This window comes from Salmo trutta, unplaced genomic scaffold (assembly GCF_901001165.1).
Source record: "Salmo trutta unplaced genomic scaffold, fSalTru1.1, whole genome shotgun sequence".
In the NCBI taxonomy this organism is placed as follows: domain Eukaryota; kingdom Metazoa; phylum Chordata; class Actinopteri; order Salmoniformes; family Salmonidae; genus Salmo; species Salmo trutta.
Genome location: NW_021823319.1, coordinates 1389183 through 1533361, shown reverse-complemented (window position 1 = coordinate 1533361; position 144179 = coordinate 1389183). Strand labels below are relative to the sequence as shown.

The 144179-nt window shown below is 45.4% G+C and overlaps 6 protein-coding genes across 17 annotated transcripts in view; 2 read left to right on the top strand and 4 right to left on the bottom strand.

Annotated features, from left to right (window-relative positions):
* The window catches only part of LOC115190117 (uncharacterized), a 37557-nt gene extending 1574 nt beyond the window's left edge, over positions 1–35983 (top strand). Inside the window, exons 2-9 of one of the 3 annotated variants that reach the window (XM_029748604.1) lie at positions 1–51; positions 605–708; positions 2948–3096; positions 9697–9925; positions 10318–10415; positions 10766–10888; positions 32869–33064; positions 35252–35983. The exon at positions 1–51 is cut by the window's left edge and continues 91 nt beyond it. In XM_029748604.1, the coding sequence (XP_029604464.1) occupies positions 1–51; positions 605–708; positions 2948–3096; positions 9697–9925; positions 10318–10415; positions 10766–10888; positions 32869–33036 (922 nt within the window). In that variant the 3' untranslated portion in view covers positions 33037–33064; positions 35252–35983. Of the gene's footprint in view, positions 52–604; positions 709–2947; positions 3097–9696; positions 9926–10317; positions 10416–10765; positions 10889–31034; positions 31147–32868 lie in introns of those variants that run through there. The other 2 variants (XM_029748603.1, XM_029748605.1) reach the window with 2 other exon arrangements.
* Positions 35984–73782: 37799 nt separating this feature from the next.
* LOC115190114 (mitotic checkpoint protein BUB3) lies at positions 73783–82922 on the bottom strand. Of its 5 annotated transcripts, none has more exons than XR_003877105.1 (9): positions 82762–82922; positions 80343–80537; positions 80049–80118; positions 79783–79934; positions 79389–79547; positions 77124–77301; positions 76146–76362; positions 73979–76044; positions 73783–73947 (listed from the first exon to the last, which is right to left on the bottom strand). XR_003877105.1 is itself a non-coding variant. In XM_029748600.1 (8 exons), the coding sequence occupies exons 2-8, from the start codon at positions 80535–80537 to the stop codon at positions 75948–75950; spliced, it is 1068 nt and encodes a 355-aa protein (XP_029604460.1). In that variant the 5' UTR covers positions 82762–82922; the 3' UTR covers positions 73783–75947. The 5 variants fall into 5 exon arrangements, 1 of the variants encoding a protein (XP_029604460.1); XR_003877106.1 differs by having other exon boundaries at positions 73783–74163; positions 74210–76044; XR_003877107.1 differs by having other exon boundaries at positions 73783–74132; positions 74210–76044.
* An 8745-nt stretch (positions 82923–91667) lies between these two features.
* Positions 91668–93205, bottom strand: LOC115190122 (homeobox protein HMX2-like). The gene is made up of 2 exons (XM_029748612.1): positions 92589–93205; positions 91668–92214 (listed from the first exon to the last, which is right to left on the bottom strand). Exons 1-2 carry the CDS (start codon positions 92866–92868, stop codon positions 91679–91681), a joined length of 816 nt encoding a protein of 271 aa, XP_029604472.1. The 5' UTR covers positions 92869–93205; the 3' UTR covers positions 91668–91678.
* An 862-nt stretch (positions 93206–94067) lies between these two features.
* Positions 94068–97382, bottom strand: LOC115190119 (homeobox protein HMX3-like). The gene is made up of 2 exons (XM_029748609.1): positions 95855–97382; positions 94068–95415 (listed from the first exon to the last, which is right to left on the bottom strand). The coding sequence occupies exons 1-2, from the start codon at positions 96168–96170 to the stop codon at positions 94817–94819; spliced, it is 915 nt and encodes a 304-aa protein (XP_029604469.1). The 5' UTR covers positions 96171–97382; the 3' UTR covers positions 94068–94816.
* Positions 97383–103664: 6282 nt separating this feature from the next.
* On the bottom strand, positions 103665–123278 carry LOC115190109 (short/branched chain specific acyl-CoA dehydrogenase, mitochondrial). 2 transcript variants are annotated; one of them, XM_029748593.1, is made up of 10 exons: positions 123179–123278; positions 121083–121242; positions 119075–119175; positions 115644–115850; positions 113211–113381; positions 111565–111690; positions 109298–109480; positions 108663–108800; positions 107931–108030; positions 103665–105693 (listed from the first exon to the last, which is right to left on the bottom strand). In XM_029748593.1, the coding sequence occupies exons 1-10, from the start codon at positions 123209–123211 to the stop codon at positions 105617–105619; spliced, it is 1296 nt and encodes a 431-aa protein (XP_029604453.1). In that variant the 5' UTR covers positions 123212–123278; the 3' UTR covers positions 103665–105616. The 2 variants fall into 2 exon arrangements, with proteins under 2 accessions (XP_029604453.1, XP_029604454.1); XM_029748594.1 differs by lacking the exon at positions 115644–115850.
* Positions 123178–129426, top strand: LOC115190108 (zinc finger protein Pegasus). Of its 5 annotated transcripts, none has more exons than XM_029748589.1 (5): positions 123593–123669; positions 125590–125694; positions 126889–127065; positions 127667–127852; positions 128026–129426. In XM_029748589.1, the coding sequence occupies exons 2-5, from the start codon at positions 125601–125603 to the stop codon at positions 129051–129053; spliced, it is 1485 nt and encodes a 494-aa protein (XP_029604449.1). In that variant the 5' UTR covers positions 123593–123669; positions 125590–125600; the 3' UTR covers positions 129054–129426. The 5 variants fall into 5 exon arrangements, with proteins under 5 accessions (XP_029604451.1, XP_029604452.1, XP_029604450.1 ...); XM_029748588.1 differs by having other exon boundaries at positions 127664–127852; XM_029748591.1 differs by lacking the exons at positions 123593–123669; positions 125590–125694 and adding an exon at positions 123178–123303 and having other exon boundaries at positions 127664–127852.
* The last annotated feature ends 14753 nt before the right edge of the window (positions 129427–144179 follow it).

Here is a 144179-nt window from a genome sequence, read left to right as displayed (position 1 = left end):
AGAGACTACACAGCCTGCCCTAACAGTACAGGACTTTATCCAGCATGTCAGGTAGGTCTGAATGAATGGATCGGAACATGTCAGGTAGGACTGGATGAATGAATGGATTGGGAACATGTCAGGTAGGTCTGAATGAATGGATCGGGAACATGTCAGGTAGGTCTGGATGGATTGGGAACATGTCAGGTAGGTCTGAATGAATGGATTGGGAACATGTCAGGTAGGACTGAATGAATGAATGGATCGGGAACATGTCAGGTAGGGCTGAATGAATGGATCGGGAACATGTCAGGTAGGGCTGAATGAATGGATCGGGAACATGTCAGGTAGGACTGAATGAATGGATCGGGAACATGTCAGGTAGGACTGAATGAATGGATCGGGAACATGTCAGGTAGGTCTGAATGAATGGATTGGGAACATGTCAGGTACTTATTCAAGTGTTTTCTGTACATATGGTGAGGTTGTTAGCTAGATGTTCTTGTTTCTCCTCAACAGTGGTAGCTAGCTAGACGACGACGGGGGGGGTTGGTCAGGTTGTACGTAGTAAAAAAAAATCACAAGGACCTTGGATTTATCGCACTTTTTCCAATATTGTCTTTAGGAAACTTGGCGGACTGAAAAAAGAATACATTTTCTGCGACCTACGAGTCCCGACCCAGTTTCAAACCACCAAGGCAGGCGACATCAACCTTGTCATCCTTACAGGTGCGCAATCGAGTCTTTAACTAACTAGGTCTATGAACTGTGTGGTTGACTTGACTCCTAACCAATGTTCCCTCTTTTTTTGGGGGGGGGGGCACTGAGTAAATTTCAGTTCTGCAAACTTTGAAATTTGTGAATTTCTGTTGAACTTCCAGCGCGTGTTTACTGTGAACACAGGCTGTACTCGCTTTAAGTTAGTTTGAACAGTGGCCAAGTAGGCTACTGTGGCTATTTGATTATAATGTAGGTCTACCACAGTGGCCTACTATCAAAACAATGGAGAAAATGCATCCCATAACATTTTAACATGGAAATAACTGTTCTATCATTCAGCCTACAGTAGCAGCCAATGTGTGGTGTTCAATATAGGCCTACATTCCATCAGACTTTTTTGAAGAGAAAAACATGTAGGGATTCACATTAACCTGTTGATCCACTTGTCCTTCAGACAAATAGGTGACTGAAAATGGTGTGGTGTTTGATGCAAGAAACCAAAATACAACACAGCCCCTTCAAGACAAAAAAAAGTACTTTACCTCACTGGCTTTTCTAGAAATGTACTTTTTTTTGTGGTCTTGTAGGAAGCAATCACTCCCCCACTGCTGACGACAAATTATCTATAACTGGGCTAATATCTCACTAACTAGCAAACGATATGAACAGAATGTACACATGGCTACATGCAGCTCTCGCTTTCATCGCGAAACAAGCGCATCCACTCACGACCGCTCATGCTGTAAACACAGTCCAGTTCAAAGTGAATGGCACAGATCCATATATGGCAATGGTCTATTTGCATATAGGCCTACTGCAGCTCTGATTGTTCCACACCGATCTGTGTAGAGTATTGGATGAGTTGTAGAATCCTACTCTGTGTTCTGCCTCCAACTAAATCTCTTGCATAGTTCGTTTTTTTTCTTTGGTATATTGCTTTGAAAGTGGCTAATATTGCGTTGATTTGATCATAATTACCACAGTAAAGGGAAGCGTTGATAGTGTTAACTTACAAGGGAAAACTCTGAGCTTCACTCAGCTTTCTAATCTCCTGCGTCTCTGTGGGCTGATATTTGTTCTGCGTGGCGGTCCCGGGAGCGGGGAGGAAGTCCTGGGGCTACTGCGTAAACGCACGCTGCTTAGAGTGAACGTTGACAGGGATGCTGGCCCATGTTCACTCCAATGCTTCCCCAACTGTGTGTCAAGTTCGCTGGATGTCCTTTGGGGTGGTGGACCGTTCTTGATACACATGGGGGGGGGAACTGTTAAGTGTGGAAAACCCCAGCAGCATTGCAGTTCTTGACACACTCAAACCGGTGCGCCTGGCACCTACCACACCCTGTTCAAAGGCACTTCAATCTTTTGTCTTGCCCATTCACCGTCTGAATGGCAACAGTAAACAATCCATGTCTCAATTGTCTCCAGGCTTAAAAATCCTTCTATTACCTGTCTCTTCCCCTTCATCTACACTGATTTTGAAGTGAATTTAAAAAGTAACATCAATAAGGCATCACAGCTTTCACCTGGTCAGTCTGTCATGGAAAGAGCAGGTGTTCCTAATGTTTTGTACACTGTCTATATGATTGTGTGTATAGATTGAAAGCAGCCAGTAAGCTCTATCAGAGGTGCTAATGGACATACTGAGCATAAACTCTAAATCGAGACTGTCCAACCCTGTTCCTGGAGAGAGGCCCTCCTGGAGGTTTATACTCCTGGAGAGATGCCCTCCTGTAGTAGGTGTTCACTCCAACCCTGTTCCTGGAGAGGGACACCCTCCTGGAGTAGGTGTTCACTCCAACCCTGTTCCTGGAGAGGGACCCTCCTGTAGGTGTTCGCTCCAACCCTGTTCCTGGAGAGGGACCCTCCTGTAGGTGTTCACTCCAACCCTGTTCCTGGAGAGGGACACCCTCCTGGAGTAGGTGTTCACTCCAACCCTGTTCCTGGAGAGAGACCCTCCTGGAGGTTTATACTCCTGGAGGTTTATACTCCTGGAGGTTTATACTCCTGGAGGTTTATACTCCTGGAGGTTTATACTCCTGGAGGTTTATACTCCTGGAGGTTTATACTCCTGGAGGTTTATACTCCTGGAGGTTTATACTCCTGGAGAGAGGCCCTCCTGTAGGTGTTCACTCCAACACTAATTAGCTGGTAGATGAGCTGAATGAAGTTAGTTACAACTGGGGAGGCTTTCCATGAATAAGGTTGGAGAGCCCTGTTCTAACTCAACCTCTTCTGTCTGTCTTCTAAGGTCACGGGGTGTTCTGCATCGACGTGAAGCCCTGGAGAGGAACGGTGTCTTCCCAGCAGCAGAACTGGCACGTTCAGCTCAAAGAACAGGACCACAACTTTACCAACACCTCCATAGAACAGGTGGCAGACCCTCTTGAGGCCATCATGGTAAATATGTCATAACATCTTTCGTTAAAAAAAAAAATCGAATGTCGCTCAGAATCGAATGTCGCTTAATCTAATCTTGCTAAGTCATTCACATAGATTAGTGGTCCAAAAGCTTACAGTATGAAGACTAGATCAGGGGTTCTCAAACCTTTTTTGGGGGGGCTAGCAAATTCATCAGCCCCCCCACCCCCCCCACCCCAATAACTTGACTGAGATTTTTTTTTTAAATGGCCCATAGTTTTACTGTGGCAGGGCATGGTCGGACAAGTCTCAGGCCCTGGGAAGGAACGTTTTTAAAGGCCTTCCTCTTTGGCATAGGAAAGCAAATTTCCTGCAATTCTACCAGTTTTTGTCATTGGGCAAAGCAATGTTATTTAATTGGGGGGCAAAGCAATGTTATTTAATGGGGGGGCAGAGCAATGTTATTTAATGGGGGGGCAGAGCAATGTTATTTAATGGGGGGGCAGAGCAATGTTATTTAATGGGGGGGCAGAGCAATGTTATTTAATGGGGGGGCAGGGCAATGTTATTTAATGGGGGGGCAGGGCAATGTTATTTAATGGGGGGCAAAGCAATGCTATTTAATGGGGGGCAAAGCAATGTCGTTACAGCTTTAAAGCTAATATCCTGTAACTATACACATTTTGCCATGAGAGAACTTTGCAGTTTTAAATCTTAAATTACAGTGCATTTTATGTAAAAAGGAAAAAATAAATTATAGTATTTGCCCTTCTTGGGGCTATGTGGGACGTTAGCGTGCCACCCGTGGCGCACCCTATCAACAGCAGGTGCATTTCAAGAGCGGCAAATTTGAAACCAAATAAATGTCAAAATTCAAATTTCTCAAACATACAACTAACTTACAGCCTTTGAAAGATAAACATCTTCTTAATCTAACCACGTTTACCGATTTCAAAAAGGTTTTACGGGGAAAGCATAAAGTTAGGTTATGTTAGGAAAGTACATTGACAATAGCTGTGTGTAGTGTATTGTCGATTCAAAGACAGGCGTCACCAAAACCATAAAATCAGCTAAAATTATGCACTAACCTTTTACAATCTCCATCAGATGACACTCCTAGGACATTATGTTAGACAATGCATGCATTTTTAGTTCTATCAAGTTCATATTTATATCTAAAAACTGTTTTACTATGGCGTTGATGTTCAGGAAATCGTTTCCCTCCAATACCGGCAGTCAAGTCATGACGACAAAATAATTAATTAATATTAGAAAACATTGGTAAAATATTATATTGTCATTCAAAGAATTATAGATTTACATCTCTTGAACGCAATGGACTTGCCAGATTTAAAAATAACCTTACTGGGAAATCACACTTTGCAATAATCTGAGCACTGCGCCCAGAAAAATACGCTTTGCGATACAGACTAACCGCCATGTTGGAGAGATCTAAAATCGAAAATACTATGTAAATAATCCATTACCTTTGATTCTCTTCATCAGATGTCACTTCCAAAGAATCCCAGGTCCATAACGAATGTAGTTTTGTTCAAAAAAGCTCATCATTTATGTCCAAAAACCTCCGTGTTGTAGCACATGATCTGAGCCAGCCGGACTTCACTTCACTTCAAGAACGGAAAAAATATATTTTCGTTCGTTCAAACATGTTAAACGTTGTATCGCATAAATCGTTAGGGCCTTTTTTAACCAGAACATGAATAAAATTCAAGGCGGACCATTGGGTTTTCTTTTAAAACGTTTCGGAATGAGAGTACCCACCATCAAATCACGCGCCAGGTGTCTAATGGACCATCACGTTCCATGGCTCTTATTCGGTCAGATCTCACTGTAGAACACTCAAAACACTTTGTAAAGGCTGGGGACATCTTGTGGAAGCAATAGGAAGTGCCAAAATATTCCTCCTTCCCTTTGTTTTTCAATGGTATAGGCTTAAAGTCAATTCAACACATCAGGTATCCACTTCCTGTCAGAATCTGTCTCAGGGTTTTGCCTGCCAAATGGGTTCTGTTATACTCAGACACCATTCAAACAGTTTTTGAAACTTTAGGGTGTTTTCTATCCAAACCTGAACAATAATATGCATATTCTAGCTTCTGAGTTGGTGTAATAGGCAGTTAAAAATGGGCACATATTTTTTCAAAAAATTCTCAATACTGCCCCCTAGCCCTAACAGGTTTTAATTAAGAACATACATCATATATTATAATTGTATTACACCCTCAACTTATTCCAGAGATCCTGTTAAATTAGTAAAACAAAAGTGTATTTGTGTGTGTGTGTGTGTGTGTGTGTGTGTGTGTGTATAAAAAAAATACATTTATATATATTTTTTTTTAGGTCTGACCACGAAGCCCTCGCCTAGATGGCGTCAGTTCTCGTCACTTTAGGCTAAGTGGTAGCCTAGTTGTTGTAAGCATTTACAGTCTGGCACTTAATTCTGCCAGCCAAGCTCCAACACCCTCTCTTATCCAACCTCGTCTCTGCCCCAACATAGCATCTACAGCAGGGTTGTTCATTTTGCCCCCCCCCCCCCCCCCCCCGCGGCGCAGCCCGCCTACGGTCTTCATCGAGGTCCGGAGGGGAGGGCCGCACTTAAAATGGATTCTATTTATTCGATCCGTCGCTTTTGGAATTTGCTCCCTGACTGTCTCGCTTGCGTATAGATGACTGTTAGTAAGCCGGACAGGGGAAGACTATAAATGTAGGTCGTTATTTCTACAGAGATTCAGTTTTATTTTGGTCATTTTTAATGTTGATTTGAGATTTGTTTCCCCCCTCGCAGGCCAGATCTGGCCCCCGTATGTTTGACACCCCTGAGGCTCTGATCTACAGTGAATGGAAATGAGTGACTCCTGTCCTGCCCTGGTAGACAGGGTGACAGCTGTGTTGAGACACCTGTTTTTCCCCCCTCTATAAACATAATTACAGCCGTTAAAATCAAGAGGCCCTACTTTGGGAGGGAATTTACCGAAACCCTGCTTCGCTGTAGTGTTAATCAACTCATTTCCATATAAATGTGCTACTCTGACTCAGTCAAGATCCAGGACGAAGCAGACATTTAGATTAGAATCCAAAACAAGTCAGTCAGACTATTTTTTTTAAACTACAGTTGGTTTAAAAATATCCTTCTATCATCAAATCCTTCCAATGGTGATTTTTGGGGGTAACGTCATTTTCCTGAACTGTGCTTTCCATTTCCATAGTGTCAGAAGAACATTACCCACCAAAAACATGCATTATGAGTTTTTTGTGGTTGTTAAAATGCTGCTTGATGAAGAATAATATACTATACTTGAAAGACTTGCTAATGATTAGGTCTCTGATTTATTGGCTAATGATTTATATCTATACACTTAGATTTTACATACACTTTTTTGTCATTTAGGGGGGGTAATTGAGTGTCATCCGCATAGCAACAATAGGAGAGACCATGTGAGGATATGACAGAGCTGTAACTTGGTGTATAGAGAGAAGAGAGGTCCATCCTCATAGCAGTGATAGGAGAGACCATGTGAGGATATGACAGAGCTGTAACTTGGTCTATAGAGAGAAGAGGGTCTAGAACCGAGCCCTGGGGGAACCGAGCTCTGGGGAACACCAGTAGTGAGAGTACGTGGAGCAGATACAGATCCTCTCCACGTCACCTGGTAAGAGCGGCCAGCCAGGTAGGATGCAACCAAGAGTGTGTAGTCTGAGACACCCAGCCCTGAGAGGGTGGAGAAGAGGATCTGAGAGCCTGAGACACCCAGCCCTGAGAGGGTGGAGAGGAGGATCTGATAGAGCCTGAGACACCCAGCCCTGAGAGGGTGGAGAGGAGGATCTGATAGAGCCTGAGACACCCAGCCCTGAGAGGGTGGAGAGGAGGATCTGATGGTTCGTGGTGTTGAAGGCAGCAGATAGCTCTAGGAGGATGAGAACAGAAGAGGGAGAGAGTCAGCTTTGGCAGTGTGAAGAGCCTCTGACAATAAGAGGAGCAGTCTCTGTTGAGTAACCCGTCTTGAAGCCTGACTGGTTAGGGTCCAGAAAATAATTCTTAGTTGGTCAGAGACTCAAGTATTTTTGCAAAGAAAAGAAAGCGGTGATACAGGTCTGTAGTTTCTGAAGTCAGAGGGTTTCAAGACGAGGGGAGCAACTCTGGCCATTTTGAGGTTAGAGGGTCAGCCAAGGGTCAGGGATGAGTTGATGAGGGAAGTGAAGGTCTCCAGTGACGGTCTGGAGAAGGGGATGGGGTTGAGCAGGCAGGTTGTCGGGCAGCCGGACCTCACTAGTTGCTGGATGTCATCTGGAGAGAGAGGAGAAAGAGGTCAAGGAGTCTGTTAGTTCTGTGTGAGTGAGACCAGTGGACTCAATAGGTTGAGTGAATGAAGAGTGGATGTCGGCAAACTTCTTGGAGGAGGAAGGTGGAAAAGTGTTTCCGAGGTTTAGTACTAGCATACTGTGTACTCATCGTCATACTAAACGAGACGTGTTAAATGGTAAAAAATGATGCAGTATGTCACGGCCGCAACGCAAGAGCGGCTCCTGAGTAGGCGGGGTTGAGGGGCGGGGTTGAGTAGGCGGGGTTGAGTGGGTGCGTTTTATTTCCAAGTTCAACAGACGTTCATCGCAGTAACCAGCCTGATAATATCTCATTTCCAATACGATCAATTTGTCTAAACTCTGAATATAATATGAATGGGGGTTATAGGCCTACTCAGGCGGGTTATAGGCCTACTCAGGCGGGTTATAGGCCTACTCAGGCGGGTTATAGGCCTACTCAGGCGGGTTATAGGCCTACTCAGGCGGGTTATAGGCCTACTCAGGCGGGTTATAGTCCTAGTCAGGCTGGTTATAGGCCTACTCAGGCTGGTTATAACCAGCCTATCACATTCCACATATACCATAGCTTATTTAAGGACTAAAGAAAGTTATTTGGTTCCATTTCAACATATTTATTAGTGAAACCAAAGTGTACACACACTTTTTCAAATGTTGAAATCCAAAGACTATTTCTCAGTAAAACGTGGCCAGCCGGGGTGCGTCGCACATTCAGAACCGTTGCATAGCAACATGATAAACTATACCACTGATCATTGGGAACGAGATCAGAATGACCTACGAAGGCTTGATCCATCAATTCAGTTATTAAATAGGGAGGCCAGCCTACAAAACCGATTAGCATGACGTCAATAACAGCCAAGTCCACGGTGCTGACACATTCGGAAATCAAAAGATGGTTTAGCATTTAGTTTAGAAACTCTGACGAGAACAAGAAACACTTTTCAATGAGAAAACGAAATCCTCTTTGGGTAAAAAAAAAGAACAAAAATACTCTTGATGATTTTAAGGAGAACAAAAATTACTTCGCCTACATTTGAGAACCACGGCAGAAAACGTCGCTGTTCGGCATCTTCCCAATTAAGTAGCTTAGTTTTGTTGTTAGGACCTAGTTGGCTTCAAGTAGCCAATCACTCGCCAATGCATTGTGGGAAAGTGTGCATCGAATTCTACTAGATGACGAGTCCAAATGAGTAGAACATAGTGGCATTTAAAGTATGAACGATTTTTCTAAATGTTGTATACTATTTTATTTTTGTATTAATTTAAATGTGCATACTCACAGCCTACTATTTAGGACGCAAGGGTATTTGGTAATGGCCATTGGCTTTAGCAGAGGATACAGGTGAGGAGGTATAGAGGGAGTGAAAGGATGATGGGTCCTCTGGAAGTTAATGGCCATTGGCTTTAGCAGAGGATACAGATGAGGTATAGAGGAAGGAGTGAAAGGATGATGGGTCCTCTGGAAGTTTAGTTTTCCTCCATTTTCACTCAGCTGCCCTGTTCTGTAAGCTATACCCCTTCCAGACCAAGACGGGTAACCTGTTCTGTAAGCTATACCCCTTCCAGACCAAGACAGGTAACCTGTTCTGTAAGCTATACCCCTTCCAGACCAAGACAGGTAACCTGTTCTGTAAGCTATACCCCTTCCAGACCAAGACAGGTAACCTGTTCTGTAAGCTATACCCCTTCCAGACCAAGACAGGTAACCTGTTCTGTAAGCTATACCCCTTCCAGACCAAGACAGGTAACCTGTTCTGTAAGCTATACCCCTTCCAGACCAAGACAGGTAACCTGTTCTGTAAGCTATACCCCTTCCAGACCAAGCGGCTAACCTGTTATTTATATATATATATCATGAGATATCTGCTCATCTATCACTCCAGTGTTAATCTGCTGAACTAGCTTACCTGGTTAAATAAAGGTGAAATAAAAAAAATCCTCCAGACCAAGACAGGTAGCCTGTGGTATCTATACCCCCTCCAGACCAAGACAGGTAGCCTGTGGTATCTGTACCCCCTCCAGACCAAGACAGGTAGCCTGTGGTATCTATACCCCCTCCAGACCAAGACAGGTAACCTGTGGTATCTGTACCCCCTCCAGACCAAGACAGGTAACCTGTGGTATCTGTACCCCCTCCAGACCAAGACAGGTAACCTGTGGTATCTGTACCCCCTCCAGACCAAGACAGGTAACCTGTGGTATCTGTACCCCCTCCAGACCAAGACAGGTAACCTGTGGTATCTGTACCCCCTCCAGACCAAGACAGGTAACCTGTGGTATCTATACCCCCTCCAGACCAAGACAGGTAACCTGTGGCAGTACCTGAGGAGGAGCGGCATATCGGTGCGTCAGGAGCTCTTCCTTCCCAGGCTAGTCTTCCTCGCCCCAGACTGCCAGCTGGATGAGGAGTTGAGGAAGAGGAGGGAGCTGGTCTCCCACAGTCAAATAGATGCTTTCCTCTGCTCCTTCAGAGAGGGTTATGTAGCCTGGATATCAGACGCCCTGACTCCTGCCTGGCTGTCCGGTGAGTGGAGGAGGCATTATGGGTTTTTTGGGTCACAAATACCTTTTTTTTTTTTTTTTTTTTTTTTTTTTTTTATATATCTTTTTTTAACAAAAATGGATGCCTTGGATAAGAAAATACTATTTTGGGGAAATATGACAGTTTTTTTTAAATAGTGAAAGAAGGGAGCTTTTCAATTTTTCTAAGCTAATCAATATTTACTACTGTTAGCCTAGTCTGCCGTTCATCGCTTGCTGTACTGTTGACGGTATAGACAGAGAAGCACCTTGCTGTACTGTTGACAGTATAGACAGAGGAGCACCTTGCTGTACTGTTGACGGTAGGGACAGAGAAGCACATTTGCATGTGTGTTTAAGCGCTTTATAAATCCTGCATGTTATTGTGTCCTGCAGGTCACCTGTCGTACCGTCAGATAGGGGAGCTGAAACAGGTGGTGAGGAATATGGCGACCTGGGACCTGGTCAGACTACAGGGAGGAGAGCAGCTCAAGGTGGCTTTAACAGCTTCATGGATATTAATATCTGCCATTTCGCTTTTATCCTAAACCGCTAACAGTCGTGTGTGTGTGTGTGTGTGTACATTTTAAATATGGGTGGCCCCGGGAATCGAACCCACAGTCCAGGAGGTACCAGTGCCGTGCTCGACCAACTGAGTCACTCAGGACCCCCATAGCCTTGTATCTGTCTATTTTATTCATAATGCGTAGGGTACTACTTTTTCTAGTGCTGTTCTGAAACTAAAAGACACTGTTTATTAATTTTCGTTTTGTTTTACTGTGAAGTGTGTCATGAATTTTTAAATGCGTTTTTTAAATCGAGTTTGTCTGTACTTGGTTTGAAGGGAGACTTCCAGAGCTGTCCTTACATCGCTCTGAACCGTCAGGAGACAGACACCATGGAATTCTTCAAGATCAAAACGCTGTCTGCTAATTCGCTGTGGGCTCTGCTGGGACACGCCCCTCAGGTCAGTGCACCCCCCCCACCCACCGCCGTCGTGACAACCAGCACACCATATATTGAGCTGTGATTGGTTGATGCTGTTGTGATTCTGCTCACTGACTGAAAGACTCAACACAAGGGCTTAGATGGAGTTGTAGAGCCAAGACACTCCTCTTTGGCCAGACTAGGATCTGAAATCGGGGGGGGGGGGCAGAGAAGACTGAAAAGCCTGTGTTAGGGATTGGGGTTTTAGGACTCACGAGTGGCTCAGCGGTCTGAGGCACTGCGTATCAGAGCTAGAGGCTTCACTACAGACCCTGGTTCGATCCCGGGTTGTCTCACAACCGGCCGTGATCGGGAATCCCATAGGGCCGGCGCACAATTGGCCCAGCGTCGTCCGGGTTTGGGGGAGGCTATGGCTGGGGTAGGCCGTCACTGTAAAATAAGATTTTCTTAACTGACTTTCCTGGTTTAAATAAAGGTTAAATTAAATATGTCACTTTCTATAGATACTGTCTCAAAGTTTTTCTCTGAAATTACAAGACACCACTTGAGAATATAATAGGTGAAGATATAACCTTAAGCTGCAAGCAGAGGGCACTGCTGCGGCAAAGATGCACTGTATGAGACAAGATCCCCTATTTTAATGTATTTATTTATTTAACCTTTATTTAACTAGGCAAGTCAGTTAAGAACAAATTCTTATTTACTACCTGCCTCCCCCCTCTAACCACTAGGCTACCTGCCTCCCCCCTCTAACCACTAGGCTACCTGCCTCTCCCCCTCTAACCACTAGGCTACCTGCCTCTCCCCCTCTAACCACTAGGCTACCTGCCTCTCCCCCTCTAACCACTAGGCTACCTGCCTCTCCCCCTCTAACCACTAGGCTACCTGCCTCTCCCCCTCTAACCACTAGGCTACCTGCCTCTCCCCCTCTAACCACTAGGCTACCTGCCTTCCCCCTCTAACCACTAGGCTACCTGCCTCCCCCCTCTAACCACTAGGCTACCTGCCTCCCCTCCACTCTAACCACTAGGCTACCTGCCTCCCGCCCCTCCCCTCTAACCACTAGGCTACCTGCCTCCCGCCCCTCCCCTCTAACCACTAGGCTACCTGCCTCCCGCCCCTCCCCTCTAACCACTAGGCTACCTGCCTCCCGCCCCTCCCCTCTAACCACTAGGCTACCTGCCTCCCGCCCCTCCCCTCTAACCACTAGGCTACCTGCCTCCCGCCCCTCCCCTCTAACCACTAGGCTACCTGCCTCCCGCCCCTCCCCTCTAACCACTAGGCTACCTGCCTCCCGCCCCTCCACTCTAACCACTAGGCTACCTGCCTCCCGCCCCTCCACTCTAACCACTAGGCTACCTGCCTCCCGCCCCTCCACTCTAACCACTAGGCTACCTGCCTCCCGCCCCTCCACTCTAACCACTAGGCTACCTGCCTGCCGCCCCTCCACTCTAACCACTAGGCTACCTGCCTCCCGCCCCTCCACTCTAACCACTAGGCTACCTGCCTGCCGCCCCTCCACTCTAACCACTAGGCTACCTGCCTCCCGCCCCTCCACTCTAACCACTAGGCTACCTGCCTCCCGCCCCTCCACTCTAACCACTAGGCTACCTGCCTGCCTCCCCTCCACTCTAACCACTAGGCTACCTGCCTGCCTCCCCTCCACTCTAACCACTAGGCTACCTGCCTCCCGCCCCTCCACTCTAACCACTAGGCTACCTGCCTCCCGCCCCTCCACTCTAACCACTAGGCTACCTGCCCCCCCCCCCCCCACCCCTGCCTTTTGAAAGTGGAATGATTTCCAGGCCCATGTTAATCAGAGTAAAACCCTTTGTAACCCCCCCAACCCCCTCATCCATCCCTCCACATTCACTTCTCTCACTCCACTGTATGTAAATCATTTCTCAGATCTCTCCAATTAACATTGGCATGCTGAGTGTTAATTACTCACTTACTGGCCTTTCTCTCTCTCTGCTAAGACGCTCATTAACTGAGCACAGTTGGTTGTAGGAGGTAATTGTGGGTAAACGCTGCTGTCTAAAAGCTGCATTCTAGAATTTACAGCCCGATTCCTATTTTTTTTAAAATATTAATTGGTTGATTTGTTTGTTTCAGGGAAAGGTAATTTATTGATTTGACTAATGAGGTAAATGCATGAATGTTGGCTGTTCCAGTTGGCCTTAGTCCAAACCTGATAGTCACTGTGAGTGCTTAGGAACCCGAACTGCTGTACTGTGATGAAACAGGAATTCAATTACATTTCAACTATGAAATTCACACAAAATATTGCAGTGCTTACTTCATTTTTTTTTATTGATATTTGCTCAGTTGGCAATGTTAAGTTGCATATTTCTGCTTCTTGATTCAGATTTCTGACTTGCACAAATACAAACCAACTTTATTTTCCATGTTACAACTAACAGAAATGTATTTTATAGATGATATGGCTGTTTGGGGGGAAGGGTAGGGCTGTGGCGGTCACGAAATTTGGTCAGACGGTGGTTGTCAAGCAAATAACTGTCGGTCTCACGGTAATTGACCCATTTAACATCTCCTGGCTTCGACACACAGACTACAAACCATTGATTTCAGACCTTTCGGAACATCTACGTTTTTAAAGACTAATAAATCCATGTAATATAGCCGACACCTTCACAATAAATCCATTATTTATTTTAGACGGGTCTAAAGAAACATGATATGAAGAAAATGTAGTCTATTTCAGAAGAACAGAATAGCATACTGAGTTAGTCCTGATCTGGCTGTGGGCTACGCTAGTTCATTTAGCAGACAAGATTTGCTTAGAATTCCGTAGCATTATTTTTATAATATGAAGAATACAGTTGACCATAGCTGGATAAAATGATATTTTCTCCAAACGATTTGAGGAAGTGTTCACATAAGGCTGTAGTGTTGAGCGTTTAACAAAGAAATGTGTTCCTATCTGCTTAATTTAGAGTTATTAATGTAACTTTAGTTGTTCTACAAACATTGGGCTGATATGTTTTGATGGTTAATACATTGTAAGGCTGCATGATGCAACTCTAATGATGATTTGAAAAAAAATGCTTGAAAGACATGCGCTCTGCTTTGTTGTTTGCGCAGGCTGTACACACTTCATCAGTCTCTCATTCACAATTTTGACAAGCACTTGATAATGCCTTGAATTTCACGGCAGCATCCCTTTTGTGTGGCTGTAATGTACCCTAAAAAAAATCCATGCCTTTTGTGGCCGTTGTGCCCTTCTCCCTGAGTGCTTCGCGCTCCGAAGCACTTCTCGCTCACATGGCTAACGAACAGCAAAAGTACTAGCCTATGTCAATCTACTATCCCCCATAGAACAAAAGTCTACCTATTCTGTGCAATAAATAAATATTCCACACATAATCTGGGACAGTTGTGGGATGCGATAGATCCCAAATTAATACAACCACTAGCATTAAAAAAAAAAGGTTTTGGGGAGGGGGGGTTTAAAAATGTTTTTTGACCCAATGTGGCTCAAGCAACAGATCAGAACGTTTAGCTTAAGCTAAACTAATAAGCTATATCTTCACATTATAAACGCAGCAAGGCGCACGTGGCAGTAGGCTATGAGCGCGACTGTTTCATTAGTGGGGTAACACCATTATCAAAAGTGTCCACGTGATTTTATGTATAATGTTTTATTATAAAGGTGTGTTTTTATGGTGAAACTGATCTTCCTCAAACTTCACGTGCTGCTTATGTACGGCAGTTAGGCTCTACATCCCTTGTAAAGCGGATTAATGTGCCTCATTTTAATAAGTTATTTGGACACTTTTAGTTGATACAAACCTTATCCAAACATATAGATGGGCTAGGCTACATGAAGTGTGTGTGTGACTATGATTAAAGAAAGGCTATTGTCACCCATCAGACTATTCTTCATTTAATATTGTCTTTACTATTCAGTGAGGGGGGGGGGAGAAGAAGAGTATTTGATCCCCTGCTGATTTTGTACGTTTGCCCACTGACAAAGAAATGATCAGTCTATAATTTTAATGGTAGGTTTATTTGAACAGTGGGAGACAGAATAACAACAAAAAAATCCAGAAATGCATGTCAAAAATGTTAGAAATGTATTTGCATTTTAATGAGGGAAATAAGTATTTGACCCCCCTCTGCAAAACATGACTTAGTACTTGGTGGCAAAACCCTTGTTGGCAATCAGAGGTCAGATGTTTCTTGTAGTTGGCCACCACATCTCAGGAGGGATTTTGTCCCACTCCTCTTTGCAGAATCTTCTCATTGTACTAAATAATATATAAATGTGGAATTAGTTTGATTTTAGAATGGACCATTATCATGCACTTGTCTCAGAACCGGGGCAAGGGGGAAAAAATACATGTCATCTATGCACTTAAATGAATGGGGGACGCTTCTACCTGTGGTTTATTTTCATGCCAGCCAGGTAGGCTTTTCTCCTGTTGTAAATATAAACAATGTGCTTAATATTAGGAAAGTTGAGAAATATAGAAAGCTGATGGCCTCTACTAAAAAGAGGAGGATCCCATCACTATTTTCTCACGCAATTGCATAGCCTATAGAAATGTTGCGCAACATGAGCTCTCATGAAGTTTGATTAGATTTTCTGCAACATTTTGCATTGATGTCAGTGATTAGAGGGACAATAGAGTGCTGAGTACCAGGCAGGTAGCAAGTTTAGTAGGATACTAATGACCATCAGAGCTTGGAGAAGACTAATTACTGAGACTAAACGACCACGTGGAATTTGACTGCCTTCATGACTCGTGACCGCTGGTGTGGCGGTAATAGTCACCGCAACAGTCCTAGTCAAGGGTACACATTGATCCGAGGTCCCACCATCATGGGTCCAGTGACGTTGATCCGAGGTCCCACCATTCTGGGTCCAGTGACATGACATTGATCCGAGGTCCCAACATACAGGGTCATGACCTTATTGCTTCCAATACAGATGTAGCCTAAACCCATCTCTAGAGCCGCTGACCCGGGGACACACACACACACACACACACACTACGAGGCCCTACCAGCCCTTCCACTCGATACAGTCCTCAGTCTCCAGTGGACCCTAGTCCTGCCCAGGGGCCTCGCTGTGTTACAACATATTATATTCCCAGCTAAATATCAATAAATGGAGGCTGAATGGCACACACACACACACACACACCATCCATATCTCACAAAGGAACATGACACTCTTATGATAGATAATCCTAGAATGTATGCCGGGAGGAAGGCGTCCTGCCGTGTGTTACGCCTGTCTTGCTTACTGGGCGTTGTGAGGTATCGGGGCTTTCTCTGCTCCACTAAGAGACTAGATGACAAGGCACCTCATTGTCCCCTTGTTCCTGTCAGACTATATACAGCGGTCAGGGTGGGGATCTAGTCCATGACGTTTCGCACAGCAGGTCTTGTTACAGAGACTTATTCAATTTCTTGCATGAGTGGAAATTTCCTATTTAGAAAATGTTCAGTGATATTTTATTTATATACAGTACCCGTCAAATGTTTGGACACCTACTCATTCAAGGGTTTTTCTTTAGTTTTACTATTTTCTACAATGTAGAATAATAGGGGTGGGTGTGTGTGTGTGTGTGTGTCTCTATCTATCTTATGAATAGCTTTTCCATTTGGAAACCTCCATGCTACCAATTTTAATTATACAGTCAGTGTGTTCAGGCAGCACAGCTCTTAAATGTGGTTTGGACCAGCTGCTCAAGGTGGATAGAGTGGAAGTGAGAGACCCAGCGTCTCGCCAGACACGGTGTGGGACCCAGCGTCTCGCCAGACACGGTGTGGGACCCGGCGTCTCGCCAGACACGGTGTGGGACCCGGCGTCTCGCCAGACACGGTGTCGGGTCTTTTGATTTGTTACTAGTACTGTAAATGCATAGCCATGGCCTCTGATGCGACCTGCCATTTTTAATTTCACTGCTGTTTGGGTAGATGGAATAGATGCCACCGGGTTTGTTTATTAGAGCAGACCATAGCAAAAAACATTTTAAAGATGCCTATGTACAACGGAAAACTGAAATACTAGGGAGGGATAATCCCTCCCTGTTTTCAGACGGTTTTCTTTACTCGACAACACATTTACATTTAAGTCATTTAGCAGACGCTCTTATCCAGAGCGACTTACAAATTGGTGCATTCACCTTATGATATCCAGTGGAACAACCACTTTACAATAGTGCATCTAAATCTTTTAAGGGGGGGGGTTAGAAGGATTACTTTATCCTATCCCAGGTATTCCTTAAAGAGGTGGGGTTTCAGGTGTCTCCGGAAGGTGGCGATTGACTCCGCTGTCCTGGTGTCGTGAGGGAGCTTGTTCCACCATTGGGGTGCCAGAGCAGCGAACAGTTTTGACTGGGCTGAGCGGGAACTGTGCTTCCTCAGAGGTAGGGAGGCGAGCAGGCCAGAGGTGGATGAACGCAGTGCCCTTGTTTCGGTGTAGGGCCTGATCAGAGCCTGAAGGTACGGAGGTGCCGTTCCCCTCACAGCTCCGTAGGCAAGCACCATGGTCTTGTAGCGGATGCAAGCTTCAACTGGAAGCCAGTGAAGAGAGCGGAGGAGCGGGGTGACGTGAGAGAACTTGGGAAGGTTGAACACCAGACGGGCTGCGGCGTTCTGGATGAGTTGTAGGGGTTTAATGGCACAGGCAGGGAGCCCAGCCAACAGCGAGTTGCAGTAATCCAGACGGGAGATGACAAGTGCCTGGATTAGGACCTGCGCCGGTTCCTGTGTGAGGCAGGGTCGTACTCTGCGAATGTTGTAGAGCATGAACCTACAGGATCGGGTCACCGCCTTGATGTTAGTGGAGAACGACAGGGTGTTGTCCAGGATCACGCCGAGGTTCTTAGCACTCTGGGAGGAGGACACAAGGGAGTTGTCAACCGTGATGGCGAGATCATGGAATGGGCAGTCCTTCCCCGGGAGGAAGAGCAGCTCCGTCTTGCCGAGGTTCAGCTTGAGGTGGTGATCCGTCATCCACACTGTCTGCCAGAGATGCGATTCGCCACCTGGTTATCAGAAGGGGGAAAGGGGAAGATTAATTGTGTGTCGTCTGCGTAGCAATGATAGGAGAGACCATGTGAGGATATGACAGAGCCAAGTGACTTGGTGTATAGCGAGAATAGGAGAGGGCCTAGAACAGAGCCCTGGGGGACACCAGTGGTGAGAGCACGTCGTGCGGAGACAGATTCTCGCCACGACACCTGGTAGGAGCGACCTGTCAGGTAGGCCGCAATCCAAGCGTGGGCCGCGCCGGAGATGCCCAACTCGGAGAGGGTGGAGAGGAGGATCTGATTGTTCACAGTATCAAAGGCAGCAGATAGGTCTAGAAGGATGAGAGCAGAGCAGAGGAGAGAGTTAGCTTTAGCAGTGCGGAGAGCCTCCGTGACACAGAAGAGCAGTCTCAGTTGAATGCCCAGTCTTGAAACCTGACTGATTAGGATCAAGAAGGTCATTCTGAGAGATAGCAGGAGAGCTGGCCAAGGACGGCACGTTCAAGAGTTTTGGAGAGAAAAGAAAGAAGGGATACTGGTCTGTAGTTGTTGACATCGGAGGGATCGAGTGTAGGTTTTTTCAGAAGGGGTGCAACTCTCGCTCTCTTGAAGACGGAAGGGACGTAGCCAGCGGTCAAGGATGAGTTGATGGGTGAGGTAGGGGAGAAGGTCTCCGGAAATGGTCTGGAGAAGAGAGGAGGGGATAGGGTCAAGTGGGCAGGTTGTTGGGCGGCCGGCCGTCACAAGACGCAAGATTTCATCTGGGGAGAGAGGGGAGAAAGAGGTCAAAGCACAGGGTAGGGCAGTGTGAGCAGGACCAGCGATGTCGTTTGACTTAGCAAACGAGGATCGGATATCATCAACCTTCTTTTCAAAATGGTTGACGAAGTCATCCGCAGAGAGGGAGGAGGGGGGGAGGGGGAGGAGGATTCAGGAGGGAGGAGAAGGTAGCAAAGAGCTTCCTAGGGTTAGAGGCAGATGCTTGGAATTTAGAGTTGTAGAAAGTGGCTTTAGCAGCAGAGACAGAAGAGGAGAATGTAGAGAGGAGGGAGTGAAAGGATGCCAGGTCCGCAGGGAGGCGAGTTTTCCTCCATTTCCGCTCGGCTGTTAGTATATAACACTACCACGGTCAGTAAGGGATTCGGTGTATTTTTCTACGGCTCCATCCGTTCTATTGTTCTGGTGAGGACATTGGGGAAGGCAGGGATCTATCAGACCCCAGAGGGGGGTATGATGGGAAGGCAGGGATCTATCAGACCCCAGAGGGGGGTATGATGGAGAACAGCGGGCTGTAATTGATAAATGATGTTCTATATTCCTAGCCTGCTGTTCTTGGGTCGTGTGTCCTCTCACTCAGATAGCGTGGTACTGTTCGGGCTAGAGTAGAAGAGAGTGTTTTTGAAGGCAGTGCTTGTTGTCTTCACCTCTAGTTAAAAGTATGATGGTGCTGGCAGCTCTTCTTCCAGCTCCTAAGCAACTTAAGTTTTTTTTTGTTTTATTTCTACAAGCATTTCTCTACACCCGCAATAACATCTGCAAAATGTGTATGTAACTAATAACATTTGATTATGGCACATCTAGGTCTGCAATTTAGTCATTTAGCAGACGCTCCGATTCAGAGCCACACAGTATTTAGTATATTAATCTTCAGATAGCTAGGTGGGACGACCACATATTACAGTAGTTAGTATATTCAGATAGCTAGGTGGGACGACCACATATTACAGTAGTTAGTATATTCAGATAGCTAGGTGGACAACCACATATTACAGTAGTTAGTATATTCAGATAGCTAGGTGGACAACCACATATTACAGTAGTTAATATATTCAGATAGCTAGGTGGACGACCACATATTACAGTAGTTAGTATATTCATCTTCAGATAGCTAGGTGGACGACCACATATTACAGTAGTTAGTATATTCATCTTCAGATAGCTAGGTGGAACAACCACATATTACAGTAGTTAGTATATTCAGATAGCTAGGTGGGACAACCACATATTACAGTAGTTAGTATATTCAGATAGCTAGGTGGAACAACCACATATTACAGTAGTTAGTATATTCAGATAGCTAGGTGGACAACCACATATTACAGTAAGTATATTCAGATAGCTAGGGGGGACGACCACATATTACAGTAGTTAGTATATTCAGATAGCTAGGGGGGACGACCACATATTACAGTAGTTAGTATATTCAGATAGCTAGGTGGGACAACCACATATTACAGTAGTTAGTATATTCAGATAGCTAGGTGGACAACCACATATTACAGTAGTATATTCAGATAGCTAGGTGGACAACCACATATTACAGTAGTTAGTATATTCAGATAGCTAGGTGGACAACCACATATTACAGTAGTTAGTATATTCAGATAGCTAGGGGGGACGACCACATATTACAGTAGTTAGTATATTCAGATAGCTAGGTGGACAACCACATATTACAGTATTTAGTATATTCAGATAGCTAGGTGGACAACCACATATTACAGTAAGTATATTCAGATAGCTAGGGGGGACGACCACATATTACAGTAGTTAGTATATTCAGATAGCTAGGTGGACAACCACATATTACAGTAAGTATATTCAGATAGCTAGGGGGGACGACCACATATTACAGTAGTTAGTATATTCAGATAGCTAGGGGGGACGACCACATATTACAGTAGTTAGTATATTCAGATAGCTAGGTGGACAACCACATATTACAGTAGTTAGTATATTCAGATAGCTAGGTGGACAACTACATATTACAGTAGTTAGTATATTCAGATAGCTAGGTGGGACAACCACATATTACAGTAGTTAGTATATTCAGATAGCTAGGTGGACAACCACATATTACAGTAGTTAGTATATTCAGATAGCTAGGTGGGACGACCACATATTACAGTAGTTAGTATATTCAGATAGCTAGGTGGACAACCACATATTACAGTAGTTAGTATATTCAGATAGCTAGGTGGACAACCACATATTACAGTAGTTAGTATATTCAGATAGCTAGGTGGACGACCACATATTACAGTAGTTAGTATATTCAGATAGCTAGGTGGAACAACCACATATTACAGTAGTTAGTATATTCAGATAGCTAGGTGGGACGACCACATATTACAGTAGTTAGTATATTCAGATAGCTAGGGGGGACGACCACATATTACAGTAGTTAGTATATTCAGATAGCTAGGTGGACAACCACATATTACAGTAGTTAGTATATTCAGATAGCTAGGTGGACAACCACATATTACAGTAGTTAGTATATTCAGATAGCTAGGGGGGACGACCACATATTACAGTAGTTAGTATATTCAGATAGCTAGGTGGGACGACCACATATTACAGTAGTTAATATCTTCAGATAGCTAGGTGGGACAACCACATATTACAGTAGTTAATATATTCAGATAGCTAGGTGGACAACCACATATTACAGTAGTTAGTATATTCAGATAGCTGGTGGGACAACCACATATTACAGTAGTTAGTATATTCAGATAGCTAGGTGGGACGACCACATATCCTGACCTTGCACTTGAGTTTGTTCTTCACAGAAGACATCGCCTACTTACTCCTCGCTGTCTTTCCATTGGCCAGGTTCTACTGTATTCTCCCATCATGAGCATCCCAAGGGGAGACTTTGGCTCAGGGAGCTGCAGACCAGAGAAACAGAGCTCTGTCATAAACCGGTGCCGTAGACTCGGCCGGGGTCGTGGCCGGTGACGTAGACTCGGCCGGGGTCGTGGCCGGTGACGTAGACTCGGCCGGGGTCGTGGCCGGGGACGTAGACTCGGCCGGGGTCGTGGCCGGGGACGTAGACTCGGCCGGGGTCGTGGCCGGGGACGTAGACTCGGCCGGGGTCGTAGACTCGGCCGGGGTCGTAGACTCGGCCGGGGACGTAGACTCGGCCGGGGTCGTGGCCGGGGACGTAGACTCGGCCGGGGTCATGGAGATTGCAGCTGCCCCACTGTGGCGGTTACCTCAGGTTGTCTTCTGTATTAAGTTTTGATAGCAGCCCAATTTTCTGCACTTTCCTAATTTGGAAAAGTTTTCTGAAGAATGTGTTTTTGTCCAGTAATAAAACACAAAGCATTTTTCAACAGATGAAAAAAATTGTGGTGGAAATTACCATCGTTTTCAGATTTTATACTTTTTTTTTTTCTTCATAATTGGAATATAGCTCTTCAAAGAAAGCCAGCGATTTGAGATAATTATCTCCAGTGTGTGTATAAAAACCCCCTTGCTGCAGAGTGTGTAGGAGTCCTCTGAGCTATGCAATTACACAAGAGACAAGTGCGGCAAAATCCCAGGTGTCCGTACTACACTATAGCAGTGTAGTACGCCGGCACTATACCCACTCACAGAGCATCAGACCAGTGATGAACGGTACCTTTTTTTTATGTAACGGTGGCTAATTAAACTCTGTCCTATTATCTCTGCTGAGCTCCAAGCCGCAGTGAAGAGTATGGTGGAGAGATCCCATGTCCGTCTGTATGAAGATACAACTCAATAGGCCTAGTGGATGTATTCATCTGTCTACTGTGTATTCAGGCCATCCCTCCTCCTCCTTGTAGTACGATGCCGTCGTTCTCAAGCCCTCTTTTCGTTCATTGGGTGGAACATTAACATGTGGAAATCCATGTTTTATATTTAACACAATGGTTAGATGAGGACGTCTACAGTTTTAATCAGAATTGACTATTAATATATTTGAATACATGTTTAAAAATAACCCTCAATTCTCTACCTTTAGGCAAGTCAGTTAAGAACAAATTCTTATTTACAATGACGGCCTACTGGGGAACAGTGGGGTTAACTGCCTTGTTCAGGGTCAGAATGACAGATGTTTACCTTGTCAGCTCGGGGATTTGATATAGCAACCTTTCAGGTTACTGGTCCAACGCTCTAACCACTAGTCTACCTGTCTCTAACCACTAGGCTCCCTGTCTCTAACCACTAGGCTCCCTGCCTCTAACCACTAGGCTCCCTGCCTCTAACCACTAGGCTCCCTGCCTCTAACCACTAGGCTCCCTGCCTCTAACCACTAGGCTCCCTGCCTCTAACCACTAGGCTCCCTGCCTCTAACCACTAGGCTCCCTGCCTCTAACCACTAGGCTCCCTGCCTCTAACCACTAGGCTCCCTGCCTCTAACCACTAGGCTACCTGCCTCTAACCACTAGGCTACCTGCCTCTAACCACTAGGCTACCTGCCTCCCCCCTCTAACCACTAGGCTCCCTGCCTCTAACCACTAGGCTCCCTGCCTCTAACCACTAGGCTACCAGCCTCTAACCACTAGGCTACCTGCCGCCCTGTTACATTTGTAATGAAACTAGGTTTCCGTGTGTGTGTGAGAGAGATGTGGTTGTACAATAAGACTAATGAAATGCCTGCAATATGAAATCACACCAGTTCTTGTATTGGCTACTTTTCCAAGTAGTGTCCATGTATTTCTACCCAGACAATAAGTTCTCAGCTCTAAATGAAGGGCGTGTGTTGGTCTGTATCCTAGCCACTGTCCAGGGGCCGCAGGTCTGTATCCACTGGCCAGGGGCCACAGGTCTGTATCATATCCTAGACACTGTCCAGGGGCCGCAGGTCTGTATCCACTGGCCAGGGGCCACAGGTCTGTATCCAGGGGCCACATTCACATGGATATTAAAACACTCTGTATTGTAACATTCTGTTATTGCTCTGAGTTGATGATGTCATCCCTGCAGTTGTTTCTCCATTGTCTATCTATGCTGTCTGTAGTCCTAGGTTATGGCTGGCTCCCAAATGGCACCCTATTACCTATGGGTCCGGGGTCAAAAGTAGTGCACTAAATAGGGAATAGGGTTCGGTGTGGGACACACAGCGTAGATTCTAATTCAAAACCCTGTTCCCATCTGTTATGGTTATGTTGAATCCCACATAAACCAGTTAGCAGACACTTTGACCCATTTTATTTTTTGTCTGTTGTCTTGATAATCAGCCTTTAATAATGCTCAGCATCAATATGCTCTTTTTAAACCTCCATTTTGCTTTAGTTAATGGAGTCACAGAGAGGCGGTCAGTGAATGCTCTGGGGGTTAATGACATTAAGACATGTTTGTAAAGGGCTAAATTAAATCAGTCATAGATTGTAGCTCAGTCAAGTCATGCCAGACAACCAGACAAACCCCATTGAAGAGGGAGAGAGGAGATTCCTATTCTAACCTCACAGCAAATGCACTTATGTTGTAGGGACATAAAGTAAGTGGGTCTGGGTTATGAATGGAGCTAAATGGTTATTGGTGCTAGCTGGGGCTCTAATGGCTTCCGGCTAGTCCTGTTAGCCCTGTTGGACCATCCGTTTACACTGCTGCTACTCTCATATCCTGATGCCCAGTCCCCTTACCCCTATACATATCTACCTCTTGTCCCCTTCCCCCTATACATATCTACCTCTTGTCCCCTTCCCCCTATACATATCTACCTCCATCACTCCAGTATCCCTGTACATTGTTAATATGGTACTGAACTGACCCTGTATATAGTCACCTTATCCCTACATACAGTACCGTTCAAACGTTTGGGGTCACTTAGAAATGTCCTTGTTTTCCATGAAATGAGTTGCAAAATGAATAAGAAATATAGTCAAGGTTGTAAAAAAAAGATTTTTCATTTAAATAATTGTGTCCTTCAAACTTTGCTTTTGTCAAAGAATCCTTCATTTGCATCAATTACAGCCTTGCAGACCTTTGGATTCTAGTGGTCAATTTGTTGTGGTAATCTAAGAGATTTTCCCCCCCATCCTACCTGAGGCACCTCCCACAAGTTGGATTGGCTTGATGAGCACTTCTTACGTACCATACGGTCAAGCTTTCTCCCACAACAGCTCAATAGGGTTGAGATCCAGTGACTGTGCTGGCCACTCCATTATAGACAGAATACCAGCTGACTGCTTCTTCCCTAAATAGTTCTTGTGTAGTTTGGAGCTGTGCTTTGGGTCATTGTCCTGTTATAGGAGGAAATTGGCTCCAATTAAGCGCTGTCCACAGGGTATGGAGGTGCAAAATGGAGTGACAGCCTTCCTTCCTCAAGATCCCTGTTACCCTGAACCACTCTCCCACTTTACCACCTCTGAAACACCCCCAGACCATCACATTGCCTCCACCATGCTTGACAGATGACATCACTCCTCCAGCATATTTTCATTTTTTTTCTGCGTCGCACGAATGTTCTTTGATCCAAACACCTCAAACTTAGATTTGTCTGTCCATAACTTTTTTTCCAATCTTCCTCTGTCCAGTGTGTTATTTTGCCCATCTTAATATTTTATTTTTTATTGGCCAGTTTGAGATATGGCTTTTTCTTTGCAACTCTGCCTAGAAGGCCAGCATCCCGGAGTCACCTCTTCACTGTTGACGTTGAGACTGGTGGTTTGTGGGTACTATTTAATGAAGCTGCCAGTTGAGGATTTGTGAGGCGTCTGTTTCTCGAACTAGACACTAATGTACTTGTCCTCTTTGTGCACCGGGGCCTCCCACTCTTTCTATTCTGGTTAGAGACAGTTTGAGCTGTTCTGTGAAGGGAGTAGTACACAGCGTTGTATGAGATCTTCAATTTCTTGGCATTTTCTCACATGGAATAGCCTTCATTTCTCAGAACAAGAATGGACTGACAAGTTTTAGAAGAAAGGTCTTTGTTTCTGGCCATTTTGAGCCTGTAATCGAACCCTGAAATGCTGATGCTCCAGATACTCAACTAGTCTAAAGACGGCCAGATTTATGCTTTTTAATTAGCACAACCGTTTTCAGCTGTGCTACCATAATTGCAAGAGGGTTTTCTAATGATCAATTAGCCTTTTGAAACGATAAACTTGGATTAGCAAACACAACGTGCCATTGTAACACAGGAGTGATGGTTGCTGATAATGGGCCTCTGTACGCCTATGTAGATATTCCATTAAAAAATCAGCTGTTTCCAGCTACAAGTCATTTACAACATTAACAATGTCTACACAGTATTGCTGATCAATTTAATATTACTTTAATGAACACAAATTGCTTTTCTTTCAAGAACAAGGACATTTTCTAAGTGACCCCAAACTTTTGAATGGTAGTGTATCTACCTCCATCACTCCAGTATCTACAGGCAGGTGATGGTCCGTTCTAGATCCTTGGTTTTAGGTTTTATTTATTCGCACAAAAGAAAAGTGAAAGACAACGGTGCAGATATAAACTTCAGGTTGGAAGACCAAAAGGGCTGATATGAAGCACTAATAGAAGTACAAAAAACTGTTTGTTCAATCAGTTAAACAGCATATTAATTGTACATGATATACTCCGTATACAAGAAAAAACATGTTTGATTATGTGAGGTTAGGCTACATGGAGATTACTGAGTAGTTTAATTTATATCAATCAATATTATTTTTTTAGATAATTCATTTATTTGGAACATTCAGAAAATGTGTCCATACCTGAGTTGGCTTCATTAATTAGTGAATCAAAATTATTGTGATTTTTTTTTTTAATTTTTTTTAATTTTTTTAATTTATTATTTTTTTTTAATCAAATTGGTATCTTCAGCAAAGAGAAGGAAGTATGGTAGAAGACCCAGCAGAAATGTCATCTGATATAGATTTAGGAGATTCTAGAATCCTACAGGTAGACCACAGGGACACCAGTCTCCATTCAGAGAAGATGGTCCACTGACAGACATTTTACAACAGAAGTCCTTTCCCCCTCAAAAGGAAAGTGAGCCGTCTGTGGTCACGTCTTGAAAGGGGGTGAACCGACGGTGGGACTTGTGACATACCAGACAGTAAATAAAACGAACAGAGAAAAGGAGTTGTCTTGTTGAAATGTGAGGGACTTGAGGGCTGGATGAAGTCATCCTGACAGAAAATAAGGTGAGGGAGGAGATGGTTAGTTCTTTAGTGTGACTCCCTCCACTCCCCCACCCTTCACCCTCAGGGCTCTGTGCTCTCAGTGGAGGCTCACACACAGGCCTCTCATCTCCCCTCTCCGTGCCTGGACCAGTTACAAACCCCTGAGGTCTTCTCTGATGGTTAAACCTGTAACTCTAGACAGAGACCAAATCAGAGGGAGAAAGAGTTGTACCATATCGAACCTTTTTTTTATTTTTTTTAAATTTAACTAGGCAGTTAAAGAACAAATTCTTATTTACAATGACGGCCTACCCTGGCCAAACCCTAACCCGGATGACGCTGGGCCGATTGGGTGTCCCATAGGGCGGTGCACAATCACGGCCGGTTGTAATACAGCCTGGAATCAAACCAGGGTCTGTAGTGACGCCTCTAGCACAGATGCAGTGCCTTAGACCACTGCACCGTTCCGGAGCCCCTTTACCCATCACTGTGTAATCTAGCTGTACACTGTGCTAGTATGGATATTAATACAACTGGGACAAAGTTGTGAGTGGACTAGGGTTCAGGTAGCCTGGGGTGGATTATAATGTAGCCTGGGGGGGGGGATTATAATGTAGCCTGGGGGGGGGGATTATAATGTAGCCTGGGGTGGGGGGATTATAATGTAGCCTGGGGGGGGGATTATAATGTAGCCTGGGGGGGGGGGATTATAATGTAGCCTGGGGGGGGGGGATTATAATGTAGCCTGGGGGGGATTATAATGTAGCCTGGGGGGGGGATTATAATGTAGCCTGGGGGGGGGGATTATAATGTAGCCGGGGGGGGGGGGATTATAATGTAGCCGGGGGGGGGGGATTATAATGTAGCGGGGGGGGGGGGGATTATAATGTAGCCTGGGGGGGGGGTTATAATGTAGCCTGGGGGGGGGGGGATTATAATGTAGCCTGGGGGGGGGGGGGGGATTATAATGTAGCCTGGGGGGGGGGGGGGATTATAATGTAGCCTGGGGGGGGGGGGGGGGGATTATAATGTAGCCTGGGGGGGGGGATTATAATGTAGCCTGGGGGTGGATTATAATGTAGCCTGGGGGTGGATTATAATGTAGCCTGGGTGCCTGTCTGTTCCTGCTCTCTTGCCAACTCTTTATAGAACTGTCATGCTAGACATTGGATTGACAATAGTAATGTAGTAGGCGAGATCAGGTCTGGGGGGCCGGGCTGGGATTTATAAACATTATTCAATATTATACACAGACAGGTCTTCTCACAGTTCTGGGGGGGGATTCACAGACAGAAATATAATTAATTATATTTCATTGATCAGAGTGAGGTAGTTTTAAAGATAACAGATGCAGTGTCTCTATAGTTGTAAAGATAATATATATATATATATATATATATATATATATATATATATATATACTGTGTGTGTGAAGTTGGAAGTTTACATACACTTAGATTGGAGACATTTTAAAACTCATTTTTCAACCACTCCACACATTTGTTGTTAACAAACTATAGTTTTGGCAAGTCGGTTAGGACATCTACTTTGTGCATGACACAAGTCATTTTTTCCAACAATTGTTGACACTTATAATTCACTGTCACAATTCCAGTGGGTCAGAAGTTAACTTGGTGTATGTAGACTGTGCCTTTAAACAGCTTGGAACATTCCAGAAAATTATGTCATGGCTTTAGAAGCTTCTGATAGGCTAATTGACATCATTTGAGTCAATTGGAGGTGTACCTGTGGCTGTATTTCAAGGCCTACCTTCAAACTCAGTCCCTCGTTGCTTAACATCATGGGAAAATCAAAGAAATCAGCCAAGACCTCAGGGGGGGAAAAATTGTCGACCTCCCCAAGTCTGGTTCATCCTTGGGAGAAATTTTCAAACGCCTGAATGTACCACATTCCTCTGTACAAACAATAGTACGCAAGTATAAACACCGTGGGACCACGCAGCCGTCATACCGCTCAGGAAGGAGACGTGTTCTGTCTCCTAGAGATGAACGTACTTTGCTGCGAAAAGTGCAAATCTTTTACATTTTACATTTAAGTCATTTAGCAGACGCTCTTATCCAGAGCGACTTACAAATTGGTGCATTCACCTTATGATATCCAGTGGAACAACCACTTTACAATAGTGCATCTAAGTCTTTTGGGGGGGGGGGGGGTAGAAGGATTACTTTATCCTGAGCGGGAACTGTGCTTCCTCAAAGGTAGGGGGGCCAGCAGGCCAATCAATCCCAGAACAACAGCAAATGACCTTGTGAAGATGCTGGAGGAAACGGGTACAAAATTCTCTATCCACAGTAAAACGAGTCCTATATCGACATAACCTGAAAGGCCGTTCAGCAAGGAAGAAGCCACTGCTCCAAAACTGCCATAAAAAAACCAGACTACGGTTTGCAACTGCACATGGGGAAAAAGATCGACTTTTTGGAGAAATGTCCTCTGGTCTGATGAAACAAAAATATAACTATTTGGCCATAATGACCATTGTTATGTTTGGAGGAAAAAGGGGGAGACTTGCAAGCCGAAGAACACCATCCCAACCGTGAAGCACGGGGGTGGCAGCATCATGTTGTGGGGGTGCTTTGCTGCAGGAGGGACTGGTGCACTTCACAAAATAGATGGCATCATGAAGAAAATTATATGGATATATTGAAGCAACATCTCAAGACATCAGTCAGGATGTTAAAGCTTGGTTGCAAATGGGTCTTCCAAATGGACAATGACCCCAAGCATACTTCCAAAGTTGTGGCAAAATGGCTTAAGGACAACACAGTCAAGGTATTGGAGTGGGCATCACAAAGCCCTGCGCTCAATCATATAGAAAATTTGTGGGCAGAACTGAAAAAGCGTGTGTGAGCAAGGAGGCCCACAAACCTGACTCAGTTACACCAGCTCTGTCAGGAGGAATGGGCCAGAATTCACCCAACTCATTCTGGGAAGCTTGTGGAAGGCTACCCAAAACATTTGACCCAATGGAGGGTCATCAAGGGGGTGGTAGCACGATGTCCTCTACCAGTCTCCTGATCCATCAACCTCTAGGGTGTGATTTAGGGCACACCTCTACTATTACAATGATCATGTTCAATCGCAGACAAAAGAACTAAGGCTTTGTCCTACATGGCACTCTATTCTCTAATCAGTGCACTACTTTCGACCAAGAACCATAGGGAATGGAGTGCCGTTTTTAGGCCCTCACCCTAAATCTCACATACAGGGTATTTTCCCACTTCCTGATGGACAACGATGCTTATCTGTCTTCTTTTTTTTTTTCTTTTTTTTGATGCTCTCAGTAATAAAATACCTTAGTGGGCGTCCACAATGACTCCCACCCATGGACAAGGACCGATACATTGAGACTCCTACTGTCTCTGCCATTTTAACCTAAAAGGCTTCCCCCCCCCCCCCCAAAACCATTTTTATGGATGGACTACCTAGACATGAAAGAGCATGGAGACTAAATAATAATTTAAATGTTCTACAGTACGGTGGGCTTTAAGCTAGAGAAAATACAACTGTGAGAAGGGGAGTGTTTTAATACAGGCCCCCGTACTTCCATCCCTCTGTAAATGGAGACAAAAATATATGTAATGTACACAGTGTTCTTTTGAACAGGATGTTCTTCCTGTTACCTGAACAACTAGATCTTGTTAAGACATCTGTTGTCACTCAGACAAAGCATGAATAGGGGATCAGAAGTGTATTAAGTCCAATGAATGTAGGGACTAGAACTTCAAGACGTGATAAATGACAGGTAGATGATAGCTGGCCCACTAGGAGACGTGGTAGGTAGATGATGGGTGAATCATAATGATTCGCTACATGCTTCAACACTCAGTGGTTCTGTGAGCTTTTTGTGGCCTACCACTTTGTGGCTGAGCCGTTGTTGCTCCTAGACGTTTCCACTTCACAATAACAGCACTTACCGTTGACCGGGGCAGCTCTAATAGGGGGGGGGGGATATATACACATCACATGCACAAATATGCTGATGGCTGCGTTCCCCCCCCCCCCCCCGCTACATATAGGCTGATGGCTACACTGTTCCTCCTGCTACATATAGGCTGATGGCTACGCTGTTCACCCCCCCCCTGTCTACATATAGGCTGATGGCTACACTGTTCCCTGTCCCCCCCTGTCTACATATAGGCTGATGGCTACACTGTTCTTGTCTACATATAGGCTGATGGCTACGCTGTTCACCCCCCCCCCCCCCTGTCTACATATAGGCTGATGGCTACGCTGTTCACCCCCCCCCCCTGTCTACATAGAGGCTGATGGCTACACTGTTCCTGTCTACATAGAGGCTGATGGCTACGCTGTTCACCCCCCCTGTCTACATATAGGCTGATGGCTACGCTGTTCCTGTCTACATATAGGCTGATGGCTACGCTGTTCCTGTCTACATATAGGCTGATGGCTACGCTGTTCCTGTCTACATATAGGCTGATGGCTATGCTGTTCCCCCCCGCTACATAGAGGCTGATGGCTACGCTGTTTCCCCCCCGCCCCCCGTCTACATAGAGGCTGATGGCTACGCTGTTTCCCCCCCGCCCCCCGTCTACATAGAGGCTGATGGCTACGCTGTCCCCCCCCCCCCACTACATAGAGGCTGATGGCTACGCTGTCCCCCCCCCCCCCCCCCCACTACATAGAGGCTGATGGCTACGCTGTCCCCCCCCCCCACTACATAGAGGCTGATGGCTACGCTGTTCCCCCCCCCCCCACTACATAGAGGCTGATGGCTACGCTGTTCCCCCCCCCCCCCCACTACATAGAGGCTGATGGCTACGCTGTTCCCCCCCCCCCCCACTACATAGAGGCTGATGGCTACGCTGTTCCCCCCCCCCCCCGCTACATAGAGGCTGATGGCTACGCTGTTCCCCCCCCCCCCCCGCTACATAGAGGCTGATGGCTACGCTGTTCCCCCCCCCGCTACATAGAGGCTGATGGCTACGCTGTCCCCCCCCGCTACATAGAGGCTGATGGCTACGCTGTTCCCCCCCCGCTACATAGAGGCTGATGGCTACGCTGTTCCCCCCCCGCTACATAGAGGCTGATGGCTACGCTGTTCCCCCCCCGCTACATAGAGGCTGATGGCTACGCTGTTCCCCCCCCTGCTACATAGAGGCTGATGGCTACGCTGTTCCCCCCCCTGCTACATAGAGGCTGATGGCTACGCTGTTCCCCCCCCTGCTACATAGAGGCTGATGGCTACGCTGTCCCCCCCCCCCCCCCCCCCCCGCTACATAGAGGCTGATGGCTACGCTGTTCCCCCCCCCCCCGCTACATAGAGGCTGATGGCTACGCTGTTCCCCCCCCCCCCCCCCCCCGCTACATAGAGGCTGATGGCTACGTTTCTCTTTCTTCACTGACGAAAGAGGGACTCTGTCACAATGGCTGCATAGTATTCTGTTATTCAACAGAACTAGGTAGCCTGTTTCTGGTTGGAAACCTGTTCTCTTTGGAAGCCTTTCTCTCCCTGGCAGCTCCACCTGATCTACTGGGGCCAGAGTGAACGGTATGCAGTACAACAGGGCTTTGATTCAATCTGATAGCGGGATATAGGCATCGGGTCATTTTCTGATTGAGCCGGCATATGCAGCATTTAGTGCGTGGATGGGATCTCCTCCACCAAGGCCTTTTGAAGCCACAATGTCTGTGACCTACCATCTGAGTCCTGGCCCAGTGATTTTTGCTTCCTCCTTTCCTCTGCTTCCTGCCAGTCCCCCCCCCCCCCCCCCCCCCCCCCCCCCCCCCAGACAGGAAGCATCAGCTTGTCAGTATAGCTTGAGGTCAGAGGTGTCTGTAGAGGTATAGACCTCAGATCAGTCCCCACTGACCCCACACAGAGAGAGAGAGAGGTTCCAGAAGGTCAGAAACACCTCCAAGCCAGACTGACCACCATAACTTTTTAAAACAAACAGAACTTTTTTTATATAAGAAAGTTATTTAGAAAATTGTATTAGTTTGTGAAATTAGATGGGGGAGCTTTACATGTGGAGGACCACTGTGTTTTGTATGTAAATAAAGATACAATAAATAAGATTTCTCTCCTAAACGAAAGGTGACTCCTTATCTCACATCTCCTCTGTCGTCCCTTGTAGGTGACGGTGAAGATGTATCGACGTGGAGCTCCAGGCTGGCTGGGAAAGCCCCTGACCTCCACCAGCACCATCCCCTACAACACACACGTCATCTTCAGGCTCAACGGAGAGGAGACGGACGCCAGGATCCCTGCTAACACCATCCAAAGCATCACACTCAGCATATGACCTTTTAACCCTGGTTACGGCCCAACAGGTACCCTATATAGTTCACTAGTTTTTAGTGCGCTGGTATATGGAATAGGGTACCATTTTTTGGGATACATCGCAGACGGTGGATCTGTATGAGAAACTAGCCTCTTCTCCACAGTCTGCAGGTTTTAGGTGTGTGTGTGCTGTTTTCTAAACTACCAGGTTGGGTATCTGCTGAATCAGTCACTATTTAAACTAATTTACCCAACTCATTATTTTTGGCCCTTTAAGACCAGAAGGGCAAAAGGAGTCAAGGGGATTGTTGATAACTGAAGGACCCTGTAGTGAGGCTTCAGTGACGACCTTCTATACTAGCTATCACACAACAATGAAAAAAAAAAATATATATATATATCTGCTATTTTTAGTTATAAGAGTACCTTTTTTTTTATCACATAGATCACTTAGTTGTGCTACACAGCATCCTGCAGGCTACCAAATGTCCCTTAACCACAGCTACACAGCAGGCTACCAAACGTCCCTTAACCACAGCTACACAGCAGGCTACCAAACGTCCCTTAACCACAGCTACACAGCAGGCTACCAAACGTCCCTTAACCACAGCTACACAGCAGGCTACCAAACGTCCCTTAACCACAGCTACACAGCAGGCTACCAAACGTCCCTTAACCACAGCTACACAGCATCCTGCAGGCTACCAAACGTCCCTTAACCACAGCTACACAGCATCCTGCAGGCTACCAAACATCCCTTAACCACAGCTACACTTGTCACCCTGTAAATCAAACCATTGTTATGCTGAAAATCTGTTTCATAATCAGCACTTAGCCTAATGTAAACTCTCCCGTTCGCAAACCGACTCGACTTGTTCCATCCGCAGTGGCCTGTCATACTCAACGACAATATTATGTTAATGAAGATGGTTCAGAACAATTAGCCTGATTAACTTCCTGTTGTTTTTGAATGATAATTCTAGTGTTTGGCCCCTGCCACTAACGTAGACATTAACTAGCCGTTATGTCTGTCGGTTTGATTGTGTCACCACTACATGGTTCAGCTGCGGAGTGTCTACCTAACGTGCTAATTGTTACAGTTAAAAACCACTGGCCCCTTAGTGTTAACGAGGGCTGGGGAAGGTACCTGTGTTACTGGCTGGCCCCTAGTGTTACCTGTATTACTGGCTGGCCCTTAGTGTTAATGAGGGCTGGGGAAGTTACCTGTATTACTGGCTGGCTCCTAGTGTTAATGAGGGCTGGGGAAGTTACCTGTATTACTGGCTGGCCCCTAGTGTTAACGAGGGCTGGGGACATTACCTGTGTTGCTGGCTGGGGACATTACCTGTATTGCTGGCTGGGGACTTTACCTATATTACTGGCTGGCCCTTAGTGTTAATGAGGGCTGGGGAAGTTACCTGTATTACCGGCTGGCCCCTAGTGTTAACGAGGGCTGGGGAAGTTACCTGTATTACTGGCTGGCCCCTAGTGTTAACGAGGGCTGGGGAAGTTACCTGTATTACTGGCTGGCCCCTAGTGTTAACGAGGGCTGGGGACATTACCTGTGTTGCTGGCTGGGGACATTACCTGTATTGCTGGCTGGGGACTTTACCTATATTACTGGCTGGCCCTTAGTGTTAACGAGGGCTAAGGAAGTTACCTGTATTACTGGCTGGCTCCTAGTGTTGATGAGGGCTGGGGAAGGTACCTGTATTACTGGCTGGCCCGTAGTGTTGCCTGTATTACCGGCTGGCCCCTAGTGTTAACGAGGGCTGGGGAAGTTACCTGTATTACTGGCTGTATTGGTTGGATGGCGTGTGATAAGGTCTGAGTTTCTGTACGTTTTTTTCTTATTAATACCGTCTTCTCTCTGGCAAGAGGATCTTCCAAGAGCTCACGTGTTCAGACCAAACCTGGGTTCAAATAGTATTTTTAAAATCATTTTCAGTAATTTAGCTGTGCTTTTATTGAGCTTGCCTTGTTTCAATAGAAAAGTCCCAAAAGTACAAACCTGGCACTCCAGGCAGGCTTAAGCAAACTCTTGAAGTATTTGAAAGATTGCAAATAGTATTTGACCCCAGGTCTGGTTCAACCAGGCTGCCCAGTACCACTTCATTTCTAGCTTTTAGTGTTACTTCTCATCAGTAGCACTACCTGTCACTCCACTGCTTTGCTAACAGCTAGCAATTGTATTTACTGTGTCTGGTATTGGGCCTAAATGAAGTTATTTCTACCAGGATATCAGTGCCTTGAGCTAATTCAGGAGAGGGGAATCTCTGTGGCATCTCGCTGACTAGCATCTCTCGACCTGAAACGACACTAGACTCAACTCAAGCTCCTCACTTTCCCAAAGGTCTGTTTATCTACATGTGCCTGGGGGTTGGGATGTTTGTTGGGTGTGGAAGCACTGAGCAGCACTACCCCGCGTGTGTGTGTATATATAATACCTACTCTCTATTCTCAGTGAAACCGTGGTTGCCTTGGGGCAGCCATTTTTCCAAGACATTGTTCATTGGTTTGTGTGTTGTTTTATACCTATGGGTGTGCATTCAAAATGGATGTATTGTGTTTATGTAACTATACCCATGTCTTATGTTCTGAATGTGTTGTTGGACTTGATATGTGCTCTCCTACTCAGCCGACTCAATGGTTTGTTCTCAGGAAAATGTAACTTTTTGAGACCGATGCTCCAACTAGTTTTACAAAGCCAGTAGGCCTGCTGTGGGACTCTAAAAGTAGACTACAGTAGGTTTACAGATTATACTGAATGTTTTAAAACAAGTCTTGACAATACTACAAGCAACTATACCATTTGTATTCAAAGGCATAATTAAGCCACACTCTGCATGCTTATTTTACTATTTATATGATTTCTTTTTTTAATAGAAATCTTTTGATTTATTAAATGAGCTATTCAAATGTTTGTACTACTTGATGTTTTTAAAAATAAAATGGTGTCAAAAATCTAATCTTGATAGTGTACTTGTTGTGTATCCTGAAGTCTCTCTCGGTACATGCACATCTCTCTGCACTCATCACAACTACACTGAACAAAAAATATAAAACGCAACATGTAAAGTGTTGGTCCCATGTTTCATGAGCTGAAATGAAAGATCACAGAAATGTTCCAGATGCACAAAAAAAGCTTATTTCTCTCAAATGTTCTGCACAAATTTGTTTACGTCCCTGTTAGTGAGCATTTCTCCTTTGCCAAGATAATCCATCCACCTGACAGGTGTGGCATATCAAGAAGCTGATTAAACAGCGTGATCATTACGAAGGTGCACCTTGTGCTGGGGACAATAAAAGGCCACTAAAATGTGTAGTTTAGTCACAAAACATAATGCCACAGATGCCTCAAGTTTAGAGAGCGTGGAATTGGCATGCTGACTGCAGGAATGATCTCCAGAGTTGTTGCCAGATAATTAAATGTTAATTTCTCGACTAAGCTGCCTCCCAATGTCATTTTAGAGAATTTGGCCTCGCCGCCACAGACCACATGTAACCACGACAGCCCAGGACCACCACATCCGGCATCTTCACCTGCGGGATCGTCTGAGACCAGCTACCCGGACAGCTGGTGAAACTGGGGGTTCGCAGAACTGAAGAATTTCTGCACAAACTGTCAGAAACCGTCTCAGGGAAGCTCATCTGCGTGCTCGTCATCCTCACCAGGGTCTTGACCTGACTGCAGTCTGGCGCCGTAACCAACTTTTTGAGGGCAAATGCTCACCTGGCATTCTGGAGAAGTGTGCTCTTCATGGATGAATCCCGTTTTCAGCTGTACTGGGCAGATGGCAGTCGTGGGTGAGCGGTTTGCTGATGTCAACGTTGTGAACAGAGTGCCCCATGGTGGAGGTGGGGATATGGTATGGGCCCCATGGTGGAGGTGGGGTTATGGTATGGGCCCCATGGTGGAGGTGGGGTTATGGTATGGGCCCCGTGGTGGAGTTATGGTATGGGCCCCGTGGTGGAGGTGGGGTTATGGTATGGGCCCCATGGTGGAGGTGGGGTTATGGTATGGGCCCCATGGTGGGGTTATGGTATGGGCCCCATGGTGGAGGTGGGGTTATGGTATGGGCCCCATGGTGGAGGTGGGGTTATGGTATGGGCCCCATGGTAGAGGTGGGGTTATGGTATGGGCAGGCATAAACTACAGACAACGAACACAATTGCATTTTATTGATGGCAATTTGAATGCACAGGGATACTGTGGTGAGATCCTGAGGCCCATCAGTACTTTACATGTCATCTGTCACTACTTTCCAAGACATCATCTGTCACTAGTTTGCCACAAGGTTTCATCAAAGTATTTTTGGGGAGATAATGGATATTTATCCATCAGCAGTAGTCCTTTATTCCCTACCCTTCAACAGAGTAGCCTGCGTGATGTCTGAACCATGGAGGATCCTAGCCCTTCAACAGCGTAGCCTGAGTGATCAAATCAAATCAAATTTATTTATATAGCCCTTCGTACATCAGCTGAAATCTCAAAGTGCTGTACAGAAACCCAGCCTAAAACCCCAAACAGCAAGCAATGCATGTGAAAGAAGCACGGTGGCTGGGAAAAACTCCCTAGGAAAAACTCCTGAGAAAGGCCAAAAACCTAGGAAGAAACCTAGAGAGGAACCAGACTATGAGGGGTGGCCAGTCCTCTTCTGGCTGTGCCGGGTGGATATTATAACAGAACATGGTCAAGATGTTAAAATGTTCGTAAATGACCAGCATGGTCAAATAATAATAATCATAGTAATTGTCGAGGGTGCAACAAGCACGTCCGGTGAACAGGTCAGGGTTCCGTAGCCGCAGGCAGAACAGTTGAAACTGGAGCAGCAGCATGGCCAGGTGGACTGGGGACAGCAAGGAGTCATCATGCCAGGTAGTCCTGAGGCATGGTCCTAGGGCTCAGGTCCTCCGAGAGAAAGAAAGAAAGAGAGAAAGAGAGAATTAGAGAGCATATTTACATTCACACAGGACACCGGATAAGACAAGAGAATACTCCGGATGTAACAGACTGACCCTAGCCCCCCCGACACATAAACTACTGCAGCATAAATACTGGAGGCTGAGACAGGAGGGATCAGAAGACACTGTGGCCCCATCCGATGATACCCCCAGACAGGGCCAAACAGGCAGGATATAACCCCACCCACTCTGCCAAAGCACAGCCCCCACACCACTAGAGGGATATCTACAACCACCAACCTACCGTCCGAAGACAAGGCCGAGTATAGCTCACAAAGATCTCCGCCACGGCACAACCCAAGGGGGGGGCGCCAACCCAGACAGGAAGACCACGTCAGTGGCTCAACCTACTCAAGTGACGCACCCCTCCCATGGACGGCATGGAAGAACACCAGTAAGTCAGTGATGTCTGAACCATGGAGGATCCTAGCCTTCAACAGCGTAGCCTGCATGATGTCTGAACCATGGAGGATCCTAGCCTTCAACAGCGTAGCCTGCATGATGTCTGAACCATGGAGGATCCTAGCCTTCAACAGCGTAGCCTGCGTGATGTCTGAACCATGACAGATGGGCAGGGATTAGGAACGGATGAATGTAAGGCTGGCCACAGGTAGACAATGGAGGGGCTCTGTTAGCATCAGTAGTGTGGTAGCCCGTTGGGAGGAGACAGTGTGACGCTCCACACACAGTTGGGAGGGGAAAGGGGGATGTGGTGGAGACCAGAACACAGGAACACGGTGCAACCAACCAGGTAACAAGGTAACCCGATCCAGGCTGGAATTCCATAGGGACGGCTGCAGATCAATGAGGGTTCTGTTTAAAGGGGGAAATCGTACAGGATATTGAGCTGAGTGCAGTGAACCCATCAAATTTTACATGCATCCTGTTGTGACTGTCTCTTTTGTAATGGCTGTTTAAATGAGCTGATTTAACCGGATTTACAACTATACCTATCCCTGTTTCATTGTATTTCTTGAACCAGGATATTCGGGCTCAGTAACTATGTATTTATTGAACCAGGATAGTCGACTCAGTAACTATGTATTTATTGAACCGGGATGGTCGACTCAGTAACTATGTATTTATTGAACCAGGATAGTCGACTCAGTAACTATGTATTTATTGAACCGCATAGTCGACTCAGTAACTATGTATTTATTGAACCGGGATAGTCGACTCAGTAGCTATGTATTTATTGAACCGGGATAGTCGACTCAGTAGCTATGTATTTATTGAACCGGGATAGTCGACTCAGTAGCTATGTATTTATTGAACCGGGATAGTCGACTCAGTAGCTATGTATTTATTGAACCGGGATAGTCGACTCAGTAGCTATGTATTTATTGAACCGGGATAGTCGACTCAGTAGCTATGTATTTATTGAACCGGGATAGTCGACTAAGTAACTATGTATTTATTGAACCGGGATAGTCGACTAAGTAACTATGTATTTATTGAACCGGGATAGTCGACTAAGTAACTATGTATTTATTGAACCGGGATAGTCGGCTCAGTAACTATGTATTTATTGAACCGGGATAGTCGACTCAGTAACTATGTATTTATTGAACCGGGATAGTCGACTCAGTAACTATGTATTTATTGAACCGGGATAGTCGACTCAGTAGCTATGTATTTATTGAACCAGGATAGTCGACTCAGTAGCTATGTATTTATTGAACCAGGATAGTCGACTCAGTAACTATGTATTTATTGAACCAGGATAGTCGACTCAGTAACTATTGCCACTGCTGTCCAGGGAGTCATGGGAGTTTGTGCTCTTTGCTTTACTGAGCTAAAAAGGGAGACTACGTTTAACAATAAAGATGTTTATTTTATTTAATTCCATTTTCCTCCAAGAGTTTCTGAATTTCCCTCTCTCTACCCATTGATAGACCCAGCCCATCTATAAGAGGCTAGCTCAGTCACCTGTAACTAATAGCATAACAAGTGGAAGGTTAAAGGTCATAACTTCAACGGTGACACCAGGCCTCTGACCCTGGACCTGTAAGGCTGTGACTATGGAGACTGTCCACTGGGCCTTGACCTGACCCTCTAAGGTGGACATCTGACCTGAGGAGATCTGGACAGACGGGACAAGGGACTCCGGGACAGACCATAGAAATATATTGACTACAATAATAAAGTAATTCTATGGGACAGAGCCTTGTTAGAGCTGCTGTGTGTGAAAGAGAGAGAGATACAGAGGGAGAGCAGGCTGGACTGCCAGGCTGATCTACTGAATGGAGCAGGCTGGACTGCCAGGCTGGACTGCCAGGCTGACCTACTGAATGGAGCAGGCTGGACTGCCAGGCTGACCTACTGAATGGAGCAGCCTGGACTGCCAGGCTGACCTACTGAATGGAGCAGCCTGGACTGCCAGGCTGACCTACTGAATGGAGCAGCCTGGACTGCCAGGCTGACCTACTGAATGGAGCAGGCTGGACTGCCAGGCTGACCTACTGAATGGAGCAGGCTGGACTGCCAAGCTGACCTACTGAATGGAGCAGGCTGGACTGCCAGGCTGACCTACTGAATGGAGCAGGCTGGACTGCCAGGCTGACCTACTGAATGGAGCAGGCTGGACTGCCAGGCTGACCTACTGAATGGAGCAGGCTGGACTGCCAGGCTGACCTACTGAATGGAGCAGGCTGGACTGCCAGGCTGACCTACTGAATGGAGCAGGCTGGACTGCCAGGCTGACCTACTGAATGTTCTACTGGCCATTCTTTCTCCAGCCACCAGGCTGGAAACCTGTGACGTCTGGAGTCCAGGCTGGAAACCTATATGACCGTTACAGTGTAATGATGAATGACCCCTGACCGTTACAGTGTAATGATGTATGACCCCTGACCCCTGACCGTTACAGTGTAATGATGTATGGCGCTGGAGAGGATGGCTGATGTTTTACGTGCTCCCAACCAACTGTGTTTATATTATGTTTGTTTTTTTGCGTTGTTTGTAACTTATTTTTTTTAAACTTATTTTATACATAAAGTTGCTGCTACCGTCTCTTATGACTGAAAATAACTTCTGGACATCAGAACAGCGATTACTCACCTTGAACTGGAAGAAGCTTTTTCCTTTAACGAGTCCGACGAGTCCGACGTGAAAGATTTACTGCTTTCCTGGGAACAGGCCCAAATCCCTGTCATTTTCGCGAAGAGACGGAGAAAAAGGGGGCGGCGGTCGGGCTGCCTTCTGAGAATTCGTAGGCGAGCGAGTAAACCCCCACTGCCATCCGTTCTATTGGCCAACGTGCAATCATTGGAAAATACAATCGATGACCTACGATCAAGATTATCCTACCAATGATTATCCGGCAGGACAGAGAAGCTACGTCTGGTAAGACGAGGGGTGGAGGTGTGTGTCTATTTGTCAATAACAGCTGGTACGCGATGTCTAATATTAAAGAACCTCGAGGTATTGCTCGCCTGAGGTAGAGTACCTTATGATAAGCTGTAGACCACACTATCTACCAAGAGAGTTCTCATCTATATTATTCGTAGCCGTCTATTTACCGCCACAAACTGATGCTGGCACCAAGACCGCTCTCAACCAGCTGTATAAGGCCATAAGCAAACAAGAAAATGCTCATCCAGAAGTGGCGCTCCTGGTGGCCGGGGACTTTAATGCAGGCAAACATCCGTTTTACTTAATTCCTACCAGCATGTCACATGTGCAACCAGAGGAAAAAAAACTCTAGACCACCTTTACTCCACACACAGAGACGTGTACAAATATCACCATAATTCTATCCTCCTGGTTCCTGCTTACAAGCAAAAACTAAAGCAGGAAGTACCAGTGACTCGATCAATACGGAAGTAGTCAGATGACGCGGATTCTACGCTACAGGACTGTTTTGCTAGCACAAACTGGAATATGTTCCCGGGATTAACCCAATGGCATTGAGGAGTACACCACCTCAGTCAACGGCTTCATCAATAAGTGCATCGACGACGTCGTCCCCACAGTGACTGTACGTACATATCCCAACCAGAAGCCATGGATTACAGGCAACATCCGCATCAAGCTAAAGGCTAGAGCAGCCGCTTTCAAGCAGCGGGACACTAATCCGGACGCTTATAAGAAATCCCGCTATGCCCTCAGACAAACCATCAAACAAGCAAAGCGTCAATACAGGATTAAGATTGAATCCTACTACACCAGCTCTGACGCTCGTCGGATGTGGCAGGGCTTGAAAACTATTACGGACTACAAAGAGAAACCCAGGTGGATTACCAGAGCTACCGAGTGACGCGAGCCTACCAGATGAGCTAAATGCCTTTTATGCTCGCTTCAAGGCAAGCAACACTGAAGCATGCACGAGAGCACCAGCTGTTCTGGACGACTGTGTGAAAACGCTCTCGGTAGCCGATGTGAACAAGACCTTTAAACAGGTCAACATTCACAAAGCCACGGGGCCAGACGGGTTACCAGGACAGACGGGTTACCAGGACAGACGGGTTACCAGGACAGACGGATTACCAGGACAGACGGATTACCAGGACGCGTACTCAAAGCATGTGTGGACCAACTGGCAAGTGTCTTCACTGACATTTTCAACCTCACCCTGACTGAGTCTGTAATACCAGCATGTTTCAAGCAGACCACCATAGTCCCTGTGCCCAAGAATACTAAGGTAACCTGCCTAAATGACTACCGACCCGTAGCACTCACATCAGTAGCCATGAAGTGCTTTGAAAAGGCTGGTCATGGCTCACATCAACAGCATCATCCCGGATACCCTAGACCCACTCCAATTCGCATACCACCCCAAAAGATCCACAGATGACGCAATCTCAATCGCACTCCACACTGCCCTTTCCCACCTGGACAAAAGGAACACCTATGAGAATGCTGTTAATTGACTACAGCTCAGCGATCAACACCATAGTGCCCACAAAGCTCATCACTAAGCTAAGGACCCTGGGACTAAACACCTCCCTCTGCAACTGGATCCTGGACTTCCTGACGGGCCGCCCCCAGGTGGTAAGGGTAGATAACAACACATCCGCCACGCTGATCCTCAACACTGGAGCCCCTCAGGGGTGTGTACTTAGTCCCCTGCAGTGCTCCCTGTTCACCCACGACTGCGTGGCCAAACACGACTCCAACACCATCATTAAGTTTGCTGACGACACAACAGTGGTAGGCCTGATCACTGACAACGATGAGACAGCCTATAGGGAGGAGGTCAGAGACCTGGCAGTGAGGTGACAGGATAACAACCTCTCCTTCAATGTGAGCAAGACAAAAGGAGCTGATCATGGACTACAGGAAAAGGCGGGCCGAACAGGCCCCCATTCACATCGACGGGGCTGTAGTGGAGCGTGTCGAGAGTTTCAAGTTCCCTCACCAACGAACTATCATGGTCCAAACACACCAGGACCGTCGTTAAGAGGACACGACAACACCTTTCCCCCCTCAGAAGACTGAAAAGATTTGTCTTGGGTCCCCAGATCCTCAAAAAGTTCTACAGCTGCACCACTGAGCGCATCCTGACCGGTTGCATCACTGCCAGGTATGGCAACTGCTCGACATCTGACCGTAAGGCGCTACAGAGGGTAGTGCGTATGGCCAAGTACGTCACTGGGGCCAAGCTTCCTGCCGTCCAGGACCTATATAATAGGCGGTGTCAGAGGAAAGGCCAAAAAATTGTCAGAGACTCTAGTCACCCAAGTCATATACTGTTTTCTCTGCTACCGCACGGCAAGTGGTACCGGAGCGCCAAGTCTAGCACCAAAAGGCTCCTTCACAGCTTCTACCCCCAAGCCATAAGACTCCTGAACAGCTAATCAAATGGCCACCGGACTATTTACATTGACCCCCCTCCATTTGTTTTGTACACTGCTGCTACTCACTGTTTATTATCTATGCATAGTCACTTCACCCCCACCTACATGTACTAATTACCTCGACTAACCTGCACCCCCGCACGATGAATCAGTACCGGTACCCCCTGTATATAGCCTCCACATTGACTCTGTACCGGTACCCCCTGTATATAGCCTCCACATTGACTCTGTACCGTAACACCCTGTATATAGCCTCCACATTGACTCTGTACCGGTACCCCCTGTATATAGCCTCCACATTGACTCTGTACCGGTACCTCCCTGTATATAGTCTCCACATTGACTCTGTACCGGCACACCCTGTATATAGCCTCCACATTGACTCTGTACCGGCACACCCTGTATATAGCCTCCACATTGACTCTGTACCGGTACCCCCTGTATATAGCCTCCACATTGACTCTGTACCGGTACCCCCTGTATATAGCCTCCACATTGACTCTGTACCGGTACCCCCCTGTATATAGCCTCCACATTGACTCTGTACCGGTACCCCCTGTATATAGCCTCCACATTGACTCTGTACCGGTACCCCCTGTATATAGCCTCCACATTGACTCTGTACCGTAACACCCTGTATATAGCCTCCACATTGACTCTGTACCGTAACACCCTGTATATAGCCTCCACATTGACTCTGTACCGGTACCCCCTGTATATAGCCTCCACATTGACTCTGTACCGTAACACCCTGTATATAGCCTCCACATTGACTCTGTACCGGTACCCCCTGTATATAGCCTCCACATTGACTCTGTACCGTAACACCCTGTATATAGCCTCCACATGGACTCTGTACCGTAACACCCTGTATATAGCCTCCACATTGACTCTGTACCGTAACACCCTGTATATAGCCTCCACATTGACTCTGTACCATAACACCCTGTATATAGCCTCGTTATTGTTATTTTATTGTTACTTTTTGTAATTTTGTACTTTCGTTTATTTGTTAAATATTTTCTTAACTCTTTCTTGAACTGCTCTGTTGGTTAAGGGCTTGTAAGTAAGCATTTCATGATTTTCATTTGATGTATGAGCCTTGGCCTAGATGTCGTTCTGTCTCAGGTAGATCTTTACAGAGATATATATTTGTTTGTGTTTTATGAAGTTCTCCTGGAATTTCCTTTTTCCACGGTTTCCACGTTAACAGGCTGTCAGCTGACAGTTTCCTGTTCTATACCAGCCTGGAAATCCTTCCCTGTGGCTCAGTTGGTAGAGCATGGTGTTTACAACGCCAGGGTTGTGGGTTCGATTCCCACGGGGTGCCAGTACTAAAAAAATAAAAAATAAAGAAATGTATGAAATGTATGCCTTCACTACTGTTAGTCGCTCTGGATAAGAGCGTCTGCTAAATGACTAAAATGTAAAATGTAAATGTGTAGATTCAATCCGGACCATAGGAAGGTCTGTGTTATAATGCGATTGACATTCAAAACTTGTTTCCAAGTCGAGCCGACCAAAAGCAGCGTTAACAGTGAATGCAGTCTTCGCGAACGCAGAAACATTGCCTTTAAAAGGTGCATAGTCGAAAAGAGGCAATAGGATTGAATCTAACACCTTAGTTTGGACAAAATGATTCGGTAATGCTGAGTCTTGCTGCTGTCTGAAAAGTAAGCTAGACAGGAAGAGTGGTTTGACCTTTGACCCCATCCAGCTCAGCCAGCTCCTGTAGATGTAGTTATGACAGGGTACACAGGGTAACACCACAGAGAGGTCAACACACTAAACTAGAATATTTTCTGAGCAGCAGGCCTGTTTGGCTTGGTAAGGGCCCTAGACAGTGAATTGTTTTGTTTCTGAGAGTCTAACCTCACGGTGAACATTCTGTTTACTCTAACCGGTGAAGCAGACAGAGCGTCAGGAAGAGCATCGGAAGGACTTCTACTGTGATTACTGAGCATGCGCACGCACACGCCATTACGGGGCACTGAAGTTGTCAGTACATTTATTTCTGGTATTTGACACAACTGGAAAGTGTGGAAATAGCTGTGACTCGTTAGGACTGGAGTGAAATAGCTGTGACTCGTTAGGACTGGAGTGAAATAGCTGTGACTCGTTAGGACTGTAGTGAAATGGCTGTGACTCGTTAGGTCTGTAGTGAAATAGCTGTGACTCGTTAGGACTGGAGTGAAATAGCTGTGACTCGTTAGGTCTGTAGGGTTTGTTGGATGCCAGGAGAACGCTACTTGCCCCAATGCAATATTTTACAATCCAGATGTACAAAAAGCTTTTAGACACTTAACCAGAAAGACACGGCTGTAATTGCTGCCAAAGGTGATTCTAACATGTATTGAGTCAGGGGTGTGAATACTAATATAAATTATATATTTCTGTATTTCATTTTCAATACATTTGCAAACATTTCTAAAAACATGTTTTTACTTTGCCGTTATGGGGTATTGTGATGTCATTATGGGGTATTGTGATGTCATTATGGGGTATTGTGATGTCATTATGGGGTATTGTGTGTGTAGATGGGTGAGGGGGGAAAAAAAAACATTTAATCTATTTTGATTTCAGGCTGTAACACAACAAAATGTGGTGTAAGTCAAAGGGACTATGAATACTTTCTGAAGGCACTGATTGATTGTTTTGAAATTATTAGATAATTAAATGTAGTAAAGTGCATCATCTGGAGAAAACATTTACATAAAAAAAAAATGATCCAGGTTAAAATCACAATAAAGGCTGAAGGTTCCGTGTTCCGGGTTCCGGGTTAGAACATGGAACTCTCCACTACAATGACACTAGCTTTTCTTACCTGCACTGTTCTGTTCATCCAAAATGGGTTTTTTTCCCCCCAAGAGGTTAAGACTACTTATGGACAAAGCAGTAATGCATTACTGTAATGCTTTTCTTTGTCAAAGCGAAGCATCTTTTGATATATTTTTCTATGGTGATGATAAAGGAGTCATTATAGTTGGGAAAATGTAATAATGTGCAGTCCCATTTCACCGGCTTTTACACGACGACGCCTGCCTTCCTTAGAAGATGAAAGGCCACGTACGGTCCAATTTCACAGGCTTTTACACGACGCCTGCCCCTTCCCTTTTCTCAGACACCCAGAGCTCTCTCTGGTCCATGACTAGGGCATTATAAAGCAACAAAGCATTTCATGGTTGTTGTTTTGATCCAAAAGCCACCATACGTTTTTTTCTCACTTCTTATGTTGTGTATATATATTGTTTATCGAGTCATTGAATGTGTGGAATAGATTGAATAGTGGACTACTCTGAGACTTTGTATAGAGACTAGTGTGTGGACTACTCTGAGACTTTGTATAGAGACTAGTGTGTGGACTACTCTGAGACTTTGTATAGAGACTAGTGTGTGGACTACTCTGAGACTTTGTATAGAGACTAGTGTGTGGACTACTCTGAGACTTTGTATAGAGACTAGTGTGTGGACTACTCTGAGACTTTGTATAGAGACTAGTGTGTAGACTACAATATTTAATGGATACTTTGTATAGAGACTAGTGTGTAGACTGCAATATTTAATGGATACTTTGTATAGAGACTAGTGTGTAGACTGCAATATTTAATGGATACTTTGTATAGAGACTAGTGTGTAATGGCACCCTATGAAATGGCACCCTATTCCCTACATAGTGCACTACTTTTGACCAGAGAAAAACATATCCATAATGTTGCATTAAGGGGTTAACAGGGACAAGAGCTGGGGGACTGACTCAGCGACTCAGACAATAACCAGCACTCCAACCTCTAGTTAAAGCATATTAACAGGGACAAGAGCTGAGGGACTGACTCAGCGACTCAGACAATGACCAGCACTCCAACCTCTAGTAAAAGCATGTTAACAGGGACAAGAGCTGGGGGACTGACTCAGCGACTCAGACAATGACCAGCACTCCAACCTCTAGTAACAGCATCAGGGTCAAGAGCTGGGGGACTGACTCAGCGACTCAGACAATAACCAGCACTCCAACCTCTAGTTAAAGCATATTAACAGGGACAAGAGCTGAGGGACTGACTCAGACAATAACCAGCACTCCAACCTCTAGTTAAAGCATATTAACAGGGACAAGAGCTGAGGGACTGACTCAGCGACTCAGACAATGACCAGCACTCCAACCTCTAGTAAAAGCATCAGGGTCAAGAGCTGGGAGGACTGACTCAGTGACTCAGACAATGACCAGCACTCCAACCTCTAGTAAAAGCATGTTAACAGGGACAAGAGCTGGGGGACTGACTCAGCGACTCAGACAATAACCAGCACTCCAACCTCCTAGTAAAAGCATGTTAACAGGGACAAGAGCTGGGGGACTGACTCAGCGACTCAGACAATGACCAGCACTCCAACCTCTAGTAAAAGCATGTTAACAGGGACAAGAGCTGGGGGACTGACTCAGCGACTCAGACAATAACCAGCACTCCAACCTCTAGTAAAAGCATGTTAACAAAGACAAGAGCTGGGGGACTGACTCAGCGACTCAGACAATAACCAGCACTCCAACCTCTAGTTAAAGCATATTAACAGGGACAAGAGCTGAGGGACTGACTCAGCGACTCAGACAATGACCAGCACTCCAACCTCTAGTAAAAGCATGTTAACAGGGACAAGAGCTGGGGGACTGACTCAGCGACTCAGACAATGACCAGCACTCCAACCTCTAGTAACAGCATCAGGGTCAAGAGCTGGGGGACTGACTCAGCGACTCAGACAATAACCAGCACTCCAACCTCTAGTTAAAGCATATTAACAGGGACAAGAGCTGAGGGACTGACTCAGACAATAACCAGCACTCCAACCTCTAGTTAAAGCATATTAACAGGGACAAGAGCTGAGGGACTGACTCAGCGACTCAGACAATGACCAGCACTCCAACCTCTAGTAAAAGCATCAGGGTCAAGAGCTGGGAGGACTGACTCAGTGACTCAGACAATGACCAGCACTCCAACCTCTAGTAAAAGCATGTTAACAGGGACAAGAGCTGGGGGACTGACTCAGCGACTCAGACAATAACCAGCACTCCAACCTCCTAGTAAAAGCATGTTAACAGGGACAAGAGCTGGGGGACTGACTCAGCGACTCAGACAATGACCAGCACTCCAACCTCTAGTAAAAGCATGTTAACAGGGACAAGAGCTGGGGGACTGACTCAGCGACTCAGACAATAACCAGCACTCCAACCTCTAGTAAAAGCATGTTAACAAAGACAAGAGCTGGGGGACTGACTCAGCGACTCAGACAATAACCAGCACTCCAACCTCTAGTTAAAGCATATTAACAGGGACAAGAGCTGAGGGACTGACTCAGCGACTCAGACAATGACCAGCACTCCAACCTCTAGTAAAAGCATGTTAACAGGGACAAGAGCTGGGGGACTGACTCAGCGACTCAGACAATGACCAGCACTCCAACCTCTAGTAACAGCATCAGGGTCAAGAGCTGGGGGACTGACTCAGCGACTCAGACAATAACCAGCACTCCAACCTCTAGTTAAAGCATATTAACAGGGACAAGAGCTGAGGGACTGACTCAGACAATAACCAGCACTCCAACCTCTAGTTAAAGCATATTAACAGGGACAAGAGCTGAGGGACTGACTCAGCGACTCAGACAATGACCAGCACTCCAACCTCTAGTAAAAGCATCAGGGTCAAGAGCTGGGAGGACTGACTCAGTGACTCAGACAATGACCAGCACTCCAACCTCTAGTAAAAGCATGTTAACAGGGACAAGAGCTGGGGGACTGACTCAGCGACTCAGACAATAACCAGCACTCCAACCTCCTAGTAAAAGCATGTTAACAGGGACAAGAGCTGGGGGACTGACTCAGCGACTCAGACAATGACCAGCACTCCAACCTCTAGTAAAAGCATCAGGGTCAAGAGCTGGGAGGACTGACTCAGCGACTCAGACAATGACCAGTATTCCAACCTCTAGTAACAGCACCATACTACCTGCAGACTAATAAAAGAGATTGGATGAAATTAATATTTCCTACCAATTACTGAGGAGAAGGATGCTCTGGCCTGACTGGATGTCTCTGAGGGGACCAGGAGAAGGGTGCTCTGGCCTGACTGGATGTCTCTGAGGGGACCAGGAGAAGGGTGCTCTGGCCTGACTGGATGTATTTGAGGGGACTAGGAGAAGGGTGCTCTGGCCTGACTGGATGTGAGGGGTCCAGGAGAAGGGTGCTCTGGCCTGACTGGATGTGTTTGAGGGGACTAGGAGAAGGGTGCTCTGGCCTGACTGGATGTGAGGGGTCCAGGAGAAGGGTGCTCTGGCCTGACTGGATGTGAGGGGTCCAGGAGAAGGGTGCTCTGGCCTGACTGGATGTGAGGGGTCCAGGAGAAGGGTGCTCTGGCCTGACTGGATATCTCTGAGGGGACCAGGAGAAGGGTGCTCTGGCCTGACTGGATGTCTCTGAGGGGACCAGGAGAAGGGTGCTCTGGCCTGACTGGATGTCTCTGAGGGGACCAGGAGAAGGGTGCTCTGGCCTGACTGGATGTCTCTGAGGGGACCAGGAGAAGGGTGCTCTGGCCTTGTATTTTTCGAACCTTCCAGGTCACCATCTGCTGCAGCTCGACGTCCTTTATACCAGGACTCCAGGTCACCATCTGCTGCAGTGTGACGTCCTTTATACCAGGACTCCAGGTCACCATCTGCTGCAGCTTGACGTCCTTTATACCAGGACTCCAGGTCACCATCTGCTGCAGCGTGACTTCCTTTATACCAGGACTCCAGGTTACCATCTGCTGCAGCGTGATGTCCTTTATACCAGGACAGATGATCAATAGTAACACCATTATACATCGGCCTGAATGTATTCTAAAGGACCCTCTCTGCACTGTCATTAATAATGTAAAATCACACGGGCCCGATTCAGACTTAGGACATTTACGCCTTTCTTACGCACACCTTTTTACGTACTTCTCGATAGTTGGTATTCAGACTTACCTTATGAAGGTGCATGACAGGCTTTGCTGGCGTGGTTCTTTTGCTGAATAAATGTAATTCTACCGGTGAAAACCCTCCTACTTGCTGGCCAACAGATTTTCTCCTGGAGTTTTCATTTAATCACGTTTTCAGTACATTTATCTAAAGCCATCCCTTTAAATATGGTGTACCTTTTTAGTTAGCATTTTGTCGACAGACTCACTAGATTATATGGAGAGAAAGGGTTCAGAATATTACAAATCAATGAATGAAAGCCATCTAAATATTTGCATATTCATCTCCATTTCAGCACCAATTGGTAGATTAAAAAAATACTCTGATCTTGTAGATTATTTTAGAGTTAGGAAAGTATTTATGAATAATAATTTAAAAAAGTTTGGAGAGCCTTTACGCACAAAATATATTTGTGAATCAAAAATACAGGGGTTTGATTCACCCTGCAAGTTGCCAAATTCAATTGCTCAACCCATGAAATATTTGAAGGTGAGAAAAGTGTTCAATAGGGGTTGAACAGTAGTCCTATAAATCTACCCTGATAATCCTCACTAATCATGGAACTGTGATGACAACGGTCCAGTCGTCGTGATCCGTGCGTCAGGCTCCAGTCGTCGTGAACCGTGCGTCAGGCTGCAGGTTGCTCCAGTCATCGTGACCCGTGCGTCAGGCTCCAGGTTGGTCCAGTGGTCGTGACCCGTGCGTCAGGCTCCAGGTTGCTCCAGTGGTCGTGACCCGTGCGTCAGGCTCCAGGTTGCTCCAGTGGTCGTGCGTCAGGCTCCAGGTTGCTCCAGTCTTTGTGACCCGTGCGTCAGGCTCCAGGTTGCTCCAGTCTTTGTGACCCGTGCATCAGGCTCCAGGTTGCTCCAGTCTTTGTGAACCGTGCGTCAGGCTCCAGGTTGCTCCAGTCATCGTGACCCGTGCGTCAGGCTCCAGGTTGCTCCAGTCTTCGTGAACCGTGCGTCAGGCTCCAGTGGTCGTGACCCGTGCGTCAGGCTCCAGGTTGGTCCAGTCGTCGTGCGTCAGGCTCCAGGTTGCTCCAGTCTTCGTGAACCGTGCGTCAGGCTGCAGGTTGCTCCAGTCTTTGTGAACCGTGCGTCAGGCTCCAGGTTGGTCCAGTCGTCGTGCGTCAGGCTCCAGGTTGCTCCAGTTGTCGTGACCCGTGCGTAAGGCTCCAGGTTGCTCCAGTCATCGTGAACCGTGCGTCAGGCTCCAGGTTGCTCCAGTGGTCGTGACCCGTGCGTCAGGCTCCAGGTTGCTCCAGTCGTCGTGCGTCAGGCTCCAGGTTGCTCCAGTCTTTGTGACCCGTGCGTCAGGCTCCAGGTTGCTCCAGTCATCGTGAACCGTGCGTCAGGCTCCAGGTTGCTCCAGTCTTTGTGACCCGTGCGTCAGGCTCCAGGTTGCTCCAGTCGTCGTGAACCGTGCGTCAGGCTCCAGGTATCTCCAGTCGTCGTGACCCGTGCGTCAGGCTCCAGTCTTCGTGACCCGTGCGTCAGGCTCCAGGTTGCTCCAGTCTTTGTGACCCGTGCGTCAGGCTCCAGGTTGCTCCAGTCGTCGTGACCCGTGCGTCAGGCTCCAGGTTGCTCCAGTCGTCGTGACCCGTGCGTCAGGCTCCAGGTTGCTCCAGTCTTCGTGACCCGTGCGTCAGGCTCCAGGTTGCTCCAGTCGTCGTGAACCGTGCGTCAGGCTCCAGGTTGCTCCAGTCGTCGTGACCCGTGCGTCAGGCTCCAGGTTGCTCCAGTCTTCGTGACCCGTGCGTCAGGCTCCAGGTTGCTCCAGTCGTCGTGAACCGTGCGTCAGGCTCCAGGTATCTCCAGTCGTCGTGACCCGTGCGTCAGGCTCCAGTCTTCGTGACCCGTGCGTCAGGCTCCAGGTTGCTCCAGTCTTTGTGACCTGTGCGTCAGGCTCCAGGTTGCTCCAGTCGTCGTGACCCGTGCATCAGGCTCCAGGTTGCTCCAGTCTTCGTGACCCGTGCGTCAGGCTCCAGGTTGCTCCAGTCGTCGTGAACCGTGCGTCAGGCTCCAGGTTGCTCCAGTCGTCGTGACCCGTGCGTCAGGCTCCAGTCTTCGTGACCCGTGCGTCAGGCTCCAGGTTGCTCCAGTCGTCGTGACCCGTGCGTCAGGCTCCAGTCTTCGTGACCCGTGCGTCAGGCTCCAGGTTGCTCCAGTCGTTGTGACCCGTGCGTCAGGCTCCAGGTTGCTCCAGTGGTCGTGACCCGTTCGTCAGGCTCCAGGTTGCTCCAGTGATCGTGACCCGTGCGTCAGGCTCCAGGTTGCTCCAGTCATCGTGACCCGTGCGTCAGGCTCCAGGTTGCTCCAGTCGTCATGCGTCAGGCTCCAGGTTGCTCCAGTCGTCGTGACCCGTGCGTCAGGCTCCAAGTTGCTCCAGTCTTCGTGAACCGTGCGTCAGGCTCCAAGTTGCTCCAGTCTTCGTGAACCGTGCGTCAGGCTCCAGGTTGCTCCAGTCGTCGTGACCCGTGCGTCAGGCTCCAGGTTGCTCCAGTCTTCGTGAACCGTGCGTCAGGCTCCAGGTTGCTCCAGTCGTCGTGACCCGTGCGTCAGGCTCCAGGTTGCTCCAGTGATCGTGACCCGTGCGTCAGGCTCCAGGTTGCTCCAGTCGTCGTGACCCGTGCGTCAGGCTCCAGGTTGCTCCAGTCTTCGTGACCCGTGCGTCAGGCTCCAGGTTGCTCCAGTCATCGTGACCCGTGCGTCAGGCTCCAGGTTGCTCCAGTGAGCGTGACCCGTGCGTCAGGCTCCAGGTTGCTCCAGTCATCGTGACCCGTGCGTCAGGCTCCAGGTTGCTCCAGTCGTCATGCGTCAGGCTCCAGGTTGCTCCAGTCGTCGTGACCCGTGCGTCAGGCTCCAAGTTGCTCCAGTCTTCGTGAACCGTGCGTCAGGCTCCAAGTTGCTCCAGTCTTCGTGAACCGTGCGTCAGGCTCCAGGTTGCTCCAGTCGTCGTGACCCGTGCGTCAGGCTCCAGGTTGCTCCAGTCTTCGTGAACCGTGCGTCAGGCTCCAGGTTGCTCCAGTCGTCGTGACCCGTGCGTCAGGCTCCAGGTTGCTCCAGTGATCGTGACCCGTGCGTCAGGCTCCAGGTTGCTCCAGTCGTCGTGACCCGTGCGTCAGGCTCCAGGTTGCTCCAGTCTTCGTGACCCGTGCGTCAGGCTCCAGGTTGCTCCAGTCATCGTGACCCGTGCGTCAGGCTCCAGGTTGCTCCAGTCGTCGTGTGTCAGGCTCCAGGTTGCTCCAGTCGTCGTGTGTCAAGCTCCAGGTTGCTCCAGTCTTCGTGACCCGTGCGTCAGGCTCCAGGTTGCTCCAGTCTTCGTGACCCGTGCGTCAGGCTCCAGGTTGCTCCAGTCGTCGTGCGTCAAGCTCCAGGTTGCTCCAGTCTTCGTGACCCGTGCGTCAGGCTCCAGGTTGCTCCAGTCTTCGTGACCCGTGCGTCAGGCTCCAGGTTGCTCCAGTGGTCGTGAACTGTGCGTCAGGCTCCAGTGGTCGTGACCCGTGCGTCAGGCTCCAGGTTGCTCCAGTCGTCGTGACTCGTGTGTCAGGCTCCAGGTTGCTCCAGTCGTTGTGCGTCAGGCTCCATGTTTAAACTGCTACCTATGGTCTGCGTTCCATAACGATTCCAATAGGCTACATGTTCCAAATTATTTCACAACTTGTAATACGTTAGCCTAATATGATCCACTATTGCTAGCGAACTTTTTTTTATTTTTATTTTTTATTTCACCTTTATTTAACCAGGTAGGCTAGTTGAGAACAAGTCCTTTATTTAACCAGGTAGGCCAGTTGAGAACAAGTCCTTTATTTAACCAGGTAGGCTAGTTGAGAACAAGTTCTCATTTACAACTGTGACCTGGCCAAGATAAAGCAAAGCAGTTCGACACAAACAACAACACAGAGTTACACATGGAGTAAAACAAACATACAGTCAATAATACAGTAGAAAAGTCTGTATACAGTGAGTGCAAATGAGGTAGGATAAGAGAGGTAAAGCAATAAATAGGCCATGGTGGCGAAGTAATTACAATATATAGCAATTAAACACTGGAATGGTAGGATGTGCAGAAGATGAATGTTGAAGTTGAGATACTGGGGTGCAAAGGAGCAAAATAAATAAATAACAGTATGGGGATGAGGTAGTTGGATGGGCTGTTTACAGATGGGCTATGTACAGGTGCAGTGATCTGTGAGCTGCTCTGACAGCTGGTGCTTAAAGCTAGTGAGGGAGATATGAGTCTCCAGCTTCAGTGATTTTTGTAGTTCGTTCCAGTCATTGGCAGCAGAGAACTGGAAGGAAAGGCGACCAAAGGAGGAATTGGCTTTGGGGGTGACCAGAGAGATATACCTGCTGGAGCGCGTGCTACGGGTGGGTGCTGCTATGGTGACCAGTGAGCTGAGATAAGACGGGGCTTTACCTAGCAGAGACACTAATGTGACAGATGAAAGAAAGGTAAACTAACTATGTAATGGAATGATATAAAATGTAAGGAAACTGACAGTAAAGTGACAGTTAATGTATGGTGGTATAACTGACAGTTATTAATGTATGTGGGTATAACTGACAGTTATTAATGTATGTGGGTATAACTGACAGTAAAGTGACAGTTATTAATGTATGTGGGTATAACTGACAGTAAAGTGACAGTAATTAATGTATGTGGGTATAACTGACAGTAAAGGGACAGTTATTAATGTATGTGGGTATAACTGACAGTTATTAATGTATGTAAGTATAACTGACAGTAAAGTGACAGTTATTAATGTATGTGGGTATAACTGACAGTAAAGTGACAGTTATTAATGTATGTGGGTATAACTGACAGTTAATGTATGTGGGTATAACTGACAGTAAAGTGACAGTTATTAATGTATGTGGGTATAACTGACAGTTATTAATGTATGTGGGTATAACTGACAGTAAAGTGACAGTAATTAATGTATGTGGGTATAACTGACAGTTATTAATGTATGTGGGTATAACTGACAGTAAAGGGACAGTTATTAATGTGTGTGGGTATAACTGACAGTAAAGAGACAGTTATTAATGTATGTGGGTATAACTGACAGTAAAGTGACAGTTATTAATGTATGTGGGTATAACTGACAGTTATTAATGTATGTGGGTATAACTGACAGTAAAGTGACAGTAATTAATGTATGTGGGTATAACTGACAGTTATTAATGTATGTGGGTATAACTGACAGTAAAGGGACAGTTATTAATGTATGGTGGGTATAATTGACAGTAAAGGGACAGTTATTAATGTATGTGGGTATAACTGACAGTTATTAATGTATGTGGGTATAATTGACAGTAAAGGGACAGTTATTAATGTATGGTGGTATAACTGATGGTGGATACCGATAGTGGCTAATATTTAACACGATATAAATTATTTAAAAAATAAAGTGAAAAGTCCGGACGTATAATGAGAACATTCTAGAAATCACAAATCGACTCGGTAGGTTTGGTGCTGTGCTGTACTGTCATTTCGGCATGGCTACAGAAGCCTATAGCTTGGCTCTCCACATTTCATTCCTGCCAGGTTACACTGAGTGTACAAAATATTAAGAACACCTTCCTAATATTGAGTTACTTGCACCCTTTTGCACTCAGAACAGCCTCAATTCCTTATTTAATTTGTCTCCTCCCCTTCTTCTACACTGATTGAAGTGGATTTAACAAGTGACATCTATAAGGGATCATATCTTTCACCTGGATTCTCCTGGTCAGTCTGTCATTGAAAGAGCAGGTGTTCTTAATGTTTTGTACACTCGGTATAGAATTGATGGAACTAGAACGCTGCTGGCGTGGTTCTAGAATGTCAAATCAACCTTCCATCCATTCCACCGTGCTGCTGTGGTCTGGTCTGTCATCACACCATCAGCTAATAAATGGACTGGCTGGACTGGCCCAAGGCCAGGCTCCATCAATAATACACTAATAACATAACGTGTGGATAATGAATTAGGTCCTGGCTAAGGCTTTTAAATGGACCAGAGAATTGGGTGGATGAATGCAGTGCCGCTCTAAAACACCAAGCCATTGTGACTAGGATAAACACATTACGCTTTGGGATATTCACATTAGTTTACTACTATATATCTGTCTGGGTTCGGTGCGACCTCTAAATAGGCTGTTACTGCTATATGTCTGTCTGGGTTCGGTGCGACCTCTAAATAGGCTGTTACTGACAGAGGAAAGCAGTGGACAACATCTGTTCCGCTTCGTTGACTTGTGACGTTAATGTTAATCACGTCCAATAATCAAAAGTACTGTTTATGAAGTACCTCTTGTATCTGTCATTTGATTTTTTTATCTCTAAACCCAGCCATAGTAATGCACTCACAGTTAGCGTTATTATTCAGGACATAATGCACTTTGTCAATAACAACAACAAACAACCTACCCTAGATTTCATGAGACAGTTATACATATTTGTAACCTAGATTGTTGCTCAACAGCACATGGTGTTGAGTTAAGGTAGTTGTCGAGTTTAAAAAAACAAACAGAATGGGAAGCAAGCATCAAAACCTTATAGGTCTGAGCTACAGAACACAATGCCTTCAACCTTAGATCAGTGAGGACAATGTACACACAACAAATGATGGTCTCTTCCAAAGAGGTATAGCTCTGAAGTGGTAGGTATCAGGGATCCTGTCCTGTAGGTATTAGTGGTCCTGTCCTGTAGGTATTAGTGGTCCTGTCCTGTAGGTATTAGTGGTCCTGTCCTGTAGGTATTAGTGATCCTGTCCTGTAGGTATCAGTGGTCCTGTCCTGTAGATATTAGTGATCCTGTCCTGTAGGTATCAGGGATCCTGTCCTGTAGGTATTAGTGGTTCTGTAGGTGTCAGTGGTCCTGTCCTGTAGGTATTAGTGGTCCTGTAGGTATTAGTGGTCCTGTAGGTATTAGTGGTCCTGTCCTGTAGAGGTTAGTGGTCCTGTCCTGTAGAGGTTAGTGGTCCTGTCCTGTAGGTATTAGTGGTCCTGTCCTGTAGGTATTAGTGGTCCTGTCCTGTAGGTATTAGTGGTCCTGTCCTGTAGGTATTAGTGGTTCTGTAAGTGTTAGTGATCCTGTCCTGTAGGTATCAGTGGTTCTGTAAGTGTTAGTGATCCTGTCCTGTAGGTATTAGTGGTCCTGTCCTGTAGGTGTTAGTGATCCTGTCCTGTAGGTGTCAGGGATCCTGTCCTGTAGGTATTAGTGGTCCTGTAGGTATTAGTGGTCCTGTAGGTGTTAGTGGTCCTGTAGGTGTTAGTGGTCCTGTAGGTGTTAGTGGTCCTGTAGGTATTAGTGGTCCTGTCCTGTAGGTATTAGTGATCCTGTCCTGTAGTTATTAGTGGTCCTGTAAGTGTTAGTGATCCTGTCCTGTAGGTGTCAGGGATCCTGTCCTGTAGGTATTAGTGGTCCTGTAGGTGTTAGTGGTCCTGTAGGTATTAGTGATCCTGTCCTGTAGGTATTAGTGATCCTGTAGGTGTTAGTGGTCCTGTCCTGTAGGTATCAGTGGTCCTGTCCTGTAGGTATCAGTGGTCCTGTCCTGTAGGTATCAGTGGTCCTGTCCTGTAGGTGTTAGTGGTCCTGTCCTGTAGGTATCAGTGGTCCTGTCCTGTAGGTATTAGTGTACAGCTCCCTCATAATGAATCATACACATCATTGTAAGGAATACATTTGGACACATATTATATTTATTATATATATTTAATATTTATTATTATTATATTTATATATTTGGAATAGTTTGGACACACCTACTGATTCAAGGGTTTTCTTTATTTTTACTATTTTCTACATTGTAGAATAATAGTGAAGACATCAAAACTACGAAATAACACATATGGAATCATGTAGAAACCAAAAAAGTGTTAAACAAATCAAAATATATTTTATATTTGAGATTCTTCAAAGTAGCCACCATAACAGCTTGACTGTGGTCGTTGCTACAGTAACTGCCATGTGGTGGCTCAATAGACTCTATAGGCTATACAACAGTGTGATGACTGCTCCGAGACAGTACTTAAGGTGACGGTACTGTCACTGAAGAGCCAGGACGACGCCGGGCCAAATGTGCTCCGCCTCATGGGTCTCCCGGTAGCGGGCCAGGCTGCGACACAGCCCTGGGGATCGAACCCGGGGTCTGTAGTGCGACGCAGTACCTTAGACCGCTGCGTCACTCGGGAGGCTGCTTCCTGAAAGATACCATGATGTCATACTGCCTTGACTCAAACGCCACAAGAATGCGCTGGAGAATAGATCCACAGAATTAAAAACTCCAAAAAGAAAAATTCTTGAGAAAAACCAGAACACATTTTCCATTACTTTAACTCTTTTATGTAACAGAATTTAGGGGAATGAATGAAAAGCACACTAACATTGCCTGAAAGATGGACGGAAATGGCCGTCGTATTCACATTGATCTGTGGTTTTAGTAATAATGTAATGGTGGCCAGTGCCACAGGGTATGTTGTAGGGACTGATGCCATTCATTGACTGTTCATTCTCATGTGCCAATATCTGAGTACCCTCAAACTCAAGTCTGGACCTCAAAGCCAGTTCCACTGCTTTTTTCCCATTGTTCCCCTCTGATCAGGGCCTGATTTAGACCTGGGACCCCAGGTGGGGTGATATTAATGACCAGGGCCTGATTTAGACCTGGGACACCAGGTGGGGTGATATTAATGACCAGGGCCTGATTTAGACCTGGGACACCAGGTGGGGTGATATTAATGACCAGGGCCTGATTTAGACCTGGGACACCAGGTGGGGTGATATTAATGATCAGGGCCTGATTTAGACCTGAGACACCAGGTGGGGTGATATTAATGATCAGGGCCTGATTTAGACCTGGGACACCAGGTGGGGTGATATTAATGATCAGGGCCTGATTTAGACCTGGGACACCAGGTGGGGTGATATTAATGATCAGGTAAAACATAGGAAACCAGAAGTAGCCCAGACCTTGTAGGGTCAGAGTTCAATACCTCTGTTTTTAGCACTTCCATCATCCCTCCCTTGTCATGTGGATATATTTTTTCCTCCCCTTCTACAACAGCCACAATGTGACACCGACTGAAACGTAACAGAGTTAATACCAGTGAACAGATTGCTGTTAAAACCTGTTATGGATAGGGGGCAGTATTTTCACGGCTGGATAAAAAACGTACCCGATTTAATCTGATTATTACTCCTGCCCAGAAACTAGAATATGCATATAATTATTAGCTTTGGATAGAAAACACTCCAAAGTTTCTAAAACTGTTTGAATGGTGTCTGTGAGTATAACAGAACTCATTTGGCAGGCCAAAACATGAGAAGATTCTGTTCAGGAAGTACCCTGTCTGACCATTTCTTCCCCTTGTTGATTCTCTCTATCCATTACAAAGGATCTCTGCTGTTACGTGACACTTCCTACGGCTTCCATGGGCCCTCAGAGCCCGGGAAAAAGCTGAATGACGTAATTCAAAGCCCTGGCTGAAACACACGAGCGCTTTTGCTAAGTGGTCTATCAGCAGACAAAAGGCTTAGGCGCGTGCCCGAGTCGACCCCGTGATGTATTTTCTTTCGGCTGTTTACCTAATTGCAGATTCCCGGTCGGAATATTATCGCTTTTTTACGAGAAAAATGGCATAAAAATTGATTTTAAACAGCGGTTGACATGCTTCGAAGTACGGTAATGAAATATTTAGAAATCTTTTGTCACGTTATGCGCCATGCGCACGACCCTTATTTACCATTGGGATAGTGTCTAGAACGCACGAACAAAACGTCGCTGATGGAACATAACTATGGATTATTTTGGACCAAACCTACATTTGTTATTGAAGTAGAAGTCCTGGGAGTGCATTCTGACGAAGAACATCAAAGGTAATCAAACTTTTCTAATAGTAAATCTGATTTTGGTGAGTGCTAAACTTGGTGGGTCTCTAAATAGCTAGCCCTGTGATACCGGGCTATCTACTGAGAATATTGTAAAATGGGCTTTCACCGAAAAGCTATTTTAAAATCGGACATATCGAGTGCATAGAGGAGTTCTGTATCTATAATTCTTAAAATAATGTTTTTTGTGAACGTTTATCGTGAGTAATTTAGTAAATTCACCGGAGGTTTGCGGGGGTATGCTAGTTCTGAACGTCACATGCTAATGTAAAAAAACTGGTTTTTGATATAAATATGAACTTGATTGAACAAAACATGCATGCATTGTATAACAATGTCCTAGGGTTGTCATCTGATGAAGATCATCAAAGGTTAGTGCTGCATTTAGCTGTCTTCTGGGTTTTTGTGACATTTTATGCTAGCTTGAAAAATGGGTGTCTGATTATTTCTGGCTGGGTACTCTGCCGACAATCTAATGTTTTGCTTTCGCTGTAAAGCCTTTTTGAAATCGGACAGTGTGGTTAGATTAACGAGAGTCTTGTCTTTAAAATGCTGTAAAATAGTCATATGTTTGAAAAATGGAAGTTTTCGGATTTTAGAGGAATTTGTATTTCGCGCCACGCCCATCATTGGATATTGGAGCAGGTGTTCCGCTAGCGGAACATCTAGATGTAAGAGGTTAAATAGTATATTCTTAAGGGGATTTGGCCCCCAAAAAACTGTTTCTAAAGTCAAGCTGTAATGGATAGATATAGGTTTAGGTTGTAATCTGGCCTGCAGCTGCAGTCACTCAGAGAGTTGCTGTGGAGGGGTGAAATCTGAGCCTCAAAGTTGTGGTCCATTAGTTCAGCTAAGCTTACCGTGAACGCTAATAGCAGGGAGGACAAGCAGTAGTCCTTGCCCTGTGGTCATGATCTCATTAAACAAACTCTGAACTGAAGTTTCATAGTGTCATTGCCGTAGACCACAATGCAAAGAGGTTTTGCCCTGAAAGACTCCGACCTGGAAATCTGATTTGGGTTTAAATGGGGATAACAAGTAGCTGATTTACACAGAAAGTCCCCTGTGCTGGTGGAGTGATCTCCCCTCACCACGCATCTTTGGGTGACAGTATATAGAAAACGGCCTGTCACTCAAAGGCCGACCGCAAAATCACCGACGCAATGCAACTGACTCCATTGTTTTTATCAATTGGAATTTGTTTTGTCAAGCGCAGGAGAGTAGCAGGAATCGCCTCTGGTTCTCATGAACCCTACCTGACAGGTGGCTCTGGGTGGAACATGTCTGTTAGAGAGACCTGCAGGGCTTATATGACAAGTGGTTTCACCCCTGTAGGACGTTTAGGAAGTGGTTTCTCTCTCACTGTACAGAGCTGTCATGGGATTCGTAGAAAGGACAACCTTTTTTTTGGATTTCCTCCAAGCTGATTGTCAAAGTCGAAAGTGATTTTAACATTGTCACTCAAAGTTCACAGATACCACCAGCTCTATAATGTCTCCCCAGTAAAATAATATATATTTCCTTCCTTAGTTACTTTGTAGTTGCATTACGCTTTTCAAGGTCACAGTGGGGAAGAAAAATATAAAGTTATTATCGGTCATTAGAGCGGCTGGTTTATTTCCTGACGTTAGTGAGCTAACAGTGAGCGTTTTGTCTACGCTCTTTAACCTTACGTCCTCTATAGCCTCGACTTCCCCGGGCTACAAACACATTGCACGGACTGGCCCCCCCTCCCTAATAGACATTCAGTATGACAGGCAGCCAGTCCTAACTGGGAGGAGAGATGTTCATTACACTGCCCCCCCCCCCCTCCCTAATAGACATTCAGTATGACAGGCAGCCAGTCCTAACTGAGTGATGTTCATTACACTGTTCCCCCCCCCTCCCTAATAGACATTCAGTATGACAGGCAGCCGGTCCTAACTGAGGAGAGATGCTCATTACACTGTCCCCCCCCTCCTCCCTAATAGACATTCAGTATGACAGGCAGCCAGTCCTAACTGAGTGGAGAGATGTTCATTACACTGTCCCCCCTCCCTCCCTAATAGACATTCAGTATGACAGGCAGCCAGTCCTAACTGAGTGATGTTCATTACACTGCCCCCCCCCCTCCCTAATAGACATTCAGTATGACAGGCAGCCAGTCCTAACTGAGGAGAGATGTTCATTACACTGTCCCCCCCCCCCCTCCCTAATAGACATTCAGTATGACAGGCAGCCAGTCCTAACTGAGGAGAGATGTTCATTACACTGTCCCCCCTCCCTCCCTAATAGACATTCAGTATGACAGGCAGCCAGTCCTAACTGGGAGGAGAGATGTTCATTACACTGTCCCCCCTCCCTCCCTAATAGACATTCAGTATGACAGGCAGCCAGTCCTAACTGAGTGGAGAGATGTCCAGCAGCTTTCCCAGGAGGTAACCTTTCTGACCATAATACATACTATTTTCTATGATAAGGAATAGTTGTCCCCCTGAAAGTGGGTGGTGGACTAACAACCTAAAACAACCGTAGTTCCTGAACTGTGACATGCAGGTTAAGCTTAAAGGAAAAACAGCTGAGTTTGATAGTGGACTTCCTAATAGGCCAAGTGGTTATGTTGGTGGGGAAATAATAAGGTCACGTCTCTGTCGACTGGCCTACAGGGCGCCGAGCTCCTCCTGCACAGCAATGGATCAGTGACGACATCACGGCTAGATGAGAGCCAACTGATCAGTGATGGATGGCATCACGGCTAGATGAGAGCCAACTGATCAGTGATGGACGGCATCACGGCTAGATGAGAGCCTTCTGATCAGTGATGGACGGCATCACAGCTAGATGAGAGCCTTCTGATCAGTGATGGACGGCATCACGGCTAGATGAGAGCCTTCTGATCAGTGATGGACGGCATCACGGCTAGATGAGAGCCAACTGATCCGTGATGGACGGACGGCATCACGGCTAGATGAGGGCCAACTGATCAGTGATGGACGACATCACGGCTAGATGAGGGCCAACTGATCCGTGATGGACGGCATCACGGCTAGATGAGAGCCAACTGATCAGTGATGGACGGCATCACAGCAAAATGAGAGCCAACTGATCCGTGATGGACGGACGGCATCACAGCTAGATGAGAGCCAACTGATCAGTGATGGACGGCATCACGGCTGGATGAGAGCCAACTGATCAGTGATGGACGGACGGCATCACGGCTAGATGAGAGCCAACTGATGAGTGATGGACGGCATCACAGCTAGATGAGAGCCAACTGATGAGTGATGGACGGCATCACAGCTAGATGAGAGCCAACTGATCAGTGATGGACAGACGGCATCACGGCTAGATGAGAGCCTTCTGATCAGTGATGGACGGCATCACGGCTAGATGAGAGCCAACTGATCAGTGATGGACGGCATCACGGCTATATGAGAGCCAACTGATCAGTGATGGACGGCATCACGGCTAGATGAGAGCCAACTGATCAGTGATGGACGGCATCACGGCTAGATGAGAGCCAACTGATCAGTGATGGACGGCATCACGGCTAGATGAGAGCCAACTGATCAGTGATGGACGGCATCACGGCTAGATGAGAGCCTTCTGATCAGTGATGGACGGCATCACAGCTAGATGAGAGCCAACTGATCAGTGATGGACGGACGGCATCACAGCTAGATGAGAGCCAACTGATCAGTGACGGACGGCATCACGGCTAGATGAGAGCCAACTGATCAGTGACGGACGGCATCACGGCTAGATGAGAGCCAACTGATCAGTGACGGACGGCATCACGGCTAGATGAGAGCCTTCTGATCAGTGATGGACGGCATCACGGCTAGATGAGAGCCAACTGATCAGTGATGGACGGCATCACGGCTAGATGAGAGCCAACTGATCAGTGATGGACGGCATCACGGCTAGATGAGAGCCAACTGATCAGTGATGGACGGCATCACGGCTAGATGAGAGCCAACTGATCAGTGATGGACGGCATCACGGCTAGATGAGAGCCAACTGATCAGTGATGGACGGCATCACAGCTAGATGAGAGCCAACTGATCAGTGATGGACGGCATCACGGCTAGATGAGAGCCAACTGATCAGTGATGGACGGCATCACGGCTAGATGAGAGCCGAATGAATGTACATCTACTACCGTACTGTTCATTGACAGCCTCTAAAATACAGGTCTTGAGAAGGATCTACGAGCCTATAGCCCTGTCCTGCCTGTATAGAGATGGATGGCTGTGACTGTGTGAGCCTTGAACGGCTGGTTAGCTTCTAATGTAACTACAAGGCTTCTAACGGTAACTACAAGGCTTGTACCGTAACTACAAGGCTTCTAACGGTAACTACAAGGCTTCTAACGTAACTACAAGGCTTCTAACGGTAACTGCAAGGCTTCTAACGGTAACTACAAGGCTTCTAACGTAACTACAAGGCTTCTAACGTTAACTACAAGGCTTCTAATGGTATCTACAAGGCTTCTAACGGCAACTACAAGGCTTCTAACGTAACTACAAGGCTTCTAACATAACTACAAGGCTTCTAACATAACTACAAGGCTTCTAACGGTAACTACAAGGCTTCTAACGTAACTACAAGGCTTCCAACGTAACTACAAGGCTTCTAACGTTAACTACAAGGCTTCTAATGGTATCTACAAGGCTTCTAACGGTAACTACAAGGCTTCTAACGTAACTACAGGGCTTCTAACATAACTACAAGGCTTCTAACGGTAACTACAAGGCTTCTAACGTAACTACAAGGCTTCTAACGTTAACTACAAGGCTTCTAACGTTAACTACAAGGCTTCTAACGTAACTACAAGGCTTCTAACGTAGCTACAAGGCTTCTAACGCTACAAGGCTTCCAACGTTAACTACAAGGCTTCTAACGTTAACTACAAGGCTTCTAACGTAACTACAAGGCATCTAACGTAACTACAAGGCTTCTAACGTAACTACAAGGCTTCTAACGTAACTACAAGCTGTGTCACGACGTAGTCGACAGGGCAGGTCGCCAACACTCCATCCTCACTTCCTTATTTTTCTACAACTGTGTCATTTAGTCAGTGTATTCACTGTGTCATTTAGTCAGTGTGTCATTTAGTCAGTGTATTCACTGTGTCATTTAGTCAGTGTGTCATTTAGTCAGTGTATTCACTGTGTCATTTAGTCAGTGTGTCATTTAGTCAGTGTATTCATATTAATAACAGTGTCATTTAGTCAGTGTATTCACAGTGTCATTTAGTCAGTGTATTCACAGTGTCATTTAGTCAGTGTATTCACAGTGTCATTTAGTCAGTGTATTCACAGTGTCATTTAGTCAGTGTATTCACAGTGTCATTTAGTCAGTGTATTCACAGTGTCATTTAGTCAGTGTATTCATATTAATAACTGTGTCATTTAGTCAGTGTATTCACAGTGTCATTTAGTCAGTGTATTCATACCTGGGAGCCAGAAATCTTTCTGATTGATAGAGGGTCAAATACTTATTTCCCTCATTAAAATGCAAATCATGTAATAACATTTTTGTTGTTATTCTGTCTCTCACTGTTCTATATAAACCTACCATTAAAATTATAGACGGATAAGTGGGCAAACGTACAAAACCAGCAGGGGATCAAATACTTTTTGCCCCACTGTATATAATGTAATGAGGAATATAAACAACAACCTCAATGAGCCTCATATATAATGTAATGAGGACTATAAACAACATCAACCTCAACGAGCCTCATAATGTAATGAGGAATATAAACAACATCAACCTCAATGAGCCTCATATATAATGTTATGAGGATTATAAACAACCTCAATGAGCCTCATATATAATGTAATGAGGATTATAAACAACAACCTCAATGAGCCTCATATATAATGTAATGAGGATTATAAACAACAACAACCTCAATGAGCCTCATATAATGTTATGAGGATTATAAACAACCTCAATGAGCCTCATATATAATGTAATGAGGATTATAAACAACATCAACCTCAATGAGCCTCATATATAATGTAATGAGGAATATAAACTACATATTTCTTCCTGTCCATAGTGTACGAAGCCCAGGAGCATATCGGCTACCACAACGCAAACTGTCAAGAAAGACAGGCCAACGCACGTAGAGGATTTTTTAATTATTTACTATAAAAATGTGAATATGAATGATATGATTTATTTGTAAAATGTAAAAAGTAGACGTATATCAGAGGGTTCTCCTGTTATTGGATCTCTATACGCCCAAAATAAATATATTTCTAGTCAGATTATCAATATTTACTGATGTGTGATTTCCCCGTTTCCACGGTGATTACATTAGATAGCATCATCAGTTTGGGTATTATATCAGAAACCATTTCCTGAAAGATGGTAGCTGGGGTTTGCATGCCAAAAAGGCACCCTATTCCCTATATAGAACACTACTGTTGACCAGAGCCCTATTCCCTATATAGAGCACTACTGTTGACCAGGGCCCTATTCCCTATATAGAGCACTACTGTTGACCAGAGCCCTATTCCCTATATAGAACACTACTGTTGACCAGAGCCCTATTCCCTATATAGAGCACTACTGTTGACCAGAGCCCTATTCCCTATATAGAACACTACTGTTGACCAGGGCCCTATTCCCTGTATAGAACACTACTGTTGACCAGAGCCCTATTCCCTATATAGAACACTACTGTTGACCAGAGCCCTATTCCCTATATAGAACACTACTGTTGACCAGAGCCCTATTCCCTATATAGAGCACTACTGTTGACCAGAGCCCTATTCCCTATATAGAGCACTACTGTTGTCCAGAGCCCTATTCCCTATATAGTACACTACTGTTGACCAGAGCCCTATTCCCTATATAGAACACTACTGTTGACCAGAGCCCTATTCCCTATATAGAACACTACTGTTGACCAGAGCCCTATTCCCTATATAGAACACTACTGTTGACCAGAGCCCTATTCCCTATATAGAGCACTACTGTTGACCAGAGCCCTATTCCCTATATAGAGCACTACTGTTGACCAGAGCCCTATTCCCTATATAGAGCACTACTGTTGACCAGAGCCCTATTCCCTATATAGAACACTACTGTTGACCAGAGCCCTATTCCCTATATAGAACACTACTGTTGACCAGAGCCCTATTCCCTATATAGAACACTACTGTTGACCAGAGCCCTATTCCCTATATAGAACACTACTGTTGACCAGAGCCCTATTCCCTATATAGAACACTACTGTTGACCAGAGCCCTATTCCCTATATAGAACACTACTGTTGACCAGAGCCCTATTCCCTATATAGAACACTACTGTTGACCAGAGCCCTATTCCCTATATAGAGCACTACTGTTGACCAGAGCCCTATTCCCTATATAGAGCACTACTGTTGACCAGGGCCCTATTCCCTATATAGAGCACTACTGTTGACCAGAGCCCTATTCCCTATATAGAGCACTACTGTTGACCAGAGCCCTATTCCCTATATAGAACACTACTGTTGACCAGAGCCCTATTCCCTATATAGAACACTACTGTTGACCAGAGCCCTATTCCCTATATAGAGCACTACTGTTGACCAGAGCCCTATTCCCTATATAGAACACTACTGTTGACCAAAGCCCTATTCCCTATATAGTGCACTACTTTAGACCAGAGCCCTATTCCCTATATAGAACACTACTGTTGACCAGAGCCCTATTCCCTATATAGTGCACTACTTTAGACCAGAGCCCTATTCCCTATATAGAACACTACTGTTGACCAGAGCCCTATTCCCTATATAGAACACTACTGTTGACCAGAGCCCTATTCCCTATATAGAACACTACTGTTGACCAGAGCCCTATTCCCTATATTGAACACTGTTGACCAGAGCCCTATTCCCTATATAGAACACTACTGTTGACCAGAGCCCTATTCCCTATATTGAACACTGTTGACCAGAGCCCTATTCCCTGTATAGAGTAGGGTTCCACTTGGGACACAGCTGAGTGACGGTCATCTGTGGACTCAGAGGTGAACGTGAGGTTTCTGTGGTGGGGTTAACGTACACAGACAGCCCTGCAGAGCTACTATCCCCCTGTCTAGTTGTCATGTAACAGTTTCATGTAGAGACAAAGTGTCTGCAACACGTCTGTGGTTAGAAACTAAACCCCTGAACACACAACCACAGCTGTGTTTAACTAGGGCTAGGGGACAACACGCTCGGGGACAACACGCTAGGGGACAACACGCTAGGGGACAACACGCTCGGGGACAACACGCTCGGGGACAACACGCTAGGGGACAACACGCTCGGGGACAACACGCTAGGGGACAACACGCTCGAGGACAATAGGAGGCCTGAAATAGACAGGAGGCTGATGATCATACCATATTTTAAATTGTATGTTATAATATCTTACGTCGTTCTTATCTTTAACCGTTCTGTACTTTTTCATGTATTTTATGTTTTGTGTGGACCCCAGGAAGAGTAGCTGCTGTATGTTCAGTAGTTAATGGACCCCAGGAAGAGTAGCTGCTGTATGTTCAGTAGTTAATGGACCCCAGGAAGAGTAGCTGCTGTATATTCAGTAGTTAATGGACCCCAGGAAGAGTAGCTGCTGCATGTTCAGTAGTTAATGAACCCCAGGAAGAGTAGCTGCTGCATGTTCAGTAGTTAATGGACCCCAGGAAGAGTAGCTGCTGTATGTTCAGTAGTTAATGGACCCCAGGAAGAGTAGCTGCTGTATATTCAGTAGTTAATGGACCCCAGGAAGAGTAGCTGCTGCATGTTCAGTAGTTAATGGACCCCAGGAAGAGTAGCTGCTGCATGTTCAGTAGTTAATGGACCCCAGGAAGAGTAGCTGCTGCATGTTCAGTGGTTAATGGGGATCCTAATAAACTACAGGAATAAGCTTACGCACCATAGAAGAAGAATTCCTAAAAGTCATTCTATTTCTGTGGCATATACATCCTGATATAGATCAGCAATCTGTAACGGCTCTAATGCCCACTTAAGGAACTGCAAAGATGACAGGAGGCGAGGTAATTCACTGTAGTCAACACTACAGCCCCAGCCTTTCACTGTAGTCAACACTACAGCCCCAGCCTTTCACTGTAGTCAACACTACAGCCCCAGCCTTTCACTGTAGTCAACACTACAGCTCCAGCCTTTCACTGTAGTCAACACTACAGCCCCAGCCTTTCACTGTAGTCAACACTACAGCCCCAACCTTTCACTGTAGTCAACACTACAGCCCCAGCCTTTCACTGTAGTCAACACTACAGCCCCAGCCTTTCACTGTAGTCAACACTACAGCCCCAGCCTTTCACTGTAGTCAACACTACAGCCCCAGCCTTTCACTGTAGTCAACACTACAGCTCCAGCCTTTCACTGTAGTCAACACTACAGCCCCAGCCTTTCACTGTAGTCAACACTACAGCCCCAGCCTTTCACTGTAGTCAACACTACAGCCCCAGCCTTTCACTGTAGTCAACACTACAGCTCCAGCCTTTCACTGTAGTCAACACTACAGCTCCAGCCTTTCACTGTAGTCAACACTACAGCTCCAGCCTTTCACTGTAGTCAACACTACAGCCCCAGCCTTTCACTGTAGTCAACACTACACCACAACACTACAGCCCCAGCCTTTCACTGTAGTCAACACTACAGCTCCAGCCTTTCACTGTAGTCAACACTACAGCCCCAGCCTTTCACTGTAGTCAACACTACAGCTCCAGCCTTTCACTGTAGTCAACACTACAGCTCCAGCCTTTCACTGTAGTCAACACTACAGCCCCAGCCTTTCACTGTAGTCAACACTACAGCTCCAGCCTTTCACTGTAGTCAACACTACACAACAACACTACAGCCCCAGCCTTTCACTGTAGTCAACACTACAGCCCCAACCTTTCACTGTAGTCAACACTACAGCCCCAACCTTTCACTGTAGTCAACACTACAGCTCCAGCCTTTCACTGTAGTCAACACTACAGCCCCAGCCTTTCACTGTAGTCAACACTACAGCCCCAGCCTTTCACTGTAGTCAACACTACAGCTCCAGCCTTTCACTGTAGTCAACACTACAGCTCCAGCCTTTCACTGTAGTCAACACTACAGCTCCAGCCTTTCACTGTAGTCAACACTACAGCTCCAGCCTTTCACTGTAGTCAACACTACAGCTCCAGCCTTTCACTGTAGTCAACACTACAGCTCCAGCCGTTCATTTCTAAGCTTGTCTTCTGAATGGGGGATTATCCCTATAACTAAAATGGAATGCCATTTCATATTAAGCTGAAGTCAAAAAAAAAAACTAAAAAAGACTGACTCATTATAAGCAATCATATGAATTAGTAACATCATTTAACCGAGCCAACAAAATCATTTCCAGGATATTGAAGCAGCAGCCGGGGGAAATTAGAAAAATTGTAGCTCTTAAATAGAATAATTACCATCTTTATCTTCCGTCTCTCTCTACTCCTCCTCATCGTTCTGAAGGGTTTCAGAAATCGCATTAAGTTTCATAGAAAACCTGCACCGAACAGAGTAATCAAGGACTGAACGAGGGACGGGGGGGGAAGAGAATCCATCAAGTCCTCAGTACTCAGCCAGGAAAAGAAATAGGTTTTTATTTCATTCCAGATTATGTGCAGGAAAAAAGGGTGTTCAGTCACTCTCAGGATTGTCTCCATCGCAAAGCTAACAAAAAAACAACAACAACTCCATAACATGTGATTATATTAGGATTACTGTAAATTAACATTTAAAAAGCAGTCTATAATCTCATATAGATTCCTCTGGCAATGTGTCTTCATTAAAATGGTTCAGGACAGATTGTGAAATAATGAAAAAGAATGTTCTAGACCTAGTGCTATTTATTTACAACGGCGAAGCACTCTTCATTTTAACAGTACAACTACATTTTAGTCAATTAACAGACACTTATCCTGAGTGGCGTACAACTGCATCTCAGTCCTAGTAAGCAAATTGTACATTTTGTTGAAAGCAGGTCCTTGGGTGCTGCGGCTCTTCTTGGGAACAGTACTATAGTAGGATGGTGCCCTACTCCATGACATCTCCTGAGGTCAATCCTCACAGGTCAGAGGGCCAAGCCGAGCCCAGGCCGCACACCAATACCTAGTGGATCATCGCTTTCCCCCCTCAACACCACGGTTACCAGTCTGTTTGGTTACCAGTCCACTCCTCGTACTGAGGGGAAACCCATCTCACCGTTTAACGCTCCTTACCTTGGTCTTTAAGACCCTCAGAGGGAAAACATTTTCAATTACAGCAGGAGAACAAGACTTTCTATTTTCATTATTTTATTATTTCAAAACAGTTTTTTTTGCTTCAATGCAACGGCAGCTGAATTCCACAGAATAATAAATTCCACCATTGTAATGTTTTTAATCTACATCTGGTAAATGTTTCATTGCTTTATATGAAGAAAAAAAATTGTTATATCAACCTCAAATTTGGCTTGAATAAAAACAAAGAATACCTACACACAAAAGGGACAGAAAAATAACACCTTATAAAGAATTAAGACAAATAGATGAAAAAATAAAATATTGAGAAATGAAAGCAGTGAGAAAACAGGATGTAAATCTTCAGAAGTTACACGGACTTCAGAGAGACGTGAACACTTTAGGAGGGAAAACAGACCCAGAATAATATCTTACAACATTAGTGTGTTTTAAAAAAAAGTGTCAAATTCATTTCCCCTCTTGTGGGGGGGGGGGGGGGGGGTAATAGTCAACTTGGCTTGAAGGAGAAACCAATCCAAGGACCACTGTTGAGAGAGAAACCAACTCAGCCATCACACTACACTTGGGAAAGTCACTTCATTTCTGTTCCCTGTCCTAATTCAGTCAAATAAAAGACTTGGGTAAAAAGCAGCCCCCTTCTTAGAATCAAATCAATTAAGCAGAGTGAAACAGAATATCAAAATGGGGAAGGTTAACTTAGTACTAAAGTCCCTTAGAGATTTCACCTCAACTGCCTCCTTCACCATTGATAGAAACCAGACAACTGAAGAAAAGAAAAACACAGCTTCTGGCTAAATTCAGTTTTGTAATCTATGAATGAATGGTCGGCCCCATCTGTTATGATATGGAGAGGGACAGGGCTGAAACCTTGTTACGGGTTTCTATAATTCACTTAGCGAGAGAGAGACAGAGAGAGAGAGAGAGAGAGAGAGAGACAGAGAGAGAGAGACAGAGAGAGAGAGAGAGAGACAGAGAGACAGAGAGACAGAGAGAGAGCGACAGAGAGAGAGAGAGAGAGCGAGAGCGACAGAGAGAGAGAGCGACAGAGCGAGAGCGACAGAGAGAGAGAGAGAGAGCGAGAGCGACAGAGAGAGAGCGACAGAGCGAGAGCGACAGAGAGAGAGAGAGAGCGAGAGCGACAGAGAGAGAGCGACAGAGAGAGAGAGAGAGAGAGAGAGCGCGACAGAGAGAGAGAGAGAGAGAGAGAGCGCGACAGAGAGAGAGAGAGAGAGAGAGCGCGACAGAGAGAGAGAGAGAGAGCGCGACAGAGAGAGAGAGAGAGCGCGACAGAGAGAGAGAGAGAGCGCGACAGAGAGAGAGAGAGCGCGACAGAGAGAGACAGACAGACAGAGAGAGAGACAGAGAGAGAGACAGAGAGAGAGAGACAGAGACAGAGACAGAGAGAGAGAGACAGAGAGACAGAGAGACAGAGAGACAGAGAGAGACAGAGAGAGACAGAGAGAGACAGAGAGAGAGACAGAGAGAGACAGAGTGACAGAGAGCCAGAGAGAGAGACGAGAAGAGAGACAGAGAGAGAGAGACAGAGAGGAGACAGAGAGCAGGAGAGAGAGGGACAGATAAGAGAGAGCAAAGAGAGAGGAGGGACAGAGAGAGACAGATGAGCAGAGACGATGAGCAGAGAGAGAGAGAGAGAGAGGATAGAGAGACAGAGAGGAGACAGAGAGAGAGACAGAGAGAGAGACAGAGAGGAGACAGAGAGAGACAGAGAGAGACAGAGAGAGAGAGAGAGAGAGAGAGAGAGCGAGGTCCTGAGAGTTGCCCGTCTTTATGCTTTGCCAACTGCTGGTGAACTACCCATGTGAAGTAGTGGGTCCCGTAGTTCTGCATCGAATCACAGAAGGACGTAGAAAACGTAATTCACCTGCTGGGACAGGATCTCTGGAGTCATTAACAAGTCTTTATTGATTATTGGAAAATGCATTACCGCAACTAATTGGATTTTGTCTTTAGTCTTTATCCGACTCTTTAGACAAATCAATAGTCATGTCGTTACAGGAAAAACCCGTATTCCTTTTCAATTGGTCTGAGAAGAGTGATGCAACAACCTAATTTCACCAGATTATTAGATGCAACAACCTAATTTCACCAGATTATTAGATACAACAACCTAATTTCACCAGATTATTAGAGGTGTGGGGGCTAGATGCAACAACCTAATTTCACCAGATTATTAGATACAACAACCTAATTTAACCAGATTATTAGAGGGGTGGGGGCTAGATGCAACAACCTAATTTCACCAGATTATTAGATACAACAACCTAATTTAACCAGATTATTAGAGGGGTGGGGGCTAGATGCAACAACCTAATTTCACCAGATTATTAGAGGGGTGGGGGCTAGATGCAACAACCTAATTTCACCAGATTATTAGAGGGGTGGGGGGGCTAGATGCAACAACCTAATTTCACCAGATTATTAGAGGGGTGGGGGGGCTAGATGCAACAACCTAATTTCACCAGATTATTAGAGGGGTGGGGGGGCTAGATGCAACAACCTAATTTCACCAGATTATTAGAGGGGTGGGGGGGCTAGATGCAACAACCTAATTTCACCAGATCATTAGAGGGGTGGGGGGACTAGATACAACAACCTAATTTCACCAGATTATTAGAGGGGTGGGGGGGGGGGCTAGATGCAACAACCTAATTTCACCAGATTATTAGAGGGGTGGGGGGACTAGATACAACAACCTAATTTAACCAGATTATTAGAGGGGTGGGGGGCTAGATACAACAACCTAATTTCACCAGATTATTAGAGGGGTGGGGGACTAGATACAACAACCTAATTTCACCAGATTATTAGAGGGGTGGGGGACTAGATACAACAACCTAATTTCACCAGATTATTAGAGGGGTGGGGGGGGCTAGATACAACAACCTAATTTCACCAGATTATTAGAGGGGTGGGGGGCTAGATACAACAACCTAATTTCACCAGATTATTAGAGGGGTGGGGGGGGCTAGATACAACAACCTAATTTCACCAGATTATTAGAGGGGTGGGGGGGGGCTAGATACAACAACCTAATTTCACCAGATTATTAGAGGGGTGGGGGGGGGCTAGATACAACAACCTAATTTAACCAGATTATTAGAGGGGCGGGGGGGGCTAGATACAACCTAATTTAACCAGATTATTAGAGGGGCGGGGGGCTAGATACAACAACCTAATTTCACCAGATTATTAGAGGGGCGGGGGACTAGATACAACAACCTAATTTCACCAGATTATTAGAGGGGTGGGGGGCTAGATACAACAACCTAATTTCACCAGATTATTAGAGGGGTGGGGGCCTAGATACAACAACCTAATTTCACCAGATTATTAGAGGGGCGGGGGACTAGATACAACAACCTAATTTCACCAGATTATTAGAGGGGGGCGGTGGGCTAGATACAACTGAAGACAAACGAGTGTAGTCCTTTTACATTTGTTAATAAAGCACACATTTAATTTTTAAAGTACAAATAGATTGGCACAGTAAAAAAAAAAAATGTAATCCTTAAAAAAAATCCTAAAAATATAGGCAACCTTCGCTGACCTGAATAAAGGTCAGCGAACGTTGTTTTGTATAGATGGAGCCATTCAGCTGCCTTCAGGACTCTCCTGGATCCACACATCCAGATTCATAAACAGATCAGGTGGCAGCCATTTTGTCAAGTCCTCATCGGTCTGTCAACTATGGGATATTGTAAAAGGTGGAGAGAGAGAGCTAGAGAACAGATCAGGAGGCAGCCATTTTGTCAAGTCCTCATCAGTCTGTCAACTATGGGATATTGTAAAAGGTGGAGAGAGAGAGAGCTAGAGAACAGATCAGGAGGCAGCCATTTTGTCAAGTCCTCATCAGTCTGTCAACTATGGGATATTGTAAAAGGTGGAGAGAGAGAGAGCTAGAGAGCTAGATGGCCAGATAAATACCAGCTGCCTGCTCCTTGTCAATGCAGCCATTCATATGTACCAAAACAAAAAACTGTGAGCGGCATTGTGGCGGCGCAGTCCAGACAAGACCACCGCCGGGATCTGGACTGGAGAGTCTGCTTCACACTACATAGGGCCAAACCGAGCCGAGCCGGGCTGTACTGGGCTGGATCCACCATGCGGTAGATCCTGTATCATGGTTGCTGTAGCTAACAGCGCTGAAAGGAGACAACGTGAAAATAAACTACCCGAGACAGCAAGGTTCACAATCAGATCGGGGCCCTATTGTGTGAATCAGACAGAAGACTGACTGACTCACTTGGGCTTAGTCTCTGCGTCTGTGACCTGGCGGATGAAGATGGTGTCCTCGGGGTGGCCGATGTCTCCCTGCTCTTGCATGTAGGAGGAGGCGATGGCCAGCGTGGAGCCGTCGTTACTGAAGGCCAGGGAGGCGATCGACGTGGGGTAACGGTGAAACTGACACAGACGCTTCTTGTTGAAAGGATCCCAAATGTTCACGAAGCCGTCTGAACCACCTGGTAGAAAAGGTCAAAGGTCAACGGAGGAGATTTATCTACAGGTAGTAGAAGGACAGAGAGTCAAAAGGTCAAAGGTCAACGCTGGAGATTTATCTACAGGTAGTAGAAGGACAGAGGGTCAAAAGATCAAAGGTCAACGGAGGAGATTTATCTACAGGTAGTAGAAGGACAGAGAGGGTTTCAGAAAGGTCAACGCTGGAGATTTATCTACAGGTAGTAGAAGGACAGAGAGGGTTTCAGAAAGGTCAACGCTGGAGATTTATCTACCACCTGGTAGTAGAAGGACAGAGAGTCAAAAGGTCAACGGTGGAGATTTATCTACAGAGAAGTTAAAAGAGTTTACAAGATTATAATCTAGAGGCGAATCACTCATCGAGTGTTCCCTTGAGTGTAACCATGGCGATATTAATCCAATAGGTCACATTTTTTACGTCATTTAGCAGACGCTCTTATCCAGAGCGACTTACAGTAGTGAATGCATACATTGTTTTCTCCGTACTGGCCCCCCGTGGGAATCGAACCCACAACCCTGGCGTTGCAAACACCATGCTCTACCAACTGAGCCACACATGATAATAGACCATAATAGACCATAAACACAGCAGGAAATAAAAAAATCAACCTTCATAGATAATTGTTTTATATTTTGGTTCAATAATTGTTCCTTGTTTTTAAATTGTAGTTGAACATTAAAGCAGTGTAAATGATGAATGACTGCTGAGTTTTATTATTATTAGTGACAATAGAAAGTATCTCACCTGTGGCGAAGGTGTTGTGAACACTGTGGAAGGAGATGGCGTTAACAGGATAGACCTGTTCTATCCCGTTCTCCTTCAGACGGTGGCACTTGAAGGCATACTTCTTCTTCTGCACCTCTTGGCTGGGGTCCAGGTACTCCACGGCAACACGGCCTTCTATGGAGCTCAGGACATAGCCCTTCAAACAGACAATAACATCTGGTCTCACCGACAGACAGACAGACAGCGATGTGTTGTCCTGTCTGGCGCAGCTGATTAGAGTGCGGCACTAGCAATACCAAGGTCATGGGTTCAAGTCCAGCAAGGGGGGATCACATAGGTCTACTAAAACATGTATGACGTCACCGCACGTCGCTGTGGATAAAAGCACCATCTAAAGTGACGTTTAGTATTATGATATGACGTCACCTTCTACCCAGCCCACAGACGTGTGACAGTCAGACCAGGGGTTCATCCAACCTCTCTTCAGGACCCAAACAGTTCCATGTATTTTAACTATCCTACAGCTAACTCACCTGATTCAACTAATCATCAAGCCCTTTCACTAGGTCAATCAAGTGAGAAAGTTCAGAGCTACAACTAAAGAATGAAAGGTCTGGGGGTCCCAAGGAGAGGTTAGAGAAGTACAGAGCTAGACTAGAGGTTTACCTGTTTGTTAGGGAAGGCCCTGATGCCTCCTGTCTGGTACTGAGCTAGACTAGAGGTTTACCTGTTTGTTAGGGAAGTGATACCTCCTGTCTGGTACTGAGCTAGACTAGAGGTTTACCTGTTTGTTAGGGAAGGCCCTGATGCCTCCTGTCTGGTACTGAGCTAGACTAGAGGTTTACCTGTTTGTTAGGGAAGGCCCTGATGCCTCCTGTCTGGTACTGAGCTAGACTAGAGGTTTACCTGTTTGTTAGGGAAGGCCCTGATGCCTCCTGTCTGGTACTGAGCTAGACTAGAGGTTTACCTGTTTGTTAGGGAAGTGATACCTCCTGTCTGGTACTGAGCTAGACTAGAGGTTTACCTGTTTGTTAGGGAAGGCCCTGATGGTACTGAGCTAGACTAGAGGTTTACCTGTTTGTTAGGGAAGGCCCTGATGGCTCTGGTCTGGTACTGAGCTAGACTAGAGGTTTACCTGTTTGTTAGGGAAGGCCCTGATGCCTCCTGTCTGGTACTGAGCTAGACTAGAGGTTTACCTGTTTGTTAGGGAAGTGATACCTCCTGTCTGGTACTGAGCTAGACTAGAGGTTTACCTGTTTGTTAGGGAAGGCCCTGATACCTCCTATCTGGTACTGAGCTAGACTAGAGGTTTACCTGTTTGTTAGGGAAGGCCCTGATGCCTCCTGTCTGGTACTGAGCTAGACTAGAGGTTTACCTGTTTGTTAGGGAAGTGATACCTCCTGTCTGGTACTGAGCTAGACTAGAGGTTTACCTGTTTGTTAGGGAAGGCCCTGATGTCTGGTACTGAGCTAGACTAGAGGTTTACCTGTTTGTTAGGGAAGGCCCTGATGCCTCCTGTCTGGTACTGAGCTAGACTAGAGGTTTACCTGTTTGTTAGGGAAGTGATACCTCCTGTCTGGTACTGAGCTAGACTAGAGGTTTACCTGTTTGTTAGGGAAGGCCCTGATGCCTCCTGTCTGGTACTGAGCTAGACTAGAGGTTTACCTGTTTGTTAGGGAAGTGATACCTCCTGTCTGGTACTGAGCTAGACTAGAGGTTTACCTGTTTGTTAGGGAAGGCCCTGATGGTACTGAGCTAGACTAGAGGTTTACCTGTTTGTTAGGGAAGTGATACCTCCTGTCTGGTACTGAGCTAGACTAGATGTTTACCTGTTTGTTAGGGAAGTGATACCTCCTGTCTGGTACTGAGCTAGACTAGAGGTTTACCTGTTTGTTAGGGAAGTGATGCCTCCTGTCTGGTACTGAGCTAGACTAGATGTTTACCTGTTTGTTAGGGAAGTGATACCTCCTGTCTGGTACTGAGCTAGACTAGATGTTTACCTGTTTGTTAGGGAAGTGATACCTCCTGTCTGGTACTGAGCTAGACTAGAGGTTTACCTGTTTGTTAGGGAAGGCCCTGATGTCTGGTACTGAGCTAGACTAGAGGTTTACCTGTTTGTTAGGGAAGGCCCTGATGGTACTGAGCTAGACTAGAGGTTTACCTGTTTGTTAGGGAAGGCCCTGATGGCTCGTGTCTGGTACTGAGCTAGACTAGAGGTTTACCTGTTTGTTAGGGAAGGCCCTGATGGCTCGTGTCTGGTACTGAGCTAGACTAGCGGTTTACCTGTTTGTTAGGGAAGGCCCTGATGGCTCTTGTCTGGTATTTCAGACTGGACTCTCTCCTCTGCTGGACATAACCCATATTCCTCAGGTCCCAGACCAACACCCTTCTCCCCGCTGTCCCCACTATCAGACGGTCACCAGCCACAGAGAGGGTGTACACCTTCGTTAAAAGAGACAAAGACATGAGAACAGTCTTAAAAATGTGTGTATCACAAACAATTTCTCTCAATGTCCATATGCCAGTAAGTACGTCCATTCTCACCAAAACAGACTATATATTTTTTAACTTCAAATCAGAATTGAGAATGAGGTCAATGTGTACTTTGGTCTTTATGAATGTAAACATATAAAAGTTTGCCCAGGAATGTTTCATACAGAGGTTTTGTTAGCTTTACCTTTTCAGGTTGTGTGAAGGTGCCAGCGTTGCAGGGGGTCCTGGGATCCCACAGCCTGACTGACCTGTCCCAGCTACCCGTTACCATGACGTTGACCTCTGGACAGTATTCCACACAGCGAATGGGGGCGTCGTGTGTCCCAACTATTGTATCTACACAAGGGAGAAAATACGTGACCGTAAAAAAAACAAAAAAAAAACACTGTTCATCTAATATTAACAGGAAAGCACACAATTCAGTGGTGATATAAAAATCGACAGGCACACCTTGATCTGTATTCAAGTCGTGTGTTTTCAACTGCGTGTCCAAGCCTCCGCTCCAAGCATGTGTAGGGTCCTACAACAGAAGAGATATCTGACTCAAACATATTCCTTAACCGGGGGGACACACACCATTTTACATTGTTTGTAGAAATTTACTTTAACAATATTGTCATGTTTCTTCTTCTTCTTGGTGTGTGTGTGTGACTGCGGCAAAGTAGACAACTCTGCATTTAAAAATGGAGTAACTGATTACTATGGAATGCTTATGACACCAACAAAAAAAGGAAACTTGTTTACATAGAAAGCACAATCCAGCACAGGTGCCAGGTGTGAATACTTGATCCTCATGGAGTTGCCTCCCACATCGTAGAGCCGGACAGTACAGTCCCAAGAGGACACTAGAAGGAACTGGCCTGTACTGGGGCTGAACTTAACAGCAGAGATACTGTCCTCTGGGCCCTGGTTTAGTTTGTACTCGTTCGAGCCAGTCATCTGCAGGGAGAGAACAGATACCACAGCTATTAGGTCATACTGGGATTCTGTAGGAGGGTTGGGAGTTTTCCTGCAGAGTAGTTCACCCCTGAAGTTAGATGGAGAAAGCAGGGATGTATCTATTGAAAACCATAACATGACCAGGTATGATGCTTAGCTTGTTAGCTAAGCTGTCATACTTGTGTTGGTGAAATAAACAAACCAGCCAACATGTTTTATTTTAGATTTTATTTCCCCTTTTTTAACCAGGTAGGCAAGTTGAGAACAAGTCCTTTATTAACCAGGTAGGCCAGTTGAGAACAAGTCCTTTATTTAACCAGGTAGGCCAGTTGAGAACAAGTCCTTTATTTAACCAGGTAGGCCAGTTGAGAACAAGTCCTTTATTAACCAGGTAGGCTAGTAGAGAACAAGTCCTTTATTTAACCAGGTAGGCCAGTTGAGAACAAGTCCTTTATTTAACCAGGTAGGCCAGTTGAGAACAAGTCCTTTATTTAACCAGGTAGGCCAGTTGAGAACAAGTCCTTTATTTAACCAGGTAGGCCAGTTGAGAACAAGTCCTTTATGTAACCAGGTAGGCCAGTTGAGAACAAGTCCTTTATGTAACCAGGTAGGCCAGTTGAGAACAAGTCCTTTATTTAACCAGGTAGGCAAGTTGAGAACAAGTTCTCATTTACAACTGTGACCTGGCCAAGATAAAGCAAAGCAGTTCGACACAAACAACAACAGAGTTACACATGGAGTAAAACAAACATACAGTCAATAATACAGTAGAAAAATAAGTCTATATACAATGTGAGCAAATGAGGTGAGATAAGGGAGGTAAAGGCAAAAAAGGCCATGGTGGCAAAGTAAATACAATATAGCAAGTAAAACACTGGAATGGTAGATTTGTAGTTTGAAGAAAGTTCAAAGTTAAAATATAAATAATATGGTGCAAAGGAGCAAAATAAATAAAATAAATACAGTAGGGGAAGAGGTAGTTGTTTGGGCTAAATTATAGATGGGCTATGTACAGGTGCAGTGATCTGTGAGCTGCTCTGACAGCTGGTGCTTAAAGCTAGTGAGGGAGATATGTGTTTCCAGTTGCAGAGATTTTTGTAGTTCGTTCCAGTCATTGGCAGCAGAGAACTGGAAGGAGAGACGACCAAAGGAGGAATTGGCTTTGGGGGTGACCAGAAAGATATACCTGCTGGAGCGCGTGCTACAGGTGGGTGCTGCTATGGTGACCAGTGAGCTGAGATAAGGGGGGACTTTACCTAGCAGGGTCTTGTAGATGACCTGGAGCCAATGTGTTTGGCGACGATTATGAAGTGAAGGCCAGCCAACGAGAGCATACAGGTCGCAGTGGTGGGTTGTATATGGGGCTTTGGTGACAAAACGGATGGCACTGTGATAGACTACATCCAGTTTGCTGAGTAGTGTTGGGGGCTATTTTGTAAATGACATCACCGAAGTCCAGGATCGGTAGGATAGTCAGTTTTACTAGAGTAAGTTTGGCAGCATGAGTGAAGGATGCTTTGTTGCGATGTAGGAAGCCGATTCTAGATTTAACTTTAGATTGGAGATGTTTGATGTGAGTCTGGAAGGAGAGTTTACAGTCTAACCAGGTATTTGTAGTTGTCCACATATTCTAAGTCAGAACCGTCCAGAGTAGTGATGCTGGACGGGCGGGCAGGTGCAGGCAGCGATCGATTGAAAAGCATGCATTTAGTTTTACATGTAACGCAACATGACCTGTAAAGTTTTTATACAGGAGAACGTTACAGTCCTGGAAATTCAAGAACATGAATTGGGTGTGCTGAAAATCTAGCAAGTTAGCAAGCTAACTTAGTTGTGTGGGTAGGGAAGGCTAGCTAATGTGATTAACTAGTTAGTATACGTAACTGGCTAGCTAGTTGGTCCGCAGTAGCTAGCCAACTTGGTCTCAACTACTTGCACATTGGTTAACGTTAGCTAATCAGCTGTTTTCTACCGGGTAACATTGGTTAACGTTAGCTAATCAGCTGTTTTCTATCGGGTAACATTGGCTAACGTTAGCTAATATTAGTAGCTAACGTTAGCAGCTAACTAGCAAGCGTGGATGGCGAAAGCAGGCCAACTCTCGCCGGTTAGCTAGCTAGCTGGCTGGCTAGCCGTTTGCAAGCTAACTCGCCAGCTATAGATTGATAATGCTTTAGCTAGATTATTTTTGTCAATCAACTAAGATTTTGTTTTTTAAACTCACCGTTCTTGGTTTGCGCTGAAGTACCTCCTTGGGTATAAAATTCGACAAATAACTCGTTGTTTATCTTATAGACTAATATGTTTGGTTTCCTCGACCCGCTCCGCTGTAGACACTCCGCAGCAGCGTTGCTACACGAGTGAATTGATTGGTCAGAACGAATAACCAACTTTCCCGCCTGGCTCGTGATTCTTTGAAAAGTTCTCTTCCGTTGTCGAGTCCATGGGTCATGTGACATGGGACATATTTAAAAATAACAGTATCTTAAAACCGTTGACAACTCCGTGTCGTTTTTTTTAAAAGGTATTGTTAAATAAAATGTTAACTATTTGGTTGTTATATCAAAACCTCTTGAAGAACATAGTCAGGCCTACAAATGTCAAATTATTCCATTGCGCAAATGTTCTATCGTTATAAAGTTATATAGCAAAATAACTGCTTGCTTTTCACGATCAGTAAACGTTAATAATCATGCAATTTCAGATACGTAGGGTAGCCTCACGATATTGGCCGCCATTAATATGATATTTAAGATATATAAAATAAAACTGAACAAATATGACAAGTATGAGTGGTTTAGGTTAATTTCCTATATTTTGCCTGTCAAGCAGCAGAATGGCGCATTTGCCATGGTACTTCATGCCTGGTGTACACTAGCAGAAGGAGCTGCGCGGTGTAACACCGCTTCCCATTCAATTTCAATGGAAGGAAAGCTGTGAGGGCGGTGCGAACATGGCGTGGGAGGAGGTGAGAACATGGCGTGGGAGGAGGTGCGAACATGGCGTGGGAGGAGGTGCGAACATGGCGTGGGAGGAGGTGCGAACATGGCGTGGGAGGAGGTGAGAACATGGCGTGGGAGGTGGTGAGAACATGGCGTGGGAGGTGGTGAGAACATGGCGTGGGAGGCGGTGAGAACATGGCGTGGGAGGTGGTGAGAACATGGCGTGGGAGGCGGTGCGAACATGGCGTGGGAGGCGGGGCGAACATGGCGTGGGAGGCGGTGCGAACATGGCGTGGGAGGCGGTGAGAACATGGCGTGGGAGGAGGTGCGAACATGGCGTAGGAGGCGGTGAGAACATGGCGTGGGAGGAGGTGCGAACATGGCGTGGGAGGCGGGGCGAACATGGCGTGGGAGGGCGGTGAGAACATGGCGTGGGAGGCGGGGCGAACATGGCGTGGGAGGCGGTGCGAACATGGCGTGGGAGGCGGTGAGAACATGGCGTGGGAGGCAGGGCGAACATGGCGTGGGAGGGCGGTGAGAACATGGCGTGGGAGGAGGTGCGAACATGGCGTGGGAGACGGTGAGAACATGGCGTGGGAGGAGGTGCGAAAATGGCGTGGGAGGCGGTGAGAACATGGCGTGGGAGGCGGTGAGAACATGGCGTGGGAGGCGGTGCGAACATCACGTGGGAGGCTGTGCGAACATGGCGTGGGAGGCGGTGAGAACATGGCGTGGGAGGAGGTGCGAACATGGCGTGGGAGGCGGTGAGAACATGGCGTGGGAGGGCGGTGAGAACATGGCGTGGGAGGCGGTGAAAAATATTAACTTTCCACAAATGTATGCAAATCACCAGAGGCGACCGCTGGGCGATGACCAATCATATCAAGTGGCTCCCATAACAAATTTGATGCTATGTGACTGAAGGCTGGAGACTTTCTTCAGCAAAGATGGCTGACAAAAATACTTGGATGGAAGCAAATATGATTATGTCATAACGAATCATGCAAAAAAAATGTACAGTTGAGAGGAATATGAAACGATTACGCATATATACTTTTTTTTATCATAAAGTTAATTTATGAAAATTGTGATTTAGCAAGCTAGCTGACTAACTAACATTAGCCAGCCAGCTGGCTAGCTTTATGGGTGTTGTGACACTAGTATGAAATTGTAATTCTGGTTGTTTAATGTTTTAGGGACTCCTGAAACAACCAGCAAACCAAACTGTCATCTTGTGAAACAGTGGATGTAAAGAATATATCTAGCTAAAGCATTTACTACAAATTGAGTGTACAATTTTGTAATCTTGCCTTGCTGATTTTTGCCATGCAATGCAGATAGATTAAAAAACGTAGCTTGCTAACTATATTTTTGCTTATTGTGCAGTGGAGGATAAAAAATGCCTGGATGTGTAGCTAGCTATGTAGCCGATCAGTGTATGGACCTTAAAACGTTTGGTATACATATTAGTTCAGAACCTAGCTATGAACCTCAGCTATCATAGCCAGTTGTAACAACTTCAAAACAGTCTGAATGACATTAATAAAGCCTATGGACTGAGTAGAATATAATATAACTTTGTGCCAAGGATGCAAGTCGTATATACATGTAGTTTTTACCATGCATGAGATCCCCACATTGTAGCCTGTACATTTAATATATTCACTGATAATGGGCCTCCCGAGTGGCGCAGTGGTCTAAGAGATTCTGGGTTCGAGTCTAGGCTCTGTCGCAGCCGGCCGCGACTGGGAGGTCCATGGGGCGGTGCGCAATTGGCCCAGCGTCGTCCAGGTTAGGGAGGGTTTGGCCCGGCAGGGATTTCCTTGACTCATCGCGCACTAGCGACTCCTGTGGCGGGCCGGGCGCAGTGCACACTGACACAGTCACCAGGTGTACAGTGTTTCCTCCGACACATTGGTGCGGCTGGCTTCCAGGTTGGATGTGCATTGTGTCAAGAAGCAGTGCGGCTTGGTTGGGTTGTGTTTCGGAGGACGCTTGGCTCTCGACCTTCGTCTCTCCCGAGTCCATATGGGAGTTGCAACGATGAGACAAGACTGTAACTACCAATTAGATACCACAAAATTGGGGAGAAAAAAGGGGTGAAAAATGTAAAATATATATAATAATAATAAATATTCACTGATCATGTACTCTACCTTGGCAAATAAAGGTGCAGTTCAGGTATGAATGTCTTTGAGATCATTTTTCAGTCATATCAAATACTAGCAGTATCAAATTCCAGTCTTTGAAATATGTTGTGTCTTCAATGCATGTATGTATTACAATTATACACTTCAACAGTGTTTACCAATCTTGGTCCTGGGATATCAATGGTTACACATGATGTAACTAGTTAAAGGTCGATTTGTAATTCATATATACAGAAATAGAATTAAAAATCAGCACACTACACTTCCTATGCATCATGTAAATACTCTAACAACAGGTCATCTCAATATCTAATTCCCTTCATCTGCATTGATCTGATAAACACAGGATAGGTGTGGTATTTAATCTAATGAGACTTGATTTCAACCAGTAGAGAACGTGAAACGCTTTATTGAAAGAATTTCATTACCCAAGTGTTATAAATACATGCATTATAAATATTATAATTGGAATATTATATTATAAATATAAGTTCAATCTTTACTTCAATGCACATCTATTGTGCATTATAAAAACAGAGGAAGAAAGAGGAGGTGGTGAGAGAGGTAAAAACATAGGAGCAGGGAAGGCAGCATATGATTAATGAATCACAGTGCAACCCAAATATTCTCTCAGTTCATCACAATTACATAATAGTGTCTCTCGTCAGACCGAAGGTTGTCTTAAGAGCGGGTGAGGTGGCGATGACGGGACTGGGGGTTGGCATCCTCACATCAAATCATACCTGCAGACGAGAGACAAGATGGAATTAGCCTTGTGTTTTTTTTTTAATTCTAACACGGTCAGTCATCATAATCATCAGGAGGTGAAATACAAAACTGACCTGGGATCATTAACTCTGGGACTAACTACATCTCTATCTGAATTTCAATGTAAAAGCATCTCTTTAATAATACTTCCTGTATAATATAAACTGACCTGGGATCATTAACTCTGGGACTGACTACATCTCTATCTGTATTTCAATGTAAAGCATCTCTTTAATAATACTTCCTGTATAATATAAACTGACCTGAGATCATCAACTCTGGGAACTACAGCATCTCTATCTGTATTTCAATGTAAAGCATCTCTTTAATAATACTTCCTGTATAATATAAACTGACCTGGGATCATTAACTCCCATCTCTATCTGTATTTCAATGTAAAAGCATCTCTTTAATAATACTTCCTGTATAATATAAACTGACCTGGGATCATTAACTCTGGGACTAACTACATCTCTGTCTGTATTTCAGTGTAAAAGCATCTCTTTAATAATACTTCCTGTTGGCCTGACCAAGTGACCTCTCACCTCTGATCATGCTGTGCCCTCTATATGTCAGCCAGTTCAGATGCAGGAGGGGTTCACGAACCACAGCTGATATAACCTAGAGGATTTAAGGAAAAGAAGGATGAAGTGAAGGAGAAAGACTGTTATTGAGAAAATAAGGTAGTTAAAGCGACAGTGTTCAACAGTAATCTATGTGTGTGGCCTCACCTGGTGTCCACACCACACTAAGTGGCTGCAGAGTACTTTATGCTGGAAAAGCATGCACAGACACACGAGGACAAACAATACAGCGTAGTTATAGAAATAATGAAGTGTCTTACTATTCTCCATGGTTGGCCCTCTTGCCTGTTCTTTGAAGGTGGAAGGAGCCACAGTTATACACCTGAGCCTGTTTACTGCACAACACAATCCATCAATCAGATTGATACATGAGTGTATGTGTGGGTTATAGGGTGTCTAATTGTTTCAATATGGGTGACTTAAAATAGCCTGTTTTGTTTTTGCACAGACATCACACCCTTACCTAAACAGCACCCTCACCTGAGAAGTAGAAATCAAAGGGAGAGAAACTGGGAATTGAATAACTGCAGTTGACATAGCTCAGTAAATGGAAGAATACTCTTATTGCAATGTGAATGGCTCTTAAAAGAGCCTTTGGTTGTGCATAGTGTAGTCTATGGTGTTGCCAGGGAACAGCACCCTCTTTGAAGAAGTAGGAGGTGAAGATCTCCTGCACACGGATTGCCTCTCTTGCTGAGTTGTTGGACCCCATCCTTGAAACATCCTGCAGAGCAGCAGACTCCTCCTCTGGCACACGGCGGCGAGCTGCAGATCCCCTCCTGGTCCTCGTGTCCATCCTCATGAAGTTACGCAGGACACAGGTAGCCTTCACACACCTGTATTCCTCCAGGAGGCAGTCCCAGATGGCCCTGGTCACCCAACCTTGCAGTGCCCTACACGGTAACTGTAGGAAATCGTTTTGAAGGAAATCTCCAGTGACAAGGTATCTGTAGGAATATGGAAGATAATGTCATTATTAGACTGTTACATCACCAGGTCATTGCGGATTACTAAAGTATAATATCCCTGATAACAAATCATGATAACATTGGATAGATGCATGTACACACACATGTGCATGTGACAATAGCAGGATCATATCAAGGACAGCATCACAAATGAATACAGGACCAGGACTGAGAGCCACTACTTCCATTGGGACCTCTTCATCTGCTTGACAGGCTTTCGCAGCTCTCTGTATCTGAGGACAGAAAACCTCACAAGATACAGACTTCATTATAGTCAAATGAGACTGCACTAAATATTATGCTACTATTATCTCTGTCCTCACTTCCAGGGACAGGAACTAGACGAAAGTACTTGCTCTATCCAGAATAGCCTACTCTCTCACTGACAGTTGGGGCTGCTATCCTGTCACCGTCCTCCATAGCTGTTAGCTAGCTACCTACAAATGCATTTAGAGTTGTTTCTACAGTGATAAATACATCAAGATAGCTAGCGAATATGAAGTTAGGTAGGTGGTGATATTCAATTCACTTAGCTAGCTATCTATACAGCATGTAAAGTTGGCTAGTTAGCTAGCTAGCCATATTAGCAGCTCATTTGAGTTAGCCAGCACTGTAGCTAGTTAGCTAATAATACATTGTTTTGTTTATATTTATGCATTTTCAAAATATATTTACCTTCTTGAATAGGTTCTCCCAGCCATGTGGACGATTGGAAACAGGGCAGTGAAGTTTGTTTGTCACCAGAGCGTTTTAGAGCATATTACTATTTCCCAATTGAATAACTGGTCTTCCCTTTGGCTCAGTTGGTAGAGCATGGTGTTTGCAATGCCAGCATGGTGTGTGCAACGCCAGGGTTTTGGGTTCGATTCCCACGGGGGGCCAGTACAAAAAAATGTATGAAATGTATGCATTCACTACTGTAAGTCGCTCTGGATAAGAGCGTCTGCTAAAATGTAAGTGTAACTAGACCTTCCTACAAACTTGCTCTGCTGGATTCTTGACCCACAATCAAACCCTGCTGCCAACAAGTGAGCCTCTCTCTGCGGCCTAACTGGCACACGGTCATGTACTGCTTGTTAGTGAAAACGAGCCATAATAACTGATTATGTTTACTTTGCAAGATACCGGTGGAAACTTTGTACAGTTGGCTAAATATATAGTGGTAAGTAAACCTAGTGTCATTTTTTTTCTTCTACAACTAATGTAGGCCTACCTAGAGAAATTAGCTAAAATTATCTCCATTTCAATATTGTTTTTAAGAGTCTTTCATTAGGATTTCTGCTGACAAGACAGGCTACATTAATTGATTGATTGACCACGTAAAATTGGCTAGCTAGCTAATAACACATGTCAATATGCTTTATTTTTTATTTGAACCTTTATTTAACTAGGAAAGTCAGTTAAGAACAAATTCTTATTTACAATGACGGCCTACCAAAAGGCAAAAGACCTCCTGCGCAGACAGGGCTGGGATTAAAAAATAAATTAAATAAAAATATAGGACAAAACTCACATCATGACAAGAGAGACAACACTACTTAAAGAGAGACCTAAAGACAACAATATAGCATGGTAGCAACACATGACAACAAAATGGTAGAAACACATGACAACAACATGGTAGAAACACAACATGGTAGAAACACATGACAACAACATGGTAGAAACACAACATGGTAGAAACACATGACAACAACATGGTAGAAACACAACATGGTAGAAACACATGACAACAACATGGTAGAAACACAACATGGTAGAAACACATGACAACAACATGGTAGAAACACATGACACCACAGCATGGTAGAAACACATGACACCAGAGCATGGTAGAAACACATGACAACAACATGGTAGCAGCACAACATGGTAGCAGAACATGGTAGAGGAACAAAACAGGGTACAAACATTATTGGTCCCAGACAACAGCACAAAGGGCAAGAAGGTAGAGACAACAATACATCACTCAAAGCAGCCACAACTGTCAGTAAGAGAGTCCATGATTGAGTCTGAATGAAGAGATGGAGATAAAACTGTCCAGTTTGAGTGTTTTGTTGCAGCTCGTTCCAGTCGCTGGCTGCAGCGAACTGAAAAGAGCAGCGACCCAGGGATGTGTGTGCTTTGGGGACCTTTAACAGAATGTGACATTAACAAAATGTACCTTTAACAGAATGTGGCTGTCAGAACGGGTGTTAACAAGCTAATTTTCAGGGGATAGACTAGGTGGCTACATCCAAATATTGTTTGATTTACTTTCCGTCTATAGTGGTGACGACAAAGTAGTCCGACAACTTTACCAGGACGAGGACTTGCCGATATTAAGCTTTTTCCAAAAGCCTCATCTCTGATGAAGCAAACTAAATTATGTTGTTTGCTTAGCTACATATCAAATGGATAGGTGCCTTCACCTATCTTAAATGACATGATCATTGATGTTTACTGATCACCAAAAGCATGCAGTTACCTGCTGTATGATAGAGCTAAATGTGCGCAATTGTTTTGTATGGTATAATCCGGAAGTGTGCAGTTCGGACTATCCTCAATAGGTGATGATATCAAAACCAAATAGTTATAACATGTATTTCACAATCCCTTGAAAATGGCACGTAGTTGTCAATGATTTTACCGGTGCTGGGGGTCCCCTTGCCCCCCCAACAGCCAAATCTAACCTATAGTTTTTCCTAGCCACCGTGCTTCTACACCTGCATTGTTTGCTGTTTTGGGTTTTAGGCTGGGTTTCTGTTTCAGCACTTTGAGATATCAGCTGGTGTAAGAAGAAGGGCTTTATAAATAAATGGGATTTGATTTGATTCGTGACGTTTTATTTAAAACGACCTATGTGCGCATTTTCCCACCGGAGATGTTGTTTCCATCAAACGGCCTGATGATATTTGTTGGAAAGGAGCATCAATCTAGTCACCTTGCACTTTCACCACCCTGTGAAGTTCATCATTTATTTATTTAATCTGCAGCCTAATAAACTGCATGCTGTCCTGGGTCAAAATGGGAGGACCACACAGCATATTGCGTGACTTCAAGTTTACTTCGATATGATGGTTATTATATCAATATTTGCGCATAAAAAGGCATTTCCACCGCTATTTCTCATCATAATTAATTTTACCGACACAAAAAGATGACACCATGTCGAACGAACACAATTTCTGTCGGCATTTATACAATTTTACCGGCATTTTATGTTTGCATCAGCCCGTTCGTGCAAAGTAAATCAGGTAAATCATCCAGCATGAAATGGTACACACACACACACACACATTTTCAATGTAACATTTTCTCACGTTTGCGACTTTTGTTATGAAATTTGTAGCTAGTATAGCCTTATTTAAGGCTCTTAGAAAAACAGGTTCTGGATAGAACCATAAAGGCGATATATGCTTGCTTCATATATGGCACCGCTTAAAGTTCTATTATAGAACCGAAATTGTTTACAGAACCCTATATGGAACCCAAGGGGTTCTATATGGAACCATACAGTATATGAAGCAAGCAATAGAATCCTTTTTGTTTCGATCCAGAACGTTTTCTAAGAATCTAGAGAAGAAAAACACTGGGACGCAGTGGAAGGATATGTAGATATTTTTGGTAAGGTTATTTACCATCCGGTGGGTTGTAATAAAATAGGCCCATGGCACCGCCTAATAACGGCAATATAAATAGTTTGTCATTTAAATGAATTAGGCTACAAAAGGCTATCTGGCAATCATTCTATTCAATTTTATTATAAAAATTGTACAAAGGTAAAGCTTGCATGTTGCTCCCGGGATAACATAGAGATGTAGGGAAAGTCATTGATCCAGGGACAGGAATCCGTAGCCGGAAATGGTCTTTGAAGAAGAACGGCATCCCAACCAGAGTTTGTGCGGCTGACGCGTGAGCCATGTTCACCGCCTCTATCTCCGCAGAAAGCAGACGTTTCCACTTGTTCCTCCGATTCTGGAACCACGTTTTCACCTGTATCTCTGTCAACTGGAGACTGGAGGCGAGACTCGCTCGTTCTGTACTGCTGAGGTAACGTTTCATGTCAAACGTGGATTCTAGTTGGTAAACCTGACTCCGTGAGAATACGGTCCGAGACTTCTTTCTGGATGAGCTGGAGGTTTTGTCGTCGTCAATATGACCCTTTTCTTCTGAAATAGCAGGTGATGTTTGGTTGTAGTATCTCTCGTCACCTTCTTTATAATCATGAAAAAGTTGATGTCTCTTCACCATCTCTTGCCCCAGAATTAGTCTGTTTTTGTCACCTAAAATAATGCAAGCACGGTAATCAATCCAAATGTTTATAAAAAAAAACCTTGGCTATCTTGTTATTGTGTTAAAAACACAGCATCATTTAAAATCAATCAAGTAACTTTTTTTCTTCTTCCATCAAGCAGTTTAAAATAATATATTTTTTATCAGTAGCCGAAAAATCTCGAATAGACTTCTAAAAAACAAAGAAATAAAACAAATGCTGTAGCCTGTCATTCTTTATCATCACATCTAATATCATTCAACAGTAACAATAATAGTTATAGGTTTATAATAATGTGTCATTGTTATCAGAATAATAATCAACTAGGCTACCCCCCCCCCCCAAAAAAAAATAAAACATAATTTATAAAGCATTTTCACTTACTTAGACGAGAAAGTGTGATCTCGTTGAGATCATAGCGTGGTTTCTTTCCTCCGGGTGAAAGGTAGAAGTCAGGAGAATCCTCTCCACCGCTGAATCCTTCTGAAGACACTGAGCGCATGCGTGGTCTCTGCAGCAGCCCGGCGCTGGAGCTGGAATGAAAACTGTCCTTGTGCGCGTCCTCGGAACCACTTCCAAGAATTGACTGAATAGTAAAATTGGAAACTGAGGTAAATGATACTTTACTGCCACTGTCTTGAGATTTCTTCATTCTTATAAACATTTAGAACCTTTAATAACTTCAGGTAATAAATGTGAACCCGTTGGATATTTTTGTTGTTGTTGTTGAGAAGCGGGTTTGTTCTCCTTCTGCAAAGTTATGTCTGAATTCCCCGAGTACCATCACTCCCCATACAACGTTCAGCGATAGGTAGGATTATCATGGACCAATCACAAGCTGGGAAGAGACGCGGTCATTTTAAACCGTGTTGGAGAGAGACACGCACCAAAAACTCTCCCCAACCCAACTCAGTCTGCAACAAATTCATGCTCTGCACACCTGACGTTCGCCCAAAGATCCACAGTCAATATTTGAATATTACAAATGCAAATGGCCTTCAAGATCAAATGTTGTAGCCATATAAACTCCATTTTTAATTTCCACTATTTCGTGCTGTATTATAGCCACTAATTGGAGATCAATTATTGTTTGTCACAAATTAGTGTTGCTGATTTTGTTGTGCTTATTCCTTACAGAGATGTGAAACCAAGCCTTAATCCTCTCAGACGGATTCCAAAAGGCCAATGTAGGCCTAGTTTCTGTCTGAAAATATTGGCCTTTGGCGATTTCACCATTCTGTTCTTGAAAATAGCGGAATAAATTAAATGTAATTTATTTTGTGAAGACATCTCTTAATCTTTAGGCCTATCTATATATAGCCTATGGGCCCAAATTCAAGATATTATTGAAATATGTGTTTTGATATAAGTAATGTTGACATCATTTATTGTTTTGTCCAGAGTCGTATCCCACAGAGCACACACTGGGTGAATCAACGTTGTTTCCACGTCATTTTCAACGACATTACGTTGAACCAACGTGGAATAGTCGTATGTGCCCAGTAGTATATCATCTCTGGGATGAGTCATCCACTGACAATAAATAAATATAATTAGCTAAAAATCTATTATATTCTATTATTTTATTCATTAAATGCGTGCTATGCTTTTTGGTGTCTGTAAGTTAAAGCCTTCACATTGTCTTGATGAATTCCAAATCCCTTAAATGAATAATGACATATAAAATGTTTCCCCAAAGGAGCGCTATGTTTAGAACTCTAAAATGAATCTAAACGCAAGAAGGACTGAACATACTGTATTTGATAGGAAACATACATCCAACGTATAAATCCCACGTTTTATTAAAAGGTATAGATGAAAACATGTATGCATGTTTCTAAATACATTCGGTGTAGTCGGGAATTTATTTCACGATTTATTCAGCAATGTAAACAAAACAAAAAGAAAGTCTCCATGTTTTGGCCATTTGGTGAAACTCATCACGGATTTAATTACATTTCTAATTGACAGCAAGTAAAAATCTGCGATAACATTGTGAGACGTATAGCGTATGATATCCATACATAATAACATATGATTTGTCCTCACTGTTTGCTCTATAAAACAATATAGGTCAAAGTAGTCGTTGTTTTTCCAGCTGTGAGCCATATACCGTGTACCGTGAGGCGAACAGTCGAACTATTACACATAAAACGGCTATACATGATGAAATATTAAACTTTACTTAGGATTTGTTCTAATCTCATACAAAACATCCATGTAATTCATTGTAAAATGACTTAAGCTACATGGAGACAGAGACCTATATTTTTCCACCCTGTTTAAAAAAAGATCTTATAAAACCCATCAGTTAAATCAAAGCGATATCAATACCAAATGGGAAAATGTTCAGATTACATTGGACGCACAACAATTTAATATGAAATCATTTGAATAGGAGGAAATATTTCAGTTTTGGACATGGAAATACAAATAATAATAATAATAAATACAACATTTGTCATAAATAGACCTGTACAATATACAAAGCCTTTTTACCACCATTCCAACACCAACTATTTTCATAGATTTAAAAAAAAATAGGCCTAATATATGTTTGTTATACATAGGTTACAATACAGTGAGAAATATCAACACAATAAATGAGTCTCTCAAACTGGTCTCAGCAGCGGCACGGATGTGACTAGAGGATGTGAATAGTACATTTGATGGGGGAATGTTAATAGAGACTGACTGACTGACACGGCGCTCCCGGTTTCTGAGCCGGTGTTCTCATGGTATAATATGGGTACGCGGACTATCCTCTGCGCTGCGGCGTGGCTCACATTGGCCGCTTCGAGTTCCGCTGCCAACTGTCTTTTCCACTTATTCCTCCTGTTCTGGAACCAGATCTTCACCTGTGTCTCTGTGAGGTGTAAAGATGCCGCCAGACCTGCCCGTTCCGAGCTACTGAGGTACCGTTTCATATCAAACGTTGATTCCAAACGAAATACTTGACTCCTTGAAAAGACTGTGCGCGTTTTCTTTTTCCGACACGTTTTTGTATCCGAGTTTTCGTCTTTAATTTTCCTCCAGTCATCCATCAACTCTTTTTCCTTCTTTGGTTCTTCATCCCCATCACTCTCCTCCAGAACGGTATCATTAGTATTTTGGTTTTTGTCGTCCGGGTCGGGTGATTTTCGGAGCAGCTCCGGTGTGTCTCGGTCCCCGCCTGTTGACGGTGTGTCTCTCACGATGGCCTTCTCAAACCCTAAACGAAATAAACGACTAAATGTTTATCATTCATTGAAAACATTAATGCAACCATAAAATAAACATAAAACTACTTTTTTTTTACCACTATATTTATCATTTCGATCAAAGTCATCCAAGTAAATGTTCTATAAAGACCCGAATCGCCTGCTGAGTCAAATTGAGGCACTAGGCCTAATTGTTGGGGGACATTTTGTAATATTCGATTGAAGATTCAAGACATATGAAGGTTATTTTAGACATAGTTCACCTGTACATTTACTCATCATTAGTCTGAATATTATTCCAACTGAGGAGTATTGCGAATAACAAGTATTATAGCAGCATAATTTATTTGAAAAGATGTTGTAGCCTTATTTAATCCGTTCTAACCAAAACATTGAGGTATTGTAATGTGTAACATGTATAAAGAGATTGAATGTATGGTATGAATCTACCTCCAGTCCTGTATAGATGCTGTCCCGATGTGCCAAGCGCGTACGGATACCACCACGCCGACGCTCCGTCCAAATAGTGCGCGGATAATCCACATCTCTGGGCTGGGATGTCAAAACTAGGAAAAGTTAAATCACCTATCCGAGAGAGAGAGAAACCTCCTTCCAATAGTCCTTTGGTGGTGGCAAGCAGCGTCTTCGGTTTGGAAGGTTTACTGTCGAAGTTGAGCAGGTTGTTGATAGAGAAAGGTGAGTCTTTAGCGGACGGACGGGTCTCCTGCGCCGTCTCGGCCATCGCCTGTGAATGTTTATTGTCCATTTGAATGACTCACAGCAAACAAACAGCAAGAGGAATAGTTGGAAGATATTGTTGGTTTATTCCGGTTAGCCAAGCGTGGCGTTTCAGTCAAATATAGGCCTGTTTTTCTGACTGTTAGAATGCTTTGAGAATAAAGAAAAATATATATATATTTTTTTAAAGTGCGAAAATGTATGCATTCACTACTGCAAATCACTCTGGATAAGAGCGTCTGCTAAATGACTAAAATGTAAAATGTTGCATAAATCTTCATGCAGGTCCGTCCTGGAACGATCGCAGCAATGATCAATGCGTCAGACTGGCACCGCATTCTACTAACGATTACATACAACTGTTAAAACGCGCGCAGTCCTGGACGATCGGGCACGTCGGCTACAATGGCAAGTGGGATTTGAGATGAAACTGGGAGCAGTGGGAGGGAGGGGACAGGAGCAGGATAATAGGTAGGGTAAGGCCTGCTATGTGGGATCCTTGGGACGTCCCCTATTGATATTTAAAATGGTTAGGGTAGGGCTTAGGGTAGGAACGTCCCAAGGATCTATATTTGCACTGACAGACAAGTCCACCCAGACTGTGTGCCCCCCAGCGCCAGGCTATATGGGATGTGCGTGTTGTTGGTCATGTAGTCCAATTAGAAAGTAGATGGGTTATGTACTCAGACGTGACTAACAATGACTTCCTGTCAAACAGACATTTAATAAGTAAACACATTTCCAAATGGGTTGTAAATGGACAGGTCTATTCATTAGCAGTGCATGTAGACCATCAACAGGGTGAAACTGGAAGTCCTTATTGATGGGTGAATGGGGGATTTTTAATAGATGCTGACAGTTAATTCATCACTAAATGAGGTGCTTTAACCTGCATGATCACCTTTTGGTGCCTGAATGATGACAATGAGGTGCACCTTTATTTTCCATCCCCCAAAAAAATGTTTTTATTTATCTTTCAAGTCAAGTATAAATGATTTATAATCAGAGATGATAATACATGTATAAACCAGTTGGTTTAGTGAGTTTTATCCCTCTTTAATGAAGCCAAACGTCTGGTATGAACAAACAAACTAAAATATTTGTGAACACTATGTCATGATACAACAGAAGTTTCACTCAGAATATAATCTGATTTACAGAGAGGAAGTCCTGTAGGCAATCATTACCCAAATCAACCTTATTCTAACCATGTGGCAGGGGGGGACAACACTCTGCCCTGTGACAGGGGGGGACTACACTCTGCCCTGTGACAGGGGGGGACTACACTCTGCCCTGTAGCGGGGGGGGGGGCAACGCTCTGCCCTGTGGCAGGGGGGGGGCAACGCTCTGCCCTGTAGCGGGGGGGGGGGGGGGACAACACTCTGCCCTGTGGCGGGGGGGGGGGACAACACTCTGCCCTGTAGCAGGGGGGACAACACTCTGCCCTGTGGCAGGGGGGGGGACAACACTCTGCCCTGTGGCGGGGGGGGGGACAACACTCTGCCCTGTGGCGGGGGGGGGGACAACACTCTGCCCTGTGGCAGGGGGGGGGGACAACACTCTGCCCTGTGGCAGGCGGGGGGGGACAACACTCTGCCCTGTGGCAGGGGGGGGGCAACACTCTGCCCTGTGGCAAGGGGGGGGGCAACACTCTGCCCTGTGGCAGGGGGGGGACAACACTCTGCCCTGTGGCAGGGGGACGACGACACTCTGCCCTGTGGCAGGGGGACGACGACACTCTGCCCTGTGGCAGGGGGGGGACAACACTCTGCCCTGTGGCAGGGGGGGGACAACACTCTGCCCTGTGGCAGGGGGGGACGACACTCTGCCCTGTGGCAAGGGGGGGGGACACTCTGCTCCAGTGTTACCATCAGGGCCACTCACTGCTCCAGTGTTACCATCAGGGCCACTCACTGCTCCAGTGTTACCATCAGGGCCACTCACTGCTCCAGTGTGTGTTTGAACCAGTGATAACACACACTGGAAGAGACCTTCCCACGCTAATCTGTGAGGTCAAAAGGTCAGCCGTATATCCCTCCATCTGTGCAGGTGTCCAAACAAATTGTTCTCATTAACTCAACATATACTGGGACCTGCTGATATCTGAAGGTATGTTTAGTAGAGATAACAAATATATATATATACACACACACACACACACACACACACATATATACACACACACACACACACACACACACACACACACACACATACATACACACACACACACACACACACGTTAAGTTCCAAAGCAAATAGTTTGGTGAGATGTTATAATGTTAAGAGGATCTGAACGAGTTTAAAAGTTAAAAGGATTTAAACTTGGTCTTGTCCACGTTGGGATGAAAAAAGAAATACATATTCAGACATGCATGTAGACCTAAAACAAAAAAAAATCAACAAAAGTGGATTTGTACAACCTACACAGGAAACATAATCTGTCCTTTGACCTTTGGGAGGTTGGCTCCAAGTCTCAAGGACGACACGTGCTGTGAACAGCTGATTGTTTCTCCCCCCCCTGTGTAATGACAGGTCTCATAGTCCTGTTAGAGACGGAGGAGGGGGGAGAAGAAGAGGATGGGAAGAGCTGATTGGTTCCCCCCCTGCGTAATGACAGGTTTCATAGTCCTGTTAGAGACGGAGGAGGGGGGAGAAGAGGATGGGAAGAGCTGATTGGTTCCCCCCCCCCTGAGTAATGACAGGTCTCATAGTCCTGTTAGAGACGGAGGGGGGGAGAAGAAGAGGATGGGAAGAGCTGATTGGTTCCCCCCCCCTGTGTAATGACAGGTCTCATAGTCCTGTTAGAGACGGAGGGGGGGAGAAGAGGATGGGAAGAGCTGATTGTTTCCCCCCCCTGAGTAATGACAGGTCTCATAGTCCTGTTAGAGACGGAGGAGGGGGGGAGAAGAAGAGGATGGGAAGAGCTGATTGGTTCCCCCCTGAGTAATGACAGGTCTCATAGTCCTGTTAGAGACGGAGGGGGGGAGAAGAAGAGGATGGGAAGAGCTGATTGGTTCCCCCTGAGTAATGACAGGTCTCATAGTCCTGTTAGAGACGGAGGAGGAGGGGGGGAGAAGAGGATGGGAAGAGCTGATTGGTTCCCCCCCCTGCGTAATGACAGGTCACATAGTCCTGTTAGAGACGGAGGGGGGAGAAGAAGAGGATGGGAAGAGCTGATTGTTTCCCCCCCCTGAGTAATGACAGGTCTCATAGTCCTGTTAGAGACGGAGGAGGGGGGAGAAGAAGAGGATGGGAAGAGCTGATTGGTTCCCCCTGAGTAATGACAGGTCTCATAGTCCTGTTAGAGACGGAGGAGGGGGGAGAAGAGGATGGGAAGAGCTGATTGGTTCCCCCTGAGTAATGACAGGTCACATAGTCCTGTTAGAGACGGAGGAGGGGGGGAGAAGAAGAGGATGGGAAGAGCTGATTGGTTCCCCCCCCTGTGTAATGACAGGTCTCATAGTCCTGTTAGAGACGGAGGAGGGGGGGAGAAGAAGAGGATGGGAAGAGCTGATTGGTTCCCCCTGAGTAATGACAGGTCTCATAGTCCTGTTAGAGACGGAGGAGGGGGGGAGAAGAAGAGGATGGGAAGAGCTGATTGGTTCCCCCTGAGTAATGACAGGTCTCATAGTCCTGTTAGAGACGGAGGGGGGGGAGAAGAAGAGGATGGGAAGAGCTGATTGGTTCCCCCTGAGTAATGACAGGTCACATAGTCCTGTTAGAGACGGAGGGGGGGGAGAAGAGGATGGGAAGAGCTGATTGGTTCCCCCCTGAGTAATGACAGGTCACATAGTCCTGTTAGAGACGGAGGGGGGGAGAAGAAGAGGATGGGAAGAGCTGTTTGTTCATGGAAAATGCGATCCAGATAATAGGATTTATCAAAAAGGCAGCAATTACATTAATTAGAGGACTGGCAGGCAACAGTAACTAGGAAACTAATAGTTGTGGGAATGAAAATAATAATATGCTAATTTATCTTTTTCCATTCTAAATCCCCTTCTCTTGTTAAGATGGGATCTCGAGGCAAATATACAGACAGACAGAACTAAAATTATACATCCCAAAGTCCTTCCCTCTCCACCTCTTCATAGTAAATGAGGGTTGTGAAGACAGACTGTTACCATAGCTACATGTATCCAGGAAGTGAAATGACCCCTCTCTCTCTGAAGAGCCGTTGTACACTACCGTCTGGTGATAAATGAGATGCTCCCATCTCAATTGTAGTGTTTAAGCTGTCAAGCGTCTTCAAATGAAATTTGTTACACCCTTTTGAAAATTTGGTAATAATGATGATTTGTACACACTGCTAAAAATAATACAAAACAGCTTCTACAAATCAAACAGTTTGTAGACTTAAGCTTTTTTTAATTCAGCATCTTTACAATCTCAATTAGACTTATAGGATCATGTCTCGGACGTCCGGAGAAAGTCCTTAAGAGAATATCCTCAGAGAGACTGTATATATACAGTAGGTTTTCATTCCCATCCTCTCTGGTATGATACCCTGCATGGGAAGATTTATAATGAATTCATTAATACATTACACATACATATTTAGCTTAGTTTATGGCCGTTACATTAAATCGAAACAACTATATCATCTCCCTCAACCTTTACCTGATCCCTGGAGGCACCGCCACGTCATGTAGCTAGAGTGGAGACGCCGCCACCAAGTCATGTAGCTAGAGTGGAGACACCACCACGTCATGTAGCTAGAGTGGAGACACCACCACGTCATGTAGCTAGAGTGGAGACACCGCCGCCACGTCATGTAGCTAGAGTGGAGACGCCGCCACGTCATGTAGCTAGAGTGGAGGCACCGCCACGTCATGTAGCTAGAGTGGAGACACCGCCACGTCATGTAGCTAGAGTGGAGACACCGCCACGTCATGTAGCTAGAGTGGAGACACCGCCACGTCATGTAGCTAGAGTGGAGACACCGCCACGTCATGTAGCTAGAGTGGAGACACCGCCACGTCATGTAGCTAGAGTGGAGACACCGCCACGTCATGTAGCTAGAGTGGAGACACCGCCACGTCATGTAGCTAGAGTGGAGACACCACCACGTCATGTAGCTAGAGTGGAGACACCGCCACGTCATGTAGCTAGAGTGGAGACACCGCCACGTCATGTAGCTAGAGTGGAGATGCCGCCATGTCATGTAGCTAGAGTGGAGACACCGCCGCCACGTCATGTAGCTAGAGTGGAGACGCCGCCACGTCATGTAGCTAGAGTGGAGACACCGCCACGTCATGTAGCTAGAGTGGAGACGCCGCCACGTCATGTAGCTAGAGTGGAGACGCCACCACGTCATGTAGCTAGACTGGAGACACCGCCGCGTCATGTAGCTAGAGTGGAGACACCGCCACGTCATGTAGCTAGAGAGGAGACACCGCCACGTCATGTAGCTAGAGTGGAGACACCACCACCACGTCATGTAGCTAGAGTGGAGACACCGCCACGTCATGTAGCTAGAGTGGAGACACCACCACGTCATGTAGCTAGAGTGGAGACACCGCCACGTCATGTAGCTAGAGTGGAGGCACCGCCACGTCATGTAGCTAGAGTGGAGACACCGCCACGTCATGTAGCTAGAGTGGAGACACCACCACGTCATGTAGCTAGAGTGGAGACACCGCCACGTCATGTAGCTAGAGTGGAGACGCCACCACGTCATGTAGCTAGAGTGGAGGCACCGCCAAGTCATGTAGCTAGAGTGGAGACACCGCCAAGTCATGTAGCTAGACTGGAGACACCGCCACGTCATGTAGCTAGAGTGGAGACACCGCCACGTCATGTAGCTAGAGTGGAGACACCGCCAAGTCATGTAGCTAGACTGGAGACACCGCCACGTCATGTAGCTAGAGTGGAGACACCGCCACGTCATGTAGCTAGAGTGGAGACACCGCCACGTCATGTAGCTAGAGTGGAGACACCGCCACCAAGTCATGTAGCTAGAGTGGAGACGCCGCCACGTCATGTAGCTAGAGTGGAGGCACCACCACGTCATGTAGCTAGAGTGGAGGCACCGCCACGTCATGTAGCTAGAGTGGAGACACCGCCACGTCATGTAGCTAGAGTGGAGACACCACCACGTCATGTAGCTAGAGTGGAGACACCGCCACCAAGTCATGTAGCTAGAGTGGAGACGCCGCCACGTCATGTAGCTAGAGTGGAGACACCGCCACGTCATGTAGCTAGAGTGGAGGCACCGCCACGTCATGTAGCTAGAGTGGAGGCACCGCCACGTCATGTAGCTAGAGTGGAGGCACCGCCACGTCATGTAGCTAGAGTGGAGACACCGCCACCACGTCATGTAGCTAGAGTGGAGACACCGCCACCACGTCATGTAGCTAGAGTGGAGACACCGCCACCACGTCATGTAGCTAGAGTGGAGACACCGCCACGTCATGTAGCTAGAGTGGAGACACCGCCACGTCATGTAGCTAGAGTGGAGGCACCGCCACGTCATGTAGCTAGAGTGGAGACACCGCCACGTCATGTAGCTAGAGTGGAGACACCGCCACGTCATGTAGCTAGAGTGGAGACACCGCCACGTCATGTAGCTAGAGTGGAGACACCGCCACGTCATGTAGCTAGAGTGGAGACACCGCCACGTCATGTAGCTAGAGAGGAGACACCACCACGTCATGTAGCTAGAGTGGAGACGCCACGTCATGTAGCTAGAGTGGAGACACCACCGCGTCATGTAGCTAGAGTGGAGACACCACCACGTCATGTAGCTAGAGTGGAGACACCGCCACGTCATGTAGCTAGAGTGGAGACGCCGCCACGTCATGTAGCTAGAGTGGAGACACCGCCACGTCATGTAGCTAGAGTGGAGACACCACCAAGTCATGTAGCTAGAGTGGAGACACCGCCAAGTCATGTAGCTAGAGTGGAGACGCCGCCACGTCATGTAGCTAGACTGGATACACTGTCAAGTAGCTAGACTGAATCTTACAGCATCAACTTAGTCAGTGATCAATGTTCTCTGTCGAACCGATATTATTACTGGTTGACAGCTGATATCAGTCCACCATGTTGTGTGTGTGTGTGTGTGTGTGTGTGTGTGTGTGTGTACTAACTATGCTGTCTGGGGAGAGAACAATAGCCCTTGTATTGTAAGGACAAGACCGTGTCGTACGGAAATCGAATCAATCTTATCTGACAAGCTGCTCCTGAGAGTTGAATTATTTAATGAGTTCTCTTCAGTCTGAAACCTGAGCGTAATTCAATTGCCATAAAACAACATTATGTTCTGACAAGGCTATTAAGAAATTGTTGTAATTTACTACTCTTTGGGAAGTTACGGTATGTGGCTTTTACTGTGGCGTACTAACAAACCTCACCTCTCAGACTCAGGAAAACAAGGAAATGTCTGCCATCTAGTGGCTGAAGAACAGACCTGCTAGGAGTTGGGCTTTGGTACTTTCGCTACAGCTAAACGAGATTTAGAAGGACTGCTTCGCAATAATACCTTAGCTGCAATAAGAGGAGACGAGATAATTAAAAAATACTTATTTAATATTTATTAGTATTGTCAAAGAAGTTGATGAATATAAAAACAACGTAGACAATCTCTTCTAGTTCTGTGAAATGAATTCCCCAGATATCTTTAAAACAAAGTGCTGAAACAAGGCTCTGATAGGATGGATCTACTCCACCTAAGTAAACATGGTTTACCGTGACAAAAGTAGAGCCAAAACCACCCAACAGACTACACAACCATAGAAGGACTTCATCTAAAACAGAGGTGTCATATTACATCTTATGGCGTTACAAAATACACAACAAACTATGCTGGGATAAAAAGGCACTGATTTAATACGAGGCAATTAAAATCAGATGAGTAAATAATCATACCAATAGTGTAGAATTAACCCCCATTAGTTTGTAAAAAGCACAAGCTACAGGTCTGGAAAACAGTTCAAAACAGTTCAAAACACTTACCAATACCAACACCAGAGCTACTTTACACTATCTATCTACAGGTCTGGAAACAGTTCAAAACACTTACAGTACCAACACCAGAGCTACTTTACACTATCTATCTACAGGTCTGGAAACAGTTCAAAACACTTACAGTACCAAGACCAGAGCTACTTTACACTATCTATCTACAGGTCTGGAAACAGTAACCATGAATCCATCCATAGTGGAGAGCAACAGATGCATTGACTAAGTGTACATGGTTATGGAACATCCTCTAGTGCTGTATAATCAGCAGTGGTCCAGGCATGACTCAGTTGGTAGAGCATGGTGTTTGCAACGCCAGGGTTGTGGGTTCGATTCCCACGGGGGGGACCAATACGGGAAGAAAAAAATGTATGAAATGTATGCATTCACTACTGTAAGTCGCTCTGGATAAGAGCGTCTGCTAAATGACTAAAATGTAAATGTAAAATGTATGACCTCTACAGTAATGGTTCTATTCAGTCTGGGTGGCTGAAGCGGTACAGATTGGGGGATTGAAAATAAAAAGGTAATTTCCAATTGAACTGATATATGCAGCGTTTACCGTGTATGTAGTCTCCACTAAGCGTTTACCCTGTATGTAGGCTCCACTAAGCGTTTACCCTGTATGTAGTCTCCACTAAGCGTTTACCGTGTATGTAGTCTCCACTAACCCGGGAACATTGCCTTTTAAAAACAAATTTTTCAAATCATCAGCTGTAACGATGAACTTCCAACGATTCAGATTGAACAGAGCCCTAAATCCCACAACAGTTCCAACAACGAGTGATTAAAAAACCAATTGGTCACAAAGAGGAGTGTATGATGGTCAGTCTACATGCTGAGTCTACAGTCAGGAGATCAGGTCAGTCTACAGTCAGGAGATCAGGTCAGTCTACAGTCAGGAGATCAGGTCAGTCTACAGTCAGGAGATCAGGTCAGTCTACAGTCAGGAGATCAGGTCAGTCTACAGTCAGGAGATCAGGTCAGTCTACATGCTGAGGATACGGTCAGGAGATCAGGTCAGTCTACGGTCAGGAGATCAGGTCAGTCTACAGTCAGGAGATCAGGTCAGTCTACATGCTGAGGATACGGTCAGGAGATCAGGTCAGTCTACATGCTGAGGATACAGTCAGGAGATCAGGTCAGTCTACATGCTGAGGATACGGTCAGGAGATCAGGTCAGTCTACATGCTGAGGATACAGCCAGACCAGGTCAGGAGGAGGTCAGTCTACATGGTGAGGAAACAGCCATACCAGGTCAGTCTCCATGATGAGGAAACAGCCAGACCAGGTCAGTCTACATGATGAGGAAACAGCCAGACCAGGTCAGTCTCCATGGTGAGGAAACAGCCAGACCAGGTCAGGAGGAGGTCAGTCTACATGGTGAGGAAACAGCCAGACCAGGTCAGTCTCCATGATGAGGAAACAGCCAGACCAGGTCAGTCTCCATGATGAGGAAACAGCCAGACCAGGTCAGTCTACATGATGAGGAAACAGCCAGACCAGGTCAGCTCAGTGGTCATACTCCTTGTCTATAAACTTGGCCATGGTGGATAGCTGGATGTTGGTTGTTCCCTCATAAATGGTACCTGTATAGTTACACACATGGAGAAACAGCTTTAATGACCATGACACCAATATGGGAATAGAACATTACACATTATTACATGTTATGTCCATAAATTCCACCAATAATTAAAATAGACTTTTCCTTAAATCAGTACTGGACCAAAGAGAAACCGTTCACTCAGTCTGTCTAACTGAGCCTGGATCTGCCAAAATCTCTGTCATCAACAGTCAAAGTGTGTCTGAAATAGCGCCCCATCCTCTATACAGAACGCCACAGGGCCCCATCCTCTATACAGAACGCCACAGGGCCCCATCCTCTATACAGAACGCCACAGGGCCCCATCCTCTATACAGAACGCCACAGGGCCCCATCCTCTATACAGAACGCCACAGGGCCCCATCCTCTATACAGAACGCCACAGGGCCCCATCCTCTATACAGAACGCCACAGGGCCCCATCCTCTATAGAGAACGCCACAGGGCCCCATCCTCTATACAGAACGCCACAGGGCCCCATCCTCTATACAGAACGCCACAGGGCCCCATCCTCTATACAGAACGCCACAGGGCCCCATCCTCTATACAGAACGCCACAGGGCCCCATCCTCTATACAGAACGCCACAGAGCCCCATCCTCTATACAGAACGCCACAGGGCCACACCCTCTATACAGAACGCCACAGGGCCCCATCCTCTATACAGAACGCCACAGGGCCCCATCCTCTATACAGAACGCCACAGGGCCCCATCCTCTATACAGAACGCCACAGGGCCCCATCCTCTATACAGAACGCCACAGGGCCCCATCCTCTATACAGAACGCCACAGGGCCCCATCCTCTATACAGAACGCCACAGGGCTGCAATCAACAGAAAGCACCCACCCACCCCCTCTCTCTCCTAGCACCCCCCCCCTCTCTCTCCTAGCACCCCCCCCTCTCTCCTAGCACCCCCCCTCTCTCCTAGCACCCCCCCCTCTCTCCTAGCACCCCCCCTCTCTCCTAGCACCCCCCCCCCCCCTCTCTCCTAGCACCCACACCCCCCCCCTCTCTCCTAGCACCCCCTCTCTCCTAGCACCCCCCTCTCTCCTAGCACCCCCCCCCTCTCTCCTAGCACCCCCCCTCTCTCCTAGCACCCCCCCTCTCTCCTAGCACCCCCCCTCTTTCCTAGCACCCACACCCCCTCTCTCTCTCCTAGCACCCCCCCCTCTCTCCTAGCACCCCCCCTCTCTCCTAGCACCCCCCCCCTCTCTTTCCTAGCACCCCCCCTCTCTCTCCTAGCACCCCCCCCTCTCTCCTAGCACCCACCCACCCCCCCACTCTCCTAGCACCCCCCCCTCTCTCTCCTAGCCCCCCCCCTCCTCTCCTCGCCCCCCCCCCTCTCTTTCCTAGCACCCCCCCTCTCTCCTAGCACCCCCCCTCTCTCTCCTAGCACCCCCCCTCTCTCCTAGCACCCCCCCCTCTCTTTCCTAGCACCCCCCCTCTCTCTCCTAGCATCCCCCCTCTCTCCTAGCACCCACCCACCCCCCCACTCTCCTAGCACCCCCCCCTCTCTCTCCTAGCACCCCCCTCTCTCTCCTAGCACCCCCCCTCTCTCCTAGCACCCACCCACCCCCCCACTCTCCTAGCACCCCCCCTCTCTCTCTCCTAGCACCCCCCCCCTCTCTCTCCTAGCACCCACCCCCTCTCTCTCCTAGCACCCCCCCCCTCTCTCCTAGCACCCACCCCCCTCTCTCTCTCCTAGCACCCCCCCCTCTCTCCTAGCACCCCCCCTCTCTCTCCTAGCACCCCCCCCTCTCTCCTAGCACCCCCCCCCTCTCTCTCTCCTAGCACCCCCCCCTCTCTCTCCTAGCACCCACCCCCCCTCTTTCCTAGCACCCACACCCCCTCTCTCTCTCCTAGCACCCCCCCCTCTCTCCTAGCACCCACCCCCCTCTCTCTCTCCTAGCACCCCCCCCCCTCTCTCTCCTAGCACCCCCCCCTCTCTCTCCTAGCACCCCCCCCCCTCTCTCCTAGCACCCCCCCCCTCTCTCTCCTAGCACCCCCCACTCTCTCCTAGAACACCAAGGTCAGACCAGACAGAGGAATTCCTCGAGGATCAGATTACCTTCTGTGTCGCCCAGCACCACCCGACTCCACCTTGCTGTGGCCCAATAACTAGCTAGCTCACTGTAGTTATGACGTTCCCGAGTTACACGCCCCCCCCGGGTTGCATAGCAACAGTACAGGATAGCTTTGGAACTAGCCATAGAAACATACCTATTTTACAATCTCTGTAGTATTTCTCGATAGGGTAGTCTTTGGTGAAGCCCACTCCTCCCATCCACTCGATGCATTTCGAAGTGGTCAACGTTGCGACCTAATTTACAGAGGGAGGAACAATCAAGATATTGTTAAAACAACACAAATACTGTGAGGCCGTTGTATGAAATAGTTTGGATTTGCACTGTTCATTCCCTCTATTAGAAGAGCAGGGGCGGGGGGGACCCTCTCGGAGTAGGGTGGGGGGACCCTCTCGGAGTAGGGGCGGGGGGACCCTCTCGGAGTAGGGCGGGGGGACCCTCTCGGAGCAGGGCGGGGGGACCCTCTCGGAGTAGGGGCGGGGGGACCCTCTCGGAGCAGGGGCCGGGGGGGACCCTCTCGGAGCAGGGGCCGGGGGGGACCCTCTCGGAGCAGGGGGCGGGGGGACCCTCTCGGAGCAGGGGGCGGGGGGACCCTCTCGGAGCAGGGGGCGGGGGGACCCTCTCGGAGCAGGGGCGGAGGGGGGACCCTCTCGGAGCAGGGGCGGGACCCTCTTGGAGTAGGGGCGGAGGGGGGACACTCTCGGAGCAGGGGCGGAGGGGGGACCCTCTCGGAGTAGGGGCGGGAGGGGGACCCTCTCGGAGCAGGGTTCTGATACAGGACCAGTCCAGTGATTGCTGATCTACGATCATATACTCTCACTCTGAGTTGCTTTATGAATATGGGCCTCGGTCTCTACATTCAGCTCACCTCTGAGGTGAAGTACTTGGCCATGCAGGCCTCCTTGATGAAAGGTCTTCCTGCCTCCTTCAGCCGGGCAGCGTTGTAGGTAAGCAACCTGGCAGCCTCTATCTGGGTGGCGACATGGGCAATCTGGTGCTGCATGGCCTGTAACACATTACAGAAGCATCCTTTAGATGTGGTGCTGGATGACCTGTAACACATTACAGAAGCATCCTTTAGATGTGGTGCTGCATGGCCTGTAACACATTACAGAAGCATCACGATCACTAGTGTGCTGTAGTTTCCGTTCAATACAACACCGGTTCTGTGTGGCTCAGGTGGTAGAGCATGGCGCTTGCAATTCCAGGGCTGTGGGTTCGATTCCCGCTGGGGCCAGCCAGGCTAAAAGGTATGCAGGCATGACTAAGCCGCTTTGGAATTTCTTTTTTTTAAGTGTTTGCTAAATGGCCTTGATTATTATTATTATTATTATATTAAAAACGGAGAACAATGGAGACTTTTAAAATAAAATCACAAAGATTAGTTTGATAGAAGCCAGTAAGCCACACACTGATCATAGCTGCAACACCTACAAGTGGAGAAACATTAAAATGTAATATCCAGGAAATGTATAAAAATGGTTTTAAATGAATATGTTTTACCTGGAAGTCGAAGATACGTTTGCCAAACTGAACCCTCTGTCTGGTGTAGGGAACGGCCTGGTCGAAGCAACCCTGAGCCAATCCCAACATCTGAGCAGCGATACCAATCCTGCCTTCATTCAGCATGCCGATGGCGTACTTGTATCCGTGGCCGGCTTGACCCAAGATGTTCTTCTCAGGAACCTTCGACAAAATCAGAATCGAATTTTATTCAATCGTAAAGTACATTTTCACGTACCCAGAATTTGACTTGGTGAAGTGTTGGTGCCAGCAACAGAGAAAATATTAGGCTCTGTTCCCCCGACGAAAACAACTGTTGGTCGAACAAGCTTGTCTGATGCTTTAAGCGCACTGTTTGATTAAATAATTAAAAAGACACAAAATGATTCAATAGGGTGTTCGACGGCACTTGCAGCGCTGTGTAACGATAAAACAATTTTAAAAATCAGCGAATGCCTGTGTGTGACTGGGGCACGTTGTCTCGCTCTCCTCCCTGCTGCAGCTAGCAGGCACCGCAAAACAGCAATAGTGTTTATTGTGCTGTCCGTGCTGCAACATAATTACAGACATTTCCACTTGTTGTTTCTCTGACTGAAAAGTTCTGTTAGCGTAAATGTGTCCGTCTAAATCCATCTAGTCCTCGTTCTCTTTATGTGACCAATAGGACCTGACCTATAGCCTATCATAATCCCTATTAATTGGTTATAAACTCTGAACAGCAAAATGGATACGGAGGATGTGAATAAGAAACTGGGAAAACGGGGGAATGTTTACCGGTTGCTCAGGAGGGAACGGGAAAGTCAGATACGTGGAAGACATTTGATTTAGTTGTGGAAACTACTAGAGATATGAGGGGAAAAAAACACACCAAACATCTGTTAGATTACAAAAAGAAAACATCCGACCATTTGGAACAGCGTAAACTATTTTAAGTGTACCAGAGAGAGTCTGTTCATACACGGATTGTAAAATAACGCAATTGCTGACACATTTGCCGTTTGTTTATTGTTTAGGCTAATTATTCAAGGCTACTTTTATTTCCTTTTAAAACTAAAATGTTTTGATTACATTTCTAAGCATGAATGACTCTTATGCTGTGTGATGACATGAACGAATGATTGATTGATACAGTAGCCTTTATTTAAGCAATAAGGCCCGAGGAGGTGTGGTATATGGCCAATACGTTGGTTACCTTTGCCATTACGCACATAGCAACGGTAACCAATACGCTGGTTACCTTTCCCATTACGCACATAGCAACGGTAACCAATACGCTGGTTACCTTTGCCATTACGCACATAGCAACGGTAACCAATACGCTGGTTACCTTTGCCATTACGCACATAGCAACGGTAACCAATACGCTGGTTACCTTTGCCATTACGCACATAGCAACGGTAACCAATACGCTGGTTACCTTTCCCATTACGCACATAGCAACGGTAACCAATACGCTGGTTACCTTTGCCATTATGCACATAGCAACGTGGTCGAAGGAAAGAGGGCAAAGTCAAAGGCGCACTGAAGATCACGGTTCAGAACGACGGACAGCGACAGCTATCCAACGTGGGAGAAAACACATTCGTTATAAAATAATATTATTTTTGTTATTATTAGGTGTTGCACCGTTGTTCTTACATAATATAACCAATATATAATAATTTCAGTAGCACATGTCTTAACAGTGATGGACTATGCCATCCCCACGGCCTCCGCAACGGATTGGTTCACACAGACAGACGCAAATCACATGGGTGTCCTGTACGCCAATGAAAAACAATGTAATAATTTGAGACTGCTCGACTAAAGAAATCTCTGTCGACTAACAGTCAACTAAACGGGGTCAGCCCTACAAAATATATAGACAGAATCTAAAATATGGATACAATAAAAAAACAAAATGGCCACTTCTAGAGAGTACAGACACATTTCATATAATCAGCTAGAAGGTAGAGTCATTATTATACACGTACATTACCGTTCAATCAACATGCTTCTGATCTGATGAAACAGGTTGATGCCTATCAGATTCACCTTTTCATCGCTGGTTGTTGGGACTGTCTATATTTAAATTGTGTGTGGACTCTACCTTGATATTATCCAGGTTGAAGAGCCTACCTACCTTGATATTGTCCAGGTTGAAGAGCCTACCTACCTTGATGTTGTCCCGGTTGAAGAGCCCACCTACCTTGATGTTATCCAGGTTGAAGAGCCCACCTACCTTGATGTTATCCAGGTTGAGAGGACAGGTTGAAGAGCCTACCTACCTTGATGTTATCCAGGTTGAGAGGACAGGTTGAAGAAGCTCTCAGACCCAGTTTGTTCTCCTTCTTGCCGATCTGAAGCCCCTCGGTGTCTCTGTCCACGATGAAGCAGGTGATACCTCTGTGACCCTGTCAACAAAAGAGGAAGATACTGTCATTTACTGCTTGATACAAAAATCACAAAACTTTATTGGTCACATACACAGGTTCCAACAGCGTGTAAAACCAGGAAGGAGCTGTTTCCTAGGAGCTACCTCTCAACAGGACATATCAAACACTAAGGAGAAACTCCTCTACAGCCTGAAGACAAACACTACCATAACTACTACAGGTTGGAAGGATTGGAATAACCAAGTTACCGGACCATAAGGCCTGGAAATCAAGGATATGTTCCTTAGAAATGAAACGGGGGAAAAACTGTTCAAAACAGAGGGAAACGGAGGTTACTATCTGAACTTGTCCAATAATAAATTACGTTTTCATTTTCCGTTGCACAGCGTTTTAAAAAAAATGTTATGCTTCGGTGTGCCCCTAATGAACTAGACCCTGTTGTTCGGTGACTGCGTGGGTTTGTTCGGTGAGGGTTTGTTCGGTGACTGCGTGGGTTTGTTCGGTGACAGCGTGGATTTGTTCGGTGACTGCATGGGTTTGTTCGGTGACTGCGTGGGTTTGTTCGGTGACTGCGTGGGTTTGTTCGGTGACAGCGTGGATTTGTTCGGTGACTGCATGGGTTTGTTCGGTGACTGCGTGGGTTTGTTCGGTGACTGCGAGGGTTTGTTCGGTGACTGCGAGGGTTTGTTCGGTGACTGCGTGGGTTTGTTCGGTGACCGCGTGGGTTTGTTCGGTGACTGCGTGGGTTTGTTCGGTGGCTGCGTGGGTTTGTTCGGTGGCTGCGTGGGTTTGTTCGGTGACTGTTGTTCGGTGACTGCGCGGGTTTGTTCGGTGACTGGGTGGGTTTGTTCGGTGACTGCGTGGGTTTGTTCGGTGACTGCGTGGGTTTGTTCGGTGACTGCGTGGGTTTGTTCGGTGACTGTTGTTCGGTGACTGCGTGGGTTTGTTCTGTGACTGCGCGGGTTTGTTCGGTGACTGCGTGGGTTTGTTCGGTGACTACGTGGGTTTGTTCGGTGACTACGTGGGTTTGTTCGGTGACTGCGCGGGTTTGTTCGGTGACTGCGCGGGTTTGTTCGGTGACTGGGTGGGTTTGTTCGGTGACTGCGTGGGTTTGTTCGGTGACTGCGTGGGTTTGTTCGGTGACTGCGCGGGTTTGTTCGGTGACTGCGCGGGTTTGTTCGGTGACTGCGTGGGTTTGTTCGGTGACTGCGTGGGTTTGTTCGGTGACTACGTGGGTTTGTTTGGTGACTGCGTGGGTTTGTTCGGTGGCTGCGCGGGTTTGTTCGGTGAGGGTTTGTTCGGTGACTGAGTGGGTTTGTTTGGTGACTACGTGGGTTTGTTTGGTGACTGCGTGGGTTTGTTCGGTGGCTGCGCGGGTTTGTTCGGTGAGGGTTTGTTCGGTGACTACGTGGGTTTGTTTGGTGACTGTGTCGGTTTGTTCGGTGAGGGTTTGTTCGGTGACTGCGTGGGTTTGTTCGGTGAGGGTTTGTTCGGTGACTGAGTGGGTTTGTTCGGTGACTGCGTGGGTTTGAACTCACAGCGGACGGGTCCACGTTGGCCATCACCAGAAACACACCAGCTTGCTCTGCGTTACTGATCCACATCTTGGAACCGTTGATGACGTAATAGTCCCCGTGTTTGTCAGCACGCGTCTTCAGAGAGAAGGCGTCGCTCCCCGACTCTGCTTCTGACAGGCAGAAACTACCAACCTACAGGACAACAAGGTATCAGTATCATTACATGGACAGGAACTACCAACCTACAGGACAACAAGGTATCAGTATCATTACATGGACAGGTCTGGAACTACCAACCTACAGGACAACAAGGTATCAGTATCATTACATGGACAGGTCTGGAACTACCAACCTACAGGACAACAAGGTATCAGTATCATTACATGGACAGGTCTGGAACTACCAACCTACAGGACAACAAGGTATCAGTATCATTACATGGACAGGTCTGGAACTACCAACCTACAGGACAACAAGGTATCATTACATGGACAGGTCTGGAACTACCAACCTACAAGACAACAAGGTATCAGTATCATTACATGGACAGGTCTAGAACTACCAACCTACTGGACAACAAGGTATCATTACATGGACAGGTCTGGAACTACCAACCTACAGGACAACAAGGTATCAGTATCATTACATGGACAGGTCTGGAACTACCAACCTACAGGACAACAAGGTATCAGTATCATTACATGGACAGGTCTGGAACTACCAACCTACTGGACAACAAGGTATCAAAAACATAATTCTACTTTGACATTACGGGGTATTGTGTGTAGGCCAGTGACCCCCCCCAAACATCAATGTATCCATTTTAAATTCAGGCTGTAACAACAACATGTGTTTAAAAGTGAAGTGGTGTGAATATTTTCTGAAGGGGGTGTCGGTCTGTTAAATGTCTTGTGAACCAGTAGCTCCCTCTGCTGGCTATAATCAAGAGAGGTTAGCTACATGATCAGAAGCTTTATTTAAACTTACTAGCACACCCTTAAATCAAAACACATGGATACACACTACCCTTAATACAAAACACATGGATACACACTACCCTTAAATCAAAACACATAGATACACACTACCCTTAAATCAAAACACATAGATACACACTACCCTTAAATCAAAACACATAGATACACACTACCCTTAAATCAAAACACATAGATACACACTACCCTTAAATCAAAACACATAGATACACACTACCCTTAAATCAAAACACATAGATACACACTACCCTTAAATCAAAACACATAGATACACACTACCCTTAAATCAAAACACATGGATACACACTACCCTTAAATCAAAACACATAGATACACACTACCCTTAAATCAAAACACATAGATACACACTACCCTTAAATCAAAACACATAGATACACACTACCCTTAAATCAAAACACATAGATACACACTACCCTTAAATCAAAACACATAGATACACACTACCCTTAAATCAAAACACATAGATACACACTACCCTTAAATCAAAACACATAGATACACACTACCCTTAAATCAAAACACATAGATACACACTACCCTTAAATCAAAACACATAGATACACACTACCCTTAAATCAAAACACATAGATACACACTACCCTTAAATCAAAACACATAGATACACACTACCCTTAAATCAAAACACATAGATACACACTACCCTTAAATCAAAACACATAGATACACACTACCCTTAAATCAAAACACATAGATACACACTACCCTTAAATCAAAACACATAGATACACACTACCCTTAAATCAAAACACATAGATACACACTACCCTTAAATCAAAACACATAGATACACACTACCCTTAAATCAAAACACATAGATACACACTACCCTTAAATCAAAACACATAGATACACACTACCCTTAAATCAAAACACATGGATACACACTACCCTTAAATCAAAACACATAGATACACACTACCCTTAAATCAAAACACATAGATACACACTACCCTTAAATCAAAACACATGGATACACACTACCCTTAAATCAAAACACATAGATACACACTACCCTTAAATCAAAACACATAGATACACACTACCCTTAAATCAAAACACATAGATACACACTACCCTTAAATCAAAACACATAGATACACACTACCCTTAAATCAAAACACATAGATACACACTACCCTTAAATCAAAACACATAGATACACACTACCCTTAAATCAAAACACATAGATACACACTACCCTTAAATCAAACCACATAGATACACACTACCCTTAAATCAAAACACATAGATACACACTACCCTTAAATCAAAACACATAGATACACACTACCCTTAAATCAAAACACATAGATACACACTACCTCTCACTACCCTTAAATCAAAACACATGGATACCCATTTTGCCTCTCGGCTAGAAACCTGCTTAATAAAATCAACCCGAAGTGCAACCTGTTACCATGTCTGTTGACAGTCGGCTGAGATACCGTTCTTTCTGGGCCGCGGTCCCCAGCTTGGTAAACAGCGTGTTGATGAGGGTGTTCTGGATGTCACACAGCACGGCCACGGAGGCGTCCACTTTAGCCAGCTCCTCAATGACCAGGATGGAGGAGAAGAACGTGGATCCGGTGCCTCCGTACTCTGGGTCGATCTCTACGCCCATCAGCTGGGAAGTGACAATGAATCATCTGACAAATTAATGAGGAATAAACAACTATATACAACAGGGCCGGTGTTCTATTTGTTTTGACAACAGGGGCGGTGTTCTATTTGTTTTGACAACAGGGGAGTGTTCTATTTGTTTTGACAACAGGGGGGGGTGTTATTTTTGTTTTGACAACAGGGGCGGTGTTTGTTCTTTTTGTTTTGACAACAGGGGCGGTGTTCTTTTTGTTTTGACAACAGGGGAGTGTTCTTTTTGTTTTGACAACAGGGGCGGTGTTTGTTCTTTTTGTTTTGACAACAGGGGAGTGTTCTTTTTGTTTTGACAACATGGGGGGGTGTTATTTTTGTTTTGACAAGAGGGGAGTGTTCTATTTGTTTTGACAACAGGGGGGGTGTTATTTTTGTTTTGACAACAGGGGCGGTGTTCTATTTGTTTTGACAACAGGGGCGGTGTTTGTTCTTTTTGTTTTGACAACAGGGGCGGTGTTTGTTCTTTTTGTTTTGACAACAGGGGCGGTGTTTGTTCTTTTTGTTTTGACAACAGGGGCGGTGTTTGTTCTTTTTGTTTTGACAACAGGACGGTGTTCTTTTTGTTTTGACAACAGGGGAGTGTTCTTTTTGTTTTGACAACAGGGCGGTGTTCTTTTTGTTTTGACAACAGGGCGGTGTTCTTTTTGTTTTGACAACAGGGCGGTGTTCTATTTGTTTTGACAACAGGGGAGTGTTCTTTTTGTTTTGACAACAGGGCGGTGTTCTATTTGTTTTGACAACAGGGCGGTGTTCTTTTTGTTTTGACAACAGGGCGGTGTTCTTTTTGTTTTGACAACAGGGCGGTGTTCTATTTGTTTTGACAACAGGGGAGTGTTCTTTTTGTTTTGACAACAGGGCGGTGTTCTTTTTGTTTTGACAACAGGGGCGGTGTTTGTTCTTTTTGTTTTGACAACAGGGGCGGTGTTTGTTCTTTTTGTTTTGACAACAGGGCGGTGTTCTATTTGTTTTGACAACAGGGGAGTGTTCTTTTTGTTTTGACAACAGGGCGGTGTTCTATTTGTTTTGACAACAGGGCGGTGTTCTTTTTGTTTTGACAACAGGGGGGTGTTCAGGACATATGTCCAGGTAGTCTCTCCATGTTCTAGTCCATTGTCTTCTGTTTGGTGTCTAATGAACATGACGGCGGTAAGTTAGGTTTCTTCCACGGTAACAGAATTATGCTGGGACTTCCAAATGTTACTAAACAAAAAAACATTTATTTCAAAGTTTAACAAACCAACTCCATGCACAGGGACTGCTGAATATTTTACAGAAATACATCCACTAGAAGAACTGCGCCGATGCAAAGTTTGGTAACAGTATTTCGGTAAAAACTTCCCTCCGTTTTTTTATGTGAGGACGCTTTACAAAAACTCAAAATATACACCGAGTGTACAAAACATTAGGAACACCTTCCTAATATTGAGTTGCACCCCCCTTTTCCTTCAGAACATCCTCGATTCGTCCGAACATGGACTCTACAAGGTATTGAAAGCGTTCCACAGGGGATGCTGGTCCATGTTGACTCCAATGCTTCCCACAGTTGTGTCCAGTTGGCTGGATGTCCTTTGGGTGTTGGACCATTCTGGATACACACAGGAAACTGTTGAGCGTGAAAAACCCAGCAGCGTTGCAGTTCTTGACACAAACCGGTGCGCCTGGCACCTACTACAATACCCTGTTAAAAGGCACTTAAAATCTTTAGTCTTCCCCATTCACCCTCTGAATGGCACACATACACAATCAATGTCTCAATTGTCTCAAGGCTTAAAAATCCTTCTTTAACCCGTCTCCTCCCCTTCATCTACACTGATTGAAGTGGATTTAACAAGTGACATCAATAAGGGATCATAGCTTCCACCTGGATTCACCTGGTCAGTCTGTTATGAAATGTTTTGTACACTCAGTTGAGAATTAAGATTCCAAGATGTCTGCAGAAAGAATGGGACATCAGTAGACATGACACCTCGACTTTAAAAAATATAGATATTTTGCTTATTGAACTACACTAAGTTGATTTACATTACAACTACCTCTTCCCCTACTGTATTTATTTATCTCCTTTGCACCCCATTATTTCTACTTTGCACTTTCTTCCACTACAAATCTACCATTCCAGTGTTTAATTGCTATATTGTATTTACTTTGCCACCGTGGCCTTTTTTTGCCTTTACCTCCCTTATCTCACCTCATTTGCTCACATTGTATATAGACTTATTGTTCTACTGTATTATTGACTGTATGTTTGTTTTACTCCATGTGTAACTCTGTGTTGTTGTATGATGTCGAACTGCTTTGCTTTATCTTGTCCAGGTCGCAGTTGTAAATGAGAACTTGTTCTCAACTTGCCTACCTGGTTAAATAAAGGTGAAATAAAAATAAATAAAAATAAAAACATCAGGTAACAGAATTACGGTAACGGATTTACATCATGAGTCCCTGATCAGTATTCTACTGAAATGCATAATTATGGCTATTCATATAATTATCTTCATGGTGATGTATCCTGGTTAATATCCTGCTTTACATATCTGGGTATTATTCTAATGAGCTCCGCCCCCAAAACAAGACCAAATTTGGTTGGTCCAGACAAGACCAAATCTGAACCAATCATAGACGTCTATGTTTCACATCACAGTATAGTTCAGTACAGTAGATATGTTCGGTGAAGTACATTATACTGGACATAACAGTATGTCAGTGGAAGAGAGGACAGTAACAGGAGACACTATGAGCTGAACGACTGGGCTGGAATATTCCATTATGGCCTTTCTCTTGCATTTCAAAGATGGTACAAAAAAAAAAATATATATATGCATGTTTTTTATTTTCTTTGTATTATCTTTTACCAGATCTAATGTGTTATATTATCCTACATTCATTTCACAAACTTCAAAGTGTTTCCTTTCAAATGGTATCAAGAATCAACATATCCTTGCTTCAGGTCCTGAGCTGCAGGCAGTTAGATTTGTCATTTTGAAAATTGAAAAAAAAAAAAAAACGATACCTTTTTGAGAGAGAAAAAACTAAGGGTCAAAATGACCTCACCTTGCGAGGGTAACTGCACTTAGCTTTAGCTTTCATTTCCCCCACTGACATGCTCCTATGGGCTTCACGTTGGTTCTAAATGGGTCCTTTTACACGGAATTGCCCTTAGCCTAATGACCATAGGATGTAAAGAAGAGAAACACATACCCCCTGTTCAAAGAGTGACTTTATCACTTCCGGGTCCATATGAGAGTTTTCGTCCATCTTCGACACAAACGGGGCAAGACGCTCCTGTGCAAACTTGTTCACTGTTCAAATATGAGACAGTAAAATGAAATGCAGTGTGACTTGATTAACTGAACTTACATAGAACCAAATTCATGACAAATCAGACCAATCCATAGCATGATCCAGTCTGTTTATTAAATCTTATTGGTTGGTTGTAGTGCTATATACACACACCACACACAATACCAGTCAAAAGTTTGGACACACCTACTCATTCCAGGGTTTTTCTTTATTTGTACTATTTTCTAAATTGTAGAATTATAGTGAAGACATCAAAACTATGATATAACACAAAATATAGTTTAGATTCTTCAAAGTAGCCACCCTTTGCCTTGATGACAGCTTTGCACACTCTTAGCATTCTCTCAACCAGCTTGATGAGCTAGTCACCTGGAATGAATTTCAATTAACAGGTGTGCCTTGTTAAAAGTTCATTTTCCTTCGTAATAAGTTTGGGGCAATCAGTTGTATTGTGACAAGGTAGGGTTGGTATACAGAAGATATCCCTATTTAGTAAAAGACCAAGTCCATATTATGGCAAGAACAGTTCAAATAAGCAAAGATAAATGACAGTCCATCATTACTTTAAGACATGAAGGTCAGTCAATCTGGAACATTTCAAGAACTTTGAAAGTTTCTTCAAGTGCAGTCGCAAAAAACATTTACATTACATTTACATTTAAGGCATTTAGCAGACGCTCTTATCCAGAGCGACTTACAAATTGGTGCATTCACCTTATGATATCCAGTGGAACAACCACTTACAATAGTGCATCTAAATCTTTTAGGGGGGGGGGGTTAGAAGGATTACTTTATCCTATCCCAGGTATTCCTTAAAGAGGTGGGGTTTCAGGTGTCTCCGGAAGGTGGTGATTGACTCCGCTGTCCTGGCGTCGTGAGGGAGCTTGTTCCACCATTGGGGTGCCAGAGCAGCGAACAGTTTTGACTGGGCTGAGCGGGAACTGTGCTTCCTCAGAGGTAGGGAGGCGAGCAGGCCAGAGGTGGATGAAGCACTATGATGAAACTGGCTCTCATGAGGACCACCACAGGAATGGAAGACCCAGAGTTATCTCTGCTGCTGAGGATAAGTTCATTAGAGTTACCGACCTCAGAAATTGCAGCCCAAATAAATGCTTCACAGAGTTCAAGTAACAGACACATCTCAACATCAACTGTTCAGAGGAGTCTGCCGGTCCACCCTCCGTTGGACTGATGAGTCCAAATTTGAGATTTTTAGTTCCAACCGCTGTGTCTTCCCACCGTGAAGCATGGAGGAGGTGTCATGGTGTGGGGTGCTTTGCTGGTGACACTGTCTGTGATTTATTTAGAATTCAAGGCAGTCTTAGCCAGCATGGCTACCACAGCATTCTGCAGTGATACGCCATCCCATCTGGTTTGCGCATAGTGGGACGATCATTTGTTTTTCAACAGGACTATGACCCAACACACCTCCAGGCTGTGTAAGGACTATTTGACCATCAGATTACCTGGCCTCCGCAATCACCCGACCTAAACTCAATTGAGATGGTTTCGGATGAGTTGGACTGCAGAGTGAAGGACAAGTAGCCATCAAGTAGTCAGCATTGGTGGGAACTCCTTCAAGACTGTTGGAAAAGCTCTCCTCGTGAAGCTGGTTGAGAGAATTCCATGAGTGTGTAAAGCTGTCATCAAGGCAAAGGGTGGATACTTTGTAAAATATAACATTTGATTTGTGTAACACTTTTTTGCTTACTACATGATTCCATATGTGTCATTCCATAGTTTTGATGTCTTCACTATTATTCTGCAATGTAGAAAATAGTTCAAATGAAGAAAAACCCTTGAATGAGAAGGTGTCCAAACTTTTGACTGGTACTGTGTGTGTGACATATATTATATATCTCCTTTGTTGCTCTGCCTAGTATATATCCTGCATGGTCCAACTCACCAGCATCCCTCATCATCCCCTCCTCCTCAGAATATGTCTGTAGTGGAGGGTAGGAGACCCCCAGAGCAGCAGCCTGCTCTGCAGACACGTCTGGTTGGGTGGATCTGTTCCGCAGCCCATGTTGGCACACACTCCATGGTCGGGACACCTGCCTACCAACCTGAAATAACACAGTTACATTTTCGCTGATGGATGACATGATACAACTTGAGTGTCTAGGCAAAAAGTTGCTACTCTACTCAATCGCAAAATAGATTTGCCTGGCTACCCAAACTCCTTGTTGAGGCAGCCATCCATTTGAATTCAATCACTTTTGAATTCTAACCTTTTTTTGACAGCACCCCTTTTGACTTGAACGAAACCTTCCATACATATTTGCCCATCGTAGAAGTGCTCAGAAAGTGACTTTTTGGACATGAATACAAAAACATTCAAGGGAAATGTGACCTATTATGCATACCCCACCATAGCATGAGACATCCATGTCTTCATCACTGGAAAAAATAAACAGTTGAGTTTGATTTCATAAAAGCTTACAAACAGGGTTGTCAAAACTATTTTATAATTTATTGAAAAAAAAAAGCTTTTTAATTTAAAAATGACATTTATTAACCTTAAATATAAATAATCTACAAAAGCTTTAACTCCTTTTTTTCCTTAATTATTTGAAAGTAGAAATTCCTATTTGATTACCATTTTAGTACATTTATCCGCCAAAACATTATACCCACCCTGTATTCAAGATCATGTTGTCTCAACCAATTGTGGGCACAAGTAGGGCTACAACACATGCCAATATTGTTGGAGGTCCAGACATCAGAGAACGTTGACTTGAAATGGGAATATCTGTTGTTTTAAATGAAACTGTCAATCCTCCATAGGAAACCTATTGAAATCATAGAAATACTAGAATAGACATCACCATTCAAGTTGCCATTCAACGGAGGGTGGACCGGCAGCCATATTTGTGGTAGTAATTAGAAGAAAATATTGAAATTACAATGGTGTACCAGCTAAATTACAGTGGTCTGAAGGGATAGGTATATTCTATAATTTATATTTCTATGATTTGAAATTACCCACTCTGTATTCAAGAGCATGTTGTGTCTCAACCAATGGTGGGCGACAACGTATGAGAATATGGAGTACAAAAATCGGAGTTTACGCGTTTTTAGATAATTGACGTTATAGGTTAAAAACTGTGATATTTAAAAAATATAAAAAAACTTTTTTAAAAATGAAATTATAAAATAGTTTGACAAGCCTGTTTGTAAGCTTTTATGATAAAAATAAACGGTCGAGTTTTCCAGTGATGAAGACATGGATGTCTCATGATATGCCGAATAGGTGAACTTTGAGCACTTTAACTCTTGAATGTTTTGGCATATTTATATATTTTTTTTAAAAGTCACTTTCTGAGCACTTCTACAGCGGGCAAATAGTCTACGTAGCTAGCGAAAATAGAGCAGTGGAACAATTCAGTTTGAGTCGTCAGACAACAAAAATATATCCATACTCCAGCATAAGTGAATATGAGAGAGTGGTGGCTATAACGTTATACGACAAGATAAAAGCAGTGACACAAGGAAGGACATTTCTTCATGAGTAACTTGTGGTGTAACTGACGCAGGCGGTAGCTAACTAGCTATGTAATGTTTATTAGCATGCAGCTAACTAGCTATGTAATGTTTATTAGCATGCATCTAACTAGCTATGTAATGTTTATTAGCATGCAGCTAACTAGCTATGTAATGTTTATTAGCATGCAGCTAACTAGCTATGTAATGTTTATTAGCATGCAGCTAACTAGCTATGCAATGTTTATTAGCATGCAGCTAACTAGCTATGTAACGTTTATTAGCATGCAGCTAACTAGCTATGTAATGTTTATTAGCATGCAGCTAACTAGCTATGTAATGTTTATTAGCATGCAGCTAACTAGCCAACGCGTTATGTGATAGCAGGTTATGCAATGGGGTAATATAAAGTTAAAAAAAACACTGGCTAAGTTAGTATTTCTAATTAAGTATGACAACATATCATAAAACAACAATGTGAACGAAGAAACTGTTTTTTTGCATCACTATTCGTCTCACCTTTGAGAAGCACCTGATCAAGGACGACGCCATGTTTTTCTCTTGTTTACATGTGAGTGTGTTCCCTTCTGTACGGACCGGGTGAAACAGCGACCACTGGAACCGTTTCGCATCTTCCACCTTTGGTAGACCGTATCACCTCTTATTAACTCATACGTCTTCAATATTTTAAATACGCAGGGCATTTTTAATCAAATAAACATCTTCATCTTTCTGCTGTTGTATTTCCAACTAGGGAGTTTTCACTGACAGCTATGTGTTTCTGAAATGGGAGTCATTTTACTGTCGCATAGCTACTATAACACATCCCTGCTCCTTCTCTGTTGTTTTTAGCACAACCGGCTAACAATAACTTGTCATCACACATTGTTATTGTCGTAGATAGTGTTTGAAATGTCCATCTTAACATAAGACCGGATGGGTAACGCGTAAATTATCGTATATATATATATATATTGTTTTTTAACGGTGCTGTGATTGACGACCAGCTGGTAAGTAAAAATGGCTAGCGTACATTACTACCGTTATACATTAACATTACTACCGTTATACATTACTACCGTTATACATTACTACTGTTATACATTACTAACGTTATACATTACTACCGTTATACATTAACATTACTACCGTTATACATTACTACCGTTAAACATTACTACTGTTAAACATTACTAACGTTATACATTACTACCGTTATACATTAGCATTACTACCGTTATACATTACTTCCGTTAAACATTACTACCGTTATACATTACTACTGTTAAACATTACTAACGTTATACATTACTACCGTTATACATTAACATTACTACCGTTATACATTACTACCGTTATACATTACTACTGTTAAACATTACTAACGTTATACATTACTACCGTTATACATTAACATTACTACCGCTATACATTACTACCGTTAAACATTACTACCGTTAAACATTACTACCGTTATACATTACTACCGTTATACATTACTACCGTTATACATTACTACTGTTAAACATTACTAACGTTATACATTACTACCGTTATACATTAACATTACTACCGTTATACATTAACATTACTACCGTTATACATTACTACCGTTATACATTACTACCGTTATACCGTTATACATTACTACTGTTATACATTACTACTGTTAAACATTACTACTGTTATACATTACTACCGTTATACATTACTAATGTTATACCGTTATACATTACTACCGTTATACATTACTACCGTTATACATTACTACCGTTATACCGTTATACATTACTACCGTTATACATTACTACCGTTATACCGTTATACATTACTACCGTTATACATTACTAACGTTATACATTACTGCTGTTATACATTAACATTACTACTGTTATACATTACTACTGTTAAACATTACTACTGTTATACATTACTACCGTTATACATTACTACCGTTATACATTACTAACGTTATACATTACTACTGTTATACATTACTACCGTTATACATTACTACTGTTATACATTACTACCGTTATACATTACGTTATACATTACTACCGTTATACATTACTACCGTTATACATTACTAACGTTATACATTACTAACGTTATACATTACTACCGTTATACATTACTAACGTTATACATTACTACCGTTATACAAGCTAACGTTATACATTACTACTGTTATACATTACTACCGTTAAACATTACTACCATTATACATCACTAACGTTATACATTACTACCGTTATACATTACTAACGTTATACATTACTACCGTTATACATTACTACCGTTATACATTAACATTACTACCGTTATACATTACTACCGTTATACATTACTACCGTTATACATTACTACTGTTATACATTACTACCGTTATTAACGAGCAACGCCGGTAGTAGTGAAAGTGAGAGATGGGCTGTGTATAAAATGCTGCTACATTGTCATGTTGCCACTGTTATGAGATGTTTTTTGGTGCCAATATACTTATTTATCATCGTAACTGACTGCCCACATCATGTATTATGGTTATATCCTTGATCATCACTCTCAATTACATTACATTTAGAGAGGCTTTGGATGAAGGTGTTTTCTGTAAGAGGGAGTTTTATTAATAAGAACCGCGACGGTCGGTGTGAACATTAAGGACATAGCTTGCTGGACGGGTTTTGGAAGCATAATAACCGTATCTTTCATATCGGGCAAAACAATATATATATAAGTTGTTAAACATGATACGCTTTTATAGGGTTTAGATTCCCCACACGGCCATATTTACACGTTACTGCATCTAACCTGTGTGGAAACGGAGTAAACATAAAATAAAAATACTGTCATCTGCAACATTTAAAACAAGTGTTCACTACATGAAATGTTTATTTTGTATTTGTGAAATTATTTTTGTTGTGCTATCAAAGTAGAGCGATTTATGTTTCAAGAACCGTACCGCAATCGCTTCACGTTTAGATGGGAGTATCTGGCTGTTTTGGCTTCCAGAACCAATTCATCCTTAAACAGAACATGTAAGTTATTTAGACTAAAGACTAACGTTAGGCTCATTTAGTCCAATATCGGCTATAGGTTATGCCATACATACAGTAGTATTGTAACAATTATCATGTGGTTCATTATGTTTAATCGTCAAGCAGGTAGTTTAGTGGTTAGAGACAGGTAGTTTAGTGGTTAGAGGCAGGTAGCCAAGTGGTTAGAGGCAGGTAGTCTAGTGGTTAGAGGCAGGTAGCCTAGTGGTTAGAGGCAGGTAGCCTAGTGGTTAGAGGCAGGTAGCCTAGTGGTTAGAGGGGGGAGGCAGGTAGCCTAGTGGTTAGAGGCAGGTAGCCTAGTGGTTAGAGGCAGGTAGTCTAGTGGTTAGAGACAGGTAGTTTAGTGGTTAGAGGCAGGTAGCCAAGTGGTTAGAGGCAGGTAGCCTAGTGGTTAGAGGCAGGTAGCCTAGTGGTTAGAGGGGGGAGGCAGGTAGCCTAGTGGTTAGAGGCAGGTAGCCTAGTGGTTAGAGGCAGGTAGTCTTGTGGTTAGAGACAGGTAGTTTAGTGGTTAGAGGCAGGTAGCCAAGTGGTTAGAGGCAGGTAGCCTAGTGGTTAGAGACAGGTAGCCTAGTGGTTAGAGGCAGGTAGCCAAGTGGTTAGAGGCAGGTAGCCTAGTGGTTAGAGGCAGGTAGCCTAGTGGTTAGAGACAGGTAGCCTAGTGGTTAGAGGCAGGTAGTTTAGTGGTTAGAGGCAGGTAGCCTAGTGGTTAGAGAGGGAGGCAGGTAGCCTAGTGGTTAGAGGCAGGTAGTTTAGTGGTTAGAGGCAGGTAGCCTAGTGGTTAGAGGCAGGTAGCCTAGTGGTTAGAGGGGGAGGCAGGTAGCCTAGTGGTTAGAGAGGGAGGCAGGTAGCCTAGTGGTTAGAGGCAGGTAGCCTAGTGGTTAGAGGCAGGTAGCCTAGTGGTTAGAGGCAGGTAGCCTAGTGGTTAGAGGCAGGTAGCCTAGTGGTTAGAGGCAGGTAGCCTAGTGGTTAGAGCGTTGGGCCAGTAACCGAAAGGGTTGCTAGATTGAATCCCCGAGTTGACGAGGTAAAAATCTGTCGTTCTGCCCCCTGAACAAGGCAGTTAACCCCACTGTTCCCCAGTAGGCCGTCATTGTTAATAAGAATTTGTTCTTAATTGACTTGCCTAGTTTTAAATAAAGGTTTTAAAAATATATATATTATTGCCTTATCTTACAGGTTGGGGGGGTGATCAGAAGTCATCACAATACACCCCATCTTGCCAAATGGACGATGATCTAAAACCTCTGGATTTCATAAAGGACTTTCAAGAGTACCTGACACAGCAAACGCACCATGTCAACATGATCTCAGGCTCTGTCTGCGGGGAGATGGAGCCTGACCACCTCCAAGCTGGTGAGACTGTTATGAACACTATCAGAGTAGTTCACTTTCAATTAGGATGGATCTTTTTCAACATGGCCAAAATAGGCCATATCCCTCATTTTTTCTGTAGGAAGTTAAACCCAGTGGAACAGGGCCCAGCGCTACGGGGAATAACCTAATAAGTCTGTTTGAACAATTTTGTAATGTTTTTATTTTATTTTGTGGCGATGGGCCGTCATCCAAAAGGGGTCCTCTGGAGGAGCAATGAGTGTGTTTTTTATGTTTAGATACCATATTGTGGACATATTTACTTCACAAAGATGACCCTAATGCATCTCAAGTAATCCTCTCATATCTTTCAAGCACCAGACAAAAACAGGACTGCGCCACAAATGGTTTCTGACTAGATTGTCTGCCAGAATACATTTTTTCCACCGGAAATAGATCAATGTAAAATGTGATTTTACAAATCCTGCTTCCGGATAAGTTCTAGATGTGATTTGAGCTACAGACCTCGGCTTTTGTGTGTCTGTGAAGTTTGGGTATTGTTTAGAGGTATCAATTTCCGGTGAAAAAATGTACTGTAAAGTATCTATTTAATTGTATGTCTTGTGGTCTCCTCTCCCAGTAGCAGCAGCTGCTATCCCAGAGAGTGATCATCACAATGGATCAATGGAAGTTCCTCTGGATGACAACAACTCTGGGCTTCTGGTGGACGGCTTCCAGAGGACCTTCGACGGCAAGCTCAAATGTAGCTACTGCAGCTACGCCAGTAAAGGCACCGCTCGCCTGATAGAGCACATCAGAATTCACACAGGTAAAATGGACCATCCCATCTGGCATTTGCCCAACATGCCAGATGGTCAGTCCGCCCCTGCACTGTCCATATAGTTAAGATCTTATTTTTTTAACTACATTTTTAAATGGATGTTGGAAATGTGCCAAGACGTTGAAATAAACCTAAACATCCCCCTCTTTGTTGATTAACAGGAGAGAAGCCTCATCGCTGCCAGCTGTGCCCGTTCGCCTCTGCCTACGAGCGTCACCTTGAGGCCCACATGCGCTCCCACACGGGAGAGAAACCCTACAAGTGTGACCTCTGCTCCTTCCGTTGCAGCGACCGCAGCAACCTGTCCCACCACCGCCGGCGTCGCCACAAGCTTCTACCCATGAAGGGGTCGGTGCTGCCCTCTTTCCTCTCCAACAAGAAGATGCTGAACGTCCTACAGAAGAAGAAGAGCGGCAGCTCCCTGGGCCTGGGAGGTTACAGCAGACACCTCCTCATCAACTTCAGCCCTCCCTCCATGGTGGTGGGGAAACCAGACTACCTGAACCACGAGGCGTACGAGAACAATGTGAAGGACCATGGGACTGGAGGAGGAGGAGGAGGAGGAGGAGGTGCCAGCAGGGATGTCAACAGTGACATGGCGCTGGACAACAATCCACTGAACCAGCTGTCTACGCTGGCAGGCCAGTTATCCAACCTCCCCCCAGTGGACCAGACCCCTGTATCTCCTGACAGACTGTCCTGTAACGACGTCAAGCCGTTCCTCATCCAGCAGGCGTCCGGTGCACCGATTGCAGTGTCGGTATCTTTATCCACCAGTCAAAGTGGTGCCCACCACCACCACTACCACCACCACCACCACCAAACCTCCTCTCCAACCAGCCCCGAGGACCTCCAAACCCCTGCAGGCCATAGCAGGAACTACATCCCCAGCCCTGTAGACCCAGAACCGAGCAGTGAACACAGTGTACACACACGCACCAGCTCGGCTAGCATTAGTAACAGCCAGCCCAGTACCCCTGCCTTACCCGGTAGCACACAGGACCCAGATCCACAGATGTTGCACAGCTGTCAGCATTGCGACACCTACTTCTCTGACAACATCCTGTATACTATTCACATGGGTTGCCACGGCTATGAGAACCCCTTCCAGTGTAATATCTGTGGCTGTAAGTGCAGGAACAAGTACGACTTTGCCTGCCATTTTGCTCGCGGGCAGCACACGCAGTGACTGACCTCCACAGTAAAACCAAGAGGAATTTGAATGATGTTTGGCGTCTCACAGAGCACATTAACTTAACTCCGTGTTTATGATAATCAGGGATCAGAGCGATTCTGATCTATATTTTATTGTATTGTTTTTTTTTGTTTTGTTTGTTTTTTATGATATAACTTAAGAGAGTGAGAGTTACTTTGAAATGAGGAATTGATGCTTCTATAAATGGGAAAGTAATCTGGAGGTTGGAGACGTTTAATCATGTGTCCTCCTCGGTGCCATCTGAGAATTTAAAAGAAGTCACTTCTTATCATTTGTATTTAACTTGGCAAATCAGTTAAGAACAAATTCATATTTACAATGACGGCCAAACCCGGGCCAAACCCGGACGACGCCGGGCCAATTGTGCGCCGCCCTATGGGACTCCCAATCACAGGCCGGATGTGATACAGCCTGGATTCGAACCAGGTACTGTTGTGACACCTCTTGCACTGAGATGCAGTGTCTTAGACCGCTGCGCCACACGAGACTCTGAATTAGTTACATCAATATTGGTGATATTACATGCGAGTGACAAAACGTATAGTTTAAATAGCGATTACAAGGTATCTGGTTGCTGTGGTTAGAGTTTAAACAGTTCTGACCTTGCCTTATTTAAAATAAATATATAATTATTTCACCTTTATTTAACCAGGTAGGCCAGTTAAGAACAAGTTCTCATTTACAACTGCGACCTGGCCAAGATAAAGCAAAGCAGTGCGACACAAACAACAAAACAGAGTTACACATGGAATAAACAAATGTACAGTCAATAACACAATAGAAAAAGTCTATATACAGTGTGTGCAAATGGCGTGAGGAGGCAAGGCATGAAGCAAAGAACATAGGTGTTCAACATTGACCAACAGACATGCTTTACTATACATTGTGTATAATAGTGTCTCACTTTATTGTGAGTGTAAAACTTAACATTATATTAACGGCTTGACGTCAATGACATCTGTGTATATTAATGCTTCAGCTTAGACATTATTTCACTCTGTATTTTACTCTGCTCTGTTCCACATTCAGATTGATTCCATGTGTTCTCTGTTCCACATTCAGATGGATTCCATGTGTTCTCTGTTCCACGTTCAGATTGATTCCATATGTTCTCTGTTCCACATTCAGATTGATTCCATGTGTTCTCTGTTCTACATTCAGATTGATTCCATGTGTTCTCTGTTCCACATTCAGATTGATTCCATGTGTTCTCTGTTCCACATTCAGATTGATTCCATGTGTTCTCTGTTCTACATTCAGATGGATTCCATGTGTTCTCTGTTCCACATTCAGATTGATTCCATGTGTTCTCTGTTCCACGTTCAGACTGATTCCATGTGTTCTCTGTTCCACATTCAGATTGATTCCATGTGTTCTCTGTTCCACATTCAGATTGATTCCATGTGTTCTCTGTTCCACATTCAGATTGATTCCATGTGTTCTCTGTTCCACATTCAGATTGATTCCATGTGTTCTCTGTTCCACATTCAGATTGATTCCATGTGTTCTCTGTTCCACATTCAGATTGATTCCATGTGTTCTCTGTTCTACATTCAGATTGATTCCATGTGTTCTCTGTTCCACGTTCAGATTGATTCCATGTGTTCTCTGTTCCACATTCAGATTGATTCCATGTGTTCTCTGTTCTACATTCAGATTGATTCCATGTGTTCTCTGTTCTACATTCAGATTGATTCCATGTGTTCTCTGTTCCACGTTCAGATTGATTCCATGTGTTCTCTGTTCTACATTCAGATTGATTCCATGTGTTCTCTGTTCCACATTCAGATTGATTCCATGTGTTCTCTGTTCCACGTTCAGACTGATTCCATGTGTTCTCTGTTCCACATTCAGATTGATTCCATGTGTTCTCTGTTCCACATTCAGATTGATTCCATGTGTTCTCTGTTCCACATTCAGATTGATTCCATGTGTTCTCTGTTCCACATTCAGATTGATTCCATGTGTTCTCTGTTCCACATTCAGATTGATTCCATGTGCTGTTCCACATTCAGATTGATTCCATGTGTTCTCTGTTCCACATTCAGATTGATTCCATGTGTTCTCTGTTCCACGTTCAGATTGATTCCATGTGTTCTCTGTTCCACATTCAGATTGATTCCATGTGTTCTCTGTTCTACATTCAGATTGATTCCATGTGTTCTCTGTTCTACATTCAGATTGATTCCATGTGTTCTCTGTTCTACATTCAGATTGATTCCATGTGTTCTCTGTTTCACGTTCAGATTGATTCCATGTGTTCTCTGTTCTACATTCAGATTGATTCCATGTGTTCTCTGTTCCACATTCAGATTGATTCCATGTGTTCTCTGTTCCACATTCAGATTGATTCCATGTGTTCTCTGTTCCACGTTCAGATTGATTCCATGTGTTCTCTGTTTCACATTCAGATTGATTCCATGTGTTCTCTGTTCCACATTCAGATTGATTCCATGTGTTCTCTGTTCTACATTCAGATTGATTCCATGTGTTCTCTGTTCCACATTCAGATTGATTCCATGTGTTCTCTGTTCTACATTCAGATTGATTCCATGTGTTCTCTGTTCTACATTCAGATTGATTCCATGTGTTCTCTGTTCCACATTCAGATTGATTCCATGTGTTCTCTGTTGCTGCCAATCACGTCCTTTTTAACCTTCAGCTAGCCTTACTGATCTATAATAACTGGTGCTCTTTAGCTAATACCTCCTAAATTAACAATGATCTGTAGCTTAAATGCAATTTGCGTTCGAGACGAATCAATCAGACTTGGATGAATCGTACTTGATCAAAACGCCAAAGTATTCTTCTTAATCTTTAAAAAATAAATAAAATAAAATAAATTAAAAAAAGTATTTCAAAGGATCACATAACAGTTTGTAGCAGTGTTGGAAATGACTGTGGTCCTACCGGTCTGTAATGTAACACTGCCCTTCCTGAGGATTGAAACAATTTGCACAGATCAAGTGACAGTCTGGAGTTTGTGTTTTCATATTGTATGTTAATAAAAGGATTTACTGTATGTTTTCTGGACACATAGAAATACAGATTGATGTAGCGGTGTCTAATGGTCCCTGTATTGGAGTTATGTTTTCTATGCAGTGATCTATGATGTGTAGGATTGGCTCCCAATCAATTATCTATATTGGACTGTGGAGAAAGTCATGTTATGATATGAAATACCGCAGGGTAGAAATATGTAGATTCTGATTTACACTGAACAAAAATATAAATGCAAATATGCAACAATTTCAAAGATTTCAAAGAGTTACAGTTCATATAAGGAAATCAGTCAATTGAAATAAATTCATTAGGCCCTTATCTATGGATTTCACAAGACTGGGAATACAGATATGCATCTGTTGGTCACAGATACCTTAACAAAAAAACAAAACAGGGGAGTGGATCAGAAAACCAGTCAGTATCTGGTGTGACCAGCAGTTACCTCATGCAGCGCGACACATCTCCTTCATATAGAGTTGATCAGGCGTGTGGAATGTTGTCCCACCTCCTCTTCAATGGCTGTGCGAAGTTTCTGGATATTGGCGGGAACTGGAACCACGCTGTCGTACATGTCGATCCAGAGCATCCCAAACATGCTCATTGAGTGAGTATGCAGGCCATGGAAGAACTGGGACATTTTCAGCTTCCAGGAATTGTGTACAGATCCTTGCGACATGGGGCCGTGCATTATCATGCTGAAACATGAGGTGATGTTGGTAGATGAATGGCACAACAATGGGCCTCAGTATCTCGTCACGGTATCTCTGTGTATTCAAATTGACATAGATAAAATTGTGTTCATTGTCCGTAGTTCATGCCTGCCCATACCATTACCCCACCGCCACCATGGGGCACTGTGTTCACGACATGGACATCAGCAAACCGCTCCCCCACATGACGCCAAACACACGGTCTGCCATCTGCCCGGTACAGTTGAAACCCGGGATTCATCCGTGAAGAGAAGACTTCTCCAGCCTGCCAGAGGTCATCGAAGGTGAGCATTTACCCATTGGAGTCGATTACGACGCAGAACTGCAGTCAGGTCAAGACCCTGGTGAGGACGACGAGCACGCAGATGAGCTTCCCTGAGATGGTTTCTAACAGTCTGTGCAAAAATTCTATGGTTGTGCAAAAGCCACAGTTTAATCAACAGTCCGTGTGGCTGGTCTCAGACGATCCCCCAGGGGAAGAAGCCGGATGTGGAGGTCCTGGGTTGGCGTGGTTACACGTGGTCTGCGGTTGTGAGGCCGGTTGGACGTACTGCCACACCTGTCAGGTGGATGGATTATCTTGGCAAAGGGGAAAAGCTCACTAACAGTGATGTAAACAAATTTGGGCACAACATTTGAGAGAAATACGTTTTTTTGTGTATACATTTCTGGGATTTTTGTTTTTTAATGATTTATTTTGGGGGGGGGTCCTTTATTTCAGCTCATGAAACATGGGACAAACACTTCACATATTGCGTTTATATTTTTGTTCGATGTATAATGTTAGTCAAATGTTAACACCCTGAAAAGGCCTTTTATGTTATTGTAATGTGTTACAGTAACTGTAATATATTAAATTATTACCATTACTAAGAAGACTGAGTTTATGATTTATATCATGGTATAGTTGTTCTGATTTCAGAGGGGTATAGAGGTCAGGTAGAGAGGTCACGTAGAGAGGGGTATAGAGGTCACGAAGAGAGGGGTATAGAGGTCAGATATAGAAGACACGTAGAGAGGGGTATATAGAGGTGACATACAGAGGGGTATAGAGGTCACGTAGAGAGGGGTATAGAGGTCAAGTGGAGAGGGGTATAGAGGTCAGGTATAGAGGTCACGTAGAGAGGGGTATAGAGGTCACGTAGAGAGGGGTATAGAGGTCACGAAGAGAGGGGTATAGAGTTCACGTAGAGAGGGGTATAGAGGTCACGTAGAGAGGGGTATAGAGGTCACGTAGAGAGGGGTATAGAGGTCAGGTATAGAGGGGTATATAGAGGTGACACAGAGAGTATTTGATGACATGGTATAGTTGTGTGATGTTTCCCTGCGGGAAAGTTGCCTTTCCAGGAAGTAAAATATTCAAATTGCCAGGGACTCTTCCATAGTTTATATTTCAACAAAACAGAAATCATGAAATAAGTGAATATTCACTGGTGCAGTCCATGTTGCTGAAGGTGATTTATCTTGTTACGCATCGAGGAGGCCTCCCTCCCTCGCCTAACCTGAGACCATCACGCAAAAACCATATACATGGACATTCAGATACATGTTGTCAAACAGCACTCTATAAATAACTCATCGACAGTGGATCCTTCATCACTAGAGGCGATGTTAAAGGCATGCTACTGATATGATGAAGGGTAAACTTTTCATCTCTGGAAAACAGGAACTACATGCATTCTAAAATAACACGCCAGAGTTCAATTTGTAAATGATCTATTTGTATTTATTATGGATCCCCATTAGTTCCTGCCAAGGCAGCAGCTACTCTTCCTGGAGTTTATTATGGATCCCCATTAGTTCCTGCAAAGGCAGCAGCTACTCTTCCTGGAGTTTATTATGGATCCCCATTAGTTCCTGCCAAGGCAGCAGCTACTCTTCCTGGGGTTTATTATGGATCCCCATTAGTTCCTGCCAAGGCAGCAGCTACTCTTCGTGGGGTTTATTATGGATCCCCAGTAGTTCCTGCCAAGGCAGCAGCTACTCTTCCTGGGGTTTATTATGGATCCCCGTTAGTTCCTGCCAAGGCAGCAGTTACTCTTCCTGGGGTTTATTATGGATCCCCATTAGTTCCTGTCAAGGCAGCAGCTACTCTTCCTGGGGTTTATTATGGATCCCCATTAGTTCCTGCCAAGGCAGCAGCAACTCTTCCTGGGGTTTATTATGGATCCCCTTTAGTTCCTGTCAAGGCAGCAGCTACTCTTCCTGGGGTTTATTATGGATCCCAGTTAGTTCCTGCCAAGGCAGCAGCTACTCTTCCTGGGGTTTATTATGGATCCCCGTTAGTTCCTGCCAAGGCAGCAGCTACTCTTCCTGGGGTTTATTATGGATCCCCGTTAGTTCCTGCCAAGGCAGCAGCTACTCTTCCTGGGGTTTATTATGGATCCCCGTTAGTTCCTGCCAAGGCAGCAGCTACTCTTCCTGGGGTTTATTATGGATCCCCGTTAGTTCCTGCCAAGGCAGCAGCTACTCTTCCTGGGGTTTATTATGGATCCCCGTTAGTTCCTGCCAAGGCAGCAGCTACTCTTCCTGGGGTTTATTATGGATCCCCGTTAGTTCCTGCCAAGGCAGCAGCTACTCTTCCTGGGGTTTATTATGGATCCCCGTTAGTTCCTGCCAAGGCAGCAGCTACTCTTCCTGGGGTTTATTATGGATCCCCCATTAGTTCCTGCCAAGGCAGCAGCTACTCTTCCTGGGGTTTATCATGGATCCCCATTAGTTCCTGCCAAGGCAGCAGCTACTCTTCCTGGGGTTTATCATGGATCCCCATTAGTTCCTGCCAAGGCAGCAGCTACTCTTCCTGGGGTTTATTATGGATCCCCATTAGTTCCTGCCAAGGCAGCAGCTACTCTTCCTGGGGTTTATTATGGATCCCCATTAGTTCCTGCCAAGGCAGCAGCTACTCTTCCTGGGGTTTATTATGGATCCCCATTAGTTCCTGCCAAGGCAGCAGCTACTCTTCCTGGGGTTTATTATGGATCCCCATTAGTTCCTGTCAAGGCAGCAGCTACTCTTCCTGGGGTTTATTATGGATCCCCATTAGTTCCTGCCAAGGCAGCAGCAACTCTTCCTGGGGTTTTTTATGGATCCCCTTTAGTTCCTGTCAAGGCAGCAGCTACTCTTCCTGGGGTTTATTATGGATCCCCGTTAGTTCCTGCCAAGGCAGCAGCTACTCTTCCTGGGGTTTATTATGGATCCCCGTTAGTTCCTGCCAAGGCAGCAGCTACTCTTCCTGGGGTTTGTTATGGATCCCCGTTAGTTCCTGCCAAGGCAGCAGCTACTCTTCCTGGGGTTTATTATGGATCCCCCATTAGTTCCTGCCAAGGCAGCAGCTACTCTTCCTGGGGTTTATCATGGATCCCCATTAGTTCCTGCCAAGGCAGCAGCTATTCTTCCTGGGGTTTATTATGGATCCCCATTAGTTCCTGCCAAGGCAGCACCTACTCTTCCTGGGGTTTATTATGGATCCCCATTAGTTCCTGCCAAGGCAGCAGCTACTCTTCCTGGGGTTTATTATGGATCCCCATTAGTTCCTGTCAAGGCAGCAGCTACTCTTCCTGGGGTTTATTATGGATCCCCATTAGTTCCTGCCAAGGCAGCAGCAACTCTTCCTGGGGTTTATTATGGATCCCCTTTAGTTCCTGTCAAGGCAGCAGCTACTCTTCCTGGGGTTTATTATGGATCCCCGATAGTTCCTGCCAAGGCAGCAGCTACTCTTCCTGGGGTTTATTATGGATCCCCTTTAGTTCCTGCCAAGGCAGCAGCTACTCTTCCTGGGGTTTATTATGGATCCCCGTTAGTTCCTGCCAAGGCAGCAGCTACTATTCCTGGGGTTTATTATGGATCCCCGTTAGTTCCTGCCAAGGCAGCAGCTACTCTTCCTGGGGTTTATTATGGATCCCCGTTAGTTCCTGCCAAGGCAGCAGCTACTCTTCCTGGGGTTTATTATGGATCCCTGTTAGTTCCTGCCAAGGCAGCAGCTACTCTTCCTGGGGTTTATTATGGATCCCCGTTAGTTCCTGCCAAGGCAGCAGCTACTCGTCCTGGGGTTTATTATGGATCCCCGTTAGTTCCTGCCAAGGCAGCAGCTACTCTTCCTGGGGTTTATTATGGATCCCCGTTAGTTCCTGCCAAGGCAGCAGCTACTATTCCTGGGGTTTATTATGGATCCCCGTTAGTTCCTGCCAAGGCAGCAGCTACTCTTCCTGGGGTTTATTATGGATCCCCATTAGGTCCTGCCAAGGCAGCAGCTACTCTTCCTGGGGTTTATTATGGATCCCCATTAGTTCCTGCCAAGGCAGCAGCTACTCTTCCTGGGGTTTATTATGGATCCCCATTAGTTCCTGCCAAGGCAGCAGCTACTCTTCCTGGGGTTTATTATGGATCCCCATTAGTTCCTGCCAAGGCAGCAACTACTCTTGCTGGGGTTTATTATGGATCCCCCATTAGTTCCTGCCAAGGCAGCGGCTACTCTTCCTGGAGTTTATTATGGATCCCCATTAGTTCCTGCCAAGGCAGCGGCTACTCTTTCTGGGGTTTATGATGGATCCCCATTAGTTCCTGCCAAGGCAGCGGATACTCTTCCTGGGGTTTATAATGGATCCCCATTAGTTCCTGCCAAGGCAGCGGCTACTCTTCCTGGGGTTTATTATGGATCCCCATTAGTTCCTGCCAAGGCAGCAGCTACTCTTCCTGGGGTTTATTATGGATCCCCATTAGTTCCTGCCAAGGCAGCAGCTACTCTTCCTGGGGTTTATTATGGATCCCCATTAGTTCCTGCCAAGGCAGGAACTAATCTTGCTGGGGTTTATTATGGATCCCCCATTAGTTCCTGCCAAGGCAGCGGCTACTCTTCCTGGAGTTTATTATGGATCCCCATTAGTTCCTGCCAAGGCAGCGGCTACTCTTTCTGGGGTTTATGATGGATCCCCATTAGTTCCTGCCAAGGCAGCGGATACTCTTCCTGGGGTTTATAATGGATCCCCATTAGTTCCTGCCAAGGCAGCGGCTACTCTTCCTGGGGTTTATAATGGATCCCCATTAGTTCCTGCCAAGGCAGCAGCTTCTCTTCCTGGGGTTTATTATGGATCCCCATTAGTTCCTGCCAAGGCAGCGGCTACTCAACCTGGGGTTTATTATGGATCCCCATTAGTTCCTGCCAAGGCAGCGGCTACTCTTCCTGTGGTTTATTATGGATCCCCATTAGTTCCTGCCAAGGCAGCGGCTACTCTTCCTGGGGTTTATTATGGATCCCCATTAGTTCCTGCCAAGGCAGCGGCTACTCTTCCTGGGGTTTATTATGGATCCCCATTAGTTCCTGCCAAGGCAGCGGCTACTCTTCCTGGGGTTTATTATGGATCCCCATTAGTTCCTGCCAAGTCAGCAGCTACTCTTCCTGGGGTTTATTATGGATCCCCATTAGTTCCTGCCAAGGCAGCAACTACTCTTCCTGGGGTTTATTATGGATCCCCATTAGTTCCTGCCAAGGCAGCAGCTACTCTTCCTGAGGTTTATTATGGATCCCCATTAGTTCCTGTCAAGGCAGCAGCTACTCTTCCTGGGGTTTATTATGGATCCCCATTAGTTCCTGCCAAGGCAGCAGTTACTCTTCCTGGGGTTTATTATGGATCCCCATTAGTTCCTGCCAAGGCAGCGGCTACTCTTCCTGGGGTTTATAATGGATCCCCATTAGTTCCTGCCAAGGCAGCGGCTACTCTTCCTGGGGTTTATAATGGATCCCCATTAGTTCCTGCCAAGGCAGCAGCTTCTCTTCCTGGGGTTTATTATGGATCCCCATTAGTTCCTGCCAAGGCAGCGGCTACTCTTCCTGGGGTTTATAATGGATCCGCATTAGTTCCTGCCAAGGCAGCGGCTACTCTTCCTGGGGTTTATAATGGATCCCCATTAGTTCCTGCCAAGGCAGCAGCTTCTCTTCCTGGGGTTTATTATGGATCCCCATTAGTTCCTGCCAAGGCAGCGGCTACTCTGCCTGGGGTTTATTATGGATCCCCATTAGTTCCTGCCAAGGCAGCAGCTACTCTTCCTGGGGTTTATTATGGATCCCCATTAGTTCCTGCCAAGGCAGCACCTACTCTTCCTGGGGTTTATTATGGATCCCATTAGTTCCTGCCAAGGCAGCAGCTACTCTTCCTGAGGTTTATTATGGATCCCCATTAGTTCCTGTCAAGGCAGCAGCTACTCTTCCTGGGGTTTATTATGGATCCCCATTAGTTCCTGCCAAGGCAGCAGTTACTCTTCCTGGAGTTTATTATGGATCCCCATTAGTTCCTGCTAAAGCAGCAGTTACTCTTCCTGGGGTTTATTATGGATCCCCCATTAGTTCCTGCCAAGGCAGCAACTACTCTTGCTGGGGTTTATTATGGATCCCCCATTAGTTCCTGCCAAGGCAGCGGCTACTCTTCCTGGAGTTTATTATGGATCCCCATTAGTTCCTGCCAAGGCAGCGGCTACTCTTTCTGGGGTTTATGATGGATCCCCATTAGTTCCTGCCAAGGCAGCGGATACTCTTCCTGGGGTTTATAATGGATCCCCATTAGTTCCTGCCAAGGCAGCGGCTACTCTTCCTGGGGTTTATAATGGATCCCCATTAGTTCCTGCCAAGGCAGCAGCTTCTCTTCCTGGGGTTTATTATGGATCCCCATTAGTTCCTGCCAAGGCAGCGGCTACTCAACCTGGGGTTTATTATGGATCCCCATTAGTTCCTGCCAAGGCAGCGGCTACTCTTCCTGTGGTTTATTATGGATCCCCATTAGTTCCTGCCAAGGCAGCGGCTACTCTTCCTGGGGTTTATTATGGATCCCCATTAGTTCCTGCCAAGGCAGCGGCTACTCTTCCTGGGGTTTATTATGGATCCCCATTAGTTCCTGCCAAGGCAGCGGCTACTCTTCCTGGGGTTTATTATGGATCCCCATTAGTTCCTGCCAAGTCAGCGGCTACTCTTCCTGGGGTTTATTATGGATCCCCATTAGTTCCTGCCAAGGCAGCAACTACTCTTCCTGGGGTTTATTATGGATCCCCATTAGTTCCTGCCAAGGCAGCAGCTACTCTTCCTGAGGTTTATTATGGATCCCCATTAGTTCCTGTCAAGGCAGCAGCTACTCTTCCTGGGGTTTATTATGGATCCCCATTAGTTCCTGCCAAGGCAGCAGTTACTCTTCCTGGGGTTTATTATGGATCCCCATTAGTTCCTGCCAAGGCAGCGGCTACTCTTCCTGGGGTTTATAATGGATCCCCATTAGTTCCTGCCAAGGCAGCGGCTACTCTTCCTGGGGTTTATAATGGATCCCCATTAGTTCCTGCCAAGGCAGCAGCTTCTCTTCCTGGGGTTTATTATGGATCCCCATTAGTTCCTGCCAAGGCAGCGGCTACTCTTCCTGGGGTTTATAATGGATCCGCATTAGTTCCTGCCAAGGCAGCGGCTACTCTTCCTGGGGTTTATAATGGATCCCCATTAGTTCCTGCCAAGGCAGCAGCTTCTCTTCCTGGGGTTTATTATGGATCCCCATTAGTTCCTGCCAAGGCAGCGGCTACTCTGCCTGGGGTTTATTATGGATCCCCATTAGTTCCTGCCAAGGCAGCAGCTACTCTTCCTGGGGTTTATTATGGATCCCCATTAGTTCCTGCCAAGGCAGCAGCTACTCTTCCTGGGGTTTATTATGGATCCCATTAGTTCCTGCCAAGGCAGCAGCTACTCTTCCTGAGGTTTATTATGGATCCCCATTAGTTCCTGTCAAGGCAGCAGCTACTCTTCCTGGGGTTTATTATGGATCCCCATTAGTTCCTGCCAAGGCAGCAGTTACTCTTCCTGGAGTTTATTATGGATCCCCATTAGTTCCTGCTAAAGCAGCAGTTACTCTTCCTGGGGTTTATTATGGATCCCCATTAGTTCCTGCCAAGGCAGCAGCTACTCTTCCTGGGGTTTATTATGGATCCCCATTAGTTCCTGCCAAGGCAGCAGCTACTCTTCCTGGGGTTTATTATGGATCCCCATTAGTTCCTGCCAAGGCAGCAGCTACTCTTCCTGGGGTTTATTATGGATCCCCATTAGTTCCTGCCAAGGCAGCAGCTACTCTTCCTGGGGTTTATTATGGATCCCCGTTAGTTCCTGCCAAGGCAGCAGCTACTCTTCCTGGGGTTTATTATGGATCCCCGTTAGTTCCTGCCAAGGCAGCAGCTACTCTTCCTGGGGTTTATTATGGATCCCCCATTAGTTCCTGCCAAGGCAGCAGCTACTCTTCCTGGGGTTTATCATGGATCCCCATTAGTTCCTGCCAAGGCAGCAGCTATTCTTCCTGGGGTTTATTATGGATCCCCATTAGTTCCTGCCAAGGCAGCACCTACTCTTCCTGGGGTTTATTATGGATCCCCATTAGTTCCTGCCAAGGCAGCAGCTACTCTTCCTGGGGTTTATTATGGATCCCCATTAGTTCCTGTCAAGGCAGCAGCTACTCTTCCTGGGGTTTATTATGGATCCCCATTAGTTCCTGCCAAGGCAGCAGCAACTCTTCCTGGGGTTTATTATGGATCCCCTTTAGTTCCTGTCAAGGCAGCAGCTACTCTTCCTGGGGTTTATTATGGATCCCCGATAGTTCCTGCCAAGGCAGCAGCTACTCTTCCTGGGGTTTATTATGGATCCCCTTTAGTTCCTGCCAAGGCAGCAGCTACTCTTCCTGGGGTTTATTATGGATCCCCGTTAGTTCCTGCCAAGGCAGCAGCTACTATTCCTGGGGTTTAATATGGATCCCCGTTAGTTCCTGCCAAGGCAGCAGCTACTCTTCCTGGGGTTTATTATGGATCCCCGTTAGTTCCTGCCAAGGCAGCAGCTACTCTTCCTGGGGTTTATTATGGATCCCCGTTAGTTCCTGCCAAGGCAGCAGCTACTCTTCCTGGGGTTTATTATGGATCCCCGTTAGTTCCTGCCAAGGCAGCAGCTACTCGTCCTGGGGTTTATTATGGATCCCCGTTAGTTCCTGCCAAGGCAGCAGCTACTCTTCCTGGGGTTTATTATGGATCCCCGTTAGTTCCTGCCAAGGCAGCAGCTACTATTCCTGGGGTTTATTATGGATCCCCGTTAGTTCCTGCCAAGGCAGCAGCTACTCTTCCTGGGGTTTATTATGGATCCCCATTAGGTCCTGCCAAGGCAGCAGCTACTCTTCCTGGGGTTTATTATGGATCCCCATTAGTTCCTGCCAAGGCAGCAGCTACTCTTCCTGGGGTTTATTATGGATCCCCATTAGTTCCTGCCAAGGCAGCAACTACTCTTGCTGGGGTTTATTATGGATCCCCCATTAGTTCCTGCCAAGGCAGCGGCTACTCTTCCTGGAGTTTATTATGGATCCCCATTAGTTCCTGCCAAGGCAGCGGCTACTCTTTCTGGGGTTTATGATGGATCCCCATTAGTTCCTGCCAAGGCAGCGGATACTCTTCCTGGGGTTTATAATGGATCCCCATTAGTTCCTGCCAAGGCAGCGGCTACTCTTCCTGGGGTTTATTATGGATCCCCATTAGTTCCTGCCAAGGCAGCAGCTACTCTTCCTGGGGTTTATTATGGATCCCCATTAGTTCCTGCCAAGGCAGCAGCTACTCTTCCTGGGGTTTATTATGGATCCCCATTAGTTCCTGCCAAGGCAGGAACTACTCTTGCTGGGGTTTATTATGGATCCCCCATTAGTTCCTGCCAAGGCAGCGGCTACTCTTCCTGGAGTTTATTATGGATCCCCATTAGTTCCTGCCAAGGCAGCGGCTACTCTTTCTGGGGTTTATGATGGATCCCCATTAGTTCCTGCCAAGGCAGCGGATACTCTTCCTGGGGTTTATAATGGATCCCCATTAGTTCCTGCCAAGGCAGCGGCTACTCTTCCTGGGGTTTATAATGGATCCCCATTAGTTCCTGCCAAGGCAGCAGCTTCTCTTCCTGGGGTTTATTATGGATCCCCATTAGTTCCTGCCAAGGCAGCGGCTACTCAACCTGGGGTTTATTATGGATCCCCATTAGTTCCTGCCAAGGCAGCGGCTACTCTTCCTGTGGTTTATTATGGATCCCCATTAGTTCCTGCCAAGGCAGCGGCTACTCTTCCTGGGGTTTATTATGGATCCCCATTAGTTCCTGCCAAGGCAGCGGCTACTCTTCCTGGGGTTTATTATGGATCCCCATTAGTTCCTGCCAAGGCAGCGGCTACTCTTCCTGGGGTTTATTATGGATCCCCATTAGTTCCTGCCAAGTCAGCAGCTACTCTTCCTGGGGTTTATTATGGATCCCCATTAGTTCCTGCCAAGGCAGCAACTACTCTTCCTGGGGTTTATTATGGATCCCCATTAGTTCCTGCCAAGGCAGCAGCTACTCTTCCTGAGGTTTATTATGGATCCCCATTAGTTCCTGTCAAGGCAGCAGCTACTCTTCCTGGGGTTTATTATGGATCCCCATTAGTTCCTGCCAAGGCAGCAGTTACTCTTCCTGGGGTTTATTATGGATCCCCATTAGTTCCTGCCAAGGCAGCGGCTACTCTTCCTGGGGTTTATAATGGATCCCCATTAGTTCCTGCCAAGGCAGCGGCTACTCTTCCTGGGGTTTATAATGGATCCCCATTAGTTCCTGCCAAGGCAGCAGCTTCTCTTCCTGGGGTTTATTATGGATCCCCATTAGTTCCTGCCAAGGCAGCGGCTACTCTTCCTGGGGTTTATAATGGATCCGCATTAGTTCCTGCCAAGGCAGCGGCTACTCTTCCTGGGGTTTATAATGGATCCCCATTAGTTCCTGCCAAGGCAGCAGCTTCTCTTCCTGGGGTTTATTATGGATCCCCATTAGTTCCTGCCAAGGCAGCGGCTACTCTGCCTGGGGTTTATTATGGATCCCCATTAGTTCCTGCCAAGGCAGCAGCTACTCTTCCTGGGGTTTATTATGGATCCCCATTAGTTCCTGCCAAGGCAGCAGCTACTCTTCCTGGGTTTTATTATGGATCCCATTAGTTCCTGCCAAGGCAGCAGCTACTCTTCCTGAGGTTTATTATGGATCCCCATTAGTTCCTGTCAAGGCAGCAGCTACTCTTCCTGGGGTTTATTATGGATCCCCATTAGTTCCTGCCAAGGCAGCAGTTACTCTTCCTGGAGTTTATTATGGATCCCCATTAGTTCCTGCTAAAGCAGCAGTTACTCTTCCTGGGGTTTATTATGGATCCCCCATTAGTTCCTGCCAAGGCAGCAACTACTCTTGCTGGGGTTTATTATGGATCCCCCATTAGTTCCTGCCAAGGCAGCGGCTACTCTTCCTGGAGTTTATTATGGATCCCCATTAGTTCCTGCCAAGGCAGCGGCTACTCTTTCTGGGGTTTATGATGGATCCCCATTAGTTCCTGCCAAGGCAGCGGAT

What these genes read in the sequence shown, in the direction of transcription:
- LOC115190122 (XM_029748612.1), bottom strand. Translation starts at nt 92,868, where the DNA reads ATGTTTATAAGAATGAAGAAATCTCAAGACAGTGGCAGTAAAGTATCA. An exon ending in GATCACACTTTCTCGTCTAA is followed by an intron (nt 92,215 to 92,588) that starts GTAAGTGAAAAT and finishes GCATTATTTTAG; the next exon opens with GTGACAAAAACAGACTAATT.
- LOC115190109 (XM_029748593.1), bottom strand. Translation starts at nt 123,211, where the DNA reads ATGGCGTCGTCCTTGATCAGGTGCTTCTCAAAG. An exon ending in AGTCACTCTTTGAACAGGGG is followed by an intron (nt 115,851 to 119,074) that starts GTATGTGTTTCT and finishes GTCACTTCCCAG; the next exon opens with CTGATGGGCGTAGAGATCGA. An exon ending in CCAACGTGGACCCGTCCGCT is followed by an intron (nt 111,691 to 113,210) that starts GTGAGTTCAAAC and finishes TTTTGTTGACAG; the next exon opens with GGTCACAGAGGTATCACCTG.
- LOC115190119 (XM_029748609.1), bottom strand. Translation starts at nt 96,170, where the DNA reads ATGGACAATAAACATTCACAGGCGATGGCCGAGACGGCGCAGGAGACC. An exon ending in GCATCTATACAGGACTGGAG is followed by an intron (nt 95,416 to 95,854) that starts GTAGATTCATAC and finishes TATTTCGTTTAG; the next exon opens with GGTTTGAGAAGGCCATCGTG.
- LOC115190114 (XM_029748600.1), bottom strand. Translation starts at nt 80,537, where the DNA reads ATGACTGGCTCGAACGAGTACAAACTAAACCAGGGCCCAGAGGACAGT. An exon ending in CGACTTGAATACAGATCAAG is followed by an intron (nt 79,935 to 80,048) that starts GTGTGCCTGTCG and finishes TCCCTTGTGTAG; the next exon opens with ATACAATAGTTGGGACACAC. An exon ending in GGGCCTTCCCTAACAAACAG is followed by an intron (nt 77,302 to 79,388) that starts GTAAACCGCTAG and finishes GTCTGTTTGAAG; the next exon opens with GGCTATGTCCTGAGCTCCAT.
- LOC115190108 (XM_029748588.1), top strand. Translation starts at nt 125,601, where the DNA reads ATGTTTCAAGAACCGTACCGCAATCGCTTCACGTTTAGATGGGAGTAT. An exon ending in GCCTGACCACCTCCAAGCTG is followed by an intron (nt 127,066 to 127,663) that starts GTGAGACTGTTA and finishes CTCCTCTCCCAG; the next exon opens with TAGCAGCAGCTGCTATCCCA. An exon ending in GCACATCAGAATTCACACAG is followed by an intron (nt 127,853 to 128,025) that starts GTAAAATGGACC and finishes GTTGATTAACAG; the next exon opens with GAGAGAAGCCTCATCGCTGC.